The sequence below is a fragment of the Schistocerca nitens genome, chromosome 7 (assembly GCF_023898315.1).
Source record: "Schistocerca nitens isolate TAMUIC-IGC-003100 chromosome 7, iqSchNite1.1, whole genome shotgun sequence".
NCBI classification, from domain to species: Eukaryota; Metazoa; Arthropoda; class Insecta; order Orthoptera; family Acrididae; genus Schistocerca; species Schistocerca nitens.
This window is the reverse complement of record NC_064620.1, coordinates 140,210,298-140,354,476: the sequence shown is the minus strand read 5'-3', so window position 1 is coordinate 140,354,476 and position 144,179 is coordinate 140,210,298. Positions and strand designations below refer to the sequence as shown.

The 144,179-nt window shown below is 41.1% G+C and overlaps 1 protein-coding gene across 1 annotated transcript; it reads left to right on the top strand.

Moving 5' to 3' along the window:
* Positions 1 to 31,897: 31,897 nt before the first annotated feature.
* LOC126194835 (KIF-binding protein) lies at positions 31,898 to 139,273 on the top strand. The gene is made up of 6 exons (XM_049933171.1): positions 31,898 to 33,278; positions 46,935 to 47,083; positions 58,307 to 58,544; positions 95,402 to 95,662; positions 109,024 to 109,174; positions 138,914 to 139,273. The coding sequence occupies exons 1-6, from the start codon at positions 32,434 to 32,436 to the stop codon at positions 139,040 to 139,042; spliced, it is 1,773 nt and encodes a 590-aa protein (XP_049789128.1). The 5' UTR covers positions 31,898 to 32,433; the 3' UTR covers positions 139,043 to 139,273.
* Positions 139,274 to 144,179: the final 4,906 nt, after the last annotated feature.

Genomic DNA, 144,179 nt, shown 5'->3' with positions numbered 1-144,179 from the left:
AAAATGGTGCCAAGTAGCTCACAATTTAATCATTTCCACATTAACCATGAACTACAAAGAATTAATCAACCTTATCTTTTCAGCGTAATAGTAAATGCCTAAGAGGATTAACTGCCTACTTACCAAATTTTTATCGCTTGTGCTAATCATTCTACAACACAAAGTAGGTACACAACAAAAATCGTACTTCTCTGTTGCAGTCAGATAATGACGACACTGCACTCTGGTGGGCATTGTGGGAAGTTTTTGCGACATCACAAAAGGTAGCCGGTGCTAGCACCTATGATGTAGTATAAGTACTAGGAGCAATTGTTAACGTGTTTGCACACACTGAAAATCAAAAACCTTTGTTTTCGTTGTGGGCCAAAGTAGCCTTGCAAGGGCCAATGTAGCCCCGGTTGACGGTATATTGTTCGTAATGGCGGCTAATGAACCGACACCTGGACCTTCCAATGTGAAAAGGAGCAGGAAAAGTGCTAAATTGACAGAGGGACAGTTACTTAGTGTACTAGACGACAGTGATTTTCTGTGTAGTGAGGACGAGGCATACCACGGAGGTTGTCATTAAGAGGCTGCAGGAGAATTGCAGAGTGATGATAGTATGGAAGCACAGCTTTCGAATCTGTTTCGTGACAGTTCCGAATCTGACGATACGGATCACGACAATTGTGTGGAAATCGACGACGAAAAAGAGCCCGACCTGTCACACGGAGATAATCCAGGTGAGTCCTGAAATAAAGGACCATATAATATGCACTATCACTCATTTACGAGGGAAGAAGTTTTGCAAATTCATCCTGCTGGCAATTATCCTATGGATTTCTTCAGATTATTGGTAACAGACGTATTGTTGCTACTTGTAGTTGACGAAACGAACGATAACGCAGTCAACATATTGTTGAACGAAAATACAAAAGAGGGATCTATGATCAGTAAATGGAAACCTCTATGTATTGGCGAATTACTAGTTCTCCTGGGTGTTTCGTTACATATGGGTAACGTAAAATATCTGTGATTACAACACTATTGGAAGAAAGAACCATTTTTGAGAATAGAGGGATAGCGATGAGTATAAGTAGAGACCGGTATTTGCTTATATTACGCTCTCTGCATTTTGCAAAAAATCCACTTCCAAGAAACCCGAAACCAAACGATCGTTTATATAAAATACGACCTATATTGGATTATTTTAACACGAGAATGTGTCAAGTGTATTACTCGGGAAGTGATTTATCAATAGATGAATCAATGATTCTTTGGAGGGGAAGATTGTTATTTAGACAATACATAAAAAGCAAACGTAATAATTATGGCATTAAGATGTACATGCTCATAAATAAGAAATAAGCGCGCTGTGTACACGGGAAGTAGTGGTGATATGGGGGGGGGGGGGGGGAGGTCACGCTGAAAAGAGGTCGTTTTGCATTTGATGGCAGAAAAGTTGCACGTTGGTCATTACATTTACTTGGACAATTATTATAACAGTTTTCATTTAGCTACAACTCTGTTGAACCTAAAAACACTTTCTACAGGTACTCTGAAATTAAATACGAAGTATACCCCCGAAGACGTTGTATCGGCAAAACTTTGGAGAGGAGAGACAATTGCGCGGTATTCTAATGGAGTTATGGTTGGAAAATGGAAGGATTGACGACAGGTTTCCTACATTTACACAGCACACCTAATTGTTATGGAGCAAGTAACGAATGCGCGCCAGCAAATATTCACGAAACCTTTGCCTGTCATTAGGTACAATGCATGTATGTCTAGGACTGATAAACAAGATAAAATGTTATCGTATTAATTATGTGAACGAAAGACTATCCGCTGGCCGAAAAAACTATTCTTTCATGCCATTGACATGCTAGTTTTCAATTCTCTATATCTGTACAACAAATACTCAGGAAATAAAATGACGTTGCACGATTACAGAATGAACATTATAAATTTCTTCCTTCCACCAAAGGACGTTCCACGAAATGTGAGCAAGAAACATCACAAACAAACACACGTTGTGCAAAAGCGGGAAGCTACTGCAAGGAAGAAGCAAGCTATGGGGAAGTGGTGTAAGAAGTGCGCGGAACGAGGCAAGGGCACTGAAACACCATACGAGTGTACAACCTGCCCAGACAAACCTGGATACTGCTTGAACTGCTGTATAATTTCCCATAAGTAGCAAAAACGCGATAATATCGGGGAAATTCCGATTATCAAAGACAACTTCTTTTATTTCTTTTGACATTGCATGGTTTCCTCTTATGACGTGAAAGGTTAGAACTTTTTTTCACGAGTACTCAGAAAATGAGGTTTTCTTTTGTGTTAAGTCGACTTATTACTTATTGCGTTGTAAAGCGTTCACTTCAGTGTTTTGCGAAAGATTTTGTTGTGCTAAATTTGTTTTAATAGCACTGCAATTGAAGTGATAGGGGACATGAGAGAAGCCTCAACGTGGGTTGTGTTTCACTTACTAATTTCTACATCCGGACATCTCCTGGGCGCGTATGATAAATGTAGACGGCTAATTCTCTCATACCAGGAGCAAACATGCTACTAAATTGACGACCTCTGTCAGAGTCAACCTTAAAAATGCGCATTTGAAGTAAATATAATTTCAAACGAATCCAGTTTCCTTTTTCCTTTTTTTCCTTCTTAAGAAATTGCGTTTTGGAATCCAAATTTTTCCTGAATGCAGTGGATTTGTTGCTTGTTTGAACTGTATTTTTTGTTACATTATCAACAAATCACGAACATATGAATGACGCCTGTGACCCCTAAAGGTGTCAGACAACAAACAGACTTTAATACATGACCACAATACAATCGAAGCTTATTTGAAGTAATGCACCTAAGGTGTCATCATTAAGTCAGTATAGAATATGATCCTACAGATCTGGCAAGGTCTTGACGTCAACCTGTAGCTCAGGCATGCTTAGGAGCGTCGGCTCCGAGCGGTACCTGCTGTTTCCGAGTGTTACCGGCCCACACTCGAGCGTTACCGGCCCGCACTCGCACGTTGCCGGGCCGCACTGGAGAGCTGCGCGCCTGCACCGATGCCACAGCGAAAGTGTTAGAAAGCTGAAACTTCTTCATGTAATTTGGAAAGCTCCAGATAGGCCTACTCATTTTGTTGAATATTATAGAGCCTATAAAAAGATTTACAATAAAATTTTAATAGCTGCAAAGAAACTTTATAATGGAAATGTTATTACACAAGCTCCCAACAAAGTCAGAAGCACTTGGAAGATAATAAACAGAGAAACAGGAAAGTCATCAGGAAACAACAATAAAAGCTTAAGCCAAAAAATCAATAATGTAACAGAAGATCCAATAATCATTAGCAACACTTTCAACCAATATTTTACCAGGATCTGACAACAACTTACACAGGGTAACAATAGTGATTCTCTGTAAGCCCAAAAACTAGTTGAGAATAAACAAAAGTCACCCAGTAACTCATGTTACCTGTATCCAGCAACTGAACAAGAGATAAGAAAAATAATGGAGAAACTATAAAATAAAGCATCCACAGACAAAAATAGCCTGTCAAATAAAATTTTGAAGCTAACTACTATGTAAATTGCTAAACCTCTGTCACTTAGTCAACTCATGTCTCGAAAACGGCATCTTCCTAGATAGAATGAAGATTGCAAGAGTACTACCATTATTCAAAAAAGGTGATCACATGCGCCCAGATAATTACAGACCAGTTAGCCTCCTTTCCATTTTGTCAATCACTACATATTAATAATGCAGCTACACCACTATGGAATTAGAGGAACTGCTCTTGATATCATAACGTCATTTCTGCAGAACAGAAGACAAGCAGTAGAAGTGTCACATAATCAAGGGAAACAGCTATCAGAACCACAAGATATAAAACATGGGGTGCCACAGGGTAGTATTCTAGGACCCCTCCTTTTCCTTTTATACGTAAATGATTTACCTTGTAACGTAGACAGTGAATTGATACTCTTCGCAGATGACACAACAAGCATAACTGTAAGACCGAGCTTACAGGAGGTTATCTGGAAGATGGCCGTCAACTCGAAAGTTCGTCATGTTTCTCTGCGGAAAAAGCTAATTCTATCGGTAAAAAGAAAGCGTGTACAAATTGCAAGGACGAAATAACAAAGTGAAAGGAACGTGTATCGAGCTTACAGTTTATAATCAGTGCTACGAAAGAAGATATTTCGAACTTTCAGCTCGGAAAAAGTGAGCCGAATTCTCTAAAAGTTCCGAAAAACATGGCTGCTGCCAGTGAAAAGTGGACTAAAATCACATACAACAAAAATATTCAAGAACTGCAAAATCGTGTGAATAGCGAATGTAACGGCAACGCAACCATTGTGCATGAAAACGCTTTCGAAGTGTTCTCAATTATAGACAGTGATAATACATCGAAATGTGTCAAGTCGCATCGGATAAAAGAGGACAAAACAAAGCACAACAAAAAAGCTTTAAACCTCACGGAAAATACAATTCTACCGTGAGTGTGGTCGCCCACAGTGCTTCAAAATCAAGAACTTTTCAAGTTGGATTATCGACTACTGCGGACAAAAGACAAGAAACAAACTGTGTCAACACGCAGCACAAAAGTTCAAGTAGGCCAAATCACCATACAACAAATTCTGGGAAAATAAACCTGTTTGTTGAAAGTCAGGGGAGGAACATAGCAGCTGAATTTCAGTGTAGAATCATTCACAGTATTACTAGGACAGTGAAACCTGGCGCAACATTTCAAGCAGTGACTTCTACAATTCATGTTGAGAAAACAGCATCAACAAAGACTTTTTCGTGTTCTTATCGGGAACGAACGATGTAGCAAGAAATGAAACGAAAAGCCTAATGATCTCACTCAAAAGGAAGCTACATTAACTTAGAAACTCAAATGTTATCATCTTCTCGGTTCCACATCGACACGACTTACCAAATTGGTCATGTGTAAATGAAGAAGTGCGGCGAGCAAATAAGGAAATACAAAATATATACTCGAGATTCGAAAACGTAACATTTGAGGACATAAGCAGCATAGGAAGGAGATTCCCCTCAACCCATGGTCTACACCTCAACAAACTAGGAAAAGGCTTGGTTATCACATGGATCGAAGAAATAGTAAACAACAACCTGAATACAGAGTGTTATGCTACAGTGACCATCCCTCTCAAGGACAAAAGTCACGAATTCACAGATGAATCAACCACGAAATACCAGGTCAGTGACACAATACATCAACAGGACAAAAGTGACGTTTTTTAGGACAATAAAACTTCCACCAGTGCAACACCAGATGCAAGTGTATGTGATCCACATATGCCTCAAGCAGACCTCAGCTCAAACGAGTGCAATTTATCGTTTCCGCATTATAATGTACAGGGTTTCGGAAACAAAATAGCTTCATTTGAATCATTCATCACAGAGCTAGCTCCACATGTAGTAATAGTCACAGAACACCAAAAAACAGTACACAACATTCATCATGTCAAATTAGAAGACTATAACCTATCAACATTCCACTGTAGAACACAAAATAAAGGCGGTGGTGTCACCATTTACGTGAGAAAATGTAAGTTAATAACAGCCACAGAAAAAGTGTTATGGACAAAAAAATTCAATGCTGACAAAGATTTCGAAATTACAGCTCTTAAACTCACATTTTGTACTGTTTCGTTCATTGTTAAGGGTATATATAGATCCACAAGTGGAAACTTTGACGCATTCCTGGAATCACTTGATGGGGTTTTAGCATTACGCTCGTCCATAATTACTTGATGCACTTCAGTGGTAGGTCTGAGAGAGACTACCTGTGGTTTCAGCGTCCGATCGAGTGGAAATGGATTGCCACGTGAGCAAACTGATCAGCTGCAATACACTAAAGATATGAAATAAATGTGCTATCCTATGCTTTAAATATTAATAGAGTGAGTGTTAAATAAGTACATACACTAGCAAAGTAAATGAATAACATACTGACAGAAGTAAAACATTATGTTAGCTCAGCATAAATACACTTCAAAGTAAGTAAGTACCTAATTGCAGATGTGGAACTGACAACAGCAGAGGACCAATAAGTGGATTTAGTAGTTAACTAAACGTATTGTGTTTTGAACACTCACAACTGTACTATTACCAAAAGTTACTCATATGTACAAGGAAGCTGAGAAAACAACTACTAATCAAATATACTCATACTATCTCTAAGAGTAAGGTAATCAAAGATGAGTCAGCTAAGTGAATAAAATACAGATTTTTCAGGAATGTACTGAGCATTGGTTCAGTGTTCCGAACCAGAAATGATAAATTCAGATTAAATATGATTTATGATTATATGCCTTGAGCATAAATTTTCTCTAATACGTGACTAACGGCGTTTTGAGCCATTTGTTTAACGATTTTATGACAATTAAGTAACCGCGAAAGTAATACTGAAAAAGTTCTGTTAACTTTGTTCCAGCAAAATATTGAAGGATAAAATGTATATATCCCCATTTCATTGTGACCCACCCATAGATATTAAGTGAACAGAGTCTGAGGCACTCTTTTTGTTTGTTCTACAGGACAAACCAGATAATGGCAGCCTGGTAGCTGCGTGAAAGCGTGGAGTGACTTGGACACAACTCACAGTGACCCCTCCCCTTTCCCCATGTAATTTAGAGTGATCGAGAAGGACGCACACCATAGCAACTTCCTCTCCTCTACCCTTGTGAATGGAAGTGTAGGACGCCAGCCAAAGCGGCTACAACCACGTGTGTAAAAATTATGTGTGAACTTTTCTTTCAGGTTTAGAAAAGACTGCTAAGAGATAATCATCTGTTTATGTATCATGTTATTTTCTTTGAATTTGTGTATGTAAAAATGTATTTAATGGATCTAAGATTTTCATAATTTTTCAATTTGTATGTGTTTGTTTGTCTAAGGCAATATGTATGCCAAAATATTTCAGTGACTTTGCTTGAAATTTGAATGATATTGTTTAAAAGGCAGTGAACATGCCCACAGTTTAAATAATTAATGTAGGTAATCAGTTTTCTTTAATGTGTCTATATGTTTACATTTCAATTTTCATAGGGAGTTAAACTGTACTCTTGCTTCCCTTTTTGTAATTAAATTTTTTTTTCATTCATTAACATTCATAAACAAACAAAAGTAAATAGAGAGCCAGTGTTGAGAACGGCGAAAGACAGCATTAACAACATTCTAATAGCCAGAAACTGATTCAACAAACAAACAATTTGTACTGCAATCATATTTCTCCCACAAACTCGCCGCCCCACAGGGTTCTAAGTAAATCAGTGTCAGGTTGCAGAAATGTAAATGTTATCATACTAGGAGATCTGAACATAAACACCTTACTTGACAAACAAAAAAGCAAGCGTTTTGCAGATTGTATCCTCTCCTATGGGGCTAAAGACATTCTTGCACTAGTACCCACTACAACGTCTAACACACCCACATCAATTGATCATATCATTACAAATTATGACCATATCATCTCAGCAGACATCATAAATGGTCACCTTTCAGATCATATAGGCCAAACACTAGTACTAAACTGTAATACCAAGTTCAAACCAAGAAAAACGTATGAGCACAAGCGAATACTATCTGCAAACAACATTGCCAAGCTAAGACTTCGTTTAAGTCAGGAATCATGGGAATCAGTTATTACCCAATGGGGTAGACAATAAATGGAACCAATTTATAGAAATCGAGACTGGGCACCTAAATAGGACCATGCCAATAACAAAAGTAAATATTCACAAAAACCAACCTTTAACATCAAAACCTGTGCCATTATACTGTAAAACAAAAGATCTAAAAGAAAAAATGGAAAGCATGTATCGCTTACACAGACCAACTGGTTCAGAGGTACATCAAGAAACCTACAAGCAGTACAAATACAAGTACCGCAAAGAAGTCAGAAAATTAAAAGCAGAAAGAATCAGCCAAGAGATACAAAACTCAGATAATGTCTCAAAGTCTTGCTTGTCATTTGTAAATACAATAAGAAATTAGGAAACAGACACCAAAATTAATAATGTAGAATTAACTGTGAACAATAATGTCATTTCCGATCCCTTTCTGGACAGCAATATTTTCAATAATTATTTCATAGACATTGTCGAAAATGATGTCTGTATGAAACAGGATAAACAGCACATATTCATGACTAGATACAAACAGAACTGCAGTAGTACACTACCTGCAGTAAGTGCTTATGATATTTTTCAGCACATTGATAGCCTCAAAAACAAAAAATCAGCTGGAATAGATGAAATTTCTCCATATCTAATGAAGAAAGCAAACATAAACGTACACTCTAAGAAGGTGTGTTCCCTGAAAAGCTGCAACTGTCTGTAATTAAACAATTACACAAAAAGGGGAAAGAAAGCATGTACAGAACTGCAGGTCCATAGCCCTTATCTCAACATTCAGCAAACTGATAGAAAAAATAATATTAAAAAGAATCCTGGAACACTCCAATAACACTGACATACTAGGGGATTTAAAATAATATTAAAAAGAATCCTGGAACACTACAATAACAGTGACGTACTAGGGGATTCCCAACATGGTTACAGGACGGGTCGAAGTATCAAGTCAGCATTTGTACAATTTGTTCACCATGTACTTGAAAACATAAATGAAAAGTCTCAAATGGCAGGAGTATTCTTGGACCTCTCAAAAGCTTTTGACAGAGTACATCAAGATGTACTCTTGTAAAAATTTGCGAAGAGTGGTGTCACTGGAAAACTCATGCAATTGCTTGAAACATATTTAAAAGGCAGGCAACAGTGCACAGAAACCCTATATTACAACAGAGAAATACTAGAGCGGAAATGTTCAAGTATAAGAAAAAATACATTTTGGAGTTCCCCAGGGCTCCATTTGAAGTCCAGTCCTATTCATATGTTATGTAAATGATTTCACAAGTTCTCTAGACGGTAAGCAATTGGTCACTATGTATGCCGATGATACATCTGGTGTCTGTTGTGCACACAGTGATACCGTCCTAGTCAAAGAAATTAGTAGCTTTATTGAAAACACAAGAGCACACTTAGAAAAAGACAACTTGAAATTAAACATGGAAAAAATAAATATCATTCATTTTAAACACAGTGACTAAGGAAGCTCTGTCAATAGCTGTTCAGATTGTAAATTCTTGGGACTATACACAGACGACAGACTCTTATGGAAGCAGCAAGTTGACCATGTCTGCAAAAAAATAACATCCAGTCTATATGTATTAAGGATATTGTCACCGTATCTCAATTTGGAAACTCTAAGGACTGTGTATTATGGGTCACTATACCCTTTCTTGTCATATGGGATAGTACTGTGGGCAGCACATACCAAACAAATATGAAAAGAGTCTTCATGCTACAAAAGCGAGCCTTAAGCAAAAATTGTAGCAAAAGTAAAACAAAGAACCTCTCGTAAAATACTGTTCACTAGACACAATATTCTTACAGTTTATGCTATGTATATACTAGAAACCATAATGCTAGTGAAAGAAGACACTAAGATGACAAAAAGAAATATGGACATCCACCACTATGAAACAAGGCATAAAAAAGACTTTCATATGGTTACCAGAAGATTAACTCTAGCAGCAAAAAGTCCTTCTATCCACGGAGCTGTCTTCCACAATTCACTACCTGATGAAATCAAAACAGTGACGGGCTAAACTTTTAAAAAGTGCATCAAGCAATGGCTTATTAAAAAATGCACCTATAATCTGGACCTAAATGAATTATGATGTAATAAGATAGAAGATGTAATAAGAAATAATGTAAATAGAATATTCTAATTGAAAAACCTAATTTTTATTTTTTATATACTTTATATACATTTATGATGTAATAAGAAATAATGAAAACTCTAATTGTAAAAATTTCACTTTAATTATTTATATACTTTGTTAAAAAATGCACATGCATGTAAAAATTACGTGTTACAAAAAAATTAAATAAATAAATAAAAGTAAAAGTAATCAAACAGTTCAAATGATGACCCACTTGCTTGAAGTGAATATGTTAATTCTCAATTATGAGAAAACTGATGAAATCCTATTTAGGAACAATAAAAGAAAAATAAGTGAACTGACAAATTTGCAAGAGCTCGATGTAAAAGTAGGTGAAAGTGCTAAATTTTTAGGGATCACCATGGACAGTTGTTTAGGATGGAAAGATCATGTTTCCAATAAAGCAATAAACTTACTGAAGATGATGTGCACATGGTGTATTTTTCATACTTCAATGCTATAATGAGCTATGGTATAGAAATCTGAGGCCACTCATCTGAGGCAATTAAAATATTCAAATTACAAAAGAGAGCAACTAGAATAATAGGAAATAAAAGAACAAGAGATAGCTGCAAGCCTCTTTAAAAAAAAATATAAGATTCTAGTAGCAACAGAAATAGAAAGAAAGGACTTCCACTTACTTGTTCAAACTTTAGGCCTATCAGATCATCTTTGTCAGATATTAAAAGGAAATATTAGTGTAGAAAAGTCTGCTAAATTGAATGCATGCAAGAGGGTCTTCTCAGAATCAAACCTATGTCATTTCTCATCTCAGTTACAACATGAAGGGTGGGAGGAAGTGTATGCAGAAACAAATGCAAACAAAATGTTTAATAAGTTTATGACAATATTTAAACTAAAATTTGAGGAAGCATTCCCCAAAACACTGCATTCAATTGGAGCAACAAAAAATAAATAAATGGTTGACCATAGGTATCAAAAAATCCTCTGGAAACCTAAGGTATCTCACATGCATCAAAAATAGCCAGACTGACTCAGCTTTTTTAGAGTTCTACAAAAATTACAGGAGAACTTACAGAAAAGTATTGCTAACTGCAAAAAAACTTAGAAATGGCAGAACATTACTGAAGGAAGATACCAAAAGTAAAGCAATCTGGAACATAATTACACAGGAGACGGCAAATCACGCACAAAAAAATCTGGAAAAACAGATTAAAAGCAAAGATGTTGAAACCAGCAACCCAAAGGAACTAGCAAACTTTGTGAATGAATACTTTGGTGGGATTACTAAGAAATTGCAAGAGAAATTTCCAGACACATATGTTCTACACCAACAAAACCAGCCACCACACTCAATGGTGCTCTTTCCAACAACAGAGCAAGAGGTGGCACAGGTGGTACACCATCTAAAGAATAAAAAATCCACAGGGTTAGATGAGATACCAAACAGTTTGCTAAACAAATGTATACACAACATAAAAACCCCATTAAAAATAATAATTAATAAATCTTTCAGATCTGCTGCTTTCCCGAATACCTGAAACAAGCAAAAGTAACACCAGTACTAAAAAATGGCGATGCAAAAAATGTAGATAACCACAGAACCATTTCCTTGTTATCTTGTATTTCCAAAATAATAGAAACCATAATGAAATATAGACTAATGAACTACCTAGATATATTTAACCTTCTCTGTAATGAACAATTTGGTTTCAGGCCCACAAAAAGTACACAGACAAGTATAGCACAGTTTACCAAAGTCGTACTAGAAGCATTAGACATGGATGAGAATGCAACAGGCATTTTATTGGATTTATCAAAGGCTTTTGACACAGTTGACCACAGAATTTTATTATACAAATTAGAACTATTAGGAATAAGGAGCAGCAAAGGAATGTTTTAATCGAACCTGGAAAACAGGGTGCAAAGAGTTGAAATCTCACATATTTGCAAAAGATTGGTAGTACAACACTTATCTGACCCAATATGTATTAATATAGGTGTCCCCCAGGGAAGTGTACTGGGCCCATTCCTCTTCTTTATATATATATATGATTTCTCACAGAGTGTGAGGCATGGGCACAAAATACTATTTGCTCATGACAGCACTGTAGTGATTACAGACAAAAGCTCAACACTGTTGCACCAGTGTGCAATATGTCATCCCTCAAAGTAGCCTGCTTTGGGTACATGCATTCAGTCCTCAGTTCTGGGATAATGGTTTGGGGGGTAAGTGCTGGAATTATACAAACTATTTTCACGTTACAGAAAAGATCTGTTCGAACTTTAACAAATAGAAGTAACAGGGCACACTGTAAAGAGTTGTTCAAAAAGTTAGAAATCCTGATAGTTCCGTGTGAATATACACTCCTGGAAATGGAAAAAAGAACACATTGACACCGGTGTGTCACACCCACCATACTTGCTCCGGACACTGCGAGAGGGCTGTACAAGCAATGATCACACGCACGGCACAGCGGACACACCAGGAACCGCGGTGTTGGCCGTCGAATGGCGCTAGCTGCGCAGCATTTGTGCACCGCCGCCGTCAGTGTCAGCCAGTTTGCCGTGGCATACAGAGCTCCATCGCAGTCTTTAACACTGGTAGCATGCCGCGACAGCGTGGACGTGAACCGTATGTGCAGTTGACGGACTTTGAGCGAGGGCGTATAGTGGGCATGCGGGAGGCCGGGTGGATGTACCGCCGAATTGCTCAACACGTGGGGCGTGAGGTCTCCACAGTACATCGATGTTGTCGCCAGTGGTCGGCGGAAGGTGCACGTGCCCGTCGACCTGGGACCGGACCGCAGCGACGCACGGATGCACACCAAGACCGTAGGATCCTACGCAGTGCCGTAGGGGACCGCACCGCCACTTCCCAGCAAATTAGGGACACTGTTGCTCCTGGGGTATCGGCGAGGACCATTCGCAACCGTCTCCATGAAGCTGGGCTACGGTCCCGCACACCGTTAGGCCGTCTTCCGCTCACGCCCCAACATCGTGCAGCCCGCCTCCAGTGGTGTCGCGACAGGCGTGAATGGAGGGACGAATGGAGACGTGTCGTCTTCAGCGATGAGAGTCGCTTCTGCCTTGGTGCCAATGATGGTCGTATGCGTGTTTGGCGCCGTGCAGGTGAGCGCCACAATCAGGACTGCATACGACCGAGGCACACAGGGCCAACACCCGGCATCATGGTGTGGGGAGCGATCTCCTACACTGGCCGTACACCACTGGTGATCGTCGAGGGGACACTGAATAGTGCACGGTACATCCAAACCGTCATCGAACCCATCGTTCTACCATTCCTAGACCGGCAAGGGAACTTGCAGTTCCAACAGGACAATGCACGTCCGCATGTATCCCGTGCCACCCAACGTGCTCTAGAAGGTGTAAGTCAACTACCCTGGCCAGCAAGATCTCCGGATCTGTCCCCCATTGAGCATGTTTGGGACTGGATGAAGTGTCGTCTCACGCGGTCTGCACGTCCAGCACGAACGCTGGTCCAACTGAGGCGCCAGGTGGAAATGGCATGGCAAGCCGTTCCACAGGACTACATCCAGCATCTCTACGATCGTCTCCATGGGAGAATAGCAGCCTGCATTGCTGCGAAAGGTGGATATACACTGTTCTAGTGCCGACATTGTGCATGCTCTGTTGCCTGTGTCTATGTGCCTGTGGTTCTGTCAGTGTGATCATGTGATGTATCTGACCCCAGGAATGTGTCAATAAAGTTTCCCTTCCTGGGACAATGAATTCACGGTGTTCTTATTTCAATTTCCAGGAGTGTATTTATCAAAACATAATGCATATAAAGAAAAACATTCATCTGTATACCAAACAGCGCAATTCACGACCATGGAACCAAATCCAGACATTGTTTTGTGTCAAAACAGAATAAACAAGTCAAAAACTCAAAATAGAGTATTATATCATGGTATTAAATTGTACAACAGATTACCACTAGAAATAAAAGATGTAAATGATCCCCACACCTTTAGTCAAAGGCGAAAAAATATTTACTAGACAGTAGCTATGACACTGCACATGAATATTTAAAATAACTATAGGCTAATGTTCCTGAACATTGTACTGCGTAACAAATTTAACCTGTCATGATTAGAAAAGTAGAACAAAGCAGAGGAGCTGTATATACTGTAAAGAGATATGTTTATTTTAAAAGAAATATTGTACCAACATTTGATGACATCTGTGAAATGTATATTGTCCTACAGATGAATAAATCAATCGATCGATCAATCCATCTAGCTTTCTACAGCTAGTACATATATAAAATTCTGCTTCTTGCTTGGGATCATAAAGATAAATTCAACAAAAATGAAGATGTACATCACCACCATACCAGAAACACCAAGAAATTAAGAATTCCACAGCTAAACACACTCAATATGAGAGCAGCAGTTGTTACATGGCTGTTATTTACCACCACACATCACTAATGCCAAATCGAAGGATAAGTTTAAACAGTCAATCAAACAACTGCTACTAGAAACCTCTTTATATTCAATCAGAGAATTTCTTTCAAGCGAAAATAGCTGAAGTAAACAGGCATACTACACTACCACTGGTATAGAGAAAAAGAGAAATGTGTTAACTTCTTAACAACATTGTTTTATCTAAAAAAAAATTTCTACAGTATTATTGCTGTAAACTTATTTTTATAAACGTAAACAAAACGGGATCTAGAATACGTATGTGCTATATGACTGTAATATACCATATACATAAAATGATGGACCCATAGTATAGAATTATTGCAATTAAATGTTCTGTAATTTAGGTACATAGATTATGTATATCTAATAAAATCCGTTCAGTTTACAGTATCTAAAATTTTGTCATTATGCTGATAATTTCCAGAAATGTTGTGGCTAAAATTTATTAGTTATCTTAGCAAAACTATAATTAGAATCAGTAAAAATAATGTATTTTATTGGAAAACTGTACTTGGACTTACTCCATAGATGTACATCGTATGCTGCAAAATAAATAAATAAATAGGTAAATCCAAAGTGACAAAACAATCTTATCATAAAAAGGAAGGAAAAGTTTGAAGGCCCTCTATATGTTGCTAATATGTTCAATGACTACTACATTAACACTGCTCATAATCTTATCAGGAACCTGGCGCACTCAAAAGTTGGTAAGTCAGAAGTTCCTACAAATGAAAAGACAATGTTTTTGAACCCAGTTGTGCACTCAGAAGTAAGAACTGCAATTAAGAAGCTGAAAAATAAAATGTCGTGTGGATGTGATGGCATTCCTGATAAGATCGTAAAACATAATGCAAACAAAATAATAACAGAATTAGTTGATATTAATACATCATTTAAAACTGGTGAATTCCCTTCTGCATATAAAAAATCAATAACAAAGCCACTTTATAAAAAAGACTGACTGTATACCACCTAAAGTTATAGACCATTGTCAGATTTTGCTTAAGTTATTGAGAAGATTATGTAGGAGAGACTTGAGTTTCCTAAACAAATGCAAAATTCTAACCAAAGCACAGAATGGGTTCAGAAAAAAAAGGTCTACAGAAACAGCTGTATATCACTTCTTGGAACAGGTTTTAACTGCAATGGGTAATGAGGACTTAAACAGTGGAATAATTTTAGATCTATCCAAAGCATTTGACCTCATGAACCATGATATTTTGCTAGAGAAACTATATTGCTATGGAGTACGTGGAAAAGCATACAGCTGGTTTCAATCATATCTGTGCAACAGATGTCAAAGTGTTAAAATAAGAAAATGGCCCAGATCTGAAGCGTGTGTGTATGTGTGTCTGTGTGTGTGTGTGTGTGTGTGTGTGTGTTTTATGAAACAATGTGTGTATAGTGTGTGCAGTGACTTATAGTGAGATATGAATGAACAGTGTGTCATTACATTATTAAATAAGTTACGTGTAAAAAAAGTATTGTATACTATGAGTAAATCTAATGAATGTCTCTAACTAGAGGTCTGTAAATGTATGTGTATACAAATCAGCTTATTATAAATTGGTCTAAACTTGTAAATACTTTGACATGTCCAATATCCTTGTAAAAAGCGATCTACAGACAAATAAAAGTACCACTACTACTACTACTACTACTACTACTACTACATAATGGCACAAAATATTACTTAACATACGAGGAAGTCAACTGAGGTGTACCCCACAGTTCTACTCTATGCCCTCAGCTCTTCTTAGTTTTTATTAATGATTTTCCTAACCATCTAACAAGAGAAGAATCAGTACTTTCAGCAGACGATATAAGCCTTTTTATCAAGGGGGTTAGTGAAGCTGACCTAAAAGAAAAACTAACTGCAACAACAAATGAATCAGCTGAATGGTTTAAGGACAATTACTTAATTATAAATGACAACAAAACCACTTGGATGAATTTTAGGCACATAAGGAACAAAGTAAAAAATAACATAAGAGCAGAGATTGGGAAATGCCTAATAGAACAAAATTATTTTACAAAATTTGTAGGTGTTTGGCTGGACAGTAAATTAAGATAGGAAACTATTGAATAAAAAACTTAGTAAATACTGTTATATATTAAGAAAGCTTAAAGAAAACTGTAATTTAGAAGCAGTACTATGTGCCCATTACTCTTACATACATAGTCATCTAACATATGGTATTATATTTTGGGGAATACAGGTTTCACAAAAAGTTGTTTTAAACTCCGAAAGATAGCTATTCATATTCTGAAGGGTGTTGCCTACAGATATCCATGCATAGGACTCTTTAATAAGTTGAAAATTTTGAGCATCCCTAGTTTATTCATCTATGAATTAGTATGTTTCTTCAAGTCAAACCAAGAATTTTCTTTTCTAACCAGTGCAGTGCACAACTATCAAACCAGAAACAGGCATGATTTCCATAGAAACATACATTCAAAAGCCCAGCACCAAAACAGTGTGACGTATCTACCCAAAATAATCTTCAATGCCTTTCTAAAAACAAAAATAAAAAACATACAAAACTTATATGTAATTAAAAAAGAAAGAGGCTACTATTAGGTCGAAGTTTCTATAATTTCTTTGCTATCTTAACAGGTACAAAGTAGTTGCTCATCTTTTGATTTTTTTGTATAAACCTTTGTCTTTTTCATCTTGAATGTAAAAAGAAGACAAAATATGTAAAGTGTAACTATGAAAATGTTATGTCCCTTAATGGATTTTTTTTGTATAAAAGTTTTTTTCCCATCTTGCACATTAAAAGAAGACAAAATATGTAAATCGTAATTGAGAAAATGTTATAAATTGAATTGAATTGAGCTATGATCAGCAATACAATAGGCAGTTAATCCAAAGCTGACAAAATAAGATATCAGATGTTCAAGAATCAGAGTTTACTTCTGAATAGTTTCTTGAAAATCGTTTGAGAAAGAGCACAGATAGGCCAGTGTGCTGTTCATGCTGGAAAGCAGGCATGAGAAATTCTGCTCCCCGTAGGACTAGCATTATCGTCATTTCCTGACATGCTCAGCACACACTTGCAACTGCGTTTCACTCAACTCACCGCGTACTCAACTGTCAAAAGTCAAAACTAACTTTAAACACAACAGAGCCAGCAAGCTTATATGTGGAAGTATGACCTCGCATGGACACCTCAAATTCTACAAGAGTTTGATCTTCCTTAACACTCTAGGATCTGATAAAAATAGTCAGACTTGTTTACTCTTAAGTATCTCAATATAATGTGATTCTTCAATTTCTCCAAGCATATTTTATGACGAAATAAATCTCGGGTGAACAGCCTAGTATGAGTGTGCAAAGGACACAATATTCCGGCAATCGACCACGTTGCCATCATCAGGTGCACTGATGTACTGACCAGCGGTGGGCCGGCGCCATGTATATACAAGAAAATCTCCCTCCCGCTCCTCCCTCCGGCGCTTCCTATGAGTCGGTGCGGTCCGTGCATCGTGCACAGTCCAGGTGCAGCATCCGTTCTCCCGCGATCTGGGCGCTGCGTCCTAGGTCTTGTCGTTCAGTAGGGTCTGTCGGCACCGCTCTCTTTATTCTTCCCTCCTCTACCGAATATCCTGTTTCTTCTTAATCCGGGTGATCGCGAGTTCCCACGCCTTGCTAATGTATGTAACCGCTGTCATGATTTAGTTGTGGCTCCATTACTCTGATCTCTATGGCTTCTTTGATGACACAGTCCCAGTATTTGGAAGTCTGTTTCAGGACTTTGGTTTGGTCATAATCCATACTGTGGAGATCCGACAGGCAATGCTCAGCGATTGCCGACTTGCTGGGCTGTTGCAGTCTAGAGTGCCGTTGATGTTCTCGGCATCGGTCCTCAACGGTACGAATAGTGTGCCCTATGTATACACTACCGCATTGGCAAAGTATCTGATGAACCCCTGTTTTACATAGACCAAGGTTGTCCTTGAGACTACCAAGAAGGCTCTTGGTTTTGCTTGGAGGACGGAAGATGGTTTTCACTTGGTGTTTACGTAAAATGCGTCCAATTTTTCCGGATAAGGCCCCACAAAACGGAATAATGGCCAAGGCCGCCTCCTCCTGAGGTTCATCCTCAGTGTCCACAGGTGCTGCATGTGTGGGATGTAGAGCCTTCCGAATTTGCCCTTCCTTGTAACCGTTCCTCCGAAACACGATCTTCAGATGGTCCAATTCTTGTTGGAGGCTGTCCCTGTCGGAGATGGTATGAGATCTATGTACAAGACTTTTGAGCACGCCATTCTTTTGTGCCGGGTGGTGGCAGCTATCTGCATGTAGGTACAAATCGGTGTGCGTCTTCTTCCTATACATGCTGTGGCCCAAATTGCTATCAGCTTGTCTTCTAATCAAAACATCTAGGAAAGGGAGCATCCCATCCGTTTCGATCTCCATGGTGAACACAATACTCTCTGCTGCACCTGGACCACGCGTGGGGCCCGGACCGCACCTACTCACAGGAAGCGCCAGAGGGAGGAGTGGGAGGGGGATTGTCCCATATATACATGGCGCTGGCCCACCGCCGGTCAGTACATCAGCTCGCCTAATGATGGCAACGTGGTTGATTGCTGAAATATTGTGTCCTATGAACACTCATACTAGGCTGTTCACCCGAAATTTATTTTGTTATCTCAATATGAACCCAGCGAAGAAAGAGTAGGTGGATTTATTGTGCTTCACTTGCTGAAGCTGAATTCTTGATGATAATCTCTCAGGTTGTTTCTTCTTGTTCAAGCTTGTAAAAATAGGTACTGGTAGCAGATTTATATTTGATGTTCTCTTTAAATAAATAGTCTTGGCCATGATGTCATTTTAACAAGTGATTTAATCTCTGATTTTGATACACTTTCACATTAATAGTCTACAGAGATGTTCATATATAATTATGATGTAATATATATAATTATGCTGTAAAAGTCCATAGAGTGAGCTTAAAATACATCTGCTTTCTAACATAAATGTCTACATGATGACGAAGTGCCTTGTCAGTTTTGTTTAGGCAAAAACCTTGCAAAATCCCCAGGTTCAGGCTGTAGTTATTCATCTATCTTTTGTTTACATGCTTTTGTATTAAGTTAATAACATAATTAAAGGTATAAAGTACATTAAAGGTATACTGTATAGGTAGTGAATGAAGCTTACAGTCATTATTGGTACTCATTTATTAGAATGTGAATATCTATGTTGTGTTGACAATTGTAAGCTTAATTTTGGCTACAGCTTGTTTTTCAGTCTCTTGCAACCCATTGTTTAGAAGTTTTGTAATTTTATTGAATAAGTTACATAAGTTTTGTGTTCAGTTTCAGAAATATGGAACTGTAAAAGGAATTTTGGTGTGAATAGTTTCATGAATTAGATGTTTCTGAAACCAAAATTACAATGCAATTTCCACATTTTAAATTTGGATATTTTCTGTTTGGGATAGATTTGATGAAAACTAGAAAGTGTGTCAGCACATCTGTCTCTTACGTTTTCTGATATGATATAAAGTCCAAATGGTGGTAATTTCATTTATAATTTAATATAATTGGGTAGAAATTTTATATATCAGTAACACACTATCAGGCACTGTAGCACAACAAACCGAGAAAAAAGCCCATCACTAGGTTGGATCTATAATGCACTGTAGCATTGAAACTACGTATTTGTACAATAAGCAAGTATAAATACGAAATCCACCAAATACTGCACGGTAACTTTGGAAACTGTGAAATCGAGATTGCACTGTATGATGAGCTTTTGTTATACAATTTGGGCACAGAGCACGTGAGCACTTCAACCAATCACAACACAGGATGACAGCACATAACACATTATGTAATCAGCCAGTCATATCTTCAAAATTTCAATGAGTGAACCCACAAACGACGAAAAAAATGTTAAAAATGAAATGCAAATAAAGTAGGTATTCCAATGTAATGTACAAAATGTACAGTACCAAGCAAAATGAAGGTGTAACAGACGTATAACATTGAGGGAACTGAAGGCACCAGTTTTTTGGAAAGGCACGGAATTGTAGTCGGTAGTCCTGCTTGCAACATTCTTCAAAACTGCATCACAGTTCTGCCAGGAAGGTAAAGTTTACCCACTTCAACAAAAAAGAGATGTAACATTTTTTTCTGGCAATGTGCTCAACGGAACATTTACACAGCTAACCCACAAATTGTTTGGCCCTTCTGCCAAATTGTGAGATGGCACCACTGATGTCCTACCACATTCTTTCCACGTTCTGTGCGAAAGGAAAGCTTTTGTGTACCTACAAAGTTCACACTATGGTTCACACCAAGATGCTGAAAACGATCAACACCTAGAGTGTTGTATGAACTGAAGCAGTCACCAACAATCGTCATCTTCCTTATTATTCTGAACGACACTTCCTTGGTCTGCAATTCAACAAGCTCAAGGAAGCACTATTTTTTCAACCCTCACTGATATCCAATGAACACCTAATTTTTCATAGCCTTTGTTGTATTTCCTTTTCCCAAATTTCACTTCACCAAGTCACACGCAAACTGTTGCATTCCAACCTAACCTAGCTCTCTGGCTATAATACAGATCAGTTTGTCACCACAACCAGATATCTTGCTTTGTCATTCATTGGCTTCGCCAACTCACTACCAAATGTTGGAGTCCAGCCTAACCTAGAACTCTGGTTAGGCTACATATCAGTTTATCACCACAACCAAGACTTTTGCTTTCACATTCATTGACTTCACCAACTCACTATCGTACTGTTGCATTCAAACTAACCTACATCTATGGCTACACTATAGATCAGTCTGTCACCACAACCAGGTTTCTTGCCTTCACATTGGTTGGCTTCATCAACTCACAACCAAACTTGCATTCTAAATTAACACATTCCTCTGGCTATGCGCAGATCAGTGTGTCACCACAACCAAGTTTGATGCTTTCGCATTTTGGCCTTCACCAATTCACTATAAACCTAGATATCTTGCTACACTGTAGATCAGTTTGTCTCCACCACCAGGTTTTCCACCTTCACGTTTGTTGGCTTTGGTAACTCACAACCAAACTGTTCCATTTGTGTAATACTTAAACAACTAGCTCCCAATAGCATCGTTTTTATTTTATTTTTTTCTCGTTATTAATTTATATTAATGTTATCTTTTCCTCATTAGTAATAAAAAATTTGTACATTCCCATAGAAGATGGCGAAGATAGGTTTTTAAAATTATCTTTGTAACAGAAGAGCAATGTCTGGAGAATATTCAATTTTTCTAGCAACTTTTGTTTCAGTCTCACTTGAGAGTACTTACTTATTAGATCTCACACAAAAAGGGCGAGTAATTTTTACTCATGTGTCAACAATGTGTGTAGTAAATGCTTTGTTTGTATAAAAATACAATGACATATACATACTAAAAGCTATCATAGCCGCAAGAATATTTTTATTTATTACGCCAATATTTGTTGACAAGCATGACTTTTGCCTGCAGTCATAAGAAGAGGCAGTAATTTGTTCCATCCTCCAAGACATTAAGCACCAAGTTCACTGCAAAATCACACACTCTAAAGTCTATTCACCGAGAGCTGGGTGTGTCACGTGAGCGACTACGCTCGTTTCCAGAGAAAGCATTCGGCGCACGCTTTGCAGCTTGGCGGCGTTTGGCTGGTTGCTGAGCTGTCACAGCGGACCGTGAGAAACCCGGGCAGCAATGTACGTAAAAATTTAACAATCATGTTAAAATAATGTTAAACTGAGTTCATTCTGTCGAAGCATATTTATTTTCAGTCAGGTTGCTAACAAATCGCTCCATTCAGACATAATTAATTGTTAATTTTAAGAACAATACCAGTAATAATAATGATAAACGACGATACAAGGTTCACTCTGTTGAACTAGAACTGTTTTCATTGAGGTTTATAACAAACCGCTCCTCTCTCTCCTCTATAATGCAGTCTAATTTCCACATTTGAGTTTCCACTTTTTCTACGACATGGAGGACGCACTCGTTCCAATCCTCTGCAGTCACTGTTCTTCCTGCTTCGTCTAGCGGTGCTTTAACTTCTGGCATTTTGTATGTTTTGTTTTTCGCTGCAACATAGCCTTCCATTCTGGCCCATACTAACTCGATGGCGTTTAACTCACAGTGGTACTGAAGAATTCTAAGAACAGTTTTCTCTGCATTCTTCGCCATTTCATCTATTGCGTATTCGTTGTGCGCTTTTCTGTGGTTTTTAACTATATCTAAAAGTTCTTTCTTCAACATACCGTCTTCGAAATCGATGTTTTTAGATTTTAGCCACTCTGATATTTCGTGCTTATTGGAATTCGCATTGGGAACTGTGCCGGTCGTGGTGGCCGAGCGGTTCTAGACGTTTCAGTCCGGAACCGCGCGACTGCTACGGTCACAGGTTCGAATCCTGCCTTGGGCATGGATGTGTGTGATGTCCTTAAGTTAGTTAGGTTTAAGTAGTCTAAGTTCTAGGGGACTGGTGACCTCAGATGTTAAGTCCCATAGTGCTCAGAGCCATTTGAACCATTATGAACCATTGGGAACTTTTACTTTTCTCCAAGAATGGTACGGCGCGTTATCAAGAACAATAACTGCATTTTCATGAAGCCTAGGATGAACATCTTGAAACCACTTCTCGAAGGTTTCGGCGCACATCTCCTCATAATAATCTCCACTTTTCTTGGATTTGAAAGTCCATAAACATCCTTCAACGAACCCTGCTTTGCTGCCAATGTGTGCGACAGTCAGACGTTTCCCTTTACCTGATGGGCCCTTGCTTCCGGTGAATAATCCGGACAGAAACGCTTCTTTTGAGGAATTTATAGTGTCATCTACCCAGACGTAACTTCGAGTATGTCCTGCGTTCACCCACGTCTTGTCCAAATAGTAAATGGGTCTGCCTTCATCTCTCAACCGTTTAATGGTTCAAATGGCTCTGAGCACTATGGGACTCAACTGCTGAGGTCATTAGTCCCCTAGAACTTAGAACTAGTTAAACCTAACTAACCTAAGGACATCACAAACATCCATGCCCGAGGCAGGATTCGAACCTGCGACCGTAGCGGTCTTGCGGTTCCAGACTGCAGCGCCTTTAACCGCACGGCCACTTCGGCCGGCAACCGTTTAATGGTTCGAAGATAACGCCGCCTCCATAAAATGATGTCATCCCTGTCTATTAGCATGCTATCGCGTCCACGCCGGCCATATTTGAAATTCATTTCTCTCAATAACTTATAAAATGTAGTTCTCCGAAAATTGCCCAGATCTGCATCTTCGTTCACGACTGTAAGCACTTTGTCAATTGTTGGCAATTCGTTACGAAAAAAATTCTTGTACTTTCCTTCGTATCGCATTTCTATCGAAGTCATCAACACTCTCAGAAACTTTCTGACATAATTTTCCTTTCTTGGGAGACTTCAAAGAGTGTGTGGCCTTCTACTCATTTATCACACGATACACTGAAGAACGTCCAACACCTGTAGCTGCAGCTGTTTTCGAAACAATGGCACTCATCGACTGCTCTGGATGTAACAGTTCCGTTTTATACACATTAAGCACCATGTCTTAATGATTTCTTCTTTTCTCGCTTCTTTGGTGGACTCAGAACTAACACGTCGACCTCGCTCGCTGAATCCGTGGATGGCATAATGAGGTCAGCCGTATGTGATGTTAATGAAATAAGTGAATATATAAAATAAGAAACCATGCGATGCCATTGGATGCTCACATAAACAGTGAATGCTCAGCGTGACTACAAACACATATACTTACTCTAATAATCAACAAATAGTCTTTCAAGCGTCTTTACAGATAAACTTAAGATATCCTGAAATCGCCACTGTACAACACCCACTAACGATCTCACACCTGCAACTGACACGGCCACACTGACTGAGCGCCGCGCCTGCGAATCGCACAATGCATCGCTCATAAAGGACAAACGGTTGCACCTATCGCATTCGAACAAACTACAAAACTAAATTCAAACCTTTCTGAAACTTTTCTCGTTTACACACCTACAACAAATTTAAGGGGGAAAAGTTTGTCGCTTACTATATTTCGGATGATGATTTGGTGAAAGTTCTGCATCAGACGTGTGATTTTAATTTATTACTTCTCTATAACTGGCTCTATTGGGCAGCATATAGTACTAAAGGAAATTATAAAATTATTTTGCTGTGCGACACACAGTTTAGGAGATATGGCGTGATAAATATAGAGTAACGCGAAAAAAACAACTTTTCCCGACAACTTAAATATTTCTCTTTTTCAGTGAGAATAAATTGTAATGTAGTATAAAAAAAAGGGTCGAAAGGTAGTTCTCGCATCACTATATCATGTTCAGGTGCCAAATTATAAAAAACACGACTTTCATTTTTTTTTAATTTCCGACGCCCATGCCTTGTACAACCCTCGACGGCAGCGCTGTGGTTACGCGACTTGCCGTGTTTACAGTTTGTCTCTTGTTTCGATGAATGAAGTATAAAAATCTATATCAATAAAATAAGAGAAATTATCCTAGACACAATATTCGTTTTTTTCACCTTCAGTATTTGTACATTGCATTGTATTTTTCTTACGCTGCGAGGAAGACTGTTCATGGCACCAATTTAGTTTCAACAAGATTCCATACTTTAATTCCAGTACTACAAGTAGTAATTATCTCTCATTACGTAAATTTCATGCCGATTCATACTCCTTGTGTTAGCTGTTGGGCTGACTCCCAGCATGGTAATTCCAAAATCGACCAACAGATTAGCACACATTCCAACAAGCTAGACCTTTGGCTATGCTAAAGATCAATCTGTCACCACAGGCAGATATCTTGCTTTCAAATTTGTTGGCTATGCCACTTCACAACCAAACTGTTTGATTCCAAACTAACCTAGACCTTTGGTTACACTATAGATAAGTCTGTCACCACAACCAGACTTTTTTGATTTAACATTCATTGGCTTCACCAACTCAATATCAAACTGTTGCATTTCAACCTAACCTAGATCTCTGGCTACATTATAGATCAGTCTGTCTTCACAACCAGGTTTACTGCTTTCACATTCATTGGCTTCGCTAATTCACAACCAATCTTTTGCATTCCAACATAACCTAGACTCCTGGCTACACTAGAGATCAGTCTGTCACCACAACCAGGTTTTTGGCTTCACATTCATTGGCTTTGCCAACTCACAACCAAATTGTTGCGTTCTAATCTGGCCTAGACCTCTGGCTACGCTCCAAGTCAGTTTGTCATCACAAGCAGTTTTTTTCTGCTAATTCAAGCTGTGGTCTAATGTCGGAACCTAACAGCAGTATATTAATTGTGAGAAATACATCCAAAACAGCCTAACTACACTACTGAAATTCGTGACCTATTCATAGAACAGCAGCCAGGCATATGTAACAACAAAAAATGTAAAATCCATTGCTTCATTCCCAGCAGTTTAACCCTAAATCACTGGTCTCACCTAGAATTAACGATTGCAGCTGGAACCATTTTGTGGTTCCTGCCAACATTTTGAACAGTACAGTTGTCAGTATAGGGTGCAAACCCAGGACACTTTGTTTTCTATGTGAAATACTACTTTAGACTTTGTAAATGTAATTAACTAGTGTATAAACTATAAATTATGACTTCCTTGGAATTAAAGTTCTACGATTAAATTCTGTTATGTCTAAGCCATACCATACCTTCGGAAATCACTATATGGAAACCACGACACATTAGGAATAAAGGGACTATACATTAATCGCAAACAAGAGTAGCAATGTCATTTTTTCATTTGAATCAATTTAAAAAGTCCTCTTACATCTCAGCTTAACCAAATCTCTGATGAAAAAAGGAGAACCAAAATTATATATTAATTCACAATTCTGCTTATTTATATACTGCAAAATTCCTACATAGTCCATACTGTCTGTATATTAATTTGTGTGTGTGAGCGTTCAACGAAATAGTCGCTTTGCCATTGGCTGACCAGATCATGTCTGCTATGTTTGCTGTAATTGGCTAACTAGATCACGTGTCCTGTGCTCAGCTTTTGTAACAAAAGCTCATCATACAGCACAATTTCGATTTCTCAGTTTCTGAAGTTACCATGCCGTATTTGGTGGACTTCATATTTATACTTTCTTATCGCACAAGTAATCAGTTTCAGTGTAATATGCCCTTGCTTGTTTCATAATTCAGGTTTTCTGAATAGCTGCATATTTTCAAATATGGTTTTAAGCTTACATTGGTGACAATATCCGATGTGGCAAGATTTATATTCACTCGAGACCTAAGGTTCGACCATAAATCTTCCATGAATCGGTCGGTACCATGTCTATAATGTTACAACATGCCTTGACGTTAGCTCATCCAGTCAAGACAGCTCACTTGTCAGTTACATCTGAAATGAGCGAGACCATGATCAGAGCAGTTCTTCAACAGATGCTACCAGATGAATGATGACCATTACGTTTCTTCTTTCAGAAGCTAACAATCTACTACGTGATCAGCCTATGGTAGTCAACTGCTTGCGCCGCACAAATTGGTGAAGCATTCCACTGATGATACTGAGGGCAAACCAGCTACTATTTACTCTGATCACTAACCACTGGTGGATTCCGTAGATAATCCATCAAAAAGCTGCTCCCCACGCCGTTTCTGAATTGTTGAATACATCACACAGTTTACGACTATGTGCTCAGCACCTTAAGGGGGCATGGATACAGTCACAGCTGACTATCACAAGTACAAGCAGTTTTAGATTATGTTAATTATGACGAGGTAGCCAAGACACAACAATATGATACACAAATATGCAACTTCCTGCAAAATACCATGACTTGTTTGAAGCTCGACAGTGGTCCTCCGCATAAGTGTGGTGCGATGAGTTGCAAAATTGTCAGTATGCATACCTATTTTTTACGTCTTGCACAGACTGTCAAGCCCAGGAATTCCCCCCCCCCTTCCCCCCCCCCCAACAAAACTGGTCACTGTCTGGTTCGTCTGGCCGAATGTGAAACAAAACTGTAAATAGTGGACTCAAGCTTGCATTGCTTGTCAACACTGCAATGTCAGATGGCTGATGGGAAACACCTAAAGGATGGTCACAACGTGCATATCTTGATCTGCTCAGCCCTTTCCCAGAGTCTGAAGGCTTCTGATACACTCTTTCTATAACTGATCGTGTCACCTGCTGTGATGAAGCCAAACCTTTGGCAGATATAATGGCGCAAATGACAGTGACAGCATTTGTTCACTTTGTCACTTTGTATATCACCTTTTGGGTGCTCCACCTCCATTGTCTCTCTTCAGAAAAAATTCCGTATGGCGAACTACTCACTCTGCCAGTAGATTTCACTTCTTCACTACAATCTCCAGCAACTTAGAGCTACCTGCTCTTGTCAACACAGTGAAACAACACATTGTATGGCTCAGACTATCCCCATCACAGCCACACAGTTTGACAAAAAGGTTTATACACCAAGGCCATAGCAGACTGTGAATATGATATGTTACGAATTTATACCTGTTCTGCGTCAATCATACTCCAGTCCTCACACAGTACTAATGCAACAAACTGAAGTTTTATTTCCTGACAGTTCAGCTACAATCTTCCCACTGACTTCATACTGGACGTGATTGGCTCAACATTATTTGCTGTCAAGTTCCTAACTATCAGTTTTCCAAAGCCACAATACTTACCTTCAAACGTTCAAGTGGAGACAAGTGTCACCACACCTACTCTCCCATCACCTTCTGAACCCAGCACTCACACACTGCAACTCTATGAGCTCCATGCAGAGCAACATTGCTGCTACGGTTGCCCATGCTGCTCTACACCCTATCTCAGCCAATCTCACTTGTATTGAGACAGGTTGAGGATCGCAACTTCACGTTCTTGTTCTTCTTCTTCACCAAGAAATGGCCCAGCCAGGCTCTGTGTAGCAGCCTGCCACAGCAAGAAGATTGTGTTGACAGCTACAACCTACCGATGACACCTCCCCCAGTGCTCCACACTCCCGGAAGGGGTGAGACAGAGGGAAGGGGCGGGGGGTCTGTGGAGAATATAGTATTGATAAAGCAAGTGCAACTGAATAAGACACATTGCACAGTGGGTTCTATACCCGCACATTATAACTGATGCTTTCAGTTTGCTGTGAGCAATTGTATAGCACACACACACATTCAAGTTATATCTCTTTGTGGTTAAGAAAGTGTATTGTAGCAGCATCAGTCTGTTCTTTCATTTTACTACATGCACAAGCAAACTCCACAACTGAGATCATACGGTAGCCAAAAGATGTGAAGCTATTTATGGTGGCCAGGAGGAAGATTTCATGACGATGAGAAGTACATTGATTCTGTATTATGTCAGTTGTGGCATGCTACAATTAATACTTTTACATTTATTGTAAATGTTTGGAATTCCGTAGATTCTAATAAATCATGGGTGTGGCCAATCAGCGATTGTTCAGTTTGTTTCAGAGTGTTCAGGATTTTTAATTCCCTGTCAGAAGTAAGAATGCCATCCACTTGTTATAGAGTTTTTACTCTGGCACTGCTAATCTAACTTAATCTCATGTGTAATGAGGGGAAAAGCATAGTTACTAATAAATGAGAGTATTATGGCTGTGTACTTCTTTAAATCACATGTTTAATCATACTATACTTTCCCATCCATGTAAAATGTGTACATCCCATACTCATAATGTGAAAGTGAAAGAAAATGTGTGTACTTCCATAATTAATATGCAGATACTTATTCATATATGATTGTGTCGATACATAATAGGATATACCAGAATCTTAACCTATAATGAGACTCTGTTGGGAACATTCATATTTTATTCTTTGATGTGTTATATGTATCGTAGTTTATGTTTTCTCCTTGATCTTCGTTATGTACATCGTTGAAAAAATGGTCTCTAAAAATGCATTAGAAACTGTATGTGTGCAACTGAAAAGTACATGTACATGTATAGCTTCAACTGACAATGTGAGGCATGGGGTAGGCATGCTAAGAGGCTGATTAATAAACATCTAAATATTAGTCATATTCCTTTTGGATCTTAGTATTTCTTTATCATTCAGGGAGCAGAGGAGATAAAACTACCACAAATTTGGTTTGCATATTTCGCTGTCACAGACGCCAGATCAAATAGATTTTGTGGCAACATCACACAATTAACAAACAGTCCTGCCATTAAACTCTTTGCAGCAGTCACCAGAATCACTGTGTTTTATATATATATATATATCTGGTTTTTTATTCTTTCATTATGATTTTTATATTTTTGTATCTTCCATGCACAGAGTTAGTTTGTGCATAGTTATGAGATAACTCTGATGTTTGTTCCCTGCATGCTAACTTATTTTCAATTGCAAGCTCGGAATGGTGGAACAAACTGTCGACTGTGGTTGTGATAAATAAAGCTAACAATTGTTCGAGGGAGTTTTTGTGTAGTCTGGTTCCATCGTATTAAGTAAATGCAGGACCTAATGATCGAATGATACTCTGCACAGCTTGTACCAATAGATTAGACCTTTTGAGTAAACAGCCTGCAATGATTTTTTCATTACTGTTCACCTTTTTGCCATAGGGGCAAATGCTCATACTTTCTTTATTGTTGTTGTTGTTGTAGTCTTCAGTCCTGGGACTGGTTTGAAGCAGCTCTCCATGATCTATCCTGTGCGAGCTTCTTCATTTCCCAGTACCTACTGCAACCTACATCCTTCTGATTCTGTTTAGTGTATTCATCTCTTGGTCTCCCTCTATGATTTTTACCCTCCACACTGCCCTCCCATACTAATTTGGTGATCCCTTGATGCCTCAGAATATGCCCTACCAACCGATCCCTTCTTCTAGTCAAGTTGTGCCACCAATTCTATTCAATACCTCCTCATTAGTTATGTGATCTACCCATCTAATCTGCAGCATTCTTCTGTAGCACCACATTTCGAAAGCTTCTATTCTCTTCTTGTCCAAACTATTTATCGTCCATGTTTCTCTTCTATACATGGCTACACTCCATACAAATACTTTCAGAAACAACTTCCTGACACTTAAATCTAAACTCGATGTTAACAAATGTCTCTTCTTCAGAAACGCTTTCCTTGCCATTGCCAGTCTACATTTTATATCCTCTCTACTTCGACCATCATCAGTTATTTTCTCTCCAAATAGCAAAACTCATTTACTACTATACGCGTCTCCTTTCCTAATCTAATTCTCGCAGCATCACCCAATTTAATTTGATTACATTCCATTATCCTTGTTTTGCTTTTGTTGATGTTCATCTTATATCCTCCTGCCCTCCAATACTTTTTCTTTATTAAGGAATTGTAAACAGCTGCCATCTTACCTTGAGTGCGTATTCCTTGCCTTTAATTTTCTACAAACTCGTGCGACACCTACACACTGATCAGCCAGAACTTTATGACTACCTACATAATAGCCGGTGTGTCCACCTGGGGCCTGAAGAACAATTGTGACAGTTCGTGGCAATGGAAGCAATGAGGCCTTGGTAGGTCGATGCAGGGAGTTGGCACCACATCTGGACGCCCAAGTCACCCAGTTGCTGTACATTCCGGGTAGGAGCACGATAAACTCTGATGCCACATTCAATCAAATCTCTGTTGGTTTGATTGTGTTCAGATCTGGCAAGTTGGGGGTCCAGCATATCATCTGGAACTTGCCACTGTGTTCTTGAACCACTCTATCACGCTCTTGCCCTTGTGACATGGTGCATTATCTGGTTGAAAATGCCATTGCCATTGGGAAACATGACCATGATGAAGGGATGTGCAGGGTCTGCAACCAATGTAAGATACTCGTTGGCCATCATGGTGCCTTGCATGAGCTCCACTGGACCCATGGATGCCCACGTGAATGTTCCCCACAGCATAACGGAGCTGTGCAAACTTGTCTCCATCCTGCAGTGCAAGTGTCAGGGAGCTGTTTCCTGGAAGACGTCAGATTCGTGCCCTCCCATCGGCATGAGGAATAAGCCATGAGGATTCATCAGAGCATGCAATGCTCTGCCATTGCGCCAACATCCAGTCCCAATGGTTACGTGCCGATTTCAGTCGGCATCTCAGCTGTGTGGTTTTAACATTGACAAGTGGACGAGTCGTTGGCTGTAGAGGCCCATCGTTGGGACTGTCCGGTGCGCTGTGTGTTCAGACGCACACTTGAACTTTGCCAACCATTAAACTCTGAGATAGTTCCGCCTGTCCCATTTTACATCTGCCCAGCCTGTAACATCTGTAATGAGGGGTGGCCACCCAACCCTACCATGTCTGGGCATGGTTTTACCTTGGTGTTGCAATTTGTGGAAGACACTCACCTCAGAACTCCTCGAACACCCGAGAAATCGTGGATTTTCGGAAATGCTCGTGCCGAGCCTCTAGCCCATCACAATCTGTCATCGGTCAAACTCGGGCAGATTGCGTCCCTTCCCCATTCTACAGCACGCTCACTGGTACCACATGCACCGTGCGTGTACCTGACTAGCAGTCATTCCTTACCAGGTGTCACTGTTATTGCCTGGACGAGTTTGTATCGATAGTAGGTCGATGGTCACAATGATCAGTGTAATTTCAATAAATTCAACGACTGACTCTGTAGCGCTCTGACACGTACCAGCCATTTTAGAATTTACTGAGCACACGCAGACGGGAAACACTTGATTGAACAAAAAGCTTAGTCAAACCTGTTTTGTACTCCAGATTTGTAACGAACTGCTGTCCTCATGCTACGATTTGTCTGCGCAGATATTGGTTGCGCACATGTAATATCTGCGCTGCACTCCATAGACGTGCGAAGTGCGTTTAATAACTTTGACATTGGAGAGTGGCGACAGAACACAATAGTAAACAGACCAAGATGAGTTTTGTGACGTAGTCTGTCAAAGTGTGTGACAGTAGATTCAGACAGCATTGGCGTAAATGTTTGAATGACACTGTCTCGTAATGAAAATTTGCGTATTGTCCCAGAAATAGGATAAATGTTGTCTATGTTTACGGCGCATTTATGTGTTCTCAATGTTGCCACGACATATTACGTGCAGTAGGATAAATGCAATGTTCTACAGCGTACTAAACATTGGAATTTCAGAACGAAAGAGTAGAGTGAAATATTTGTAAACAGTGTTGGAAGTTTATGGGACGCTGCTCCTCGGTTTCAATCTGTTTAGAGCCGTAAAACGATTGTAAGCGAAATGGAGCCAAGTGGTGATTTTAGAGAAGTATTTATTGAATTGAGAGAGAAGTATGAAAAAGCTTGTTTGTTGATAGAAGAAGAATCAAAATCTGATCCAGAGAATGCTCCATACCGCTCAAAATATGCTGCCAGTAAAATTTTAACTGAAATGAAATCGAAACTAGTGAACATTCTCGACGATATTAACGCAGAAAACTCGGATTATGTGACAGTGAAAGCAATGCTTGGAATTGTGTGGTTGTTGTTGGGAACGGTATCGTTAGATACAGAGGAGCTATCAACTGGGGAAGAGCAACTAATGAAATGTGTTGAATGTCTTTCTGATGATGCTTTAAGGCCAGAATACATTATTTCTCAGATAACAGCATTAAATCAACTTGGATTATTGTGGTCACAACGAGACCAACCAAAGAAATCTCAGGAATTTTTAGAACAAGCAGAAACCCTGTATAAGACTTACTCTAAAGAAATTAATCTACCTGCCACTGATGCACCCAGTATATTTAAAGCCACTGTTCCCGAAACCTATAGTTCAGGGCCAGGTACATCATTGGAAAAAACACACACATTGACATTATATTACTTGGCACAAATATACGGCGCATTGAGTGACAATAGGAAGTCTGCTATATATTGCCACACAACGCTTAAAAGACAACTGGAGACAAAAGATTTTGATCCTATTGATTGGGCTTTGAATGCAGCCACATTATCACAGTACTTAATGGAAAAAGTTGGTTTTAAAGAAGCCAGGCATCATCTCGCTGCTGCTTCATTCATTCTTGATCAATATGAAGGTGAAATTGGTCATATGAATTGCAATGAGGAGGAGTTAGCTGCACGGTAAGTATGCTACTAAAGTTCGAAATTTGTTATGACTTGATTACTAGTTTCTGCAAATGGCTAGAGTGATTGGAGAAATCATCATGTAACCAAAGTCATTGCTGCTTTGTGATCACAACTGTTGACGTAGGAAAATATTCTCAGTTGCCAGTATCAATATTTTGGTTGGACATAAAAATACAGAGCCGTTTTTTTGGGGCAGAGCAATTAAGATTTAGTAAGGTCAACATTAGAATGTTTAGAACTGTTAAAAAATGATGGAAGCATAAAGTGGAAGACTGACAGTTTAGATTAGTCTTTAGTAGTGAGACAGCATTTTAAATGTACAGTGGACTGCAGCATTTGCTATTATTACTAGCAGCAGCTCCTAAACAGCTGTTATTAACAACTCGTATAAACTTGTGACCTTTGTGTGTGTTTATGTAATAATATGATGATGATACTAGTTTCACCTTATGATATTTAATTTTTAGTTGATGTTTGGTACATCTTATGAAAGTGCACCATCATAGCTTGTATCCATTGTTGGCACGTTGTTAAATTAAGTACAAAAGACTATTTGTGATTTGCTATGACACACACTAAACAAAATTTTAAAATCTGAATCAGTGGATATGTTTAGTGGAACAAGCAATGAGTCATAGCTAAAAGAAACACAAACTGAGAAAATAATTGCACCAGTTCACTCATGAATGAAGAAGACAAGAGAGTTTTGTGGTGACACCAAAAAGTGTGCTATAGAACGTAAGACAAATATAAGTGTACCAGGAGTGCAAGGTAAGAAGTGTAAGAAGAGAGGAAGTGACATGGAAGTATACAATGAAAATGTGATCAGATGGCTCCTAATTTTCAGGTTCTGTGGAGTTCTGTTCTGGTCTTGTTAAACATTTTAGTATGGCATATATCACTGAGTGAGCTAGTGCAGTAGTTATGTTACTGGGCGTGTATTTGAAATACAGATCTTTAGTTTATGTGCCCTCATCACTATAAAGTGTTTGTTGCAGGTTGTGTGCAAATCAAATTAACATTGTATTATAGGTACCAACTGAATTAAGCAGTGCAGTTGTTAATACTCTGACCTCATATTTAGGAGGATGGAGTTTTCCCTGTTTGGCCATCCTTATTTAGATTTTCTGTGATTTTCTAAATCATTTCAGGCAAATGCTAGGGTGGTTCCTTCAGAAAGTTCACGCCCAGCATACCACATATGTGTATATTCTGTGAATGTGTATATTTTGATCAATATATTGTTATTGATTATGACGACAAATTCTATATCATAGTGAGGTGCTGCCAGGGTTAGTAAATACGTCAAATTAAAATCCAGAGTTAGGCTTCTGTTTGTTTTCCTGAATCACTAAAGGCAAATGATGGCATAATTTCTTTGAGAATGCTGTGGTCATTTCATACTCCATCCTGTGCAGTCCTAGCATGTATTTAATTTCTAATTGCCTCCTCATCAACAAGTCACTTGACCTTAATTTTCATTCTTTTCCAGTGTGTTATTTGACAAAAATTATACTTGTTTTCAAAAAAATCTCAGTATTAGGCCACACCCTAGCTATTTATAGATAATCAGACATTTATTTCTTGTAGAGACCTTATTTATGATACGGAACAGATTGTAAAGATTGAACAACTTCATTCGCCAGTTAGCTACGGTTTTCTCTGGGTTATAAATTTGCTTATTGTAACATGATATGAAGAGCAAAAACAGAAACAATTGACATTTAAGAGCAACATTTATTTACTCACTAAATAGTTTCTTGGCTGCCATCAGATGACGACTCAGCTGTCAGGTTGAAAGATTTATTGTGGAAGCTTTCTGTAGGCTATAGCTAAGCCATTCCTCCACATATATTTTTATACAGGACTGTGAGTCCACTATTATAAGCAGGAGTACTTTTGGAAAGTAAGAGATAAGTGTAGCAGATTTGGAGCTGTGAAGGCTGTAATGTCATTTGGTAAGATGCCTGTAAAAATCCAGGTTGCAAATTTGGGAATTGGAGTGGCAGCCTGTCCTATCTGCCAGAACTCCAACGCAGAGTGAAAAATTCATTCTGGAAATGGCAACTCATTACCATTGCCATCACTTTTGTTTGCCATTCTCATCAATCGTTTGCATTTCATAGCTTCTCTTTAACTTTTCCTTGTGAATTGATCCTTTTTGTTAACTTATGTTTTACTTTTTCCTCTGCAGCCAATTTTTGTCTTACATTTTGGTCTCTCTTTTTTTTTTCTGTGTGACAATCTTTTCTCTGAGTTATGAAGCCACTAGTGTAGCATTCAGCATAAGTAGAGTTCAAGTACCAGTTGTGATTTAGGATTTTCATCAGTTACTTTGAACAAGCACCAGAATAATTTCTTCAAAACCGTCACTTGTAAATTCCCTTGATGAAATAACCTGCTGACATTGGAGTGTCAAGTTTTGTGGTTGGTGCCATGGAATATCTTGGACCAGTCACTACAAATAATTTCAGTAATATCGATATCGCCATCAGTGCATCAGTAGAAGTAATGTTCACCATAAAGTCCTTAAAAAGTCTAGTCCTGTGATAAAACATCAACAAAGTTAATTAAAGAGTTTAGTAACATATTAAGTTATCCATGTAACCAATCATTTATCAGTGGAACATATCTTGAATGGTTGGAATTTGCTGAAATTAAACCTTTGTTCAACAAAGAAGAAAAAAGAAATGCCAACAAATTTCTATCCATCCTCACTTTCGCTTGCATGCTTGAAAATTTAAATAAAGGTGATATACGATTGGCTTCTTGACCATCTTACAACTACTAATACCTTCCTGCGGGTCTGGGGATTAGAATAGACCCGAGATATTCCTGCCTGTCGTAAGAGGTGACTAACAGGAGTCTCACACATTTCAGCCTTTATGTGATGGTCCCCTGTAGGGTTTGACCTCCATTTTCAAAATTTTCCCGAAGAGTGAGCCAATTTGGGAAGGGTGCCTTACATAGTGCGTCATGTCCATTGTGCCTTTAGATCTTTAGCCCACTTTCTTGTCGTCACATTGCAGTCCAGCTCATTCTCCATCTCTTGGGCGAGGACATCTTCGTGGGTGCATTTTCCACCATGCACTGTGCAGTGTCGCTTTCTGCGCCAACGATGGCCATGGACTTCTTTGCGTCTGATATCCAGCATGGTAGCCAGTCAGTTGTGGTGGGGCCGCCGTGTACCCTGTTGGTTGTAGCTCCCTGACAACACAGGGATCACTCTGCTGATGCCTGCACAGTTAACTCCCCATGTATGCCAAGGAGTAGATGCCCGTCACCCTGGGGCAGCAGAACTCTCGTCAAAGGACATCCTGCCAGGTGGCTTTTGCTGCGGCTGGGTGGCGCCCGTGGGGAGAGCCCCTGGTTGGAGTGGATGGCATCAGGGCAGATGACACGCACCACATCATCACTTGCTGGTGATCAGACACCAGCAGTCTTTAAGTGTTCAAAGTCTCAGTACAGTGCAAGAAATTATGACCCTAAAGCATTCCCCTCCCTGGCCACACCATGGGAGGAATGCCAAGCTAAGGATGGCAGCGAACCTTTTTCACCCCGTATGTACAAGAACTGATGGAGACTCCTTTGTTTCAATGAAGCCACAGTTTTTTGTAGAGCATTTAGAGGACAAGTTTGGGGAGGTTGAGGGCTTGTCCATGCGCCCTGGGTCAGTCTTGATGAAAACAGCACCCTCTGCCCAGTCACAGGCTTTACTCGCTTCTAACAAGTTGGGAGATGTTTCTGTTACCATCACGCCACATAAGAGTTTAAATATGGTCCAGGATATTATATTCTACAGGGACCTTCTTTTGCAGTCTGTCGACAAGCTGTGCACCAATTTAGAGCGGTGAGGTGTTCATTTTGTGCGGCGCATCCATCGGGGTCCGAGGGATAATCAGGTTGCCACCAGTGCCTTCATCTTTGCCTTCGAGGGTGACACATTACCCGAGAAGGTCAAGGTAATGGTCTACCACTGTGATGTCAAACCATATATCCCTCCCCCGATGTGGTGCTTTAAGTGCTGGAAGTTCGGCCATATGTCTTCGCGCTGTAATTCCAGTGTTACATGTCGAGATTATGGACTTCCATCACATCCCAATACTCCATGTGCCCCGCCTCCTCCCATCTGTGTCAACTGCGGAGAGCTTCATTCACATTGATCGCCAGAATGGAGGATTTTACAGAAAGAGAGGAAAATCATGGAATACAAGACCCTGGACCGACTGACCTACACTGAGGCTAAGAGAAAATATGAGGCCCTACATCCTGTGGCTATGACCACCTCATACTCTGCCGCTACGAGAACAATTGTTGCCCCCAGCAGTTCTGCGAATTCCAGTCGGCTCTCAGAGCCAGAAGGCTACACCTGCAGTGGGGCAGTTCCCCCCTATTGCTCCCACGCCACCTACGTCGGGAGCACTGTCCCTCCAACCATCGGGGACACCAGACCCCACTTCCCAGCCGGAGAAGCGTAAGTCTTCTTCGGCTCCTCTCACCAGGAAGGGATCCCTTGGGTCACTCCCTTCCCAGGTTTCTGCTAATGGGAAACATGACACCCACCAGTGGCTTAAGTGCCCAAAAGCAGCTGGTCGTAGGGCTTCACGATTCTCCTCAGTTTCGGAGATTGAAACAGTGAAGCCTTCCCAGCCAGAGAAACCCAAGTAGCAGTGAGAAAAGTTCAAAAAGAAAACTCCTAAGACTAAGGAAATTGTGGTGGCACCCACACGGCCACTACCTGCGAGCTCAGCGTATGGGGTGAGGTGGAGATTCTGGCATCCACTGAGGACCTAGATCTCGCTGGACCCTCTGGCACAATGGATACAGTCTGCTCAGGCAATAAGCTGGTGGCAGCAGGTGACCCTGAGGCGTAAACTTCCTCATTGAATTTCCCGTGCCTTCCCAGTCTTATGATGTCATCCTCCAGTGGAATTGCAGTGGTTTTTTCCACTGCCTGGCTGAGCTGTGGCAACTGTTAAGTTTTACGCCTGCTTTCTGCATTGCCCCACAGGAACCGTAAAGACTATAATCGAGTCTCAGATGGAGTTTGTATTAACTCAGTCTGTAGTGCAACTGTGCCCCATCAAACCCCTCTTGAAGCTGTGGCTGTCGGAATAAGGAATACACAGGAAATAACTGTCTGCAATGTATATCTTCCTCCAGATGGTGCAGTACCCATGAATGTATTAGCTGCACTGATTGATCAACTCCCTAAACCTTTCCTATTTTTGGGAGATTTGAACGCCCATAACCCCATGTGGGGGTGGCACTGTGCTTACTGGCCAAGGCAGAGATGTTGAAACTTCACTGCCTCAGCTCGACCTCTGCCTCTTAAATACTGGGGCCGTCACAGATTTCAGTGTGGCTCGTGATAGTTACTCGGTCATTTATTTATCCATTTGCAGCCCAGGACAACTCCTATTTATCCACAGAAGAGCACATGACGACCTGTGTGGTAGTGACCACTTTCCCATCTTCCTGTCACTGCCCCGGCATCAGGCCCACAGATGCTTGCCCAGATCGGCTTTAAACTAGGCAGACTGGGAAACTTTCACCTCTGTGGTCACTGTTGACTGTCCTCCACATGGTAACATCGATGTGATGGTTGAGCAGGTGACTACAACAATCGTTAATGCGGTGAAAATCATGACCCCTCATTCTTTAGGGTGCCCCCGGTGAAAGGCAGTCCCTTGGTGGTTGCCGGAAGTTGCAGAGGAAATTAAGGAGTGTCGGCGGGCTCTACAGCGGCATAAGTGGCACCCTTCCCTGTAGCACCTCATAGCCTTTAAGCGGCTTGATGTCCACATTCACCTGCTTTTCAAATGACGGAAGCAGGAATGTTGGGAGATTTATGTCTCGACCATTGGGTGCCATACATCATCTACCCAAGTCTGGACGAAGATCAGACATCTTTCTGGGTACCAGACCCCAACATTTGTCCCTGGCATTAACAGCAATGGCATGTTGTCTACCGACACAAATGCGATTGCCGAGCTCTATGCTTGAGCCTCTGTGTCGGAGAACTACCCCCCAGCCTCCCTCGCCCTCAAACGGCAGATGGAAAGGAAAGTCCACTCGTTCGCTACATGCCACAGTGAACCCTATAACGCTCCATTTACAGAGTGGGAACTCCTCAGTGCCCATGCACATTGCCATGACACAGCTCCTGGGCCAGATCGGGTCCACGGTCAGCTGATTGAACATCTCTCATCTTAATTCAAGCAACATCTCCTCATGATCTTCAGCTGGATCTGGTGCGATGGCATCTTTTCATCGCAATGGTGGGAGAGCACCAGCATTCCGGTGCTTAAACCCGGTAAAAACCCACTTGATGTGGATAGCTATCGGCCCATCAGCCTCACCAGTGTTCTTTGTAAGCTGCTGGAACATGTGGTGTGTTGGCGTTTGGGTTGATTCCTGGAGTCACATGGCCTACTGGCTCCAATGCCGGGGTGGCTTCTGCCATGGACACTCTACCACTGATAATCTTGTGTCCCTCGAGTCTGCCATCCAAACAGCCTTTTCCAGACACCAACATCTGGTTGCCATCTTTTTTTTTGATTTACGAAAGCGTATGACACGACCTGGCAATGGGCACTGATGACCACGCTGTTTAGCGCCCGTAAACCTCACACACACACACACACACGACCTGGCAACTTCATATCCTTGGCACATTATACGAGTGGGGTCTCTGAGGCCCACTCTCGATTTTTATCTAAAATTTCCTGTCGCTTTGTAATTTCCATGTCCAAGCTGGTGCCTCCCATAGTTTGCCCCATATCCAGGAGAATGGGGTCCCACAGGGCGCTGTATTGAGTGTAACTCTATTTTTAGTGGCCATTAATGGTCTAGCAGCAGCTGTAGGGCCGTCTGTCTCACCGTGTCTGTATGCAGACGACTTCTGCATTTTGTACTTATCCACCAGTACTGGTGTTGCTGACGGCGCCTACAGGGAGCCATCTACGAGGTGCAGTTCCCAGTTTTTGGCCGCAAATTCATGTGTTATGCACTTCTTTTGGCATCATACCATTCATCCGGAACCAGAACTTTATCTTGATGATGATCCACTCACTGTAGTGGAGATATACCGATCCTTAGGTCTGGTTTTCGACACCCGATTGACTTGGCTTCCTCACCTTCATCAGCTTAAGCGAAAGTGCTGGCAGCATCTCAAAGCCCTCCACTGCCTGTGCAACATCAACTGGGGTGCAGATCACTCTATGCTGCTGTAGCTGTACAGAGCCCTTGTTCAGTCCCGCCTTGACTATGGGAGCCTGGTATGTGGTTCGGTGGCACTCTCAGCATTGCATTTACTTGACCCAGTGCACCACTGCGGGGTTCACGTAGTGACAGGAGCTCTTAGGACGAGGCCGGTGACCAGTGTCCTGGTGGAGGCCGGATTCCCTCCATTGCAGGTTAGGTGTGCACAGTTGTTCTCTAGTTATGTTGCACACGTTCGTAGTTTTCCTGCGCATCCGAAATACCTTCTCCTTTTCCCACCACTTAGCGGTTCATTTCCCTCATCGGGGGCCCAGGTCAGGGTTTATGATTGCAGTTCGTGTGCGATCCCTTCTCTCCGAACTGGAGTCCTTGCCTTTACCACTTATACTTGTGGTTCATTCATGTACACCTCCATGGTGTACACCCAGGCTGCGGCTTCGCCTAGACCTTTCACATGGCTCTAAGGACTCAGTTAACCTCGTGACTCCCCGCTGTCATTTCCTCTCGATTCTCGACATGTACTGGGTCCGTGAAGTGGTTCACACTGATGGCTCGATGGCTGATGGTCACGTTTGCTTTGCCTATGTTCATGGAGGACATATAGAACAGCACTCCTTGCCAGATGGCTGCAGTGTTTTCACTGCAGAGCTGGCGGCCATATCTCATGCTCTTGAGCACATCTGCTCATTCCCAGGCAAGTCATTTCTCCTGTGTACTGTCTCCTTGAGGAGCTTACAGGCTCCCGACCAGTGCCACCCTAGTTATCCTTTGGTAGCGACCATCCAGGAGTCCATCTATAGCCTGGAACGGTCCAGTCGTTTAGTGGTGTTTGTCTGAGCCCCAGGTCTCGTCAGAATCCCAGGCAACAAACTTGCCGACAGGCTACGCAGAAACCCCTTATGGAGATCGGCTTCTCTGAAACTGACCTTCTTTCAGTATTACGCTGCAAGGCTTTGGGAGACGGAATGGCATAACCTCAGTACCCACAACAAACTGCGTGTCATTAAGGAAACTAAGAATGTGTGGAAGACCTCAGTGCGTGCGTCTCGCAGGGACTCTTTGCTTCTCTGTCACCTCCGCAACAGCGATATGTGGGTGATGCATGGTTTCCTCCTCCATCGCGAGGACCCACCTCGGTGTCACTGTGGCTCATGAATGACTGTTGTTCTGTAGCTGGACTGCCCACTTTTAGCCACTCTGTGGCGAACTTTTATCTTTCCCAGCACCCTACCTTCGGTGTTGGGCGACAATGCCTCAACAGCAGCTTTAGTTTTATGTTGTATTCATGAGGGTGAGTTTTATCTTTTGCTCTAAGTTTTAGCACATGTCCTTTGCCCCTGTGTGTCCTCCACCCTAGTGCTTTCAGGGTGGGGTTAAAAAAAATGGCTCTGAGCACTATGGGACTTAACATCTATGGTCATCAGTCCCGTAGAACTTAGAACTACTTAAACCTAATTAACCTGAGGACATCAGACAACACCCAGTCATCACGAGGCAGAGAAAATCCCTGAATTTCAGGGTGGGGGTTTTAGTGTGTTGCTGAGTGGCTGGCTTTTCCTTTTTATCCTCATGGTCAAACAGCCATGGTAACATGCTTTCTTGTTTTAACCTCTTCTGCCTGTTTCTTGTGTCTTTGTGGTTTTCTTGTCCCGTTTTGTCCATTTAAGTGTTTGTTGCCCTTCAGTCGTTGTTGTGGTTTTTCCTTTCATTCTGTTTTTTGTTGTCTTATTGTCACCCTTGTGGCATTGTTTCCTTCAGAATAAGGGACTGATGACATCATAGTTTGGTCCCTTCCCCCTCTTTTAAACCAACCAACCAATAACTAATATGTTTTCAAAGTCACAGTTCAGATTTCTAAATGGTTCCGATGTTGAGAATGCTATCTGCACAAACAGTGAAAATGTACTTACTTCATCAGACAAATTACAGGCTTCTAGTACATTTTGTGATTTGTCAAACACGTTTGACTGAGTGAATCACAGTAGCCTTTTTTTGTAAATTAGAATATTACTGTGTAGCAGGAAATCCTGCAGAATGATTCAAATCCTATATCTCTGCAGAAATGTGATTAGGAAAGAGATGTGTATTAAGCTATCAGGTATCATCCAACTGGGAACTAATTACATGTGGTGTCCTTCAAAGTTCCATCTTGTGGCCCTTATACAGTCATTGCAATAAATAGCAAATCAAATATAGTCTTAGAAAAATCAGTTAATATAGTCTCCATGGACATTACTAAATGGTTCCTAGCCAAACCAGTACGTGTCTAAAATATGATGACAAGCAGATAGAAGAAGTTGACAGTATTAATTTCTTGGAATTACGGCTTGATAATAAATTCAACTGGGAGGAACTTATCACAGAACTGATAAAGTGCCTAAATGGGTCTCTGTTTGCACAGTGATATAAAATAAAGAAGCTGGCATCATTCACTTGCTTTCATTTCAAGATGTCATATAGGATTATTTCTTGGGGTAACTCATCAAGCTAAGCTAAAATTTTCTGAGCCAGGGATGGGTGGTAAGAATTATTTGTGATGTGCACTGAAGAACATCCTGCAGAGGTCTGTTTGGGGAACTAGGGATACTGACTACTGCTTCCCAATATATTTATTCTTCATCAAAAACATATCTCTTTTTTTTAAAACGAGTGGCTCAGTTCATGGAGTCAGTACTAGGAATAAGAATAATCTTCACAAAGATTGAAAGTCACATACTTTGTTACAGAAAGATGTTAATTATTCAGAAACACACATTTTCAGTATATATATTGTCCAATTGCAGACCCATTGATAGATTTCTTAGCAGGTCTGATTGATATGTATATGTTACTAATAATATCAAATAATGGGAGTATTATATACAATCAGACTTCTGTACAGATTCGTTACATTAATGTAATCATTGTATCACCAGATTAGTGATGCTAAACAGGTACAACATGAACTGAAAGAGCTGAAGATAACATTCCATGTGAATGGATACAACAACAAAGACATATAACGAGCTACGGGGTATGACGAAGACAAAATGGACAAATTTATAGAAGAAACTCTTCCTGTTGATTGCCTACCTTGTGCTAGAAGCATCAGTGACCATGTAGGCAAGGCTCTGCATTATGGAGGGATCAGACCCATATTACAGAGTGGCTGTAAGATCGGAGATCTGTTGAGGTCCACTAAGGATGCTGTGGATGTTCTCCACACTACAGGCATTTACGAATTTCAGTGTGAATGCAGTGAAGTGTGTTTTGGTGAAACTGGGAGACCCACTAGCACTCACTTGTTGGAGCATGAACATTACTAATGACTGGTAAAGAGCAAGAAGTCAGCTGCAGCTGAACACCACCAGGAATGTGGCATTTCCATCAGTTTTCTAGAACCTCACATCATTTCTCGGCAGCTACAGATACAGCAGTGAAATATAAGAGAGACTATTGAAATAAACAAATGCCCTAATAGCACAGACACGGAGGATGGTTAAGAGTTACCTACAGCATGGCTGCCAGCGATTCCAGTCTGGCGGATCGCGTGTCATCGCCAGCCAGCAACACCACTTGACCCAGGTTTAACAGCATAAACAGTAGGCACAAGAGACCTGCTATATGAACTTAACACTCCACTGCTTGTAAACACAACCCCTTCACCAATGAGAGTTGCCAACAGTCACTTACTAGAGTGGCATAAGCTTTAACCTGCCGATACTATCTTTCCTACCAATCATTTACTAGAGTTGCCTTCTAATCAGCCACCAGAATAGCATAGCCTGCCATACAGACATTCCCCTGTATAGCAGCCTCTCTTCTAATTGTCCAATGACACCCCATGTATGTGAAGTCAGTTGCCACCGGTATGCTTCACTCTGAAGAGGACTGCAGCAGGTCGGTCTTATCGTCAGCAGTTTACTTGTTTTAGTGATTTGTAATGACGTGACCTAATACCCAAAATTATTTTATTCGTAATTGTGAAATAGCATTGTAAAATATTTGTATTTCATGATACATGGCTACAGTAGCCTACAAATTATCAAGTGCACGTCAGTGTATTGAATATTTACATATTTTATGATGCATTTGTTACTAACTCTTAAATGAAAATATGTTTAGGGTTTTTTGACTTATTCAATATCCATGAGGACCATCTCAGGATCTGTGGAAGAAACATAAGTGCAGTATATCTATTTTTCTTTGTAAATATTTTTGTATATTTCCATATTATGAGAAGGAAATGGCTACTCACCATGTAGCGGAGATGCTGAGTCGCAGATAGGCACAACAAAAAGATTTTCATACCTAAAGCTTTCGGCCAGAGACCTTTGTCAACAATACACCCCCCCCCCCCCACACACACACACATACACACACATATCCACGCACAAACCCAACTCACACACACGACTGCAGTTTCAGGCAACTGAAAACCACACTGTACATTTCTGTTTTTTAACATGTTCTACATCCTGGAGAATCTCCTTCTCGTGGATATGTTGTAACAAATAGTATGAGTACATCTAATTTAATCTAATATGGGTGCACATCATTACAAGGAATTAACGAGATGTTGTACAGAAACGGTTTCTAGTAACTGCAATCCTCTAACCATATATCCAGGCATGGTGCTGCTGGGACAGTGCGACAGCGTAATTATATTGAGGAAGCGGTGAATTAAAGTCCCCATCATTTTACTCTACGAATTAAAGTTTCTCTTTTTATTTACAAATCATATCTGACATATTATGTAATGATGTCTCCATTTCTGTGAATGTGCAGTAGTGCTATGTCTCAAATGAGCTTAATTTGATTATGTATAAAGCTCTCCTTCTGTTGCTGTCTTAAAATACGCATTGCCACTCTGTGTATTCCTAATTGAGTGCATTACTTAGGGTATATGGGTATGTAATTGAAAATAACAAACTGTTTGAGGGTGTACACTGTCATGTGTCCCTTAAATATTTTGATGTACTTGTAAAAATACTGCAAGGTAGGGAAGGCTGGAAATATATAACATTAGTGTCACCATCTTCAGCCAGTAATGGAACAAAAAGAACCAATCCAGTTATGCATGCTCTCTGTACAATGCTTGTGTATTCCCAGTCAAGGGAATTAATGATAGAGTTGAGGAAGAAAGAGAAAAAAGGGCAAAAAGATTTGGTTGCTTTCACACTTTGGTCTAAGAACCAAGACTGTTCATTGCATCGAACGTACCCCTCATTTCTGCAACTCTACTGGTCTCACCGAGTGGGGTGGTGCAGTGGTTAGCACACTGGACATGCATTTGGGAGAACAGTGAGTCAGATCTGTGTCTGGCCAAATTTAGGTCTTCCATGATTTCCCTAAATCGCTCCAGGCAAATGCTAGGGTGGTTCCTTTGGAATGGCACAGTTGGTTTCCTTCTTTCTCACCCCATTCTACCTTTCTGCCACTGGTGCTTTTCTAACTTCTTAATTTCTTAATCAAATTGTACAACTTTGAATCTTCTCCCTCTTCAGATTTCTTAACATTTTTTGTAGCAGTCCCCTATCCTCACTCCCCCCCTCCCCCCCCCCCCCCCCAACAATCTCCATCACCTCCTTGAGCCAGTTCTCCTATGCAATCATATTAATAACAAAATGATTAAATCATGCAGTAGTCATTTGCAGCTTTTGTAATTTGAAATTTTATGGACAGTGATCTATTTCATATAGATTTTTAAATGTATTAATTATTTCATGCACATGTTGAGTGAATCACATCCTGTACAGAATATCACATTTCTGTGAATTTTGTTAACCTGCATGATTTCATGTTGCAATATACTTTTATTTTACTGCTGCATCCTGGAACTCACTTCATTTGCTTTTACTCTTTCCTCAATTTAAGTGTCTGTAACTCCACCATTTTTTTAGCAGTTGGATTACAGAGTAGGAGTTTTGGATTAACTGAAGAATTTGACACTACTTTCTCCTCTCAGGCAGAATGCCACCTTTGAATGTAAACCTAGATCTCAGGCTAGGCTACAGATCAGTATGTCACTATTGCTAAGATTTCATACTCACATTCGTTGCCTTCACCACCTCACAACCAAACTGTCACTTTCCAACTTAACGTAGATCTTGGGCTATGCTACAGGTCATTCTGTCACCACGTACTATAATATAGGCACAAAAGAAGTATTGTCAGTCTTCCGTTCTCGTTCTGTTTGCGCTCATAATAATGTCACATGCCACATCACAACTACATTTTGGTATGAAGCCAACATCCACTATTGGTGGGTTCAGTTAACCTGAATTTTTCAAAAAAATTAACTGCTTTAGTGTAGACTTAATTAATGAATGAAGTCATGTCAAGCCTAAGTTTGAGCACTTGCATAGGTTTATTTAGTTGCTAATTATTAAGCTAGATGGTATGGTTTTACTGAATTCTAATAACTGTTTTCATTTATTAACTTAGGGGAGAACGTCTTGCCCATAGGAGAGCGGATGTTACAAGATGTTGGGCTAAATATGGTCTTTTGCTTCTGTCAAATTCCAAAGAGAGATTAATGGAACAAGGAGAAACCACAAAACAATCTGAAGAAGTTGAACAAATAAATGAAAATGGTATACTGGAAATATCTCTCTCTCTCTCTCTCTCTCTCTCTCTCTCTCTCTCTCTCTCTCTCTCTCTCTCTCTCTTTGAACTTACGGAACATATTATTCAAACATACAACAGTAAAATAGGTTATGTGGATGTGAGACAAAACATTTTATTTCCACATTATAATTCATTTTCTATATCTCTTCATGGTACATTAACCGTGGGGAACAGCCAGAAATGAAATGTACCAGAATACAAAAGGAAACTCTTTCCTATATGTAATGTTCAAGTTGTCTTTCAATAGTATTTATAAATCTGTGAAAATGCCATGAGAGTTAATCTCAAGTGACCTAATGTATCTTTCTAATGTTGCGCATGGATTTACAGCCTTCAGTAATATGAGAATGAAGACACTCTGCATCATGTAACAGGGTTCGATACATGAGAGTTTTATATTACCCCACAAATAAACACACAGGTTGTTTCAGGCCCAGAGAATATGGACGTCAGAGAATTGGTACCTCTTCCTCTCCTTCGGTTATGGAATCATTTGTTTAGATTACAATGGCCAACACTGAAATGACAAGCTACTCCATTATGCACGAAGTACATATGTTGGCACACTGATAAAGGCACATCTTCTAGTGTGTAAGATAGAATATTCTCTAAGAAATTATTGTGTGTTCATCTGTTAACTTCTGGTGGAAGAACATGAGCCCCTAACAGTCACCAACTATGCCAACCCAAACATTGATAGCAAATTTTAGTTGATGACATGCTTCAAAAGTTACGTGAATGCTTTTGCCATCCCAGCTACGCTAACTGTGAAACTACTATGTCACAAAATTGAAATGGTGCTTCATCTGCGAGCAGCACAGTTGCACTAAAATGGGGATTTGACACAGTGTTGAATAAACTATTCACAGAAGTGTACCTGTGCAGAAAAATCAGGTGCTCAAACTGTCTGCATGTACAGTACATCAGGCTGTTCCAGATCAAGTACTCACCTGTGGGCAGCCAGCTGTCCACGGGCTCAGGGGTGTGTAGGTGGGCAAGCAGATTATGCATGGACAGCCTATGCGACTATACTGCACTGGCCAAGCATCTGCAGACAGGAGTGTTTGAGTAACTCACGCTTATGCAGAATACTTGCAGTACGGCTACCTGATGGGTTTTCTGTACTGCATCTGTCCGCTGGTGAGCTGGCAAGTGCTTATAGGTGTCTGTGCCTCTTAAGACAACATTAAAAGAGCTTGTTGTACATGGTGTGGATACAGCAGGTTATCATATAACACTCAGTATTCAGTCTTGTCATTGACATTACTTCTTGTAACTTCTTGTCTTGTGCTGACACTAGTATCATCATGGCATGAAGAATTGCCTCCTTCATTTCCAGTGCTCTTGTCCTCACAGGCTGCCTCCAGTCACAAGTAGCAGGCTTAAGTATCCCACACTGCCTTAAAACAGTGAGTGATCACTTGCTTCTAATGTTGTCCTACTATGGCACTCTTCCTTTTTGGAAATCTCTCTTGATACAAACACTTACTTTATTGTGATGTCTAATGGACACCTCTCATCTCAGCATTTGTGTACTCTTACATTGCACTCTACTGGAAGCCAAATGTGTGACAAATGCTAGTAAAAAATTCTCTTCTCACCAAGACTATAATAATCATGTTAGTGGTTGGTGATGCACATAAGTAAGGTAGTAAAGTAAGTTAGTGAGTGGGAGAGTGAGTGACAACACAAGCAGTGACATGAATTATATGTCAACATTACCTTTGAAATGGAGGACAAAACTCTAGTAGTGAAACTAAAAATTACGGCTTAACCAGGTACAACCAAGATGGCTTCAGAACATTTTCTGTGAGAAAGGGTTTCAGGTAATATGATGGTACCCTCTACTCCTAAGTATTTCCAATAGTTAATTTTGTGGAAATAAGGAGTTCATGAACTCATTCCAAGTCACATATTTCCTTCTCCTGTGTGTGTGAGAGGTGTCCTCAAAGTTTGGCCATAGCTTTGTATTGTGGGCTGTATAAATGGCCTGGTAGATAACAGTGGAAGCTTATAAGACTGTTCATGGACAAGTGATGTTGTATAAGGTGCAGTTAAAAGGAAATGAGCAAGAGGCTGTAAAATGAAAACAGCTGAATGGATCGTAATGCCGTTGACTACAGAAGAAAGTATGGTTTCTATAAGGTTATGTTCACATGATGGAAAACAACCAATCACATGAGAGTATGTTGACACACATTAACACAGCTTTTACAGAAAAAGTTTCTAGATGCAGTCAAATGCACAGTCATACGCAATTAGAAAAATAGATAGCACCTATGTGCTATTCAGTTGACCATGCGTTTGTCATGTCCAGATGTATCTTCTGCATGTTTCTGTTGCTTTTGTTTGTTGGACGTTTTGAAAAATGAGTGAAAGCAAAGTCTAGAATATTGACATTGAGAGACTAATTGATGAAGCAGACAAGAGGGCTGGCAATTTGGAATAGTGCGTCAGAATCATTTTAAAATGAAATTGCTAGACAGTAACCTTCCGAAGAATTGGTTTTGATATTCTGTAAGCGAAATGACTGTGAGGGAAAAAAGAAGAGAATAACTAAGAAAAACTTTGTTGTTATGAAGTACACCTTTGTTCATATCGTATGGTGCGTGCATGTTTAAGTGTACCTTCATTAACAAAATAGTTGATAAATTTGGCCTGAACATTATCAGCTGGTGAAATGGATCACCCACTGTGGGTGCAGGAATCACTTTTACGATGTGTTTTGCACAATCCACACTGATATCTAATGGGTGATGTAGTATTCTCCACTTATTACACACTATACCAAAAGTACAATCAAAGTACCAACAGGGGTTGGACAGAAGCATGGAAAACACCACAAGAAAGTGTGCTTGAACATAAATGCAGATGTTAACCAAGCCTGCAGATGGTGCTGTTGTATTTGAGCACAAACAGCATCTGCAAGTGTTGGCCATGTTGGAGCTAAAAGAATTTGAATGTGTACAAACTTTAAGTGCTCATATGGGGGGGGGGGGGGGGGGGGCAGTACTTCTGTAACCAACGTAGTTGAAGTGTATGGTGTTTCAATAGGCACCATATTGAAGATTTATCCACATACAGGGAAAGTGAAAAACTTCATATGCTAATTCAAATATGGATGAAAATGTGTTTTGAGAAATTGTGGCAGATGGTCATCAAAGAGAATTGTGATGAAAAATAAGGGGCTGACAGCTGCAGAACTGAATGTCACATTTGCAAACACTATGAGCACAAAAACAACATGAAAAGAACTCTGTAAGCCGGGAATCAGAGGGCGAGCTAGAATTCCAAAACAGTGATGCAGATGCCCATAACTGGAAAATGTGGTGCTGAAGCCATAAAACCTGGACTGTGGAGCAAGAAGAAAATCATTTGGCTGAATGAGTCTTATCTCACACTGTTCCCAATTTCTGGCCGAGTTTATGTCTGGCGTATGCTGTCCCAAGCCTACAGTACAGACTATGTGCTGCCAAGAGTGAAACATGGTCACGATTTGATGATGATATGGGCAGCTATATTGTGATATTCAATGGGCCCATAGTTACTCCACAAGGTTGTAGTACTGCTAAGGATTATGTGACAATTTTGGTTGATCAAGTCTATTCCATAGTATATATACATTCCCCAGCAGTGATGTGTTCCAGACTACAGGGTCTCTGTTCTCACAGCTCGCATCACCCAGGACTGGTTTTGTGAGCACAAGGGTAAATTGTCACATCCCCTCTGGTCTCCACAATCAACAGATCTTAATATTATTGAGCCTTTGTGTTCTATTTTGGAGCGAAGGGTGCGTGATCGCTATCCACCTCCATCAACATTACCTGAACTTGCCACTATTTTGCAGGAATAATGGTATAACATTACCTTGAAAACCTTACAGAACTTGTACTTATCTGTTCTGAGTCAACTGGAAGTAGTTTTGAATGATAACAGATTTTCTACACCACGTTGCAAATGGTAGTGTGTTGTTATTTTTGTTTTTCCGTGATTTTGTCCCCCACCTGTACTTACTAAAGTTAGGCAATAGTTGATTTTTTTTTAATCAACTGTGTTCTGCATTAGGATCTCAATGGCTTGTGTGTATCTATTTAGTTTTTAGTGAGTTTTTGATATAGATTGGAATATCTGAGAATTCCTAAATCACTGTCTCTTCATAAGTATCAGTGTTAACCCTGATAAAGTGATAGTGTCACATAGCACCAGCAGCACTAGAGAAAAAAGTTTAAAAATTTTAAGATTGAAGTATAAGGAACCTGAATGTTCCGGATATTGTATTCTTATATGTTTACCATTGACAACTCTGATGCAGTGAGGAAACTTTGTATACTGTTTAAATTCTTTAGATATTTCAATCCATTTTTCTTCATCCGGTTTTGGCATTGCAGTCTCTCTTAATTTCATGCAGGTAATTTTGTGTACTTGACAAATAATACCAGATGTAGTCAATTTTCCAATTTTAAATTACTAGTGTGGCTCCACTTGAAATATTCCTGTAATGATTAATATACATAACTATTACTTTTTACTGGCGCTTTGATACAGGCGAAATGGAAAACTTAATGGATAATTTCATTTGAGTGATGAAGAAATGAAGATCAGGGTCTGATGCTTGCAAGAACAATTACTTTCACTTTAAAAGACCCCTGCTCCTAAAGTCTTGCATACCAGCTAGAGAAAGGCACAGTAATTTGAGCATCAACATAGATGAAGCTGAGGCAGGAGGAAGTAATAGTGTGAAGGCTAATAACGATCCACTTAGCACCACCACCTTCCAAACCAGCAAAGAAATTCAAACCCATTGATAGTGATAACAAGCTCACTAAATTTCTAGAAAGGGGTATAGAACACAGGCATCCTGAGTTCACCAAATTAACAAAGAACAAAGATGATTTGACAGATGAAGACAATTCGTATTGCTTATCTTTGGTGAATGAAATAAAGAAAATCCCTGAACATAGTCGGCTCAGAGCTAACAAGGGAAACTCGCCATCGCATCCCCATCAGATTTAGTGGTAAGAAGACTCAGTGGACAGCTCATCAAAAACTGAACACAGATCAACCACGAAAACAGGAAAAAGGTGTACTGAACTGTAAAAAAAAGGTGTGGGGCACAGTAGAAACATAAAGAGCGAGGTAGAGCAAGCTAAAGGAGCAAAGCCAAATGGGAAGAAGGTCTACTGAACTGAAAAAACAAAGGTGGGGGGGGGGGGCAAAGGAGAAACATAAAGTGCAAGGTAGAGCAAGCTAAAAGAGCAACGGTGTCGTGGATAAGTGGTCACAGTGCTGGACTGCCACATGGCCAAACCGTGTTCAAATCTCTCTTGAGCCAACTTTTTTTTTTTTTCCGCCGACTTTTTTTCCGCTGTTCACTGTATTCAAATTTGTGCTTGTGTCATAGTGTAATGTCCATTTGCAATGGCGAGGTGTGAGGGAGGGACCTATAATGACAGTTGATTCTGCACAACTACTCTATTGGAAAGGAAGTGCCTTTCCAATGGGAATCACAAACGCTTGATGACAAGGTGACAAGTCAGCTGAATCCTCCACTGGGAAACACATCAGGTGTTTCATAAGTGGCATCAGTGACAGTATGTGTGTCATATGACAGGAATCTATTATTGACGCACCTGATTTGTATGCCTGGTAATTGAATGAGATATGCCTCTTTGCCCTATTTAGGTGTTCGTGTGAATGTGATATTCCCAAGGAAATGATGAAAACATAATAGTTTGCCACATAAGATGCAATAAGTGAATGCAGTAGTTTCACAACCACACAGTTTCTCTGTGAAAACATATGTTTTTAACGTTATTGAAGTTGCATTCTGTTTTGTAAGTTTTGACTCTTGAATTCCTTTGTTGTAATGAAGTTCACATCCATTTATTTGTTGTTTTCATTTCTGTGAGACATCTATGTGGTACCTCACCTGCTCTCACCATTCACCACATTTACTTGTGACAGTAACATGTTCTTCCCACATGACTCATATTCCATAACCAGTATACAGTAAGACAACTGCCAAGACTACAGGACTGGATAGACAGTTCATAATGTTGTGAAAATAAATAAATGGCAGGAGGCAGTTTTCAACAAGGATTGTCCTTATCACAGTCAAATGTGGTGGCCACTTAACCATGATGTTGTGACTGTTCATCTCCTTTCCATATTGCACTTGTTAGCTTGGACTAATCACACTTTTTATTTTGCTTCTTTTCATAGTTCAGTACACTTTCTTCCTCTTTTTATGCTTGATCTGTGTTCAGTTTTTGACGGGCTGTCCATTGGGACATCTTACCATTAAATCTGAGGGGTGTGGAATGGGGAGTTTCCCTTGTAAGATAGATACATACAATATAATGACACAGCACCAAAGCATGCACAATGACATCACCTGTCCATCAACATCAGAGTATTCGCATGAAAACAATTTACCTGCACAACAGTTTTTTTTATTTATTTATTTTATTTTATTTTTTTTTTTAATTGTGGTTATATAACACATGGGAGCATTTAGCACCAAGGACAACTTCATCAGTTGTCTCCATTGATGGTTCACCATGTCATTTGTTTTCTGATTGTTAAATTGTTGAATGTTAACACCGATAAAACTAAATGAATACTTACTGTAAAATAATTACGAGTCTTCCTTTTCATGAAATGCAATATCTGATGGAATTCTGATCTGCTTTAATATCATCTTAGATGAGAGGGAGCAAGTCGTCAAATGATTTTATAAACATTCTGAAGTAATTAAAAATCTAGATTCATTGTCCCTCAGTTGTGGGTACAAGGTAATACATAAAGTCACACAGAGCCTGTCATTTAAAATTTGATATGCACAGTGTGTGCATTTCCACATTTTCTTACAATACAACCATACAATTATAGCTTCCTCCAAGTCCATATTCTGGGCTACACCAAAACAGTTTGCAAGAGAATAACTTCAGCAACTAATGTGCTCCATCGCTCTCCATCTGAACTGCCTTGAAATTCAATTGCACGTTAGTGAGAGTCAACATGCACTACATCTGAACGTAGCCTAAGAGTGATGAGGCTCCAAGCTCACCGTTAGTTGGACAGAAGCACAAACCCCCTTGTGACAGAACAAGCATGTATATGTGTCGACCATTCACTACATTCATTAGTGCTGAAAACAAAGGAATGGAGGCTTGCAAAGAAGATCAAAAGGGTGTAGTACTGTTTCCTTACAGCAGGAAGAGTTCGGGGAATGGAAAGTGATTGGAGGAATGACACAAGTGTACAGAGAGAGCACTGCATGTTTGTTGCGTTGCTGGTGCTCATACCAACCTCTGAGGCAATGGCTCCCACCATAATTCACCTACCTTCAGTAGTGATGACATCCACCCGCTGGACAGTGGTATCGGCAAACATCCATCCATCCGTCCATCCTTCCTTGAATTGCTTGTGACACGCCTTGATCCTTGCAATGGACATGCAGTGCTGTTTGTACAGTTGTCCTGTTTTTTGATGAATTTCCATTCCCAACAGTCCTTCCACTGTCAGGTAACATATTACACCCTTTTGCTCTTCTTTTCAAGCTTCTGTTTTCAGCACGACTGAGCGCAGTGGATGGTCAACACGTGCACATGCTCACTCTAACATCAAGTGTGTATGTGCCCTTGTCCCTCTAGTGGCAAGTCTGGGGCGTCACTGCTCTTATAGGGACCTCATCTTCCTCCGTGGGCAATCACGTTATGATCTGTCATCAGTTTTAATTTTACGTCCCCAGACTTGTTTCATTTTGAATGCATCACATACATAGGAAAATTACAATGCCAGAAAAATTCTAGTAAGTTTAGGAAGTGTTGCAGAATATTGACCCTAAGTGTAGGAAATGGGTGTTGACTTCAATAAATAAATAACTCTGATTTGCGGTAAATAGTTGAAAAAGCCTAGTTATTATTTGATTATACAGTTGACCGTGAATCTCTGGAAACAGTAATTACTGTAAAATATCTGGGAGGAATTCTCCAGAATGACTTAAAATTGAATGGCTATGTAAAACTAACTGTAGGTAAACCTGGTGCCAGGCTGGAATTCATTGGAAGAATCCTAAGGAAAAACAATAAAATCCTGAAAGAATGAAACTATACGGTTCGTAGGCCTTTCCAAGTTTCAATCATTTGTAATGTATTAATGATGTTAGAGAAAGTGTAGATTGCTACTCGCTGTAAAGATAACCCTTTGAGATGCAGACAGGCCAATGAAAAAACTATTACGCATTATAGTTTTCGCCCAAAGTCTGTGCTAGCAGTCACGTGCACAGGAGGTGTTTGTGGGTTTTCTTTGCTGAATAAGACTATGGCCAAAAGCTATAATGTGTGACAGACTTTTGATTGTGCCTGTCTGCGACTCAACAGATCACCTTTACAGTTAGTAGCAATCTATCCTTTTCCTAACGTTGCTGATATTCCAATGTGAAGTTTACGTCTATGGTGTATATATGCAGACTGAAATGACGAATGAAAATGGTACAAATTTTCATTTGTCATTCAATCTGCATATATACATAAACCTTGAAAGAGATAACTTACAAAATACTAGTTTGACATTTTTTTTAGTATTGCTTATCATTGTAGAACACTTAATTAATTGAGGAGGTAAAGAAGGTCCAAAGAGGAGTGGCATTTTTCATCATGAATTTCTTCAATAAACATGAAGAGAATCGCAGATTCTCAACGACGTCCAGTGGCAGATGCCACGGAAGTGTTACGTATCACAGGGAAGTTTACTGCTCAAATTCTGAGAGCACTTGTTCTTACAAGTCAGGCAACATATTACTTTCTTCCAAGTACATGGTGCCAAGTGATGGGAAAGTCAAAGGAATTGCATTTGATATGGTGGCTTACCCACATTAATCCTTACCATGCATCTCTTTCCAATTGGAACATTAAAGAAACTAACTCTTAATGCTACCAGATGTACCCTGTGCCACATGTTGAATGTTGGGATGTGTAGGTTGGAGATGGAGTTTATCAAGCAAAGAATTTACATTATCTGGTAGAATGTCTTTGAAATGTACAAAACCCATGTATCCATTACATAACACCTGTGTGGAATGTGATTGTCACTCAAGTTTAGTGAAGACTGCTGCTGTTAATGGTGATGTCTATGAACATAGAAAGCAAATGTCACTCTTGCGAAGCTGCTCCAAGAGCTGAGGAGGAGTGCTGAAAGAAGACACAGGCCTCCTAACAGCACTCAATTCTGCATTATGGGTTTTCGGTCTAAAGATCTCGTTTGCCACTTGATGCACTGAATTTGCACTGTTTAAGATCAAAAGGGTGTAGTACTGTTTCCTTACAGCAGGAAGAGTTCGGGGAATGGAAAGTGATTGGAGATAAGATAAGCCCTGTGTGATCACATCCAACACCACAGTGCAATACTAAAGAAGAGGGCAGACAAGTGTGGTGTAGATCTGTTCCACATTCTAAGTGTTCTGCCAATAAATCACAATCTTTGGTAATAAACATAATGGATGTTGTCTCTGAAGATGTGTGCAGTTGCATTTCTTTGGTGTACTGTCCAACACTCAGATTATGCTTAGTTCAAAAGTACTTCTTTATTGGATACTGCTGGATGATTTGGTTTCTCATCAAACTGAAATGTGGAAGGTAAGTGACATGTAGCAATGAAAATAATTGTCTGCCAGTGATCTTCACTCCAGTGTAAAAGTTGTTGGCACTATCATTCAGAATGTTCTGTCCTTAAAGAGTGGTGGAGAGATGAGTTTTGTGTGTGTGGTTGCATTGCATTCATGTCAAGCTTGGTTAAATTGTACAGTCTGTTGCCAAAATAAGGGGACCACTTGCTGCACACACACACACACACACACACACACACACACACACACACACACACACACACACACACACACACACACAAAACCACTCCATGGACAAAATAAGTGGTTTTGAATGTCATTAAACAAGTAACAAACAAAAGTAATTGTGGGAATGAAACTGAAGCCCCAGATAGTTGTCATGACAGAATGGTATAATGACACACTGAATCATTGGCCACCAAGTTTGGTAATTACTTCCTCACACTGAAAGCAGATGTTGCATCTGTTTATTAACAACCAAATGTTCGTATATTAGATTTACTCCAGCATGCAGAGTTTACATCACCAGCATCCATTAATCTGAAAAGAACTATGCCAGAGGAATTTACATAAATCATCGTAGCACTGAAAAGTAGCAGTTCTGGCTAAGATGGTGTTTTTTGAAGAACTCTACCATGGAAGCTATACAGTACCTCATGAAGAAGCTATACAGTACCTCATGAAGAACATCCTAATAGAGGTAAACAGTAAACCTATCCCATTTGCATATTCTGTGACCTTCACAAGGGCTTTGATTGTATAGTAACTGGAATTTAATTTGTCTGATGAATTCTGCCATTTGACTCGTGTTTGCTTGTGAAAGCTAACCTGGCTTATGTGCTGTTTGTCTTAAAAAACTGGTCATCACCTCAACAATAGGACAACAAAGATAATAAATGTGTCAGAAAATGAAATTGTGGTGTTGTACACATTATTAAGAAAATGCTATCCAGTATTCATAAAGATTTTCAGTTTCACAGCTTCAGGCTGGAGTGCCACCAAAAAAGGCAGAGAAGAGGTGACGAAAATCAGGTTGGTCATTTTACAAATGCCATTAAATCAAGTTGGCTATTAAAATATCTCCCTTCAGTCACTCTAAAAGCAACAAATGCTGTTCCAGCCTCAAACATTGACTTGTTTATTATGTGCAATGACACAAATAGCATCAGTGCCTCACTGATGTGTCTGTCATAGTTAGATGAAGTACGACTTTCTCCACACATTTTTTGCCAATTGTTTCAGATTTTATTTACACTATTGCAATTTTTCCCATTCCATGGAAACCAGTGCGCACAGTAATGTTGAAATTAATGGTATATTTTGTTGGTTGTTCCCTATGTTTTGACTATCCTGACACTGTTCTGATATTTCAGATAAGATTTTCATTTCTGCTGGAATGAAATAGATCCAAAAAACAATTTATTTTAATGTATTTCATTATTTTCACTCCTACATTGTTTTATGGGCTCTTTGTCTTAATTATTTGCATAAAACAGTGTGTGTCATATAGTCTATATTGCTATTTGGTAATTTAATATGGTGATGTGGTTGGTTTTTGTAGGTGATGTACTGTTTGCTTTTTCATCACTAGAAGTGAATAGTTACGAAGATCAGATTACTGACAAATACATTCTCACATTTGATGATGCGAGGAAAGTTTTTCTGAAAACACAGGAATGGTTAAATGAAGCTAAACAGTATTACACTCTTGATAGCCACGCCTCTGATTATGTTCAAATTGTACAAGATCACAGCCAGTTATTCAGCCACCTTGCGTTCTTTGAAGATGATGAGGAAAGGTAAGCATGTATTTAAGGGAGAGTCACTTTGATATTGGAAAAATCCTTGTACATATTCTGAAGAAGTCCATATCAAGACTAAAAGTGAGATAAAGATACTTAATCAACAATGACATTTATTCTTCATGTTATGTACAATTTTTCTGTTTGTGCAACTTTCTCTTTCACCTAATAGTCAGATTAAATCATCATTTCAAATATTACAATATGTAGATTGAAATGCTCACACATTTTTGATGGCCTGAATTTTATGAACGAAATGAGGTTTGAACCCTCTTGCAGTTTACACTACATCCCAAACTGAAACAAGTGTGCTTATCCCTAACTTCTGTAGAGCAGAACCCAGATGTGCCTGATTTTAATTCATAGTTTTTCTGTAATTTTCTTCATTTTCTGTAAATTGCCATTTCTCACCTTACATTACTATTTTAGTGCTCTTTAGAGATTGTATGTTTCCTTCTGCTGTGTATTGTAAGATGAAAAATCTCACACATCATTACATCTACATCGGTATGTATGTACGTACGTACATATATATAAAAAACAAAGATGCTTTAACTTACCAAATGAGAAAGCGCTGGTATGTTGATAGACACAATAAAATAAAAAACACACACAGCCTGAATATTTGTGTGTGTGTTTATGTGTTTTTTATTTTATTGTGTCTATCAACATACCAGCACTTTCTTGTTTGGTAATTAAAGCATCTCCCCCCCCCCCCCCAGGGAATGTTTCCCTCTGTTATATGTACATACATACAAATACATACATGCATACTCTGCAAGCCACTGTATGTTGTATGGCAGAGGGTGCCATTTCCTTTCCTGTCCCACTCACAAATGGAGCAAGGGAAGGAGGACTGTCTGTACACCTCCATATGAGCCCTAATTCCTCTTGGGTTTGTGGTACTTATGCAAAGTGCACATTGGCAGCAGTAGAATCATCCTACAGTCAGCTATAAATCATTTTTCTCTTAATTTTCTCAATAATATTTCATGAAAAGAACATTTTATTTTCTCATTTCACGTAACGAAGCATCTCCACAACACTTGCTTGTTGATTGAACCTACTGGTAACAAATCTACCAATGTGTCTCTGAATTGCTTTGATGTCTTCCTTTAATCAACCAAGTGGGGATCCCAAACATTCACTAATGAGTTGCACGGGAATTGTGCATATGGTCTCCTTTGCAGAAGAGCTACACTTTTGTAAAATTCTCCCAATTAACTGAAGCTGACGATTGACCTTCCTATTACTACCCTTATGGGTTCATTTGTGCTCATACTATTTTATATGGGTTTGCTATGTTATGCATAGCTACTGATCTGAATTAACTTAGATTTTTGTGCATTTAGAGCAAGCTGCCATTCATCACTTCAAATAGAAATTTTGTCTAAGTCATCCAGTATCCTTCTACAGCCACTTAACACTGATACTTTCCTGTATGCTGTCTCACTATATCCACACTAACAAAGTAGAACCCTGTTTTAATCACAACTTTATTTTTAACTATTATCCCAAGCAACTACACTTCACAAAAATCAAACAATCATATTTGTGTGAGGTTCTGATTTGCAGCCTTTAAATACCTTTAAAAAATCATGTTTTGGCACAGTAGTTGTTGGTCACTTTGTTATTGAAACACTACCAAATTGTCGAACTAAGAAAAACTTTAATTACACATCATGGCTACTAACATGGTCATTTGAATTAAAATCACTCTTGTTGGTGCTGTATCAAAACTGCAAAATGTACAAAAGTAACAAAGTTACCATGAGACAATATGTTGTTAGGGCAAAGGATAAGACAAGTCATTTTTATTGTCGAGGATGGCTTGTTTGACCAAAACTGGTAATGTTTCAGAAAAGAAGTAACACACAGCTATGTTTCCAAATCATGATTTTTGAAATCTCAAAAGCAGTATATTAGCATTGTCTAATTATACAGTGTGACGTGCTTGGGGCAGTGTTCATTGATCCTGCATCGAAATAGATAGGGGTCTCAAACACTCAGTAGAATGTTTCCAGATGTTTGCAAGATAATAAGAAGCAAGCGAAACTAAAAAGGCTTGATAAGGGTGAAAAACTGGACAAAGTAGCTAAAACGTCCAAAAATAAGCATCATCCAAAAAACTTGGAAGGACAGAATACAGTCCTAAAAATTGGTTTTTTAAATACTCAAGGACTGAACGGCAAGGAACTGGTACTAAATGATTTTTCATCAGTGAATAAATTTGACTTGTTGTGTTTAAGTGAACATTGGGCCACTGAAGCCGAACTTTCATTCTGTAAGTTAGAAAATTATAGCCTATTAAACAGTTACTGCAGAAGAGTGCACAACAGAGGTGGTGTAGCAATCTATGCTGACACATCAATGGACGGCTTAATTGGTACCTTAGATTTAGATTATCTACGTGAAGAACAGAATTTTGAGGCCACTAGTATAGTTATTAGTAGTATGAAACTAATAGTAGTATCATTGTACAGGTCTCCCAGTGGTTGTTGTTGTTGTGGTCTTCAGTCCTGAGACTGGTTTGATGCAGCTCTCCATGCTACTCTATCCTGTGCAAGCTTCTTCATCTCCCAGTACCTACTGCAACCTACATCCTTCTGAATCTGCTTAGTGTATTGATCTCTTGGTCTCCCTCTACGATTTTTACCCTCCACGCTGCCCTCCAATGCTAAATTTGTGATCCCTTGATGCCTCAAAACATGTCCTACCAACCGATCCCTTCTTCTAGTCAAGTTGTGCCACAAACTTCTCTTCTCCCCAATCCTATTCAGTACCTCCTCATTAGTTATGTGATCTACCCATCTAATCTTCAGCATTCTTCTGTAGCACCACATTTCGAAAGCTTCTATTCTCTTCTTGTCCAAACTATTTATCGTCCATGTTTCACTTCCATACATGGCTACACTCCATACAAATACTTTCAGAAAAGACTTCCTGACACTTAAATCTATACTCGATGTTAACAAATTTCTCTTCTTCAGAAACGCTTTCCTTGCCATTGCCAGTCTACATTTTATATCCTCTCTACTTCTACCATCATCAGTTATTTTGCTCCCCAAATAGCAAAACTCCTTTACTACTTTAAGTGTCTCATTTCCTAATCTAATACCTTCAACATCACCCGACTTAATTCGACTACATTCCATTATCCTCGTTTTGCTTTTGTTGATGTTCATCTTATACCCTCCTTTCAAGACACTGTCCATTCCGTTCAACTGCTCTTCCAAGTCCTTTGCTGTCTCTGACAGAATTACAATGTCATCGGCGAACCTCAAAGTTTTTATTTCTTCTCCATGGATTTTAATACCTACTCCGAATTTTTCTTTTGTTTCCTTTACTGCTTGCTCAATATACAGGTTGAATAACATCGGGGAGAGGCTACAACCCTGTCTTACTCCTTTCCCAACCACTGCTTCCCTTTCATGCCCCTCGACTCTTATAATTGCCATCTGGTTTCTGTACAAATTGTAAATAGACTTTCGCTCCCTGTATTTTACCCCTGCCACCTTTAGAATTTGAAAGAGAGTATTCCAGTCAACATTGTCAAAAGCTTTCTCTAAGTCTACAAATGCTAGAAACGTAGGTTTGCCTTTCCTTAATCTTTCTTCTAAGATAAGTCGTAAGGTCAGTATTGCCTCACGTGTTCCAATATTTCTACGGAATCCAAACTGATCTTCCCCGAGGTCGGCTTCTACTAGTTTTTCCATTCGTCTGTAAAGAATTCGTGTTAGTATTTTGCAGCTGTGGCTTATTAAACTGATTGTCCGGTAATTCTCACATCTGTCAACACCTGCTTTCTTTGGAATTGGAATTATTATATTCTTCTTGAAGTCTGAGGGTATTTCGCCTGTTTCATACATCTTGCTTACCAGATGGTAGAGTTTCGTCAGGGCTGGCTCTCCCAAAGCCGTCAGTAGTTCCAATGGAATGTTGTCTACTCCGGGGGCCTTGTTTCGACTCAGGTCTTTCAGTGCTCTGTCAAATTCTTCACGCAGTATGGTATCTCCCATTTCATCTTCATCTACATCCTCTTCCATTTCCATAATATTGTCCTCAAGTACATCGCCCTTGTATAGACCCTCTATATACTCCTTCCACCTTTCTGCTTTCCCTTCTTTGCTTAGAACTGGGTTGCCATCTGAGCTCTTGATATTCATACAAGTGGTTCTCTTATCTCCAAAGGTCTCTTTAATTTTCCTGTAGGCAGTATCTATCTTACCCCTAGTGAGATGAGCCTCTACATCCTTACATTTGTCCTCTAGCCATCCCTGCTTAGCCATTTTGCACTTTCTGTCGATCTCATTTTTGAGACGTTTGTATTCCTTTTTGCCTGCTTCATTTACTGCATTTTTATATTTTCTCCTTTCATCAATTAAATTCAATATTTCTTCTGTTACCCAAGGATTTCTACTAGCCCTCGTCTTTTTACCTACTTGATCCTCTGCTGCCTTCACTACTTCATCCCTCAAAGCTACCCATTCTTCTTCTACTGTATTTCTTTCCCCCATTCCCGTCAATTGTTCCCTTATGCTCTCCCTGAAACTCTGTACAACCTCTGGTTCTTTCAGTTTATCCAGGTCCCATCTCCTTAAATTCCCACCTTTTTGCAGTTTCTTCAGTTTTAATCTACAGGTCATAACCAATAGATTGTGGTCAGAGTCCACATCTGCCCCTGGAAATGTCTTACAATTTAAAACCTGGTTCCTAAATCTCTGTCTTACCATTATATAATCTATCTGATACCTTTTAGTATCTCCAGGGTTCTTCCATGTATACAACCTTCTATCATGATTCTTAAACCAAGTATTAGCTATGATTAAGTTGTGCTCTGTGCAAAATTCTACCAGGCGGCTTCCTCTTTCATTTCTTAGCCCCAATCCATATTCACCTACTACGTTTCCTTCTCTCCCTTTCCCTACACTCGAATTCCAGTCACCCATGACTATTAAATTTTCGTCTCCCTTCACTATCTGAATAATTTCTTTTATTTCATCATACATTTCTTCAATTTCTTCGTCATCTGCAGAGCTAGTTGGCATATAAACTTGTACTACTGTAGTAGGTGTGGGCTTCGTATCTATCTTTGCCACAATAATGCGTTCACTAAGCTGTTTGTAGTAGCTTACCCGCGTTCCTATTTTCCTATTCATTATTAAACCTACTCCTGCATTACCCCTATTTGACTTTGTGTTTATAACCCTGTAGTCACCTGACCAGAAGTCTTGTTCCTCCTGCCACCGAACTTCACTAATTCCCACTATATCTAACTGTAACCTATCCATTTCCCTTTTCAAATTTTCTAACCTACCTGCCCGATTAAGGGACCTGACATTCCACGCTCCGATCCGTAGAACGCCAGTTTTCTTTCTCCTGATAATGACATCCTCTTGAGTAGTCCCCGCCCGGAGATCCGAATGGGGGACTATTTTACCTCCGGAATATTTTACCCAAGAGGACGCCATCATCATTTAATCATACAGTAAAGCTGCATGCCCTCGGGAAAAATTACGGCCGTAGTTTCCCCTTGCTTTCAGCCGTTCGCAGTACCAGCACAGCAAGGCCGTTTTGGTTATTGTTACAAGGCCAGATCAGTCAATCATCCAGACTGTTGCCCTTGCAACTACTGAAAAGGCTGCTGCCCCTCTTCAGGAACCACACGTTTGTCTGGCCTCTCAACAGATACCCCTCCGTTGTGGTTGTACCTACGGTGCGGCTATCTGTATCGCTGAGGCACGCAAGCCTCCCCACCAACGGCAAGGTCCATGGTTCATGGGGGGGGCTCCCAGTGGTATTATTAGTGTTTTCTTAGAAAAATTGGACATCCTCTTATGTACACTTACTGAGAACAAATTTACCAACTATGACATTGTAATAGGTGGTGATCTTAATTCGGATTTTAACATGTTGACTGATAAACGTAGTGTTAGTGACCTGAAAAACCTATTGTGGCAGTTCAACCTACAGTACACTAACTATAAAGCTACCAGGGAACTAGCATGTTTAGACAATATATTTGTTAACTTTAAATATACCCAAGATCAATGTGATGTAACAGTGTTCCCTTTTTCAGACCACAAATCAGTGTACTTAATATATGCAAATAGGATCAGCTCTGTCACTCCTAGTGATGCATCATCCAAATCAAATATGGTGACCACTAGGCCAATGAGTGAAAGAAAAATTGATAAGTTTAAGAAATCTCTTGCAGATACGGCTTGGTTTTTCCAGAAAAATGATGGTAATATTTGTGCACCAAAAAATGCAACAGCTAAGATAATACTTAAACACTTTTTTAACTCATTTCTGCAAATATTCAATGACAGTATTCCCATCAGAAGATGCAAGATAACAGATAGTGGCTGTAAAAAAAAAAAAAAAGGGGGTCAAAAAAGAAAAAATTCTTGGTACACAAAAACGCTGTCTGATATGAAAGGTCATGTAATGACTGTGCTAGATATATACAAAAATACTATGACTGATAATGCAAAATCCTCATATATAAAATGTAGAAATGATTATAAAAAAGCAGTTGTTGAAGCAAAAAAGGCACACAATGTCCAATGCATTGAGAGTGCTAACAATAAATATCATAAACAGCATTGTGAAAGAACAACGAAAGGTCAAACTCAGCATCTCTTCACAAGATTTCAATGAGTATTTTATTAAATCTGTGGAGGAATCAAGCAATTGTATTAGTAAGCCTAATGTAAGTGCAGCTGAACTATTAGAAAGAAACTATCATGGAAGAGCCTATGACAATATTCTCACTTTTCTGAGGTTACACCAACTACTATTTTAAAAATAGTTAGGAACTTCAAGTCATCAGATAGTGTTGATATTTATGACATGTCATGCAACTTGCTGAAAAAAAAAAAAATTGATTCTATTGTGTATCCATTGACCCACTGCATAAATAAATGTATATCAGGGGGCTACTTTCCAGAGGAGCTGAAACTATATAGGGTGGTCCCTGTCTACAAAAAGGGTGACAAAGACAACCCTGCAAGCTTCAGACCAATATCAATTGTTCCAGTCTTGGCCAAAATAATGGAATATATCATATACTAACAGTTGTCAACCCACTTCAAAAAACTTGGAATATTTAATGAATCACAATATGGATTTAGAAAAAAAAATTATCAACAGTTGATGCAATAGACTCCGTAATTAAATATATACTTAGAGTGTTTGAGGAGAAAGGCTATGCTCAGGCCACTTTTTGTGACCTGAGTAAAGCATTTGACTGTGTAGGACACGATACACTGCTAGTGAAACTCCATTTATATGGCATCAGGGAAAACAGCTTAAAACTACTAACATCCATATCTCCAAGACCGTAGGCAAGTTGTGTGTATTGGCTCAGAAAAGTCTACTGAGAAACATACTAGGATGGGAGTTCCGCAGGGCTCTGTCTTGGGACCATTTTTGTTTTTGGTTATGATAAATGACTTAACCTCCTTTATAAGTTTCAGTATGGTCCTATTTGCAGTCCCTAAACTACAATTATGACCTGAATAAGCTAAAAGATTCTGTGGACAATACACTTGCCCAAGCAAAGTATTGGTTAAGTCAAATGGTTTTCTCCTGAATGAGAACAAGACACAAATAATGTTATTTAGCCTAAGGGACAAAAGCCCTGTTAATGATCCCAGCTATGTAAAGTTCTTGGGGATTACTTAGACAATAAATTATCCTGGGAACAACACATAAAATATATTAGTATTAAACTGTCTAGAGTAATTTATTTATTAAGATGCCTTATAAAATATGTACCAGCAGCCTATGTTAAGACTTCGTATTTTGCATTCTTCCAAAGTATTGTGTCATATGGACTTATTCTCTGGGGAACCTCAAGCCATGTTCAAAATATATTACTTCTGCAGAAGAAAGCAATCGGAGACATTACATGTTCCCAGCATAAAGCCCATTGTAAGCCCTTGTTCACCGAACTCAAAATAATGACTGTTATAAATCTGTAAATATACCAAGTGTTATTCTGTACAAAAAATAACCTACATGAAGTAAAACGTAGAAATAATATCCATGGTCACAACACAAGGAAAAACAAGTCCATATATACATCATACTGTAGACTAGCAAAGACAGTCAATAGCTATGAGCTAGTGGGCCATAAACTATTTAATAAGCTTCCGCAGACAGTACAAGATCTTCCAGAGTGTGAATGTAGGAAAACATTAAATAAGTGGCTTGTTGCCAACCCCTTTTATGAATTAAAAAAATTCTTTGACTGGGACATTGAACTGTAAGTCAATAATGCTTTATTATTCTGTTTATTAATGTAACGATTGTGCTGTACAAAAATTTGTCTAGTGTGCAAAAATTTGTCTATTGCTGTAATGGCCTAACGACAATAAAATTATCTTATCTTATATAACTATTGACTCTGATAATAATAAATATTTTTCTCTAGAAGTTAATAATATTTGAGCTTTTGTGCCTCTTCATAAAACAAAATTCTCAAATATTTTATAAATTCAGTTGCAGATATTAATTTTATAGTTGTTTCTGAGCAGTCACTGACATTGTGTCAACCAACAAATAAATGCAACTGTGTTACTATTACTTATATAAAACAGTGAAACATCTGGGATAGAATAAAGGATAGATTGCTGTCCTTCATCACATGCACCTGCACCCCCCCCCCCTTCCACACACACACACACACACACACACACACACACACACACACACACACATTGCCAATGTCATCTCTGGGTGCTAAAGCTAGATTCTGCCTCTGCATTCTTACACACTGTGGCTGCATCTGAGGTAAGTAGTGGTCTTTGCTGGAGTGGGTAGGGACCTTAATGGAAGAGGTGTGGGGGTGGGTAGGAGGAGGGATAGCAGGGTTGAGGTGAAGTAAATTATAGTGCTGCCTGTGATGGTGTGAAAGGAAGTAGTGGGTACAGGATAGGGCTGGTAGCGCAGCACTGGGAAGCAGTGCTGTAGATGGTGGGGAAGAGGATATGGGGAAAGGAGAGAGGAAAGAAGTACAGAAGGGAAATGGATTATGTAGATGCATTGAAGGCCTGAGTAATAATGGGGTGGGAGCAGGGAAGAGAATAGGCAGGTGGAGGACAGAGACTTGCAATGGTTGAGGCCAAGTGGATTACAAGAAGGAAAGATAAGTTTCAGGGATAGTTCTCAACTGCAGATCATGAAAGCTGGTGTTGGTGGGAATAATGCAGGTGGCACAGGCTGTGAAGCAGATGTTAATGTGAAGCACATTGTGATGGGCACATGCTCAGCAACTGGGTGGTCCAGCTGTCTCTCTGCCACAGTTTGGTGGTGACTATTCGTGCAGAGACAGGGTGATAGTTGTCATGGCCACGTAGAATGCAGCAGAGTGGTTACAGCTATGTTAGTATATCATATGTTTGCTTTTACGGGTGGCCTTGCCTTTGATGGGGTAGGTGATGCCTGTGTCAAGACGGGGGTAGGTGATAGTGGGAGGCTTTATGGGACAGATCTTCATCTAGGTCTACTGCAGGGACACAACCCATGAGGCAAAGTGTTGAGAGCAGGGGTGGAGTAGGGGTGAACAAGGATATTGCGTAAATTGGGTGAGCGGCAGAATACCACTTTGGGAGGTGTGGGGAGGCTATTTCTTATTTCAGGGCAGAGGAGAGATAACCAAACCCTTGGCAGAGAACATGGATCAGTTCCACCAGTCCTGGGCGGTACTGAGTCAAGAGGGGCTGTTCCTATGTGCCTAGACACTGGGTATGTGGGAAATAATAGGTAACTGGGGAGACAAGGCATAGTAAATCTTTTTGTAGACAAGGTGGGGAGAGTAATTTTGGTCTGTGAAGTGCTTAGACCCTTGGCATATTTGGTTAGGAACTGCTCATCACTACAGATGTGATGACCCAGGGCAGCTAGGCCGTATGGAAGGGCTTCTTAGTGTGGAATGGGTGGTAGCTGTCGAAGTGGAGGTATTGTTGGTGGTTGGCAGGTCTGATGTGGCTGGAGGACTGATTTAGCCATCCTTGAAATGGAAGTTGATATTAAGGAAAGTGTCATGCTGGGCTGAAGAGGACCAGTTCAAAGAAATGGGGAGGGTGTTGAGGTTCTGGAGGAACATGAAAACAATATCCTCACCGTCAGTCCATATCATGAAGATGTCATTGAACTGAACCCAGGTGAGGAGTCTGGGATTCTGGGTGCCAAGGAAGGATTCTTCGTAGATGACCCATGAAGAGATTAGCTTAGGGTAGTGCCATGTGGATGACCAATGCTGTACCAGAGATTTCTTTGTAGGCAATGCCTTCAAAGGAAAAAGAATTTTGAGTGAAGACATAGAGTTAGTCATGAAGATGAGCAAGGAGGTTGTAGGTTTAGAGTCAGTCGAGTTTTGGGGATGTTAGTGATCAGTATCAGCAATGCCATGGGTATTTCGGATGTTAGGGTAGAGGAAGGTGGCATCAGCAGTGACAAGCAGGGTGCAGGGTGTTAAAAGAAACAGGAACCAGGGAGAGTCGCTAAAGAAATTGGTTGTTATTTTTTGTGGTCTTATGTACTTTTGGAAGCATGTAGGATGTAGGAGTGCACCTTTAACACACTCCCAACACTACATTTTCACCACCACCCTACCAGTCAAACTCAATTCAAAACCTGACTCAGTTACTTCTCCATCTAATTGTGATCCATCTCTACTACCACCAAATCATCCCTTGTTAACTTTTCAGAATTTCCTAACCTCGAGCCTTGCCTCACCATCATTCCCAAAATCCATCAATGTGGAAATCAACCTCACAATCTCAGAAAGGACCACAATCCTCCACCCGCAAACTGATACCGACCTTATAATCTCAACTGATGTCAAAGGCTCCACCACTGTCATTATGAACTGCGGGGATTATCTCACAGAGAGACTCTACCAGCTGTAGGATACACCTGCGTAAAATCTCTGCCACAGTCACCCCACTGCAGAAATCTAGCAGGGTCTCCAGTTCCTCCTCTAATCCTTAGATCCGTCTCAGAATGTCTCCACTGAGTCCATCTCTCTCCTCGCCCCCACAACTCCCTGCATCCCCACTTTCTACATGCTTCATGAAATATGTAAGCCCAACCACCCATTATGCCCATTGTGGCTGGTTACTGTGCCCCTACATAGAGGATATCTATCGTTAAGGCACCAACACATTCAGCCTGTAAAGACACGAACCATTTCCCCTTCTGACTATTCACAGTTTCTGTTCTTTTACCACCCACTGCCCTGCTTGTCACTGTCGATACCACTTCCCTCCTACATTAATGTCCCCAATGCCTAAGACCTTGTTATTATTGAGTGCTACCCCTCCCAATTCCTGATAGATTCTAAACAAACCACCATGACCAACTTTACCTTCACCCACAATCATTTGCACTATTGAGGCACCACATACAAACTTGCCTGTGGTATACAATTAGGCACCCCGATGGCACCATCCTGAGCTAATCGAGTCATGTGCCATCTAGAGAAGTCCTTCCTGTCCACCCAGATTCCCAACACCCTCATGAGGTGCAGATTCATTAATGAAATCTTCATGATTTATTTATTTACACATCAAGCTCTTTAGGACAAAATTGAGGAGCAAATCTCCGAGATCATGGAACATGTCAGTACATGAAATTACAACATAAAAGTAATAACAGATAAAAATAAAGTTTATGAACCCGAAAAAAGTCAATCCATAAGTTTAAGTAAATGCAATCAACAATACAACAAGAATCAGCGTAATTTTTCAAGGAACTCCTTGACAGAATAGGAGGATTGACCCATGAGGAAACTCTTCACTTTCGATTTGAAAGCGTGTAGATTACTGCTGAGATTCTTTAATTCGAGTGGTAGATTATTGAAAATGGATGCTGCTGCATACTGCACACCTTTCTGCACAAGACTTAAGGAAGTCCGATCTAAATGCAGGTTTGATTTCTCCCGAGTATTAACTGAGTGAAAGCTGCTTATTCTTGGGAATAAGCAAATATTGTTAACAAGAAATGACAGTAAGGAATATATATATATTGAGTGGCCAATGTCAAAATACCCAGACTTGTGAACTTACACCACTTATTGCCGGAACTGCTCATTTCTGAATCAAAAATATCCTTTTAGAATAGAAAGAGTTACCCCAAAATATAATACCATACAACATAAGCGAATGAAAATAAGCAGAGAAGACTAATTTTCGTGTCGAACGATCACTCACTTCAGATACCATTTGAATAGTAAAAATGGCAGCATAAAGTCTTTGAACAAGATCCTGAATGTGGGGATCTTTGAACAAGATCCTGAACACCTAGAAATTTGAACTGTTCAGTTTCACTAATCATATGCCCATTCTGTGAAATTAAAATGTCAGGTTTTGTTGAATTGTATGTTAGAAACTGTAAAAACTGAGTCTTGCTGTGATTTAGTGTTAGTTCATTTTCTACAAGCCATGAACTTATGTCATGAACTGCACTATTTGAAACCGAGCCAGTGTTGCACACAACATCCTTTACTACCAAGCTAGTGTCACCAGCAAACAGAAATATTTTAGAGTTACCTGTAATACTAGAGGGCTTATCATGTATATAAATAAGGAACAGGAGTGGCCCCCGCACTGATCCCCGGGACACCCCCCACTTGACTGTACCCCAATCAGACCCCACATCACAGCTGTTATCAGCATTGTGAATAATGACCTTTTGCTGCCTATTGCTAAAGTAAGAGGTGAACCAATAAACAATTGAGAGCTACTCCCCGTATTCCATAATGGTCCAACTTCTGGAGCTATATTTTGTGATCAACACAATCGAATGCCTTAGTTAAATCAAAAATATGCCTAGCGTTCGAAACCTTGTGTTTAACCCATCCAGTACCTCACAAAATAAAAGACAATATTGCATTTTCAGTTGTTAAGTGACTTCTAAAGCCGAACTGTACATTTGTTATCAAATTGTGTGATATAAAATGATCAATTATCCTTACATACACAGCCTTTTCAGTAACTTTAGCAAACGCTGATGGGATAGAAATAGGTGTAAAATTATCTACATTATCCCTTTCTCCCCTTTTATAAAGCAGCTTTACTACTGAGTACTTTAACCGTTCAGGAAACTGACCATTCCTAAAGGAAGAATTAAAAATATGGCTAAATACAGGGCTAACATGTGCAGCACAATACTTTAATATTCTGCTAGGCACTCCATCATAACCATGAAAGTCCTTAGTCTTCAGTGATTTAATTATTGACTCAAGAGGGAGACTATCTGTATCACAGAGTATTTCAGACATCAGTCTCTGAAAGGCATTTGCCAAGGAAGTTATGATTCCCTGTAGAAACTAAATTTTCACCAGCAATGCTCAGAAAATAGTTGTTAAATACTGTACATATATCTGATTTATCAGTAACAGAAATATTTTTACTGCGAACTGACTTTATGGTGTCTACCCTGTGCTGCTGACCAGACACTTCTTCACAACTGACAATATGGTTTTAATTTTATCCTGTGAATTAGCTATTCTATTGGCACATCACATAACTCTTTGCCTTCCTAATAACATTTTTAAGCACCTTACAATACTGTTTGTAATGGGCTACTGTAGCTTGATTGTGACTACTTCTAACATTTTGATATAATTCCCACTTTGTTGTACATGATACCCTTATCTCACTAGTCAGCCACCCGGGCTGCCCTAATGGAAAGCAACTCTCAAAGAGCATGAGATATGTGTTAAGGAAAGCATTATATTTATCATCTATGTTATCGGCACTATAAATATCGTACCACTCTTGTTCCTTGACAAGGTTTAAAAACCTCTATATTTTTTTTGGATTAATTTTTCTACATAGTTTGTAATTAAATGTGACATATGTTTTGAGTACTAAAGCGTTTTAGTGTTAAAATTTGTGCATCATGGTCTGAAAGGTCATTCACCCTTTTACTTACAGAATGCCCATCTTGTAATGAAGAATGAATAAAAATATTGTCTATGGCTGTGCAACTGTTCCCCTGCACCCTAGTTGGAAAAAGCACAGTCTGCATCAGATCATATGAATTTATGAGATCTACCAACATTCTTTCTCTTGCACCATCGTATACAAAATTTATATTGAAGTCACCACATATAACTAACTTCTGGTACTTCCTACAAATTGATTCAAGAACCATCTCTAGCTTGAGCAGAAATGCTCTGAAGTCAGTGTTAGGGGACCTACAAACAACAACAATTAGAAGTTTAGTTTCACTAAATTCAACTGACCCTGCACAACATTAGAATATCTGTTCAGTGCAGTGTTGTCATACATCTGTCGACTCAAATGGAATACTGTTTTTTACATACATAGCCACTCCCCCACCCTGCAAGGAACTCTTTGAAAAACAGCCAACTAATATGTATCCTAGTAAAGGAAGCCTCTGAATTGTCAAATTATTTAAGTGGTGCTCTGATATACCAATAATTTCAGAGTCAACATCTTCTCTACTTGGAAACATTACATCCTCTGAAGGCGAGCCCTTAGTTAGAGGGACTTTCTTTTAACAGGTATACCTATCAGCTGATTTCAGTCTAAAATAGGTGCAGCTCTAACACCAACTACTACAGGAATTTTTCCGTGAGTGATCCCACCACCACCAACACCCACTACACTTATAAGATTTGCCAGCCTCCCCTTCCCATACCTATTGAGGTGAAGGTCATGCCTAGTGAATCCCAATCTACTGATAGACCCAACTGACGCCACTGAGATGTGACCCATGCCCTCTGCCATCAGCTCCCTCGCCAGCCCCATGTTAATGCACCTAACAGTCGCATTAAGATGAGGCCAATCATGACGCAGAAACAGTTGCACGAAATGCTATTAGTGCCACCAGTTTGAGTGGCTCTCTTTACCAGGTTACCACCTACATCATATTCCCTGCTCCTATCAAGACTGTTCCCTGCTCCACGCACTATCACTACCTGATCCTCCTCCTTAAAATTCCTACATAACTCCGCTATGCTGTCAGTCACTTGAGCTAACCCTGCACTAGGCTTCACAATGCTGGTGACATGGTACTCACTCCCCGACACTTCTTGCAGCTGCTGGCCCACACCTCTACTGTGCGAACTACCTAGCAGCAGAACCTTCTTTTTGTTAGACTTTGCAGCTGACCTAGGCCTCCTAACTGCTGAGGACTGCTGCATGTTCCCTGCATCTACAGCTACACGAGGCTCCTCTCCACTCAACTCTGACATTTGGTCAGATCCATTGCATATACGCAAAGTGTAACTGTCTGAATACCTCCTTTTCCTAGCTTCCTTCTTGCCAACTGCCAGTTCCCATTCCTCACCACCCTTCACCCTCCTCGACCGATCTAGTTCCTCCTTTGCGTGATGTATCTGCACCTGAAGGGCACATCTTATGCTCCTGCTCCTCTATCAACTTATTTCTACTACAGATTCTGCATTCCCAGGGGAGGATCTTGCTAGAATGCACAGTGGCTTCCCCAATGCATTCCTCCCAATGAAAATACTTTGAACAGATCCCACACCATAACCCACTACTCACAAACTTACGACAAAGCCCACACTTCTCACTCATGGTAAAACTTTACAGTTACTGAAAAAAAAACTGTACATCTACAAAACCAAAGTTCAGTTACACCAGTAGATCTATTTATAGAACTAACAATAGCGGTCTCAAAATTCTGCGTCAACCAAGAAAGCAACTACTTGTACGATCTGGATCAATGACAAGGACACTCTATCCACATTCCTCCAGAATCTCAACACCTTCTCCCCCATTCACTTTGCCAGGTCCCCCTTAGTCTAACAAACCACCTTCCTAGATGTCAACCTCCGCAAGCGTGGCTACATCAGTACCTCTGCTACCAACCACCAACAATACCTCCACTTTGGCAGCTGCCACCCTTTCCACTGCAAGAAATCCCTTCCATAGCCAGCCATAGTCGTCACATCTGTAGTGGCAAGCAATGCCTCTCCAAATAGCCAAGAGTGTCACTGAGACCTTCAGAGATCAAAATATCCTCCCCACCTTATCTGGAAGCCTCGTCGCCCCAGACATCTACCATACCCACATATCTACTGTCGGGCCACAAAGGAGCGTCACTCTCGTGGTCCAGTACCACCCTAGACTGGAGCAAATGAATAAAATTTAATAAAATAAGTTAAGTTGGTATTAATGGACTATGTGAACCGTACAGGTTAGTTGTGTGTCAGAAAAGGGAATTGTGGAGACTGGGTAGGGCTGCTAGATGCAGCAGCAGGAGGCTGTGCTGAATTGGACTACTGCTATACATCAACACCGCAAGAGCCTCCATGAAACCTATCCCACAACCCCTCATCGCCGTCAAAACCTGCCTTGCAGACATGAAACCTACCCCGCAACTGCTCATAGCTGTCAGACCCTGCCTTGCAGACATGCTACATTTACCAAATCCTCAGAAACTCCATCCCAACACCCTGCAGATTCCAGTGTCTAAACAGACCTTCAGCATAGTCATGAACCTGTCCTCCAAAAAATTCTGTTCCACAGAAGTTACAGTACTTTCCAAAGGCCTTATGTTTTGTCCCACTCCCAGATTCAGTCATGCTGGGCTTGTTAAAGACCTCTCCTCCTGGTCCCTACAGTGGAAACACTTTTTCACCGCTAATCCTAACAATCAGTCCCATTCTAATACCAATATTGAACCCTGCCTAATTCAGTTCACTCCTCCATCCCTGCCACCAAATCATTACCTGGTAACTTGATAGAATTTCCTAATCTCAAACTCTGCCTCACTATCATTCTCCAAGCCCTAGCATGGAAACCAACCTCACATCTTCAGGAAGAATTCCTTACAAACCCTGCCACAGTGACACCATTCCAGAAATCCAGCAGGATCTCCATTCCCTCCTCAAATCTCTAGGTCCATCCCAGGACCCCTCCCTCCCCCTCTCACTCTCCCTCTCCCTTTTCACCTGCACCACTCTCTGCACTCCTACAGTTTACATGCTTTCTAAAGTATCTAAATCCAACCACTCAGGATTACCCATTGTGGCTGGTTACTGTCCCACCTCAGAGAGAATCTCTACCCCTGTGGACCAATACTTGCAAACTATCATCCATAGCCTAACCTTGTTTATTCAAGGTGTTACAATGTGGGAGATCCGGGAAAAACCCGGGAATTTTTTCATCCGGGAGAAAACTGGGAAAAACCCGGGATATTTTTAGAATTCCGGGAATTTTTCATTGTTTTAGTTTTCAGTTAATTTTTTGTAATTTTGACTGGTAAGAACCGATAATCTAACAAAGGATGTTACTGTATCCTGCTACTTCAGAATAATACTTCAACAATAAAACATGAACGAGAGGGGGGGAAAAAAAACCAAAATAACTTAAATTGAAAAGGAAATACGCCATATACAACAACGACACACAGTGCTCATGCAAGCGTCTGTCAATTGAAAATGTATCTAAGGCTTTAGGAAGACGCAGTGCTTCATAACAACTAATTGCCTCCAATGAGCATGAAGTCACAACTGTTTACATTCGATTTGTTTTAGCAGTTACGCGCAGACTCATGCGCATGCGCAGTTGAGTCTCATTTGAGTAGTAGATTCTCCTGCTTCTGGCAACAGGAATGTGACTGTTGGCTGTGCAAGCAAGCAGCTAGATGCTACCGGGAAAAGGGGGCGCCAAATTCATATTCCTGAGGAAAAAAAACTTTTTTCACAAAGCACCGAGCATCCAGCGCACGTTTGTCTATCGATTATTCATATGATTTTGAAACGCTTCCCTGTTGGTTGTTGAACATTTTTGAACACATTTTGATTTCTGAATGAATCATAAGTTGACTTTTGAATGCATGCACAGTGTACGTGATGTCTCTGTCAGGAGAATCCTCATCGTATCTAGAAATAAACTTTCCGCAGACAGAAGGGGATGGGGCTATACGAGCTGAGGGAGTAAAGACGGACGGATGAATGACAATCGCTGTCTGATTATGTGGTTGATTTGGATTTGCGAATGATCAGCATTGTTATAATAACTAGTGAAATCCACAGATTCAGACTATCAGAATGGAAATAAACGACTCACAGGAATAACAGGTGAGAAAGATTACGTATTATCTTCTCGGTGTATCCAAGAAAATGAAATTTTGAGAGAGAATTTTTGGCCAGATCGCTACACTAGCAAGAACCAGTAGTATAGTCCCCAGCTAACAGCCACGTAAGTTCTATTCTGGAAGTAACGTGGAAAACATGTTGTTCGAACATGTAATAACGCCTAACTGGAAAATAATCGCGGGATAACTAAACCTGTGATTCTGTCAGGGTTAGTGAAGTTAATCGGCGAACAAATTTTGACAGTGGAAGCAATAGCTACAGAATTGGTGATGATAAGATTGTTTGTTAGGACGAGGAAGGAGAAGAAACAGGGACATCACACAAATTATGGAAAAATAAGACGATTCCAAATTTATTAAAAATTTTGTAATACTACTTTTCGATCTCAGCTTGAGAATCTGGTGAAAGGTGAAACTATTTCCTAACATAAAGCTTTTTTCTTGTAGTAGGCCTAATAGGCATTTGATATTGGTAATTGTTGGATTATATTCTGTCGTGTTATAAAAATGGCCATTTGTGCAAAAACAGTCTCGTTTATTTGGTGTGTTACAAAATTGCTGCCATATTAGAAAGGCCTATTTTGTTTTATCTAGCAGATAGTGACAAAATAGACGTAATCAGATCGAGAAACCACACCAGTCGTGGGTATTATTTGTATTAACAGCTTTTTGAGTATTAGATAACGACATTTTGATTTTTCATGCAGCAAAACGTTTGACGAACTTTGATGAGGTAATAGATTCTTTCGCAGAAAGGAAAGCATGCCATGTAAAGCTGTAGCAAAATTAGAGAGAAAAATGCTAGGCGCTAAGGTTTGAAGAAATGTGTAATTTCTTGCTTATCTCTTGTCAGTATTGGTTTTATATATCCTATATTTAATTTTATGTTACACAAAACAGCAAGTTATTAACTAATAGGCAATTAAGAGTTCAGATTTTCTGAAGAGTTCTTGTTCTCTCGATTACAAATAATCCCATCCGTTATTAATTGCTAGATTTTTTAAAAAGGGGGCAGGCTGTCAAACCGACCGACTGGGAGCAGGAGACGCACCACAGGACATTTCAATTTCCACTCTTCTGAATATAGTTTGGACGTGCGGTAGAAAAATGCTTTATGAAGAGGTGTGGCACTGCACTTTGGCATACTTAAGACCAAATAATATCTCTTACATTTCCTCGAATACATATGTTTTATGTTTCAGACTTTTCAGAAAGATGTGCGCTAAAAGATGAACATATTTTGAAAATTCAATTTTTTAAAGTATTGACCCAGGTCGCAAATGTCATAGATCCGGGGCTGTTGCGCAGAGTTATAGTGAGTAGTCTCCACGTGACCCGTGTTTACATTTACTGATTTTGCTGTTTCCCCTTCGTTTACTCTCACGTCAAATGAAAACAAAACGGATATCTGTGGCCGGGAGCTATCAAGTGAATTAAAACACATTCACATAATTACGGAAGGCTGAAATATGTCATTAGTTTCAGATTTTATTTTATTTCCACCTTTCTGACAGTCAAGCATTAATCGCCTTGCGGAACAATGAAGTTATTTTTGTCTGTTTGCTAAAGAAATTTGTCTTCTATTAACCTTTTCCTCAGAGGCAGTATGTATTTGAAACGAAATGTTTAATTCCACAGTACTGGCTAGTTTCAACTGTTCGCTGCATTTCAAGTGCACACTTTCATTTTCTAGCACATATGGCATTATGCCATAATAAAGAATCAAACCTGATATAATACAGTACTGGTGCTCCAAGAAAATTTACATCCCGAAAACCACACTGAAAAGCTTAATATCAAGTTGAGGTCTACTTCATTGGGAATCTGGACATACGAATATGCCCTTAAGTATGTGCTTTAAATGTGCACATTTTAATATGGTTCACAAAATTCCGATGCTCTTGCAGTATCCTCTGATGTCTTGTTTCTTTTATGACGTAATGTATGATCTTTCAATGTTTTACATGTGCGTACATAAGGGCTTCCTATGTCATGATAGATACCCAAGCACGGTGCCGCCTGTTATCCGCGTGTTCTGGCAACTGCTGAAACGAACCTATTTCGCGGGAAAATATTGCTAATAGTGGTTTGAAAAGCGTTACTTTCAAAGTAAATATCCTTTTACATAAGTTGAACTATGTGCAAGGATGTACCATGAATTTATTAAATCACAGAGCGTTTGACTCTCATTTAAAAATTAACTCTTTGATGACGAGCCATTTAGAAGAATTTCGAACACTGAAGATCACACATTTATGTCATTATTAAAAATTTTACTGGCACATTTGTGTGATATATCTTAAAGTGTAACACGCGCAAAGAGGGTCAACAGTACATGCGAAAGCTTAGCTTCTCTTGCAGCTTGAGACCAATATTATATGTGAAACATATGCAACACTATGTATATTAATTTAAACTAATAACTTTCCCTGTTTGTGTGTTCTTGCTACTTAACAGCGATGTTGCTGTTGGCTGACTACATCACGTGTCCTATGCTCTGAATATCCGCTGTCATCGGCTGGCGAAATCTCGTGACATGAGCTACGAACAGCATACAAAAGCGCATCGAAATCTCGATTTCAATGATTCGGAAAGTAACATGCGGTGTTTGGTGGAATTCCAATGTATGCTTTCGTAATACGAAAATACGCACCATACATGTTGCTGCACGTCAAAGATATTTCCAAAACGTGTCTTTTTCCCTGAGTTTCGTTTTCTAAAGTGCCGGGAAATTCTACACCCGTGTATAAAACCATAACCATTCAAAGGATTGATAAGGGAAAACATACTGTCACCTGGGAGAAAGTGTATTTTTAACCGAAAAATCCGGGAATTTTTTTTCCTTGTCCACGTATACACCTTGTTATTAAAAACACAAATCATTTCCTTCTGTGACTCTCCACAGTTCCTGTTTCTTTACAACTAGGCACCCCACTCGTCATTGTCAATGCCACCTCCCTCTACACAAATATTCACGATCCCCATGGCCTACAACCTCCTTCCTGGCCATTGTGAGCAACTATAACACCACCAACAGTTATTTCTCCTCAATAGGTATCACCTATAAACAAATCTGTGCTACAGCAGTGGGCAGCTGCGGTACCATCCTGTTTTAACCTTTTCGTGGGCTGCTTAGAGAATTCCTTTCTGATCATCCAGAATCCCAACCCCTCACCCGGTTCAGATTCATTGATGACATCTTCACGATCTGGACGAAGAGTGAGCATACCATATCTGCATTCCTTGAGAACCTGAAAACCTCCCCCATTCGCTTCACCTGGCCCTTTTCAGCTCAACAAGCCACTTTCCTCGATGTCAACCGCCCACTCAAAAATGGCCACATCAGTATCTCTGGCCGCATCAAACCTACCAGTTACATCCCTGCATGATCCTGCAGGCAGAATCAGCAATTTCCGCCAACCCTACCCTGCCATCGCTCCCCAACATCACCCTACCTCTTCCATACCCCTACTATCCAAGCCAGCAGAGGTTTCTGCTTTTTGCAGACACAGTTGTAGTCAGGATTTGTCACCTAGAGATGACAGTGGCCATGTGTTTGTGGGTTGTGCTTGTGTGATTTTTTTTTTTTTTTTTTTAACATCCGGTGAAGAACTTTGTCTGTAATCTGAAATATTTCTAGCACGAACCAGATACATGAATGATATCCTTTGTTTATTTTATGCACCTCCAGCAGAAATTGATCTGTTGCATGCAGATATAAACACAATACACAAAAACATAAGATTCACAATTGAAGAAGAACATGACACCCAAATAAACTTCTTAGATATAACTATCAAAAAAGAAAACAGTCAGTATAACTTTGAATATTACCTCAAAAAACCTACTGCAATAGACACTATCATATATCAGACTTCAAATTGCCCATGTTCACAGAAGCAATCAGCACTCAGATACATGCTTCATTACCACTCAGCACAGAAAACCACCAGAAAGAACTAGACATCATCACACAACTAGCAACAAACAATGGGTACAATATTGGTCTATTCACAAAGCTAAACAAAAAAATTAAACAACAAATGCAGCCAATAAATGTGATACATACTCAGCCAAAACAGCAGCACAACAAAACACCACACAAACAAACACACACAGCAACAGAACAACAGTGACTCAAAGAATATGTGAGGACAAGAAAAATGATTCAGGATAATACACTATGACCTACAAGCACAAACTCACACATAAAATAACAAACATTTTCAAAAGACAAGGCATAAATGTGGCATTCAAAACAGACAGTTCAATACAAAAGTACATTCCAAAAAAAAAGAAAGAAAAAGAAAAGAAAAAGTACACAGACACCTACCAAAAAGCAGGAATATAACAGTTACAATGCAATTCATGTGATAAAAGATAAGGAGGACAAACCAGCAGAACATTCGACACCTGGTGGAAAGAATATATCAGAGCATGGAAATATGGGACAAGTCACTCAACTTTTGCAGTACATTTAAGAGTAATTAATCACAAACCTACAACAGCAGAGAAAGACACAAAAATAGTTAGCAGAAATTACGAAAGACACCACGTAACCTTACAAGAAAATTCCCACATGTACTGAACAAAGGCGGAATGCAAAATGACCAAGTGAATACGACTAACTACTCATTGTTCACATTGATAGATCATATAATAAACAGTAATCCCAATATTTGCTGAAACATTTTTGTATGTTAAACAATGGAAAGTTCAGAATGGAATAACATGAAAAGGATAAATTTCTACTCAGCACACAGAGGATGTTTTGAGCTGCAGACAGTCACAGAGGTGGCAAGAGACCTGTACTAAGAGACTCTTTGCCCTGATCACTGGTTCAGTATTTTCTTATTGGTACAGTGGTGTCCAGTACCGGAAGTGTGGCTGTTTAAAATTTCCCACTTACAGCACGTACACATGATGATTGTGTACCACAAATGTAAGACAGGTAGTGGACCCTACCATGGTCAAAATGTTCAAATGTGTGTGAAATCTTATGGGACTTAACTGCTAAGGTCATCAGTCCCTAAGCTTACACACTACTTAACCTAAGGACAAACACACACACCCATGCCCGAGGGACGACTCGAACCTCCGCTGGGACCAGTCGCACAGTCCATGACTCCAGCACCTACCATGGTCAGATAGGCATGGTTTTATTATAGGGTTATAACTGAGTTTTAAGTATTAGTGCTGTTCTAATTTCCTACAAGCTGCAACATGACCGTGAATCGAACAGTGACCCGAATATAGAGTAAATTTCCTTTACTTCATGTCTATGGTCACAAATTTTTTGTCAGCATACTAGACCGAAACCAGTAGTCTGATGACAAAAAATTTGTGACCACAGATGTGAAGTAAAGGAAATTTATCTTATTTTATAGTTCCACATAATTTTTAACAGTCATAAAGAGTTTGTATGTGACAAAAATGTCGTTCAATCAGAATGAATTTTTCTCTCTGCAGCAAAGTAGGCACTGATACGAAACTTCCTGGCAGATTAAAATTGTGCACTGGACAGGGGTTCAAACCCAGGACCTTTTACTTCTGCAGGCAAGTGGTGTAGCAATTGAGCTACCCAAACACCACTAACAACCCATCCTCGCAGCTTTACTGCGACTACTACCTATCTGGTACGGGTCCCACACACTTGAGCAGTATTATAGAACCGGTTGCACAAATTATGTGTTAGTAATCTCCCTTGTGGTATTCTACTAATAAACTGAATTCTACCACCTGCTTTATCCACAGCTGAGCCTATAAGATCATTCCATTTCATGTCTCTACAAAGTGATACACCTAGGTACCTTTTTTTTTTTTTTTTTTTTTTTGTGAAGTGCTCGATTTTTCATTTCTGAACATTTAGAGCAAGTTGGCAATCTCTGCCCCACTTCGAAATCTTATCAAGATCTGCCTGAATATTTATGCAGTTTCCTTCCTACTGTACCTCATTATAGATAACTGCAATATCTGCAAAAAGCCTGATTTTACTATTAATATTGTGTGCAAGGTCGTTAATAATCAATACAAACACAAAGGGCTCAACAAACTTCCTTGGGGCACACCCAAAGCTTCTTCTACACCTGATGATGATTCTCCATTGAAGATAACATGTTGTGTGCCCTACCAAAAAGTCCTCAATCCAGTCACAAATTTCACTTGATACCCCATATGGTTATGTTTTTTATAATAAGCATAGTTGTGGTACTGAGTCAAATGCTCTTTGGAACTCAAAAATACTGCATCTACCTGCCTGCCTTAATCCAAAACTTTCAGTATGTCATTTGAGAAAAGTGTGAATTGGGTTTCACGTGATCAATGTTTTCAGAATCCATGCTGGTTGGCACGGAGGAGGTAATTCTGTTCAAAATTCGTCATTATGTTTGAGGACAGAATATGCTCTGAGATTCTACGACAAATAGATGTCAAGGATATTGGATGGCAGTTTTTGTGGATAACTTCATTGGACGGCAGTTTTTGTGGATATATATATATATATATATATATATATATATATATATATATATATATATATAGAGAGAGAGAGAGAGAGAGAGAGAGAGAGAGAGGTGGAGCCCCTCCACGCCCACACCGGCATGATGGCCAACACAAAAGGTCTACTGCCATCTCTGCATAAGGGTTAGTATTCACTAAAGTGAGGTGTCGCAGGATGTGGGTGCTGCGATGTTTGCGTACGTCTGGTTAGGATTAACCATTAATACGCGCTCATCTGGAGATAGATTGGTCGAAATCTGACGAAGGGTAGCGGTTTGAAGGGCAGAGGAAAAAAAGTGCCAGGGCAAGAGCCAAGGGAAAAAAAACCTCTGCGAAAGTTAGGTCGGGCGGCAAGAGCAGTAGCGGTTGTCTTGCTGCCTGCAATAGGTTGTACAAGGATAGGCTTTGTTAGTAGTGGGTATCATGCATGTCGATACCTTGATGTTGTGCATTTGTGCTGCTTGGCGGCTGGCGCTTTGTGCTGGTGCAGAGTCCTCGTTCAGCGTCCTGCAGCCTGCAACAGTTAGTTTTGTTATCGGTCTTGTGTCCGATGGTCATATACCGGAGGCACAGTGTGAGGGAGTGTTGGCAGATTGTTCGTGCGTCTGTGGGTGAGCTCGTCGGTGTCCCTGCTGTGGCCTGTTGGTCGGCTCTAATAGCAGCTGGTAGTTGCCAGTCAGTGTTGCTGATATGCAGGGGCTTACCGACGTTTGTCGCTGTTTGCGTATGTTAGTTTACCATAGGTAGTTATGCCCTAGCTAGCAGTGTCTTTGGCCGCTTGTGTTTCCACCTGTGGTTGTGATCGTAGTTTCCCAGAGTGAGGATGAAAGGGTTGTTCGAGTGTCTCGAGTTCCTGTATAGTCGTGTGGCGTGTTTTTTGAATACTTCCTTGAGGGTATCAAGGCGGTATTCATGGTGAAGATCCACGGTGCGTGTGTAGCGTGGAGCATTGCTAATGATTCGTAGCACCTTGTTCTGTATGATCTGCAGGTGGCGCAGTCGTGTGGGAGCTGCATATCCCCAGACGGGAGCTGCGTACGTCATCAGAGGTCTAATCAGTGTTGTGTATAAGGACCTCGACACCCTCCTATTCAGTGTGTTTTCCCTGTTGAGCATTGGGTAGAGGTGTTTGAGCCTCGCGTGCGCTCGGTTGGCAATGTATTCGATGTGGTCCCCCCATGTAAGTTTCCGGTCCAGCCAGACACCAAGGTATCTGACTTTCTCTCGGAAACGTATTGGGCGTGTATGTAGTGTTATCGGTCTACAGTGTTGGTGTTTGCGCAGTAGTTTCGGTCTGCGTGTGAACAGAACTGCTTCGCACTTGTCGACGTTTACTTTAATACGCCATCGCTCCAACCAAGGCTCAGCTGTTCTGAGTGCTGTCTGTATTCGTGAGTTGATGTTCGACGGTTTCCAGTCTTGCGCGAGGATGGCTGTGTCATCCGCGTAGACGGCTAACGTCGTGTTTCGTGTCGCTGGGAAGTCATTAATGTACAGGTTAAACAAGATGGGCCCTAGGATGCTTCCTTGGGGTACTCCAGCTTGGATACCGTGTTGTGTTGATTGTTTATCCTGCACGTTAGTGTTGAAACATCTGTTCGTGAGATATGAGTGTATGAGACGTACGAGTCCGTCCGGGAAACCAGCTTCGCTTAGTTTGCGTATGAGTCCGTTGTGCCAGAGACGATCGAAAGCCTTTTCGATGTCTAGGAACACGGCCCCTGTGGCTTTGTTCATGTTGTAGCCGTGTGTTATATGTTCGACTACGCGGAGGAGTTGTTGTGTTGACGAGTGGTGATTCCTAAAGCCGAATTGCTCCGGTCTTAGGGTGTCGTTGGCGATGCAATGCCTAGTGATACGTTTTAGTATTACCTTCTCAACAATCTTGCTGAGCGAGCACAGCAGACTGATGGGTCGGTAATTTTGTGGGAGGGAGTGGTCTTTCCCTGGCTTCCTGAACATCAGGACCTTGGCCGCCTTCCAAAAGTCAGGGAAGTGTTGGTGTGTCAGGATGGCATTCGTTAAGTGTGCGAGGTATTCTACGGCTTTATCCGTGAACTCCTGGAGGACACGGTTTTGAATGCCATCAGGCCCAGGGGCTTTTCTAGCGTTGGTGTGCTTGATAGCCCATGTGACTTCATTTGTGCTAGTACGTCTTATTTCGTTGCGCGAGTGCTGGGCTACAAGTCGTGTAACCTCCTGGTCCGTTTCAAGTGTGAATGCTGGGTCTGAAGGAGCCAGATTCGACATGAAAGACGCTGCAAGTGTTGTGGCCATAAGCTCTGCCTTCTCCGTCGCGGAGTAGGCTGGGCCGTCTGGTCCTTGTAACGTGAGAATGTAATGTTTCTCCCTGGTGAAGTGTCTGGCCAGCTGCCACACGCCAGGACGTGTGGTATCCAGCCCAGCGAGTTTCTGTCCCCATTGTTCGTTTCTGAATGTTTGAATTTTATTCCGTATTATGCCCTGGAGTCTGTTGACGTGCAGTTTATAGAACGGGCGCCTGGTACGCTGCCAGTATCTCCTGAGGCGGTTCCTCATTGAGATAAGGCCCAGGATTTCCTGGGGCAGGGCCGTCGAGTGTTGTCTTGGTGTTGTAAATGGAATGGCGCCAGTCATTGCGTCTTGGACGGCAGTTGTGAGAGCCTCCACAGCCTCATTGATTTGCTGTGTGTTGTTAATTTCGTGGGTGTCAGGAATGCGACTATCAAGCGTTTCCTTGAACAGTGTCCAATTCGCACGCTTGTAGTTAAGCATCCTGCGTGGTACGATGTCCTGCAGTGTCTCTTCCATGTGCAGTATTACAGGCATGTGGTCTGAGTCCAGATCGTTTTCAACCGTTAGGTTGAGTGTGCATGTGATGCCCTTTATGAGGGCTATGTCTAACACGTCTGGCCTATGTCGGGCCTGTGTAGGCACGAACGTGGGAACGTCCGGTCCAAGTATAATGTAGTTTCGGCCTAGTGCGTGTTCGTACAGTTTCTTGCCGTTGGAGGTTCGTATTCGTGAGTTCCAATCAGGGTGTTTTGCGTTGAGGTCTCCAGCGGCTATTACCCGCGGTGCAATGTTGAGTACTGTGCTGATATCGCGTGTTACTATGTTTTTAGGAGGATTGTATAGCGATACCAGTGTGGTGTTGGCTCCGTTGAACTTGACCCTGACGGCCGTAGCCTCTAGTCTTTCAAGTGCTGGGAGCTCGATGTTCGTGTGGTCGATGTATCTGTGTATGATGATTGCCGTGCCGCCTCCCCTCCTGCCATCCGCTCGGTCAGTACGATAGACGCAATAACCTGGGAAGTTTAGTTGTTTGCGAGGCGTAAGCAGTGTTTCGTTCACAAGAGCGATTCGGATACCCTTTCGCTCCATGAACGCGGCCATCTCGGCTTTTTTGCTTGCGATCCCGTTGGCATTCCAAAACAGGATCTGTGTGATAGTGTTCAAGTCTGCGTTTCGGGGCTGGTGTGGTGTGTTATCCATGTAGTAGTGTAAAAAGCGGTGTGATAGTGGCTTGGAAGCTAGTCCAGTTGAGCGTACCCGACATGAACTGCATGAAGAGCTGTGAGACACACCCCATAATCTTCGTGACTATTTCGGTGGTCGTGCGTCCGGGGAATAATGTTTCCATTATTCTCTGGAATGTTGTAGTGATGTTGGTCATGTCGGCCTGCGAGTTATTGGTCGTATTAACGGCCGCTTGTTCCAGTGTTGGCGTTTGGTGAGGGCTGGCCTGCGAGTCGGTTGCTCGTGTGGCAGTTGTGGGCGCCTGTGTGCTTTCTGTGGTGAGTGGGTGTGTTATGTGGGTTGTTGAGTTGGTGTCCGGGATGTATTCGTGGGTGTTGGTGTTCTGTTGCCTGTGTACTTGTTGTGGTGTGGTCGTGTTCCTCGTGCTGCGGCTGTTTCTCCTTCTCCTCCTCCTCTGGCGCTGGGGTTGTCCCTGTGTAGGTGCGTTTTCTGTAGCCTGTGGTGGGCTGCAGTTCGCGATCTCAGGGGGTAGGGTGGTGTTGTTGCTTGTTTCGTGTGGTGTGCCCGGTGCGGGTGTGGTGTCAGGTGTTGTGCTTGTCTGTTGTGTGTCTGTTGCTGGGGGTATTTGCTGAGCGTGTTCTGAGCTCTGGGGCTCCTCTGACCGTCCCGCGCTGCTGGGGCTGCCAGCGACCACTCCAGCGAAGGATATTCCACTTCTTACTGGGCGCGGGGGCGGTTTTGGGACTGTGATGGCGATAGGTTTCGCATGTTTCGCGATTTTGCGCCTCAGAGCTGCTTTGTAAGCAATGCACCCTCTGTAGTTTGCCGGATGGGCAGCACCACAGTTGGCGCACTTGCGAGGTGCTGTATGGGGGAGTTTGCAGCGTTGGGTTGTGTGACCGCCAGCGCAAATGCGGCAGCGGGGTGCGAGACCGCATCTGATACCCGCGTGCGCATAGCGCTGGCAGTTGTGGCATTGTTGGGGGGTGCGCAGCGTGTTGTACACCTCCACATTGACGACCATGTGAAGAAATAGCTTTATCTTCAGCAGGTCGCGGGATTTGGCCATGTCGGCCAACTCCGCCATGTAGTTGTGAGACGGTCTCGCTGTGCCGAACTCTGACATTCGGTTTACCCGAATGCACTCCCACCCGAGAGCAGAGAGTTCATTGTGTACTGTTTCGGTTGGGGTTTGTGAGTCTATCCCCTTTATCACGTACTGCTGTGTCTTTTCCAGGACTGTCCTGTACGTGAAGTGTTCTACCTTCCTTTCTTTGAGAAAGTCCAGTAGATTCGTGTAGTCTGCCTTGTTCGCCACGTACAGTGCGGCGTGTTCCCCGGTGAGCTTAGAGTAGTATGTTGTGGGGCTGTGCTGATTATTAAATTCCTTGTTTAGGAGACTTAGGTCTCCGTAGTTGTGAATGATGACCGGTGGGAAGCCGGTCGCAGTGTTGTTAGTGTTCTGCGTAGCTGCTTGTATATTTGTGGTTGCTGCAGTCGCAGGGTTGTTTGTGTTGGTCCCTGTGTTATTGTTGTTTGTTCTCGATGTAGATGGTGTTGGCAGCAGCGCTCGGCCGTTGCCTCGTGAGTTTGTGGGCTCACTTGTTTGCGTATTTGGCTGCTGTTTGCGCCTTGGGCCGACCTGCTGCCACGGCCCGTCTTCATCTGTGTTGGTTGTGTCCTCTGTCGGCTCTGGCTCCGGTTCCGTCGGTGCCTGGGCCGCCAGAGGTGAAATAGGGGGCATGTCCTTCTGTTGTTCAGCAGGTGCCTGTGTGTGTGGTGTGGGTGTTTCTGTTTGTGTGTTTTCACTGCCCATCAGCTCTGCGATCAGCTTCTGCTGTTCTGCGATCTGTTTGTCCTTCAAGGCTACCTGCTCTTGGAAGGTGGACAGTGGGACGGAAATGATGGCGGGAGTAGCCGGCATTTCCGCCTCTTGTGCTGCAGCTTTGCTGTGGGTAAGTGGTGGGGAAGCACAGGAAAGATCGGACATCTTTGCTGTTACAGGAGTTTTTATTTGGGTAGGGAGGGATGGATGCACGACAATTTGCTCTTTTCACGAGAAGACAAAATTTGCTTTTTAGCGAAAGCGCTGTGTATCGTGTTCCTACAGAAGAGGGGTATCCCTACGTCCTATCTGCGCGGAGTGCAATGCGCGGCGCAAGAGAGCGCGGGATGAAGAGAGCGGCCTACAGTGCGCGGGGTTATCCGACGTGAACGGGCCCCTGACACTGAGATTACCCTACCAAAGAACGGGAGAGTCCCGCTGGGGAGGTTTGCAACCGAAGTTGCAGGGAGTTGAGCCGAAACTCTTACCACTTAGCGCCCGAAAGCGTTAAGCGGCTTGCGCGGGTTCGTGCTGCTCAGTAGAGCGTCACTGGCAGCTACGCCAGTTGCAGCTTATTTGAGACCACTCCGAGGAGCTATCAGCGGGCAGCTACGCCAGGTGCAGAGAGCAGCGTTCCGCTCGGGTCGGCTGCTCGACTGCGCACACTGCTCGACTGCGCACACTGCTCGACTGTGGATCACTTCTACTATCCTTTTTGTAGGTGGGTGTGACCTGTACTTTTTTCCAAGAACTGGGTACGATTTTTTGTTCGAGGGATCTACAATAGATTATAGATGTAAGAGGGGCTAACTCAGCCACAAATTCGGTATAGAATCTGATGGGGATTCAATCAGGTCCTGGAGCTTTGTTCAGTTTTAAGGATTTCAGCTGTTTCTCAACACCACTGACATTAGTTCTTATTTAATTCATCTTTTTAGTGGTACAAGGATTAAATTGGAGCAATTCTTCTGGTTTTTTTTTTTTTTTTTTTTTTTTTTTTTTTTTTTTTTTTTTTGTAAAGGAACATTTGAAAATGGAGTTACGTGTTTCAACTTTTGCTTTGCAACCGTTAATTTCGGTTCTTATCTCATTTGCCAGGGACTGGACACTAACTTTGATGCCATTAACAACCTCTACATACAATCAGAATTTCTTTTGATTTTGTGAAAGATCAGTTGACAAGATTCTGCTATGGTGGTCATTAAAGGCTTCATGCATTGCTCTCTTGACAGACAAATGCATTTCATCCAGCATCTACCAAGTGAGGTAGCGCACTGGTTAGCACACTGGACTTGCATTCAGGAGGATGACGGTTCAGACCGCATCCAGTCATCCTTATTTAGATTTTCTGTGATTTCCCTAAATCGATGAAGGCAAATGCTGGGATGATTCCTTCAAAAAAGGGCACGCCCACTTTCCTTCTCTAATCTGAGCTTGTGTTCTGTCTGTAATTACCTCGCTGTCAATGGGATGTTAAAAAACTAATCCCCTTGTCCTCCCTCTCTCATTTAGAATCTCTCTATATGTAGCCCTATGCTTTTTTTACAGCTGTCATGCAGTAATCTCTGTTTCTTTAAAAGTTTCTTTACAGTGACTGTACGCAACGGAGGCCCCACCCATTATGAACTGTTCTGCTGGGTACATATCTATCCAGTGCATGATCAACTATTCTTTTAAACACGAGCATTAGTTGCTCTTCATGCTCCTGCCCTGTGCTAAAAGTTTCAAGTTCCCCATTGTGATATGACACTACTGTTTTTCTTTTTTTATCTTTTTGCTTGTCTTAACTGTTCTTTCTACTTTTATAATCACTGTTTCCATAACCGTGTCGTGGTCACTGATACCAGTTTCAATGTGGATGTCCTTAAAGAGGTCAGGTCTATTTGTTTCCATTAGATCAATATATTTTCATCGTGAGTGGGGTTCTGAAGTACCTATTCTGTCATTTTCAGAGAAGGCATTTAGTAGTTTTTCACAGGATGTATTATCATGCTCGCCACTAACAAAATTGTAGTTTTCCCAATTGATTGATGGATGGTTAAAGTCACCACCAATGATAACAGTATGATTGGAGAACTTACGTGGTGTGTGTGTGTGTGTGTGTGTGTGTGTGTGTGTGTGTGTGTGTGTGTGTGTGTGTGTGTGTGTGTGTGTGTGTGTGCTGGGAAATAGGATCCAATTATCATTTTACGCCCACGCCTGATACTGAGTCTACTGAGTCTTGCCCAAACATTCTCACATGCAGCTTCAATTTCTCTCTCAGTGGATTTGAGTTTCTTGTCTACTGCAACAAATATATCACCTCCATTTCCCATTTGCCTATCCTTTCAATATAAGCTTAAATTTTCCCCAAAAATATCACTGCTATTAATTTCAGGTCTCAACCAGCTTTGTGTACCTAATATTATGAGAGTTTCACTGCTTTTTAGGAGTGCTACAAACTCTGACACTTTATTGTGAATGTTTCGGCAGTTTACCTATAGGAGTTTAATACTCGCACCTGTGGGAGGCATTTCCTTAGGTCCTACACTGATACTTTAGAGTTTCCTATGGCTATCATTATCTGGATTGGATGGAGAGTCACCTAATGCAAAAAATTCTTGTGTGCACCCCACACACAGTCAGCTACCTGAGTAGCAGCCTCTGATGTGCAGTGTACACCTGACCCATTTAGGGAGACCCTACAGTTCTATGGTGCAAGTCCAGGAAGTCGCAGCCTATCTTTTCACAGAACCTTCGAAGTCTCTGGTTCAGTCGTTCCACTCAACTCGGAACCAAAGGGCCTATCAGTTCTGGGGACAGTGCTGCAAATTCTGAGTTTCTTTGAAATTCCATCGACAAGGCTGGTCTTGTCAACCTTCTCTGCCAGTCGCTAGAATTATTTTGATTTCATTTGATTTGATTTATTACTCATTTAGAGACCTGTTGCCTTACATTTTATAACAGGTTGTTCATTTTACAGATTTTCAAGTAATTACAAAACATATTCCTTATTACAAACAGCGATTATTGTTTTCAGCAGTTACAATGAAACTAATAATAATTTAAAAATACATTAGAAATTGAAAGAAAAAACACAAAAAAATTGAAATTTTAAGAAGATATGATGATAGATGAGAGGAAAGACGGATAGAAAGAAGGAGAGCAATGATACCCTATCTTAGCCAGCCTGGTGTGAAAGCCTTGGAACTACTTTGAGCCTTGCAGTCCCGATTTGCTACTAAAGTTTAATTTACGGATTAATATTTCTGAACTCTATTTACAAAAACACTAACTATTATGTACATTGTGGAAAGCGCAGTGGTGTGTCAGTGTAAAGTATGTTATTTCTTGGGATTATTAATTAACCTGCGGTTTCCTATATTGTGTGTCTTGAATTTTACCTTTTATGTTACTTTTATACTAAGTGTTCAGTTGCAAATATTACAGCCCAATTGAGGTGTAATGACCTCGGGATGGATATGCCTGCTGTTTATACATTTCCAGCAGCCTATAAAGGCTAGCATTTTAGCTGGTGTGATGTATTACAGGCAAATGAACAAATAACTTTAAATTAAGCCTGCTGATTATCTTTTAATCTGTTGACCTAAAAATTTGACCTAAGAAGTGCTAATTTCGTATATGAATTGAAGCAAATACACAAAATAAGATGTCTATTAATGCAACAGAAAAACCTGCGGTGAAAATTTGTAGTTACCTAAAACTTTTTGAGGTTAATATAGCTGTTAGCAAACTTGAAAGCGGAGTGAATTTATGATAAATGGAGACAATGTATAAGGAAAACTAGATGTAACACAATGTGTTAGTTAGAATACTGCTACAGTAACTAAATCACAAACACCGATTTAATACAAATTATATTGCGTACAGGACAATGAGAGCTTCTGAAAATTCTCGAAAATGCTCATTTATTTGTGTTGGTATACAGCTAAATTCAGGGGTGGTCTATTCCTTGACAGTAATGATCAACCACAAACACTGATTTGCCAAGTTACATATCCAAGATGCTCATACTGTCAACTTACGAAAATATAGTTTTGTAAGTGTCCTAAAATTCTCAAAAATAGAATATTTCTCAAGTAATTATAAAATGAAATTAGAGAATGATTGTTTTGAAAAAATCTAGGCGTACTGTTCTCAAAAATTTTAAAAGAGCACAAGTAAGTTTAAGCCTACAATTGATAACAGTACGATTTTATGACAGCACTCGTGAATGTTTTAAATTTCACAAGTTACCACAGTACAAATGGATATTGATACAATCAGTGAAAGATTATACATAAGCAAATGTGAACAGTCAAATATGCAAATCTAAAACTTCAAATTGGTGCACGAATATTGTACATGCGGTCTCACACAAAGGAAAATTCTGAACTTTACTTTTATATATAAATAAATATATGAATTGTACGGATTTTTCACTTAGCTGTTTCTGTGCTGACTTCCACACAGGCATGCCGAAGAAGAAACTGTAGCCTTAGTTTATCTCAATCAGTATCACTATAATGTGCAGCTAACAATATTTCATTGATTAATCACCAGGATAATTTAAAAATGTGGGAAGATGCTATTAAATCAGTGCAGGTTTTTAATACCTTCCAGGAAAGACAGAATTACTGACTTTCAGTGATACAAAATTAAAGTATTGAACTGGAATTAGAAAATTAGGGTATATGTTAACCTTCAGCTTGTGGGTGAGCAAGTGATTGCATCTGAACACGAAGAAAACACAAATTACATATGAAGAAAATTAGTGGAGGAATCCAAAGAGAGAGATATGGAGATAAGTGTTGGGAGGGGGGGGGGGGGAAGAGAAGAGAGAGAGAGAGAGAGAGAGAGAGAGAGAGAGGTAAAGCTATTCACTCACACAAGAAAGCACACCACACACTGATATGACTACCAACTCTGCTCTGGCCAGAGCTGTCCAAGTTGGCAGTCATGTGTGCGTGAGGAGTGTGTGTGTGTGTGTGTGTGTGTGTGTGTGTGTGTGTGTGTGTGTGTGTGTGTGCGCGCGAGTGAGAGGGAGAGAGTGGATGGTATGTGTTTCTGTTTTTCTGGCAAAGACTGTAACAAAAAGCTTGTGTGTAAGTGTCTTTTGATTTAAGGTGTCATCTGTACAGTAAGTAGCAATCTACCTTTTCATATATTGTTGATATTCCTACATGGAGTTTCCATTGTTAAAAAAAAGAGGATATATATTGTCATGAGTAAGGAAGGACATGATTCAAAGACATACAAGGGAATTACTAAGAACAGATACGCCTTTGGTGTGGCGCTTAGGAATGAAACAACTATAATGGTATGGTCATACAAGATGTAGGGGGAATACCTCTGAAAGTATGAGTATGGTGATCTCTAAGAAGGCAGAAAGAAGGTAGACCTAGTAAAGGCTAGAATGCAGTAATTGTAGAGGCCATGCAAGAAAGACAACTGACAGAAGTTACTTATATAGATCATGATTTGTGGAGACTAGATTATGGTAGATTGCAGAGGACCTTATGATACAACCACTGCAATATTATATAATTTATTTAGTGCTTGTGTTTTCAAACTGATGTATATTTGTGCATATGCAGCACTTTATTTTTCAGTATAATTTGTATTTTTTTCTTTTTTAATAACAACAAGGAGCATTTAATTTATAGTGCTGTCTGTAATGTGCACTTAGCTATTTATTAGAACATGTTTTCTGCCACTCTCTCTTCTTTGTCTTGTCTTGCTGTCAGTCTTAACTCAAGGGCCAAGAAAACCTTCTTATTTAATAACAATGACTGAACTCTCCATCTGTGTTTGGCAGAACATGTTAATATTAAATAGGAAACTCTTATCAATGTTCTGCAAAATAATATTTAGTTGGTCACAAACCAGGTTTCAGCTTCTTGGGCCATAGTGTGGAGATAGCTGAATGTCACGGACAAAGATAAAATGACATGTGACTTACACAGATATTATTTATACAGAAGACATGAAGTCTTGACATGTAGGGTGTTTACTTAGAAAAGTATTAGATATAATTTATTTTTTGTGTCATTCAGAAATAGCTAAGGCCTCCATTAACAATAAAGGAAACATAAAGTTTTTTGTGTGGAGATACATTCTACAACTGATAAATAAATAAAGCTGAATTTACAGGTTTAATCCAATATTTGTATAACTTAAACTTAATTTAAATTCATAATTATTTTTCATCAGTTATTAAAGGTAGCCCCACATAAAAAACTTTGTTTCCTTTTTTAGTTAATGCAGCTATTTCTGCATATCAAAAAAATAAATAAAATAAAATAAAGATGTAATTCTTTCTTACGTGAATACTCTACATATCCTCGTTTTTGTATATTTTGTATCTTTTTTTTTATATAAATAATATCTACGTAAGTATAGTAAGGAAAGTTCTACCAGGATGTAAATAATTTAGGGGTAAAGGAGATAAAGGAGACCACTCACAGACTAGCCAAAACATTGAGTCATCAACATGTGCACACACAAAAGAATGCACATCATTTTATCTGTGTTCACAACATCAGTTGTCACATAACAATGGCATAAGAAGAGGAAAGCTGGTTTGTGACCAAATAAATATCATTTTGAAGTACAGTAAGAAGTGTTCCTATTTAATATTATTTTTCTTATTTTATATATATGAATAAACCAATTTCTTCCAACTCTGTGCTCTATTTTGATAGATAAAGGGACCACTCTCCTATAATCTCTCGCCCCCCCTCCCTCCCTCCCACCTGCCCTCCCTCCCTCCCTCCCACCTGCCCTCCCTCCCAACTGCCCCTGCCCTCCTCCCCTCCCTCCCTCCCACCCACCTGCCGTCCCTTCCTATATAGATTAAGATAAGTGTGAAGTAAAGACAACTATAATTGTATGAATAAATTTCATAGTTACAGTTAATATTTTGTTATATTCTCTTAGGAATAAAACATTCATTATTTAACTGGTACCTTATCTTTTTGTTCAGACAGAGTCGTATGCATAAACGGCGTGTGGATCTTTTGGAATCAGTCTTACAACAGCTAAATCCACAGTACTATATGCTTGTATGTAGACAGCTGTGGTATGAATTAGCACTTACTTACTCTGATATACTTGACATAAAACTGGAACGATTACAAGCAAGTGATAGTCGGCCAACACCACATGCTCTGCGCAAGATCAATCACTTGGCTTCTAGCAGTATTGCCAACTTTACTCATTTCCTGGACTCACTTAAGGATCCTAGGCAAGTATCTTAGAAATTTACATTCTGTCTCCCTATTTATATATTATTTTGTTCAGCAGGAAAAAATGTCAGCCTGTCAGGTTTACATTAGTTAAATATTGTATGTGTACTTTGTTTTAGACTACAACAGGCTAGATGCCAATAAAAATTAGATGTTTTAGACTGCAACAGGCTAGATGCCAATAAAATTGCATGTAGACTAATGGTAGCAAAGAGAAAAGTTGTGAAAAGGTGGTTTGCAGCAGTGAAAAAGGAAAGTAATCATGGATATAAATAAAAATACATTAAACGAAAAGGAATAATTTCTCATCAATTTTTTGCATTATTAATTATGAAAGACATACAAACTTCCAACAAGAATGGGGAAACCACACAAATTAAAATTAAAATTGCTGTTTAAAGCATAGATAATAAAAGAAAAATGTATGTCACCTGGTTGAGGAAGATCAGCTATGGAAAATTCGAAGGTGTTGGGGAGGAAAACAGAGAGAAGTAAAAGGATCTATAGTGTCTAAACAGTTTTGAGGAGTGGTAATAATGATTTTAATAGTTGGCATGAGAGAAGGATGAAGCAGAAAATTTGGTTCGCATACTTACATTTGCAGTATTTACACTGGTTTTAAATAATCTAAATTTACAGAATGTATTAAGCAGGCACTTAACACTACATCCTACGCCCTTTATGGTGTTTTAAATGCCAGGATTTCTCTCTCTCTCTCTCTCTCTCTCTCTCTCTCTCTCTCTCTCTCTCTCTCTCTCTCTCTCACACACACACACACACACACACACACACACACACACACCACAGTGCCATATAAATGTCGGACAACATCCCATTGCATCCTTGGTGATTTTGGTTTATTGGGCATCAGGCCATGGTCCAAGACATCTTTCTGTGCTTAATGTTCCATCTCTTAATGCTATCATTGTCTGGGAAATATGGAAATGGCAGTAGGAGGTCATGCACTAGGACCACAGTGCTTCCAAATCTGTTTCTCCAATACTGTTGTTCTATCAGGGTCATATCATTACAGTGCTAGGATGTATGGAGAAAACATAGAAATTCAAAACGAAAACCAAATTTAACAAAAGAGGACAAGGATTGATATTAGACAGTTTGTGGTCCTTAGTGTTAAATAAAGCAAATAGTACCAATCCTTCCTCTCACACGTCAGCATGACTGTGATCTTAAGCAGCCATCTAATAACTTCATGATACAACTGTTGTGTGGATACATATAAACAGTTTAACTTTGTTGGCTTATTTAAGTTTGAACCTGCAGTCTTAGTCTTCATAGCCTTTGATGATGTCGACAACATTAGCAGATGAAGTGTTAGGGACAGAAACATACCCTGGACCTCAGTACAATGCCCATAAAACAGAAATCACCCAGGATTCAAATAATGCCTGTAAGCCTACATTGTATGATTATGTAGATGATGCCATTGTGTGTTAATTGTGGTGAGAGCCTTGCTGTCTGTAAGCAAGACCATTTGGTTACTTGGAGGAGGAAAGAGGATTCAGGAAACTAATCAGATGTATACCATCTGGTGAAGGGAGTTTGTTGTTTAAGGCAAGAGTGCCTGCCTTTTGAACATCACTTACTGTTACAGTGAAGAAATGGTACACACAATGTGTGTGTAAAAATCTGTACCTAGAAATGTGTATATGAAAGTACACCAACCACAATAGAGGCCAGCTCCAGTGAGCAGCTGGAAAATCCTATACTTGGCATAAGTGCATAGCAATCTACATATGTCTACACAGCAGTCAGAGAAGCATGAATCTCGTAGTATATCTGCAACAGACTGCATCAAATCTTCAGCAGTTGCCACTACAGTTCTCACTTTCTACTGTGTAACAGTTTGCTTCTTCTACCTAATGCCACATAAGGCTTTGATGCTGGTGCTCGCCTTGAGTCACAATTCCCTTGTCCAATACTAATTATTTCTGCCATATATTTCACTGTAGATATTGTATTTGAGGGCGTTTCATGAATGTTGTTTTCTGATTTTGCTTTAACACTAAATTCTCTAATGATTTTACTCCTTGTCAGAAAAATTCCAGGACAGATATTATTATTATTATTATTATTATTATTATTATTATTATTATTATTATTATTTTTCATTTCTGAGTTTACACTACTAAGGGGGATCAAATGGTGTTTTTATGTTACCTGATATGTATGCATCCTTGAAATGACCTTCTCCATGTTTCTGTGCAAACTCACTAGGTGGCAGGGCTGTGCTTAGGATCACATTTGTTTGGGTTTTTGACACATTAGTTATCATGACACAGTGGATGCTGATTGTATGCAAAGAACAAACATTAAGTAAGTTCTGCATTAAGCTTGGAAAGACTTCTAGTGAAACATTAAGCAAGTATATGCAAGTTAGGCACTTTCAAGAAGCCGCATTTTCAAGTGGCTCAGAAGGTTTCATGGAGGCAGAGATTCAGTGTAAGACAATCCCGGAGCTGGTCACTCGTCTACAGAACTTACAGATGCAGACGTGGAGTGTGCAAGGCAGTTATTGCAAGAAGAACATCATGCAACTGTCTGTGCGATACCAGAAGAATGTAATTGATGTGTGTCTTAAGATTTTACGTGAAGATTTAGGTAAACAGAAACTTAATGCAAAACTCATCCCTCAGACACCAACAAACAAACAGAAAGAGGAAAGATGAAGGATTTCTGATGAACTACTGGATAGAGCCAGGCATGATCCCAAATTTATATCAAAGATAATTGCTGGTATGGAGGTGGTGCTACCAGTAAGTCCCTCACACCAAGCATCAGAGTGTTGAATGGCGGAGTCCTGGATCACCAATTTCAAAAAAAGTAAGATGACAGCCTTGTAGAACAAAGACAATGTTGGTCGCAATCTTTGATAGTAAAGGATTAGTTCGCCATCTTTCTCCAGTTTAAACAGTGAACGAAACTCTTTACATCAAAGTCTTGAAATGTTTGTGACAAGCAATTTGTTGTTGCTGCCCTGATTTGTGGCATTCTCAGGACAGGTTCTTAATGCAGTACAATGCAAGACCCCGTAATGCTTCATCTGTTACTCGGTATCTGGCCAGACATTCTGTCATTGCCATTCCTCATCCACCATATTCACCTGACCTCTCGCCTTGCAATTTTTTCTTGTTTCCGTGAGTGGAAAGGCAACTGAAAGGAAAACTTCATCAAGATATCACATACATCTCACAGGCTGTGACAAATGAGCTTAGAAGCATCGCCTTTAAAAATTTCTGTTCTTGCTTCAAAGACCTCCAGAAACACTGGCAGCTGTGTATAGGTAGCCAAGGGGACTACTTCAACAGGAGCTGGGATCATTACTTGGTAAGTGCAATTTTCTGTTTTTTTTTCCCCCACCCTTTTTAAGTAATGGATGGATTAATATTATTTTCTACTATTCAGGAATCTTTTCTGTTTTCCAAATGTTCTCAAAAGCAAGTGTGTGTGTATCCTATAATCATTGGTTCTGGACATTTCAATAATTGTTCTGTATAGATAGTATTCATCACTAACTTTTTCGTTGTTGTTGAATGTATTGGTGGCTTCATGAATTTCTTGCACTATTGGCAGGAAATGTTCCTCAGAATATTCAGGTGCTGCTAAAAATTGTAATTTAACTGTTGGAACTAGACAGTTCAAGAGCCTGTCAAAAGAATTTGCTGATATTTCACAATTTTCCTGGTTATATAACCATATTTTGCTATTTTCAACTTTGAAACAAATACTTGGTACTTGACATCTTTTAAGCATGTGTTTGAAAGTATGGTAAAAACTTCTGGTATTATTTTTGGTGGAATTTTTCTTGGATTGTTATAAATTGAGATTTTTTAAATTTTGTTTCATTTTCTATTTTTTGGATTACTTTCAATGTTTTTTTTATTTGCTGTCTGAAATGTTCAAGGTGTTTTTATCTTTATTTTTTTAAAAAAAGCTTTCCCTCTTTCCATTTTTGAGCCCGTTTTTATAGAGCTTCTTCACACTCTTCATTCCATTATGTCATTTTATTCTTAGTCAGTCTTAAGGTATCTCTGCCACTTTGGTAATTTGTACATGGAGTTCATGCCAGTCACCTTTCTTAGCTGACTAAATTTCTTCTTTAAATTTTTCTCAGTTTTCTTTTGCATACTGCTCTACTGGAGTTGTATTTGATAACTTTCTGGGTCTTCTTTTTTATGTCATATGGGAGAAAATGTATTTTAACCATAGCCAGATAAAGACATGAAATAAATTCTGTTTCTGATTGCTTTAACACTGATTATTTCCTTGAAATTCCTTACGAATATTGATGTGGGGTCCAGCTGAAATTCTCGTGGATTTGTAGTTTCTTGGTAGTTTGCAAAAATTCATGGACATTACTTCTAATTGGAGCATATTACTCATGTTGATCAGTCTTTTACCATTTCTGTTTGTTCTTAAGTGTGCTGTATATTTGCCTACAATATCCTTAAATTTATTTTACTTCCCAACTTGTGCACTGAAGTTGCCAAGAAGTATATTATTGTTGTTTTTATATATGGTGGAGACTTCAGATTTTAGAAAATACCAAAACTGGTTTACTTTCTGCAAATTTCATCTGTTATCTTCATTTATATGTTCATTCAGTTTATAAGGGTATAGCTTTTATTCTTGCCATATGTTGTGATTTTGACTTAATATTTGTTGTTCTGTCTACAGATTTTTTGTTTTGTTTGCAGAAAATGTTGACTCAACCATTTGCATGTTTTCCATTATTTGCACTGCTGGCTTCCCTTTATAAATTCTGTAAAGTTGTGTATCAACTACATTCTTATCTAAGAGTCTAAAATTTGTAAATGATTCTTCTGCAGAAATGATTCCATTTCCTTTTGTTTTACAGTTTTCAGAAGAGAACTTATATTTAATGTTCCAAACCTCTCTTCGAACTTAAAGGCATTTCAATACACTCCACTTCTTATGTGCTGCGAATGTTGAGGCTGCCCAGAAACCTAGATCCCAATGCATTACAAATGTAGTGGTGGATTCATCATTTGTGGCAGTGCATCCCTGATGTAAACTTTACATTTTGTAAATTGTGAATTCCCATAATAAGACCAGGTTGCGAGCCTGGAATTTTATTGATTTAGCCACCATTGACTCATGGAATAGTTGCTGCTGAGGTACCACCACTAACATGTGGCACTGTCATACCCTCTGTCTAAATAGCCTTGGACAACAGGATACATTTTTCAACAGATTTGCCATTTCAGAGTTCATATTCTCCACCTTTGCTACCATTGAAGTCTTCACTGTAACCATTGGAAGGTGCCGTTACCTGGTACTATAAGCCAGGCCAAATGAATCAGCATTTTTTAAAAGACATGTTACTGCTTTTCTTTTGGCTTCTAACAATCAACTTTGAAGCCCTTAGGACCCAGGTCTATGGAGACAGTGTTAAATAGAAATATAATTTGGTGCAGAGAATCCAGGTCCTTGGAGAGAGTGTTAAATAGAAATGTTTTTTGGTGCAGAAAAGGTGTGTGACTTTAACTTGGAGGCACAATATACTGGACAGCCCCATCAACGTAGGTTGCTTGGGCCTTCCTATCACAACCCTTTTTTCAACATTGAGTTCATTAAGCTCTGTCATTCATTCCATAGCCATTGAAGGTGCAGCACTCTCCATAGCAAGAACTACGATTCAGTGCCGTTCATTTTAGGACATTTTCAGACTTTTTGTTCCTCCTCTAACCACTATCCACTGCAGTGGTATGCACATTAGAAGACGGGTGTGTGATGCTTTTGCAGCATCGCCAGTGTGCTCTTTGTCCAACATCTCACTCTTGCCCCGTTGTCTACCGTGGTAACTGGCAATGCTGGGGTGAGCGCTACGCCCGACCACTGTTTCTGCTTCTGACCATCCCTAGTAGAATTTATATGCTCAGAAAACTGCCCCTGTTGCTTCTTAACATAATACTGGTTGTGTTTGCATTATACCATCCATGATGAATACTATAGTGTCAAAATAAGCTCACCATACCCAGCCTTACATGAAAATCAACCTCAATGTTAAACACACATCCCAGAGTACATGCTGGTGGTGGATGCAGCTGAATGATGCTAGTGTCTGGACTATCACGTGATACGCTGCTCCCTGGAAACTTGTATTGCTCCACCAATTGACATCTTATGTGTGTACCACAGTGATGTGATAAGAGATTAGTCTGGACACAGGTGTCTTTATATCAAACACCACACTAGCCTCTGTGTTGGTGTTGGAAAAGTGACACTTTCAATTCTTAGCAGGTTACAACGTTTCTTATTTGCTTGTAGAAGTATTCTTCCATGGAAGCATCTTTAAATTCATAGTCTCTTGATGAAAATTTTCGGGGCTGTTTAACTACATTGAAAAACAACAGACACAACACTATAAGTTTTTTATTCACTTACTGGAATATTTATTTTGATTAGAACCCATTTAATCAGTGACCAGTTATTTACACAGTCCTTCGTACAGTTATAAGTTTGTTGTTCGTCACCAATGCAGTCAAGCAAGCATGCTCATTTGTCAATAGGCAATCAAGGTAAGGATCAGATTTGGCATTAGAATCGATCTACGAGTATTGATTGCAACAATAATCTGATTTAACAGACTGATAAATGATTAGGAAAATATTAAAGTTCAGTGTACTATGTAGAACATACACTCTATACCTAGACAGCAGATTCCCTACTTTCATGTGAAATTTCCATGATCATAACTTTTCTAATTTAGTGAATTTCTTAATTAGTAAACTATTTGGAAAATCAAAGGCACAATCAGATCAGAAAAATTGGATCAACAAAAGTATAATGTCATGTCCTGGAGTTGGATAAACTTAAGGGCTCAAATAGTGAAAGTAATTTTGGATGTGTTAGACTTTAATTATGAATCTTTCCTAAGATATTGAGTTTTTGGAAAAATGAAATTTGTTTCTGATAAATTTGAAATTGGGACTACTCATTGATTTAGGCATGTTTGAGCAGAAACTGTTATTAGCTCACAAAAAATGGTTCAAATGGCTCTGAGCACTATGGGACTCAACTGCTGTGGTCATAAGTCCCCTAGAACTTAGAACTACTTAAACCTAACTAACCTAAGGACATCACACACATCCATGCCCGAGGCAGGATTCGAACCTGCGACCGTAGCGGTCGTGCGGTTCCAGACTGTAGCGCCTTTAACCGCTCGGCCACTCCGGCCGGCTATTAGCTCACACTGGTGATTACATGCTAAGGAAACAACTTCAGATACTAATTTATCCCAGAGAAAAATGTTCTATGGAAAGTTAATAAGGTCATTGGCATCAACAAAGTATTACTTATGATGTGGACAACAAAATTTACATAAATTACTTGAAGAAATAATAATCTGGCCATCTTCTGTACACTGGGTATATACAGGGTGATTTTTTCCACTGTGTGCAAACTCTAGGGACTGATCAATGAGAGGATATGGAACACAAAAGGTCTAGTGAACTTATGTCCAGAGATGCATGGTTTCCATGCTAGAGACCATTCTTTCACTCATACTTCATTACAGAGACTGCGGTCCAATATGCGCTGTACTATGCAATGACAGTTACAGTATGTATGGTTTCCTCCTAAAAGGTGGCACTGTTCCTCATACGTCATGCCCGAGCGCTCTCTCCTGTCATAGTAATTGGTAATGTTGTGTCTGATTCAATTCTCTTGCTGACTACCTTGTAGTGGATAGTGGATGTGATACAGTGTTGTACACAATGGTTCCATATTTAAATCGAGAGCTTGCCGACATAGTTTTTACTTACAGAAAGCCAAATGGCAATGGGCAGCGACCACCAAGGTTATATTAGGAGACCTATCCCCACTAACAACAATCACAGCATTCAATGTTTGCAACAGTCTTTTGCCATTTGTCTGAGATAGGTTCGTTTCAGGAAGCAGGAAATGTTCGGACCCCAGACTCGGAGGAAAATGTTATTAGCTCTGTGGAAGGCGACCTCTGTGTCAGTACTAGGCAGTTGGCCTGCCATTACAGGGTAAGCCAGACAACCGAGTGAAACATTCTCCATGTCAATTGCTACTACCTTTATCACTTAGAACATGTGCAGGACTTACTAGCGATAGACTTTTCACATCGGGAGCAGTTTTCTCACTGGTTTCTTCAGGCAACCATGAGTTGCATGAGATTTGTTGCATTAGATTTGTCGATCCTATGCACAGATGAGGCCTCTTTATGCAGAATTGTATGTTCAACTTTCATAAGTAATCTGTGGGATAGTATACAGAACCCCCATGGTATGGTGACAGCGAATCATCAGCGTCGGTGCAGCCGTAATGTGTAGGCCGGGATAATTGGTGACCATATTTTGGGACTAGTTTACCTTCACGTCACCTAACGGGCTGCAACTATTGGCGTTTCTTGTGGGTGACTTTTCCTCCCTTGCTGGAAGAAGTGCCACTGATAATTCAAAGTGTTATGTGGCTTTTACATGATGGTGCTCCAGCCCACTTCACTGTTAATGTGCAGATGCATCTCTATCATGTCTTCCCTGGTCCACAGACTGGATGAGGGGGTCTAGTTACATGTCTTGTTTGTTCACCAGATTTCATCCCATGCTACTTCTGGTTTTGGCACCATCTCAAAAGTATCGTGTGCAAAGCACATTCCAGAAATGGAGACACTGGAGCAGCATATTCATGAAGTCTTTGACACTGTTCGGATGCAGCCTGCCCATTCTGAACGTGAAATAGAACATCCTACGGCATGAACGCGCATGCGTTGAGGTACATGGAAACCATTTTCAACACATACTGTAACTGTGGCTGCATGGTACAGCACTTATTAAACCGCAATCTCTGTAACAAAGTATGACTGACTAAATGGCCTCTAGCATGAAAACCATTCATTTCTGGGCATAAGTTCACTAGTCCTATTTTGTTTCTTATCCTCTCATCAATCAATTTCTAGAAGTTTGTACACAGCGGAAAAAAATCACCCCATAGAATATTCAACTGACAAACTAAAGGAAAAAAAGAAAATAAATAAATTAGTTAAAGGAGCGGAATAAAAAGTGGGATGCTATGTTTAAAGGTCCTTGTGGAATCTAAAGCTATTTGACTGCTCCAGAATTTTCAGCATTGCAGACTGTGGCTTATCCTACCAATAAACTGATTTTTACAATTCACATGTGAACTTGCTATCATTTGTGATTTGTGCAAAGTGTGACATAGTGACACTTGATGTGGGGCGCATACCAACCGTAACCCATTGTTCAACCAGACTGTTGCATTGGTTACTGAGTAGGCCCAGGATTATTTTTTGTTTACTGGGTTATGTCACTATTGTGTACATTTTTGAATAGCTTATTCATAAAATTTTAAATCGCAAAACAGTATGCACAGATTTCCCAAACAGGGGTTCCACTTGGCTGATCTTTGATGTTCCCTGAATGTGTCCTCAAGATCCATTTACTAGTGAATACACTGCATTTGATGTGGACTTATATGCAAACTTCTGGACAGTGGAGACAAAGACTCTTAATTGTGCTGAGAAATTCTTTGTTGGTACCAATTCCCAGAGCAACCTTCTGCCCAGCACTACCCAGGACAGCTTTGTATGCCTAAAATGTCTGGGGAAGGTTGTGGTAGTCTGCTGGGTATCAGAAAACATGAACAGTCAGGGAAACAAATTATCAGGTGCAGTAGCCATGAAAAAGTGTACTGAAAATCCCAATGTACTTTGTGCTACAACATCATCCCCTACCACCTAACTGTTGATGTACAGAGTCGTGTGTTGGTAGGAAGAAGAGCAATTGCCACTGACTGAAAATAAACTGTACCTTGTAAAACCACCTATTTTGTTGAGCTGTATATCCTTGAAGCCACTTGGACAAAATGAAATCCATCTCTCCTGTCTATAAGTGGGACATTGACCCATTGGGGCTCCAGTGAGAGGACCCTCTAGTGTGTGATACTCCATTGTGAACAGACTTCCACGTGCTTTATTTCGACAAGTAGTATTTTAGGTTCATAGAGAAGGGCAGAGCTAATTTACGAGATGAGCTGCCATCTATTTTAGCAGGTGATGAAACAAATGTTATAGAGAATTTTAAGATTGTTTGAAATTTCTGACTTGTTCCCTAAATTATTAGGAATGAAATTTTATTAGGACAGTTCACACACAGAATTCCCCCCACCCCAAAAAAAAAGAAAAAAAAATCTTGAGATCTTATTTTGCTCTTTTATTGCGTCGAAGCTTTAAGAAGGTTTTTGGGCAGTGACCGTGTTTCTAATTGGAAAGGTAGTACAATTGTGTGGGTGACTATAAGTGGAAATGGGAAAGAGTGAGCAGGATTGTTCAGTTTCTGTTCTATGCTGATTTAACTTTTATGCATTTCAACTGTGTTTGCCTCAGACTACTTTAAATAACATCACCATTCATTACCCTAAAATCTCTCTCTCTCTCTCTCCCCCCCCCCTCCCTCCCTCCCTCTCCCTCTCTCCCCCCCTCCCTCCCTCCCCCTCCCTCTTCCCCCTCTTTCTCTCCATCACTGTAGATTATTGCATTAGTTGCATAACTGTAGCAATTATTTGTAGGTGTTCTTTGGGAAACCTTATGCCCTGTAGGAATTATTTGTACACTCCTGGAAATGGAAAAAAGAACACATTGACACCGGTGTGTCAGACCCACCATACTTGCTCCGGACACTGCGAGAGGGCTGTACAAGCAATGATCACACGCACGGCACAGCGGACACACCAGGAACCGCGGTGTTGGCCGTCGAATGGCGCTAGCTGCGCAGCATTTGTGCACCGCCGCCGTCAGTGTCAGCCAGTTTGCCGTGGCATACGGAGCTCCATCGCAGTCTTTAACACTGGTAGCATGCCGCGACAGCGTGGACGTGAACCGTATGTGCAGTTGACGGACTTTGAGCGAGGGCGTATAGTGGGCATGCGGGAGGCCGGGTGGACGTACCGCCGAATTGCTCAACACGTGGGGCGTGAGGTCTCCACAGTACATCGATGTTGTCGCCAGTGGTTGGCGGAAGGTGCACGTGTCCGTCGACCTGGGACTGGACCGCAGCGACGCACGGATGCACGCCAAGACCGTAGGATCCTACGCAGTGCCGTAGGGGACCGCACCGCCACTTCCCAGCAAATTAGGGACACTGTTGCTCCTGGGGTATCGGCGAGGACCATTCGCAACCGTCTCCATGAAGCTGGGCTACGGTCCCGCACACCGTTAGGCCGTCTTCCGCTCACGCCCCAACATCGTGCAGCCCGCCTCCAGTGGTGTCGCGACAGGCGTGAATGGAGGGACGAATGGAGACGTGTCATCTTCAGCGATGAGAGTCGCTTCTGCCTTGGTGCCAATGATGGTCGTATGCGTGTTTGGCGCCGTGCAGGTGAGCGCCACAATCAGGACTGCATACGACCGAGGCACACAGGGCCAACACCCGGCATCATGGTGTGGGGAGCGATCTCCTACACTGGCCATACACCACTGGTGATCGTCGAGGGGACACTGAATAGTGCACGGTACATCCAAACCGTCATCGAACCCATTGTTCTACCATTCCTAGACCGGCAAGGGAACTTGCTGTTCCAACAGGACAATGCACGTCCGCATGTATCCCGTGCCACCCAACGTGCTCTAGAAGGTGTAAGTCAACTACCCTGGCCAGCAAGATCTCCGGATCTGTCCCCCATTGAGCATGTTTGGGACTGGATGAAGCGTCATCTCACGCGGTCTGCACGTCCAGCACGAACGCTGGTCCAACTGAGGTGCCAGGTGGAAATGGCATGGCAAGCCGTTCCACAGGACTACATCCAGCATCTCTATGATCGTCTCCATGGGAGAATAGCAGCCTGCATTGCTGCGAAAGGTGGATATACACTGTACTAGTGCCAACATTGTGCATGCTCTGTTGCCTGTGTCTATGTGCCTGTGGTTCTGTCAGTGTGATCATGTGATGTATCTGACCCCAGGAATGTGTCAATAAAGTTTCCCCTTCCTGGGACAATGAATTCACGGTGTTCTTATTTCAATTTCCAGGAGTGTAGATGTTGTTGTTGTGGTCTTCAGTCCTGAGACTGGTTTGATGCAGCTCTCCATGCTACTCTATCCTGTGTAAGCTTCTTCATCTCCCAGCACCTACTCCATTGTGAACAGACTTCCACGTGCCTTATTTCGACAAGTAGTATTTTAGGTTCATAGAGAAGGGCAGAGCTACTTTACGAGATGAGCTGCCATCTATTTTAGCAGGTGATGAAACAAATGTTATAGAGAATTTTAAGATTATTTGAAATCTCTGACTTGTTCCATAAATTATTAGGGATGAAATTTTATTAGGACGGTTCACACACAGAATTCCCCCCACCCCAAAAAAAAAAGAAAAATAAATCTTGAGCTCTTATTTTGCTCTTTTATTGCGTCGAAGCTTTAAGAAGGTTTTTGGGCAGTGGCCGTGTTTCTAATTGGAATCTTCTGAATCTGCTTAGTGTATTCATCTCTTGGTCTCCCTCTACGATTTTTACCCTGCACACTGCCCTCCAGTACTAAATTGGTGATCCCTTGATGCCTCAGAACATGTCCTACCAACCAATATGTTCTGTGCTAAATCAGATGCCCTTTTACAGCTCTTTTATTATTACTCGTTTCTGCCTGCATGTATTAATTTGTTATTTTCTTATGTCTTTGCTTCCACAGCATTTTATGAAAGCATTATGCAGTCAGTCATTTGCAAAACCAGGCAGCATACCTAAATTTACATTATGTGTGGAATTAATTGATTAGTATTGATAATTTTTGAGCACGCATTAAACTATATTATTCACACACTTGTTGGAGCAATTTGGCTTGGTGGCTGATGGGGGCTAGCTGAATTGATACAAATCGAAGGTTCATGACAGCACTGACACTGACAATTTTCCCTTGCTTCCAACCTCATTTAACTTTATTAGCAGACAGTGCATAGTCTAGCATGGCTGCTTTTGTTTATGAGAGCAGATGTGACACACATAGTGAATGAACGACAGAGGAAACAAAACTGAGCTTGCGGTCACAAAATATGATGGCGACAACAATGCCAGTGTCACTGTATTGTATGCTGGCCTAAGATCAGTAGCAACTTGAAACAACTGAATATTGGTTGAAAGCTGTACACCCTCTTTTTATTGATTCTGCTATACTCATCAGGTACCACACAAAGTGTGCTCACAAAATGTGTGATGAATAGAGGTTTCACCTGTTAAAATTTAATTAATTATGTTTCCTACATATTTTTGACACCATATTTTCCATTTGTTTTGTGTATTAGTTTTCTGTCTGCTAAGTAACATGTTTCATTTTTTTTTACAGCACCAAAGAATTTCCTGACACAATAAGTGAGGATCTTGAACGTCCTGCGTTGAATGCACATTGTCATATTGGTCGTTTGTACAGCAAGTTAGTTACTCCAGACAAGAAAGTAAATCGTGAGAATATTAAAAAGAGCATTGATGCTTACCAGGTAAGTTTCTGTAGCTGCTTGCAATTGTAAATACCAGGTGGTTATACTTGAAGTGCAGCTAGTCACCGAGATCCAATGCGGGCTGTAGTTATCAGACGGCAGCGAAATTTGGTACATCTGTTAATGCATTAATGCAGAACTGATGTATGCTGGAAAAAAGTTAGTTACAATTTTGGCCACCAAGTGCAAATATGGCACTATACAGCATCTCATCGACATCCCAGTGCTCCTATTGGACAAATTGCATAACCGGTGGTTAATAATAAAATCAGTATTGTGCATTTCTTGCTTGTTTGACCTTTTATGCCCACATCCCATTCCTGATCCACTACATATGGAAACATATCTGTATGTCCTTGTTTCCGAGTTGCACCTGGTGGCCGGAATTGCAACTGATTTTTTTCCAGTGTAAATTAGTTCTGCATTAAAATGTTTACCAACTTTTGCTGCCATACAATAATTACAGGCCGCATTTTACCTCTGTGTGTAGCTGCACTTTAATTATAAATACCCGGTAGTTGCATTTGGTAGTCAACATATGCATCTTACCTTCTACTGAATTACACAGACCCTCATCTCAGGTAATGAGGCATTTTGAGGACATATAATTTATTAACTGGTGTTAAAAACCATCGCAAGACTAGCAGAAAAAACTAAAGTAAGAAATGCTAATTCAGAAGCAATTTTCACTGTATTATGAGTTGTCAGCAGCATAAAAGAATGTGTTAAAATTCAATCATGGAAATTCAAGAGTGGAAATAATAAATGAAATATAACTACTGGCAGTGACTCTCCCACAGATGAGTGATAGGTGATGCAAAAGCATGATTGAAGCAACAGAACACCCCTTGTTATGATGTGGTGCTCATAACAATTATTCCCCCCAGGGGGTTTGCCGCTCTTTGGCAGGTTTGTGCTTGGCTACCACAGGGCCCCAGCCTTTCAAGCATTTTTCTCCTTCAATGTTGCATCTCTCTCCTCATGGTATTCCTTTTACTCTAAGAACAGTCTCACCATTGTTTTTTGTTCCTTTTTTCCTTTCTTCATTCACCCTCTCCCGTCCTTTCAGAAGGTGTTTGACTCAGTTCCATACTGTTGCTTGCTCCAAAAAGTGTATGCTTACGGTCTATCTGATGACATATGCGGTTGGATAGAAAGTTTTCTAACAGACAGGGAGCAGTATGTCATTCTGAACAGGGTGACTTAAACAGAAACAAGTGTAACTTCAGGTGTGCCCCAGGGCAGCATAGTAGGTCCACTTCTTTTTACGATTTAGATAAACTATATGGTTGATGGTATTGACAGCAGTATTAGACTGTTTGCCGATGATGCTGTAGTCTACAGGAAAGTAACATCACACTAAAGTTGTGAACAAATCAATGAGGATTTGCAGAAAATAAATGTGTGGTGTAATGACTGGCAGTTATCTCTCAATATTAGTAAGTGTAACCTACTGCGTATAACAAGGTGAAAATTCCCATTAATGTAAGAGTACAAAATAAACGCCCAGTCTTTGGAAGCGGTAACATCCGTCAAGTATCTGGGTGTGACTGTTCGAAATGATCTCAAATGGAATGATCAGACTACACACGTAACAGGCAAGGCAAACTCTAGATTGCAGTTTATTGGTAGAATCCTGAAGCGATGCAGTCCTTCAACAAAGGAAATTACTTTCAATACGTTAGTTCATCCAGTCTTAGAGTATTGTTCGTCTGTATGGGACCCTTACCGGTTGGATCTGATTCAGGAGACTGAGAAGGTCCAAAGAAAAGCAGCAAGATTCGTGACTGGTACATTTAGCCATCGCGAGAGCATTACAAATCTGATAGAAAGTTTGAAGTGGGATGCATTTGCAGATAGACGGTGTGCTAAATGGAAGGGGCTGCTTGCTAAATTCCGAAATCTGATCTTCACTGAGGATGTAGATCATATATTATTACCACCAACTTTCAAATCATGCAATGATCACCATCCAAAGATAAGGAAAATTAGAGCTCGTACTGAGTTATTCAGACAGTCGCTTTTCCCTCGCGCGATCCACGAGTGGAATAGAGGGGGGGAATATGACTTTGGTGCAGATTGTGCCCTCTGCCACACACTGCTTGGGGGCTGGTGGTGTATATATGTAGATGTAGATATAGATCCTTCCTCCACTTCAACGTTTCAGGCTCCTCTTTTTCTTCTTCCTCCCTGTGCGCTCCTGAAGGCCAGCCCACACCTCTGACATGTAACAGGTGACTGGGTAATGTGTAATCCCAGCCCTGGATGGACAGGTATGGTTCACATGTACCCCCTCGTACAGGCCAGACCCAGTGAGGGCTGAGTGCCTGAGCTGCTACCTTCCCAAATTGTTGATTTATCCCTCTGTCAGGTATTCGTGTGGTGCGAACAATCACCTAAGGTGAGTGAGCCAACCTCTGAGCCCCCTCCCCCCCCCACCCCCCCCTCCACCCCAGTTTGAACAAGTGTGCCATTGGAGATGCTCACAGTCTCACAATGAGCTAATCATCATCTACACAGTCCACATCTACCAAACATAAATGGAATGAAGCTCCTGATTCAAAAACCCTCCCAGCTGCACTGGTTTCTCGTGGTTTCACATACTGAAGACAGTCAGTCCTTTGCAACAATAAATCCATTTATTATTCAGAAAGGTGTTGATGCAGTTGCTGGCCCTGTGAAATCCTGCTCTCATTTATGCAATGGCACTTTGCTTTTAAAGACTACCTTTGATTCTCAAGCACAACTGCTTGCTGCTTCGCTTCTCCATAGCTATACTGTTCGTGTCAAGGCCCATAAAACTCTGAATTCTTCCCATGATGTTATTTACACTAGGCTGCTCAATGGTCTGACTGAGGCAGAAATCTGAGTGTGCCTCTCTGATCAGGGTGTTGTTGCCATCCATCATGTGATGAAAAAGGTAGATGCATCCTTAGTGTCCACATGCACTCTTTCTCATCTTTGACAGAGTGGTGCTTCTGTCCAAGATCAAAGGAGGCTATGAAGTTATTACAGTCCGACTGTACATTCCGAACCGGATGCGCTGCAACCCTTGTCATTGTTTCAACCACACTTGAATATTTTGTCAACACCTGGCCAAATGTGCAACCTGTGGTAGGGATGCACACAAGGATGATTGTGCGCCTCTTTCTTTGAGATTGTACCATGTATCTCGATGAGTGAACTGTCCAGGTGATCTGGGTGAAGGAAAAAGTGCCTCACCCAGTCGCTCACAAGTATTGACTAGTTGCAAACTGTGCATTCTACCATCTGGCACTTACCATACTGTTCTTGCTACATCTTGCTCCATGAAGGACATGGACAAGCAGACATGTGACCTCAAATTCAGCTCTGCAGTTTTGAAATCGCCCAGTGTCATGGTAGCATCACCATCTACTCATCCTGCTGTGCAACACGCCACCAAACATTTGCCTCCCGGGGCAAATTCACCGGCTACACAACCGACAGGCCAGAAAGGGCAGAAGGAATACTCCTGCGATGACTTCCAATGTCCCTCCAGCCAACAAACATCTGAGTCTTCCTTTGCCAACTGGAAAGGCTCCAAGAAGTCAAACAAAGGCAAATGGTCTTCTCCTTCACAGACTTGGAGATCCCCTTAGACGGTGTCACCACGTGATACCCTCACCCGGCTGACATCTATGTCGTCAGTGCGCACCGTCAACTATTTTTCTGCCCTGGACTCCACACATCGACAGAGGGAGTGTGTGGATGCCTCTGTAGATCTCATGGAGCATGATCCTCCAACTTCAGTGCCCTGTAGCAGTGTGTCTTCGAAGGCTGGCACTCGGCAGCCGCTGAGGTGATGCCCCTTCATTTTTTCCTTCCTCCTCTGTCCTCATTATAGCTCTCCTTCAATGGAATGTTTGTGGCCTTTGATCAAACCAAGACTATTTGCAGCTGCTCTTAGAATTGCAGCATCTGCTTGTTTGCTACCTCTAGGGGAGGGGGGGGGGGGGGGAATGGTGTCCTCACGACCACTTTGAGCTCTTGTATTTCCTCCCAGTCCGTTTTTATCTCCCCCTACCCCTCCCCTCCCCGAGGACAGCATTTCATCTCTTGGGGGAGTCATGCTGCTCGTATGGGATGATGTTTATAGCAAACCCATCTCAATGACTACCTGCCTTCAAGCTGTTGCAGTTCACCTTTTCCTTTCTCACGTGACCTTTTCCCTTTGTACCATTTATATCCCTCTGTCATTCGATGTCACCAGGGCAGACTTCTTCCAGGTTATTGGGCAGCTACCTTACCCCTTTCTGCTGCAGTGCACATCATCCCCTTTGGGTTCCTCCCAGAACCTGTCTGAGAAGTGCCCTTTTGGCTGACCTCAATCAACTTAACCACCTCTGTCTTAACACAGGAGCACCCATGTTTGTTTCAGACTCCACGCACACCTATTCCCATTTGGACCTGTCCTTCTGCACTGCGCAGCTTGCCCTTTATCTTGAATGGTCCATTCTCTCTGGTACATACTTGAGCAACAATTTCCTGTGTGCTATCCATTTGCTGACTCCTACCCCAACTACGTGACTTCCCAGGGGGCTCGCCACTCTGTGGCAGGTTTGTGCCTGGCTGCCATGGGGCCCCAGCCTTTGCAGCATTTTTTCCCTTCCATGCTGTATGTCCATCCACTTGCTATTCTTTTTCTCCTCCCTTAGGGAATATGTCTGGGGTGTTATAGGAAGTGTTCTGCATTCTGTCGCTGACATACGAACAGTCTCACCTTTGTTTTTCACTTGCTTTTCCTTTGTTTCCCTTTTCCTCTCATTCCTCCACTTCAGTGTTTGAGGATCCTCTGTTTTCTTCTTCCTCCCTGTGTGCTCCTGAAGGCCGGCCCACATGCCTGACGCGTAACAGGTGACTGAGTAACATGTAATTCCCAGCCCCGGGTCGACATGTAGGATTTGCACGTATCTCCAAGTACAGGCCAGGCCCAGGGAGGGGTGATTGCCTGACCTATAACCTTCCCAAATTGCTGATTGGTCCCTCTGTCAGGTGTTCGGGAGGTGTGAACAGTCGCCTAAGGAGAGTGCGCCCCCTTGTGAAGGGGGCACACAGTTGGAAGGAGCGCGCCATCGGAGACTCTGGCAATCGTGGGGGATTTGTCTAAAAAATGTAAACGTATGGAGGCTAATGATTCAAAGACCCTTCCTGCTGCAACACGGTTCCTCGTGGTCTCATGTACTGAAGACAGTCTGTCTTTCACTCCTTCACCACAGTAAATCTGTTTATTATTCAGAAAGGAGTTGATGCAATTGCCGGCCCTGTGAAATCCTACTCTCTTTTATGGAATGGAACTTTGCTTTTGGAGACCAATTCTGATTCTCAACCACAACTACTTCTTGCTACCTCGCTTCTCCACTCTTATCCTGTTCGTGTCGAGGCTCATAGAACTTTGAATTCTTCCCGAGATGTTATTTACACTAGGATGCTTAGTGGTACAACCGAGACCAAAATCCAATCTTTCCTCTCTGATCAGGGAGTCATTGCTGTCCATCGGGTGATGAAAAGTGTAGATTCCTCCTTAGTACCCACTTGCTCTCATTTTCCCACCTTTGATAGAGCGGTGTTTCCATCCAAGATCAAAGCAGACTATGAATTTATCACAGTCCGACCGTACATTCTGAACACGATGTGCTGCTACCAGTGTCATCATTTCAACTACACTAGAATGTCTTGTCGACACCCAGACAAATGTGTCACCTGGGTAGGGATGTGCACAAGGGTTATTGTCCACCTCCTTCTCCCCGCTGTATCAACTGCAATGGCGGCTATGCTGCTGCCTATTGGGATTGTCCCTTGTACCTTGATGAGGCGGACAGTTCAAGAGATCCTGGTAAAGGAAAAAGTGCCTTACCCAGTCGCTAGAAAGTTACTGGCTAGTTGCAAACCCTGCATTCTCCCATCTGGTATCTATAGTTTCATTCTTGTTACCCCTCACTCCATGAACGACATGGCCACGCAGACATGCAACCTCCAATTCAGCTCTGAGGTTGTGAAATTGCCCAGTGTCAAGTTAGCATCACCATCCCCCCAATCCAGCTGTGCAAAAAGCCATCAAACTCTCACCTCAAGGGGCGAAGCCACCAGCTACACAACTGGTTCGCCGGAAAGGACAGAAGGAGTACTCCCGTGAAGACTTCCTCTGTCCCTCCAGCCAAACACCCGAGTCTTCCTCTAACCAGAAAGGCTGAAAGATGTCCACCAAAGGCAAACGGTCTTCTCCTACACTAACTCGAAGATCCTCTTCGATGGTGTTACCACGTGATGCCTTAGCCCGGCCAGCCTCCATGTCGCCGGTGCGCACCAACAACCATTTTTCAGTGTTGGACTCCAAAGACCGACTGCACAAGCAAGCTGAGACTTCTGTGGACCCCATGGAGCAGGATCCTGCTGCTTCTGTGCTCTCTAGTAGTGACTCTTCCCAAGCTGTCACTTAGCAGCATCCAAGGTGACACCCCTACATCTCTTCCTCATCATGACTCTCCTCCAATGGCACGTTCGCAGCCTTCGGCCCCACAAAGAGGATTTACGGCTGCTTTTAGCATTGCAGTGTCCCCTTGTACTCTGCCTTCAGGAAACAAAATTGCACCCTTACAATCACTTTGAGCTTTCACATTTCTTACCGATTCATTTTGACCTTGCCCCTGAGGTCGGCATTCCATCTCATGGGAGCGTCATAGTGCTCATACGGAATGACATTCATAGTCAACCCATCTTTCTGACTACCAATCTTCAAGCTGTTGCATTTCGCCTTTTCCTTCCTCACCTGACTTTTTCCCTCTGTACCATTTATGTAACTCCGTCATTCGATTTCACCAGGGCAGACTTCCTTCAGCTTACTGGACAGCTACCTCCCCCATTTTTGCTACTTGGTGACTTTAATGCGCATCATCCCCTCTGGGGTTCTCCCAGGACCTGTCAGAGAGGTGCCCTCTTGGCTGGCCATCTTAACCAACTTAACCTCTTCTGTCTTAACACTGGAGCAACCACTTTCCTTTCTGACTCCTTACGCACCTATTCCCATTTGGACCTACACTTGTGCACTGGCCAGCTTGCCCCGCATCTTGAGTGGTCCGTTCTTTCTGACACCTACTCGAGTGATCATTTCCTGTGTGCTGTCCATTTGCTGACTCCTACCCCACCTGCGTGCATGCCCAAATGGCAGCTTCCTAAGGCTGACTGGCAGCTTTACTCCTCTGTGGCGACCTTCGAGGGACAAGATTTCCCCAGTTGTGATGACCTGGTGGAATATCTCACAAACATTATCCTTACTGCTGCAGAATGTTCCATTCCCCACACTTCCTCTTTACCACATCGTGTCCCAGTCACTAGGTGGACTGAGGCATGCCGCGATGCAATTCACGCATTGAGATGTGCTCTCTGCGTTTCTAACTGCCATCCTACGATGGCAAACTGCATTCATTAAAGCAGATGCATGCAAAGTGTCATCGCGTTCTTCGGTATAGCAAAAAAGCTAGCTGGATTTCATTCACTAGTTCTTTTAACAGTTCCACTCCTTCCTCTGTTGTGTGGGCCAATCTCCGACGGTTCTCTGGCACCAATATCCATTCCCCAATTTCTGGCCTGACAGTCGCTGATGATGTCATTGTGGACCCTATTGCTGTCTCCAACACCTTGGGCCGCCATTTTGCGGAATTTTCGAGCTCTTCCCACTATCACCCTGCCTTCCTCCAGCGAAAATGAGAGGAGGCGGCTCGGGCGATACCCTTCTCTTCTCTGAATCATGAGTGCTACAATGCCACATTTACTATGAGGGAGCTCATGCTCTCAGTTCATCCCGATCCTCCACCCTAGGGCCAGATGCCATCCACATTCAGATGTTGCAACACCTTTCTCTTGTGGGCAGGTACTTTCTTTTTAACACGTATAACCACATCTGGGCAGAGGGCATACATAAGCCCGGTCAGGACAACAACCTTCCTTATAGTTACCACCCCATCCCTCTTACCAGCTGTGTTTGCAAGGTGATGGAACGTATGCCCAGCTCATATGGTGACTCGAGTCTCACAATTTACTGACGCATGCACAGTGTGGATTTTGAGTGCGGTGTTTTGCAGCTGACCATCTCGTTACTTTGTCCACCCATGTCGTGAATGGTTTTCTGCAGAAGTCCCAGGCTGTGGCCATGTTTTTCGATTTGGAGAAGGCATACGACACCTGCTGGAGAACTAGTATCCTCCGTACTCTTTACACATGGGGCTTCCGTGGGTGCCTGTTTTCTTCAGGCATTTTTAAAAGACCACATGCTCAAGGTGTGTGTGGGTTCTGCCTTGTCGGACACCCTTATCCAGGGAAACGGTGCACCTCAGGGTTCCATCCTGGGTGTTGTCCTCTTTGCTATTGCCATTAACACTATAATGACCGGTCTCCCGCCTGGCATCTCCGGCTCTCTTTTTGTTGACAATTTTGCCATCTGTTGCAGTTCTTCACAGACCTGTCTCACTGAGCGGCATCTTCAGCGATGTCTTGATCATCTTTACTCCTACCGAGCGAGGTGGCGCAGTGGTTAGCACACTGGACTCGCATTCAGGAGGTCGACAGTTCAATCCCGTCTCCGGCCATCCTGATTTAGGTTTTCCGTGATTTCCCTAAATCACTTCAGGCAAATGCTGGGATGGTTCCTTTGAAAGGGCACGGCCGATTTCCTTCCCCATCCTTACCTTCGCATGGTACACCCCAGGTGTTACATGCTTCACCCACTGTCCCTGCTGTCGAGACATCTTTGCGGGTACTGGGCGCGGTTGGGCCACCCTCTCCCCAAGGGGAGTGACGGGTTCAGTGGCGTTCACGGCCCACTAGGCGGAGGGTCAATGTGGAGGCTGGCCATGTGACATCGCCCGCTCTGCCTGTGAGTGGACATGTGGCTGCTCCTTCAGCAAGGTCCGAGCAGGAACACGGGACGAGGGGTTTATTAGTTATTGGGAGCTCCAATGTTAGGCGGGTGATGGAGCCCCGTAGGGAAACAGTGGAAAGGTCAGGGAAGAAGGCCAGTGTTCACTCTGTCTGCTTGCCAGGGGGTCTCATCCGAGATGTGGAGGAGGCCCTGCCGGCGGCGATAGAGAGCACTGGGTGCACCCGACTGAAAATTGTTGCTCATGTCGGCACCAATGACTCCTGCTGTCTGGGTTCAGAGGTCATCCTCAGTTCATACAGGCGGTTGGCGGAATTGGTGAAGGCGGAAAGCCTCGCTCACGGGGTGGAATCAGAGCTAACTATTTGTAGTATCGTTCCCAGAACCGATCACGGTCCTTTGGTTTGGAGCCGAGTGGAAGGCTTAAACCAGAGGCTCAGACGATTCTGCGGAGATCTGGCGTCCAAATTTCTCGACCTCCGCTATCGGGTGGAGAAATGTAGGGTCCCCCTGAATAGGTCAGACATGCACTACAACGCCAGAAGCGGCTACAAGGGTAGCGTAGTACATGTGGAGTGCACATGTGGGTTTTTTAGGTTAGAAAATTCCCTCCCTAGGCCCCACAAGACGCCTCCTGAGACGCGGCAAGGTAGGAGTAGGCAAAATGCAACAGGGAATAACAATATTAATGTGCTAATAGTAAACTGCAGGAGCGTCTATAGAAAGGTCCCAGAACTGCTCTCATTAATAAACGGTCACAACAACATAAAGTTGGCTGAAACCAGACGTAAACAGTAATGAAATCCCAAACGCAGATTGGAATGTATACTGCAGAGACAGGCTGGACAGTGAAGGGGGAGGTGTGTTTATAGCGATAAGAAGTGCAATAGTATCGAAGGAAATTGACGGAGATCCGAAATGTGCAATAATTTGGGTGAAGGTCACGGTTAAAGCAGGTTCAGACATGGTAATTGGATGTCTCTATAGGTCCCCTGGTTCAGCAGCTGTTGTGGCTGTGCACCTGAAGGATAATTTGGGTAATATTTCGAGTAGATTTCCCCACCATGTTATAGTTCTGGGTGGAGATTTTAATTTGCCGGATATAGACTGGGAGACTCAAACGTTCATAACGGGTGGCAGGGACAAAGAATCCAGTGAAATTTTTTTAAGTGCTTTATCTGAAAACTACCTTGAGCAGTTAAACAGAGAACCGACTCGTGTCGATAACATATTAGACCTTCTGGTGACAAACAGACCCGAACTATTTGGAACAGTTAATGCAGAACAGGGAATCAGCGATCATAAAGCGGTTACTGCATCGATGATTTCAGCCATAAATAGAAATATTAAAAAAGGTAGAAAGATTTTTCTGTTCAGCAAAAGTGACAAAAAGCAGATTACAGAGTACCTGACGGCTCAACACAAAAGTTTTGTCTCAAGTACAGATAGTGTTGAGGATCAGTGGAAAAGTTCAAAACCATCGTACAATATGCGTTAGATGAGTATGTGCCAAGCAAGATCGTAAGAGATGGAAAAGAGCCACCGTGGTACAACAACCAAGTTAGGAAACTGCTGCGGAAGCAAAGGGAACTTCACAGCAAACATAAACATAGCCAAAGCCTTGCAGACAAACAAAAATTACACGAAGCGAAATGTAGTGTGAGGAGGGCTATGCGAGAGGCGTTCAATGAATTCAAAAGTAAAGTTCTATGTACTGACTTGGCAGAAAATCCTAAGAAATTTTGGTCTTAAGTCAAAGCGGTAGGTGGCTCAAAAAAAAATGTCCAGATACTCTGTGACCAAAATGGTACTGAAATAGAGGATGACAGACTAAAGGCCGAAATACTAAATGTCTTTTTCCAAAGTTGTTTCACAGAGGAAGACTGCACTGTAGTTCCTTCTCTAGATTGTCGCACAGATGACAAAATGGTAGATATCGAAATAGACGGCAGAGGGATAGAGAAACAATTAAAATCGCTCAAAAGAGGAAAGGCCGCTGGACCTGATGGGATACCAGTTGGATTTTACACAGAGTACACGAAGGAACTTGCCCCCCTTCTTGCAGTGGTGTACCGTAGGTCTCTAGAAGAGCGTAGCATTCCAAAGGATTGGAAAAGGGCACAGGTCATCCCCGTTTTCAAGAAGGGACGTCGAACAGATGTGCAGAACTATAGACCTATATCTCTAACGTCGATCAGTTGTAGAATTTTGGAACACGTATTAGGTTAGAGTATAATGACTTTTCTGGAGACTAGAAATCTACTCTGTAGGAATCAGCATGGGTTTCGAAAAAGGCGGTCGTGTGAAACCCAGCTCGCGCTATTCGTCCACGAGACTCAGAGGGCCATTGACACGGGTTCACAGATAGATGCTGTGTTTCTTGACTTCCGCAAGGCGTTCGACACAGTTCCCCACAATCGTTTAATGAACAAAGCAAGAGCATATGGACTATCAGACCAATTGTGTGATTGGTTTGAAGAGTTCCTAGATAACAGAACGCAGCATGTCATTCTCAATGGAGAGAAGTCTTCCGAAGTAAGAGTGATTTCAGGTGTGCCGCAGGGTAGTGTCATAGGACCGTTGCTATTCACAATATACATAAATGACCTTGTGGATGACATCGGAAGTTCACTGAGGCTTTTTGCAGATGATGCTGTGGTGTATCGAGAGGTTGTAACAATGGAAAATTGTACTGAAATGCAGGAGGATCGGCAGCGAATAGACGCATGGTGCAGGGAATGGCAATTTAATCTCAATGTAGACAAGTGTAATGTGCTGCGAATACATAGAAAGATAGTTCCCTTATCATTTAGCTACAAAATAGCAGGTCAGCAACTGGAAGCAGTTAATTCCATAAATTATCTGGGAGTACGCATTAGGAGTAATTTAAAATGGAATGATCATATAAAGTTGATCGTCGGTAAAGCAGATGCCAGACTGAGATTCATTGGAAGAATCCTAAGGAAATGCAATCCAAAAACAAAGGAAGTAGGTCACAGTACACTTGTTCGCCCACTGCTTGAATACTGCTCAACAGTGTGGGATCCTTACCAGATAGGGTTGATAGAAGAGATAGAGAAGATCCAACGGAGAGCAGCGCGCTTCGTTACAGGATCATTTAGTAATCGCGAAAGCATTACGGAGATGATAGATAAACTCTAGTGGAAGACTCTGCAGGAGAGATGCTCAGTAGCTCAGTACGGGCTTTTGTTAAAGTTTCGAGAACTTACCTTCACTGAAGAGTCAAGCAGTATATTGCTCCCTCCTACGTATATCTCGCGAAGAGACCATGAGGATAAAATCAGAGAGGTTAGAGCCCACACAAGCATACCGACAATCCTTCTTTCCACGAACAATACGAGACTGGAATAGAAGGGAGAACCGATAGAGGTACTCAAGGTACCCTCCGCCACATGCCGTCAGGTGGCTTGTGGAGTATGGATGTAGATGTAGATGTACCTCACCTGAGCTTGCACTCAGTCTCTAATGACCTCGTTGTCGACGGGAAGTTAAACACTAAGATCCTCCTCTTCCTCCTCCTCCTCCTCCTCCTCCTCCTCCTCATCATCATCATCATCATCATCATCATCTTTACTCCTGGAGTATTGACAATGGCTTTTGCTTTTCCACTGACAAAAACGTCTGTATGAATTTCTGACAGCACAAATGGTTTCTCCACCAGCTTTACATCTTGGGCCTGTTGCCCTTCCATTTGTTGAAACTACAAAATTCCTGGGGCTCATGCTAGATAGGAAACTCTCTTGGTCCTCCCATGTGTCTTACCTGCAGCCTGTCCTACGTGTCCTCAATGGTACTTCCTGGAGTGCCAATTGAACCACTCTCCTTCGTTTGTACTGGTCCCTCACCCGTTTGAAACTCGACTGTGGGTGCTTTGTTTATGCGTCTGCACGCCCATCCTGTTTATGCTGTCTCGGCACTATCCACCATCATGGCATCCATTTGGCCATGGGCGCCTTTTACACCAGCCCGGTTGAGATTTTGTATGCTGAAGCTGCTGAACTACCACTGTCATGCCGGCATGACTTTCTCCGCAGCAGGTATGCGTGCTGTTTGTCTGCCATGCATGGCCAACCCTCCTGTGCCACCTCCTTTGATGATTCCTTTGATCGTCAGTATGGGGCTCGTCCCTCTCCTCTGTTACCTCCTTGAGTCCACTTTCGGCACTTTCTACAGCGGCTTATCTTCATGCTACCTGCATCTTTCCCAGTGGCTGTGAACCCTTCACCACCTTGGCTCTGTGAAGCAGCCCATGTTAACCTTGGCCTTCATTCGCTTCCTAAGGACATTACTCCAGCCTCGGTCTATCGCCTTCAGTTTCACAACCTTTGCATGGAACTTCGCGATAGTACCTATGTATACACTGATGGCTCTCGGACTGACCATGGGGTCGGGTGTGCCTTCATCATTGGCACCCGTGTCTTTTGATATCGGCTTCCAGCACACTGCTTAGTATTTGCAGCCGAGCTCTTCGCCTTTATTGGGCCATGGAGTGCATCCGGCAATGCAGCCTTTTCAATTGTGTCCTCTCCTCAGACTCACTCAGCACCCTTCAAAGTCTATGTGCACTGTTCACCGCCCATCCCTTAGTGCAGCGGGTCCAGGAAAACTGTCACTTGCTCACTCTTGGTGAAGCCAGTGTGATGTTTCTGTGGGTTCCTGGTCATGTCGGTCTGCCAGGAAACGAGGCTGCTGACACTGGTGCCAGGGCTGCAGTCCTCATACCTCAGCCCACTCGTTCTTACACTCACTCTGACGATCCTTGTGTTGCTGTCTGTCAGCAGGTGGTGTCACTTTGGCATCACCACTGGTCCCCCCCCTTCATGGGAACAAGCTCTGGCTTATTAACCCTCTCCCAGCAGCTTGGACGACCTTCTCTTGGCCCTCTCACTGTGAGATCATTTTAGATAGGTTGTGTGTCGGGCACTGTGTTTTTAGCTATTGCCATTTGTTAAGTGGTGCTCCCCCACCTTTGACAGTCCGCCATTTCCTGACGGAATGCCCTTTTTTTTAACCACTTATGTTTTTGTTTGTCATTTGAGTTATTGACCATTTTAGTGAACAACGTACAGGCTGTTGACCATGTTTTACTTTTTATCCGGCGTAGAAATATGGTGAAGGCCATTTAATTTTTAGTTCAGGACCTCCATTTCTCTATGGCATATTTTTTAGACTTTCTCCATGTCCCTGTTTTTAGCTGTCTTCCCTTCTGTCGGTTGTGGTTAACATGTAGTTGTTTTTAATTCCTCTCTTTTTCATGTTCAACAGTTTTGACATGAGCATGTATGACCCTAATTGTTTTGATGCCCCAAAACAAAATGAAACAAATAAATCATGTTTATTGAACATGAAACACAAGAACAGTTGGCATGAAGTAAAAGTCCAGGAATAGTCATAAGTTAGCAGCAAGCAAGAATCCAGTCAACACAATAATCTGTAGCAAATCCATGGAATAGATAAGTGCCATCATCAGCGATGTGACTTCAGTAATAACATCTACTGAGCAAACATGTGAATCTGCTTGTGCTTCACTGTGGGGGCAGGGTTGTGTTCCATTTCCTGGAGTGCCACTCTTCCTGAAAGCCAATGGAGTAAAGCACCACCTGTGGTGCTATGTGACAAATCTTGATTTCTTGTCTTCATTTCTATTGCTGATCCCTCCCTCCTCTGAGATGGTATGTTGACTTGGAAAAAATGGCTCAAATGGCTCTGAGCACTATGGGACTCAACTGCTGAGGTCATTAGTCCCCACTTGGAAAAGCCCCAACTTATGCTGGTTTTGACATGTAAGAAGGGATAGTACCTTTAATGTTGCAGGTTAGAGTTCCTCCATTTCAACATTCCTTGCAAGCAAAGTAGGATGCTAAGGAAAAATTGGCGAATCTGTCTCCCAGTTGTAACGAAGCAGGGTTGCCCACTGCTATCCTGTTTTGGTTTTACACTCCTTCAGTAACTTAGTTAAGCAATGAACTTTTATTTTTTTTTCATTTTCGCTACTCAGATTCAGACTACAGATTCTGTGGCCTTCAGCCTCATAGTGCAGAATTCAGAAATAGTTTAAATAAAATTCCCCTAGTAAAATCTATTATTTCAGTAAATTCTAATATCTATTCTGAAAGTAATGAGCTAATCAGTTTTATTGGCAATGCATACTATTAACAGTTATGGACAATGACGTATATTGTGCAATACATATTAAGAAAAATTCGAGTGAGCTAATAGATCAAATTCAATTATAAGACTGCATCCAAAAGAAAGCCTAAATTTTACTGATTCCAGCAAAGTCTTTAAATTAACCTAAAGTCTGTTAGTTAAATAGATATTAAGACTTAAAATCTGTAGCCTGTATGACTTTCAGTGCAAATTGTGACCAAACTACTAAATAATTCTGAGATCTGTTTTGATACTTTTGCTACCTTTATTTTTCTACGTAAAATGACTCCAGTCTCAACTTTGTAAGTGCATTAATTAAAAATTAAGTAAATTTGAACATGTAAAAATTATTGTTCAAAAGGGCTGCCTTGGTTATAAGTTGAGAATTCCCACGGCGGATGCATAAGTTAGTTCCGCGTATTTAAATTGATACAGCTCACTCATGTTATTTAAATAATAAAACCCAATAGTTAACTTCAAAACCAGTTAGAAAGGATCATTGTAACCCTGGGAAATTATAAACTATAATATATTAACAGAAGTAGTCAAATATTCAAGCACTCGTATATATAAGGTCCGAGCTGGTGCAGTTCTCAGTTAGTTCTCGGTCAGATTCTTATGGAGCAAAAGTGCGGCAAGTTGGTTAATTTTTCCGGTCGGTATCAAAAAAGTGTAATTGTGAACATTGTTAAAGACTGGAAGTTTTTGACCTACCTAATGTGACGATTAAGTGTAAGAGGCCTGGTCACATGAATATTGTATGTGTGAGTGATAACAAATAAATCACACTGTGGTTGTCATAAATGTTCAACAATGAATACGGTCTTGACTTTTGATTTTGGAAAACTTAATCTAGGATCCTGGCTTCTTAATTTCAGTGTGCCTTATGTGAGACGGACTCAGTTACCGGGAAGACAATATTGAATAAGCAAAGCAAGGTAGGTCGAGAACACTGCACACTAACTAGTGGGTGAGGAAACAGCCCAGCACGTTACACAGTGCAGCAGTGTTGTTGCTGGTAGTGGTGGAGTGTCACCACTGTGGTCCCCATGATTGACTGATGGAGCTGTGGAATCAATAAAGGCTGCTACTGGCCTGCTGTGGGGAGCTAGTCCATGGCCAGAGTACTGGCAGTTGTGAAATTTTTGCTGTTGCTGTTGAGGTATAGTCAGCAGTGATAGAAGAATAGATGTTTGCAGTCTGGGTCAGAGATTATGACAACCAGGAGATGCCCACAGGTTCAGTCCATGATGTAGCTAGTTTTGGTAGTGTTGCCATTGAAGACCATGTGTGTCCACATAGTATGAGTAAAGGCAGCATCCCAGGGCACCAATGACTGTTGCGGGTAGCTGCCCAAGATGCTGGCTGAATGTTGGTGCTCACACTGTGGTGCCCATATAGAAGTGACATAGAGATAGTCCTCACTCATGCTGCTGCAACTACAATAGGTGGAGAAGTATGACAGTCAGTCATGCAGGAGCTCAGCTGGGCTCTTCCCAATGATCTGTGGTGACCTATAGTTGCTTAAAAATACTAGGATGTCCTCTGATGATGTTAGCTGAATCAATGTCTTCATTTTCTCTTTAAAGGTAGAGACCATGTGCTCTGCCTCCCCACTTGATCTTAGTTGGAAGGAATCGGTAAGTTGATGCTTGAGGCCGTATTGTTCACAAAACTTTGCGAAGGATATGTACTTGAATTGGGAACCATGTTCTGTTACTACTACTCTTGGCAGACGACCAATAGTGAAACTGTGAGTCAGTGCCGTAATTGTGGTTTGTGACATTGTAGAATGCATTTCTTCGCAAATGGGCATTTTGAAACACCACTACAATTCACATCATATTCGCAATGACACCAACAAAATCAATGTGAACCGAGTCCCAAAGATACGATAGTTAAGGCCATTGACAAAAAAAAAGGACCATTGGGGAGAAGCTTATCAGGGTGCACAATCCAAACTTGAGTGTACTTGTTGCTCAATCTCCTTGTCTGTTGTTGGCCAATAGGTAGAGCAGTCAGTAAAAATCTTCATGCGGGTGGTGCCCTAATGTACCACATGCAGTAAAGGAAGCACCTTAGAGTAGAGGATGTATAGAACTACCACTGTAAGGACTTAACTTTTGCAATTAAGTGACAACTCAGTGAAAAATAGACTTTCAGTGCCATGTTTTCTCCTGCTGGTGGGTGATCTGGCCAGCTTAACTTCAGCCATTTGAAGACTTGTCAAGGTGTGGATTCCTCCTGTAACTCTACTGCAATTGTGGAACTGGTGGTCAAAAATTCTTCCAAGTACTGTTCCTCTGTTTTGATCTTAAAACAAAAGGACTTACGTTGGTCAGAATTGAGATTTGGATCAGTCAGAAGCCTAAATTGTACAATCGCATTGGCATGACAGCTGGTAGTCTTGTACCCAATGTGACAGTTAAATATGTTGATAAGAACAGAGCCTGCTGCTGGGGGCCACAGATAAGTAATTTTTTGCTCTTCTTCTTTTGTCTCAGACTCATACCCAGTTAGTCAGTCCGAGTACTGATTCTTTTGAACGCTATTCGTAGGTACTGTAATTCTTCAGTGCTACTTTCCTTGTCTGTAAGTGTTTGAGCTCTATGGACCAGAGTCTTTAGCACTCAATTTCTTTGTGAGGGCTGGTGATAGCTTGAGGTGTGGGGGTAGCAGTGTGTTTGGGTTTGCTATATACGAGGTCTTTTCAAAGAATTGTTTAACTTTGTCCACAAAATTTTTCTATGCATATCTTTTACTTATTGTGCATGGCCTCATTCGAAATACTGTCCTACATAATTGATACACCGCTCCCAGTGCCGTTTCCACTTCTGGAAGTAGTCTTGGTCTGCCTCTTGCTGGATCGCACAAAGCACCATCTGTGAATTTTTTTTTTATCTCGTGTATTGTTGCAAATCTTTGTCCTGTCAATAGGGTTGTCAGTTTTGGAAATAGAAAAAGTCTGCGTAGAGGCCAGGTCTGGAGAGTACAGAGGATGAGACAGCACAGTGATTTCATTTTAGTTCAATAGTTTTACACAGACAGGATGAATGCATGGGTAAATTGTTGTGATGCAAGAGCCGTGAACTGTATCGCCGCATTTCAGGACATTTCCTTGTCACATTTTCTCACTGCCATTGCAACACGCCCCAATAGCACCACCAATTAACAGTTTGTCCCTGTGGCATGAATAATGAACTAATCCTTCAAAGTCAAAGGAAACTGTCTGCATGACTTTGACATTTGACCTTACTTGACTAGGTTGTTTTTTTTTTTCTTTTTTCTCTCCTTTTTTTTTTTTTTTTTTTTTTTTTTTTTTTTTTTTTTTTTTTTTTTTTTTTTTGCTCTTGGAGAACCTTTCCCAACCCATTGTGAAGATAGAACCTTGGACTCAACATCATAAACATAGACCCACATCTCATCACCAGTTATGATTCTCTTAAGGAACATCTCATTCTCATTTGCAAGATCCAAAAGGTCTGTACAGATTGCGAGGTGAAGGTCTTTCTGGTCTTGATACAGGAGCAATGGGATGAACTTGGCAGCAACTCAGTGCATTCCAAGATGCTGTGTCAGGATTTCATGACATGATCCAACTGAAATGTTACATTTTTCTGCAGTCTCTCGGAGTCAGTCTTTGATTGGGTTGCACAGTTGCATTGATGTTCCTGATATGAGTATCATCGGTAGATGTCGAAGGGCATCCTGAACGAGTGTCATCTTTAACTTCTGTCTAACCATTCATAACTTTGAGTACAGCATAAGCACTCATCACTTTAACCTTCCTGCATCATTTGGTGTGTCTCTAAACGTTTTCTGGAGTTTCATGCAAAATTTAGCGCAGACGCATTGCTCCTCTAACTCTGCCATCTCGAAATTCGCAAACTGTGCAACACAACATTCTACTCAATACAGTACTGAACGATAACTAACATTCATACAGCAATGAAACTTTCAGCAGTTACACATTAAACACAAGTGTATGCAGGGCTGCCAAATTGTTGCTAAATTATGAATGTTCCGAAATTTTTTGAACAGATCTTGTACACCGTGGTCCAAGAATCTATTCATTCTTCTATTGACTAACATGTCAAGGAAAGATAAGAGACCATACTTTTCAGATTCCATTGTGAATTTTATATCATGGTGGAGAGAGGCTAAATGTTTCAGGAGATCTTAAGAGTATTTTTTTTTTGTTCATGTGGCCACACTACGTACATGTTGCCCACATATCAGTGGAAACATGTTGGCATGAACTTGGCAGATTCTAGTGCCTTTGCTTCAAAGTGTACCGTGTATAGGTTTGTCATAACAGACAATAATCAACTACCATTACCGTGCTGTCGGTTTGTTCATAATGTTTTCCATTGAACAGGAAATAAGTTGATATCAGAACATTCCCAAAAAGGTCAGAGAAATAGTTGAACTTTTTTGCAATTACTTAACCATTCAGAAAGTAGAACTGCTGTATTGGGGAGACCTCATCATCCCAGAGCTGCAGTTGACTGATGTGATGTATAAAGTGAGCAGAGTTGCAAAATTAGTGTTGTTACTTCAAATATTTTCTGAGAGTGTGTTACAGGTATTTTGTGAGCTGGTATGTAGGTGTGCCAATATTACTAACTATGGGTCTTAGACCAGTGCCGTCCTTGTGTACCTTAAGAAGCTCATATTGTCATGGTGGCACAGCTGCATGTGTTCTGAGACCATTAATGATATTATGTGACGAGCATGAGTCACTGAAAAGAGTCATAAAGAAAGAAGTGGAACAGACATTGAACCCAATCTCTTGTCCTTCATTTCCCTTTAAAACAGTAAAAAAGTTGAGATCCAGGCGAAGTTACGTTTCTACAATGCTGCATGAGGAACCTGTTTGGGCACCAAGAAAGACTGATGTCTGGAGGACCCAGGATAACCAACCAGTATGTTTCCACTGTGGACGACCGAGACATGTGGTGCACTATTGTCGAGAAAGGTGGCAGATATTTGATGACGCCCACGCCAGAAGACAGCAGACCAATCTTAGCCAACGCCAACTCTGAGACGACGAAGATGAACACGAAGATGTGGGTGCAGGACGACGTAGGTCACCATCGCCACAAGCTAGCCATTGGAGAGGACGCTCCCCAACACGCTGATCAAGGTCTCCATCGCTGTTTAGAAACTCCAGCCGATCACCTAGCTGCCACAACCTGGAAAACTAAAGGGTGCGACCTTCCTTGGAGGTGAGGTCGCCGAAGAGAAAAATCCTCCACCGTCGATCACTACCAAAATGATAGGAAACTATGTCGATATCCTCATGGATGGCCGACCAGCCCAAGCTCTTGTGGACTCTGGAGCATCATACTCAGTCATTTCGGAGAAGTACCGTCGCCAGTTGCAGAAAACCATATTTGCCGACAAAAAAAACATCTATGCTGAAGGTGGCTAATGGGAAATATGTAAAACCTACAGGAAGATGTGTCATTCGTGTGGGTATAAGTGGCCATACACAGCCATTAGAATTCAAAAGTGTAGCCGTGACGTCATTCTCAGATGGGACTTTTTGAAAGCTTATCAAGCAATTATAGATTGTGGTCGCTCGAAGATTATGCTAAACGAGATGAGATACTGTGGGCAAGAAGATGCACATCCGAGTGTGTGGGGACTATGTGTGTTGGATGAAGTGATCCTTCCTGCAGTCAGCGCTAGAAAGGTAACTGTCATGTGTCATGCCATGCATCAACCCTTCCCACGCACAATTCGTGAATGGAACAGGGAAGGGGGGATCAGATAGTGGTACAATAAGTACCCTCCGCCACACACCGTAAGGTGGCTCGCGGAGTATAGATGTAGATGTAGATGTAGATGTAGTGGAATGTAAGAAAAGCATACCATTGAAGAATAACTTGGTCATCCCAGTCTCTGTCGTCTCGTTCAAGAAAGGATTCGGCGAATTGCGGATAGTTAACTGTCGCCGATAACCGCAGATCCTTCCAAGGTGCATGAGCGTAGCAAATGCTGAGCCGTTACTTGCAGAATAGCTGAGCGTCATAGAAACCTCCCATTCTGAGTCTGTGGGAGAAATTAGTGCTACCACTACGAGACGAGATCTTCTAGCTCGACTATCACCAGATCTCACTAAGGAACAACAGAAGAAGCTACTTGCCATTCTTCAAGAGTCTTCTGAATGTTTCAATCCTCAGGTGAAGAGCAAATTAGACAAATCGTCGGTGAAGTACCGGATTAGCACTGGAGACCATCAACCAATAAGCCAGAGAGCATACCGTGTGTCAGTAATGGAACATTGAATAATTAACGACGAGGTAGAGAAAATGATGAAGAATGACATCATTCAGCCTTTGCAGAGCCCATGGTCGTCACCAGTGGTCTCGACAGGAAGAAGGATGGCAGTTGGTGCTTTTCTGTTGGTTACAGGAAGCTTAATAAGATAACTAAAAAGGACATTTACCCTCTTTCAAGAATTGACGATACACTAGATTGTCTGAAGGGGGCTACATATTTCTCAACCATGGACATGTACTATCCCGGATACTGGTGAATCGAAGCAGATGAGGCTGATCGTGAGAAAACTGCATTCATCGCCCCTTAGGGCCTGTATGAGTTTAAGGTAATGCCGTTTGGTTTGTTTAATGCGCCAGCAACTTTCGAAAGATGGATAATCTTCTAAGGCACCTGAAGTGGACGATGTGTCTTTGTTATTTAGATGACATTATAGTGTTCTCAAAGACATTTTATGAACACATAAAAAGACTGAGGGCCATTCTTAAGTGTCTCCAACAAGCCGGACTGAAACTTAATCCAAGAAAGAGTCTCTTTGGAGCAAAAGAAATCAAAATATTTGATCACCTTGTGTCAAACGAAGGTGTGCGGCCAGACCCAAAAAAGGTGAGAGCTATAATGGAATTTCCTATTCCTAAAAGTATTAGAGATGTGAGAAGCTTCCTTGGATTGTGTTCTTATTACCGTTGTTTAATCAAAGACTTTTGTATCAAAGCCTGGCCACTCCAAGAGTTGTTAAAAGCCGATGCTAAATTTATCTGGGGTGGTGCTCAACAAGATTCTTTCGATGTGTTGCGAAAAGCTCTGATGACTGACCCTGTACTTGGTCTGTATGACGAGAGAACACCTACAGAACTACACACAGATGCCAGTGGGTATTGGATCAGTGCTGTTCAGGTGCAGATTTCAGATGGAAAAGAGAAGGTTATAGCCTATGCTTCTCAGACACTTAAAAAAGCCGAGAGAAACTACTCAACTACAGAAAGATAATGTCTTGCTGTGATCTGGACCGTGTGCAAATTTCGACAGTATCTCTATCGAAGACCATTCACAGTTGTTACAGACCATCATTCACTTTGTTGGTTGACAGGTCTTAAGGATCCAACAGGACGACTTGCCAGGTGGGCACTACGTCTTCAAGAGTATGATATTAGCATAGTGTACAAAAGTGGAAGAAAACACCAAGATGTCAACTATCTCTCAAGAAACCCTGTGCAAGACCATCAAGACTGATGAAGATAGTGACTGTCTCGCTGCACTCAAGGATCTCTCTGCTGAGCATGACGACACCAAGATATCTCAAATTATGCTTGCCTTAAATCGATCAGAGGATGTGAAAGGACAATTTAAGGTAGTTAATGGATTACTTTGTAAGAAAAACTTTGAACCGTTTGGAAAGAGGTGGCGACCAGTGATTCCTAAACACATGCACTTAGATGTTCTACAGAAATCCCATGACACACCTGAGGCCAGACATTTAGGATTTATTAAGACATATGATAGGATCCGCAAGAGATTTTTCTGGCCAGGTTTATTTAGGAGTGTACGTCACTATGTGTCACACTGTCGAGAGTGCCAGAGGAGAAAGGCAGTTCCTCAGAAACCACCTGACCGACTCATACCGATTCCACCAGTCAAAATGCAATTCCAGCGTGTTGGGATTGACCTTCTCAGACGATTGCCAACGTCTGCTAGTGGCAATAGGTGGATTATTGGTTGCACTGATTATCTGCCATTACCAAAAGCCATGAAGACAGTCGAAGCATTCGAGGTAGCCAAATTCATCGTAGAAGACATTGTATTAAAACATGGTGCCCCAAGGTCGTTAATTACAGATCAAGGGAAAGTTTTTCAATCAAATCTTGTGACAGAGATAAACCGCTGGTGCAACATTACTCATCACATGACGACTGCCTACCATCCGCAAACTAACGGGCTTACTGAACGTCTTAATAAGACCTTAGCCTACATGTTATCAATGTTCATCAATGTTGAGCAGAGCAACAAGGATGAGGTGTTACCTTTCATGACGTTTGTCTACAACACCACCAAACAAGGCACCACAGGATTTATGCCATTTTTCCTGGTGCATGGGCGTGAGGCGATGACAATGGACACTGTGTTTCCGTTACATCCTGATGACGTGGACGATGACTACATCAGCCAGGTGTTAACCAGAGCTGAGGAAGCTCAGCAGTTAGCTCGACTCTGCACACTGCAGGCTCAAGAAAACAATCACCGAAGGTATGGTGCGAGCCACCGCCCTGTTGTCTACCAGCCTGGTGACCTCGTCTGGATCTTTGCTCTTGTTCGGAAGGTTGGTCTCTCTGAGAAGCTCCTCAGGTGCTACTTTGGACCTTATAAGGTTGTAAGACAGTTGCCTGATGTTATTTATGAAGTTGAAGATTTTGACCCTGACACAAGATGACAAGAGGTCAGAGATACAGTCCACATCCTTCAAATGAAGGCCTATAAGGATCCTGCAACCCAGCGTAAATTCGAAGCTCCAGCAACAGGCAACAAGCGGAAAGGTAACAAAGAACTTATCAGCAAGGGAAGATCCAAGCAGCTCACCGCCAGAGCGAACATCAGGCATCAGGCGTCGGAGTATGTAGTACCGATGACTCGTTCCCGGACTAGGAGAACATAACATCGAGACACTGTTCTCTTAAGGAGGGAGCAATGTCACAGAAGAAGCCGAGTAGCGCATTCGCTGTAGTATAGTGGTTATGATACTAGATTGTTGCATGGAGGGTCGCGAGTTCAAAACTCACCTGAACCGAAACATTTTAATTTCCATCTTTGGTTCGAGTACATTCTAGAACTATCCACAAATGGCAAGAATCATTGTATTGGAATGTTCTATAGCTGTGTATATACCATATGTGTTCTGGCCGGAGGCAGTTCGCTCCGCACTCTTGTATATGCAAGTGCTGAAAAACCTTCGTTAAGTGAAGTTAGTGTTCGTCATTCATCTGCTTACACCTTCCTCTACATGACAATATTGTGCAGGAAAACGGAAACAATAGTGCAGCTGAACACCCAAAAGTACACCATTAGTCAAGTGTGCCAAGAAGGCTTGAGAAATCACATTGCCAATATTTATTGAAAGCTTGGGATACTTTTTATTTGCGGGAGATATCCTCGGTTTTGTGGGAGATAGCTTTAATGAACTAATTCCTTCAAATAAGATGTGAAAACACTGCTCAACTTTGTGTGTGTGTGGCGGGTGGGGTGGGGGGGGGGGGGTGGGGGGGACAAGTGCTCACAGCTTTTGAAACAAATTAACTGTCTCACTCATATTAGAATGTCAAAATACCTTGAGTCAGCAACTAGTTTCTCACAAAAGAGAATATTTGAATTTAAAACACTAATAAGAATATGTCAGTTACTCCAGATGCACTGATTTGAGAAATTCTGCTTTCAGAGTCACACTTTCCAAATGGAAAGCAATCCTTCTGGTAGACATAATTACTTAATTTGGCAAATTTAGGGTAAATTTCATTTTAAAATGTTTGTAGTGCTTTTATCCTTGTGTTAACATGGTCCAGTCGACCCGTTGTAAACATGATTTACATTCATGCAAATCAGCACCTAAGAAAGACACTCTTGTATTAAAAGTGACCAAACTGGGCAGTAAATGAGATTTCAGCTCAATTTAACAATACATAAAATACACTGGTGTGCAAAGCTTAAGGACAAAAGTAATTTTCACAAGATGTGTTACTGCCAAATAACAGCTCGATGAAACTTGGACCGTAAATAGAAAGAACTTCTACAGTATAATAAAGAAAGTAATTGAAAAAAATGTGCAATGAGATGAACAAAAATGACACTTTTATTAAAAAAAATAATGACACTGGAGTCACTTGATTTATGTTAGTCCCCTGCACAATACAAAAGATGGGATATGGTTCTTAATAGTGTGTTTGATCAGCACAGAGGGAAATGCATGCTCTGCAACATGCTTCCATATTGGCAAAAGTTTGGTAAGGAATTCTTGTGTGCATTCAATTCCTCCACCAGAGCAGTTGGCAACTGCTGGATAGTCCTTGGTGCATGTGGATATGCTGCAAGCCATCTCCTAAAACATCCCACATGTACTTGATACGCTGTAAGTTGGGAGAATAGACAGACCAGTCAATTTGCTGACTATCCTCTCATTCCAAGAGCTCCTCTACCCGTACAGTTCGATGTGTTCATGCATTGTTATAATACAGCTTCACAACAACATTGACTGGTGAGTGTACAGTGTTCAAAGATCTGGATGTCAGTATGCTCATGCAACATTATGCGTTCCTACATGCCGCCATATGAGGGTGTGTAATGCACCCAATAACATTGTCTAACATGATCATTATGGTGGTCCAGGTGTTGTGGTGTGAGGATGCGTAATGTTGCATGAGCATACTGACATCCAGATCTTTGAACACGGCACACTCACCAGTCAACATTGTTGTGAAGCTTTAGTCCTTCCCAAAGTGTGTCTTTTCAGGGATGCATTTGCCCCTGACTTCATATTGATGGATGGTAATGCACAACTCCATCAAAATTTGTAGGTGAAGGAGATCTTGGAATGAAAGGTTATTCATCAAATGGACTGGCCTGCCTGTTCCCCCCAACTTAAATCCCATGAAGCACATATGTGATGTGGTGGGGAAGTGTATTTCAGGATGTCCATATGCACCAATAACAATCCAACATGTCCATATGCACCAATAACAATCCAGCAATTCTAGGCCTTTCATTTCATGACCTGTCTATTTCACTGTCCCCCATCCCACCTCTGTTACATAAAATTCACTTAGCTTTTCCTTCTTATTAGCTTGTGCATGCTGTTTTAGTAGTAATCTCTGTCTTGTATACTACCCTGTCTTCCACCTTTAAGCTCTCAGGTTTTCAAATCTCATCTGATGCAGTCCCCAACAATCAGTCTTTCCTTGTCATCCCATCTGGTAAGTCTCCCCTGAACTGGGTCCTGGGTAACTTTCCTTGTACCCCTTTCTGTAACTTTCCTTAACTGTATCCCTTTCCGTAAACATCTCCAAACCTTTTCCTTCAACCCTTTTTCTTTCTCTTCAACTCTTCTGCCAGGAGAAGGAGCCACTAGTTCCAAAAGATTGTAAAAGTTAAACCCTTTTGTGTGTGTGTGTGTGTGTGTGTGTGTGTGTGTGTGTGCTGCTTGGCGAGTAGATTTTTTTATCTATCCATTTACATCATATTGTCAATAATCAATACAGTCTGAGATTTTTGTGGAACTCAAGAAACAGTACATCATTGAGTACTTAATTGTTGAAGTATCTGATACTTCGGAGCATGTAAATTAGCCAAGACTTGTGAAATGTTTCATATTTTAGATGGGCACAGGATGTGTTAATGGTAAACTTTGCACTTCCTACACTCAGCCAAAATCGTGTAACTGTTCATTTTGCACTAGTCTCTATAGTACCAATTTCAAGTAGATACTCTCTCTCTTTTAACCCTCCGTTGCTCGCGCAGATGACACTCGTTATCCACATGACTTTCCCGCTCAGTTTTGCCTGACAGGTTTGGATTGAGTTCGCACCATTTTCAGTACCTTTCTGTTAACTCTCCGGCTGTTAGCTCCAATCATTGTTGTCTTTCAGCTACGAAAGATACATTGTTTATAGTCTGGAGGACACTTGTCATCCACACGAGCTCTGCTGCCACAATCTGAAACAAAGTAAGTCTGTATAACTTTATTGCTTTCCTAGATTCAATCGATCTTTCATGTGCGTAAATTTAGACATATTGAAACTGATTGCAGTTACCTTCCATGTTACCTAGTATTCCCTTTATTTTTAAATTGTGGAAGAAACGTCAAAGGCAAAAAACCTTGGACAGAGTTTAGTAGAGATCCTAATGTATGGTGGAAATGTTCAATGAACTGAGTGATGAAGATGCTCACAGTTATAGCGCTGACTCAGAGACTGAGGATTCTGTTCATGAAAGCGGTCATGATTCAGGAACAGAACAAGAAGTGTCAGAAAATGATGAATATGAATAACAGGAAGAAGTAACTCAGGAGGATGCATTTTTTTAGGGAAAGATGGAATAACTAAACGGAGAATAAAATAAATATCCTACCAGTGTGAGAAGCAGATCTTGTAATTTTATTACGCATTTGCCTGGACCAAAAAATCAAGCTCGTATAAAAAAGACAGAAATAGATATTCTGAATTGGTTCTTGGATGAAAACTAATAAGCATTATCACAACATGCACTAATATATACATCAATTAAGTTCATGGTAACTTCTCTAGGGAAAGGGACGCTATAGAAACGGATGCAATAGAGATCAGAGCTTTCATTGGTTTGTTATATCTATGTGGATCTTTGAGATGTTCTTGGAAGAGTATATCGAAATTGTGGGATAACTCGAAGGGAAACTGACTTGAATCATGTTATTTGTGCATAAGTGAAAACCGATTCAGGTTTCTGTTTAGATGTCTGTGGTTTGATAATTTCCATGACAGACATGTTCGCAGAGAGATTGACAAGTTGGCTGCTATCAGAGCTATCAGAGATGTACTGGAACTATTCAAGAACAATTGTCAAAAGTATTTTTCACCTAGTGAATATCTTACTGTTGATGAACAGCTTATGGCATTTAGAGGAAACTGCCCATTTAGGCAATATATTCCTAGCAAACCAGCAAAGTATGGGTTAAAAGTGTTTGCTTTGGTTGATGTAAAAACAGCTTACACTTTGAATTTAGAACAGTACGTTGGTAAGCAACAAGAGGGACTATGTAATGCCAGTAATTCAGCTGAAGCTATTGTTCTTCAAATGGTCAAACTGTTTCAAACATTAGAATATATTATACTGTGTACAAATATTAAATGTATTATATTTAGATTCAATAAAAAGTCATAAAGACCATTCAAAGTGTACAAATAGACCGCTTGCTTTGTGGATGACACCAGTCATCCGCGCGAGTGACGATGTCGCGAATTTTTTTGCGAGTAATGGAGGGTTAAGAGGATTTTTATGGAAAGCACTAATTCAGGAATGAAAAATTAAATAGATTTTTTATCCATATAAACAATAATTTTGTTTGATCAGTTATTGTATCGTATAAAATTTGGGCAGCTTTCCTAATGTGACACAGAAAACTTCAATTTGAATCACACTATTTTTTTTTAAATTATCTCATTATTTGGTTAATGACCATAAAAGTATTGTAAGAACTGACTCTTTCTCATAGTTATCTGATCCTTGAATTTTTAGTAGTATTAATGTTGCCATCCTACACAAAATTTTGACTGCTTTCCTCAGCTGTCTTTTTCAGGCGTGCTGAGGACTGATGTCAGTTTCTTACTATTTGGACTCCAGCCAAATTGTGAAACAGACAAACCATAAGTTGCCTTTTTATCAGTGACTGTTTTCTGACACTGGTAATTGTATTCCATCACACTTCCTGTTTAAAATTATGATCTCTTATGAGATCTAGCCAAATTGAGTAGACATATTGAGTGCCAGGTTCAACACTTCAGTTTATAGCAGAAGCTCTAATCCTTTTTTATCACACTCTCCCAGAAGTTTGGTGCCTGCACCACATTGCTTTTATTTCCCTATTTCATTTTGCACTTACAGATAAGGTACTGCCTGACACTAGCTGATTTTAGTCGGTTGGTTCAATCAGATATAACATTAATGTTTCTTACATCTTTGCCCTGCAGTTCTTGTACTGTATCACACACATTGTGCTACACAACACATTATGTGATGTAGATGTGGTCATATTTTAACACAAAATGAAAGGTTTTTTTTTGTGTTATAAATGATCATCTGTGGATTTGTTATGTGCTGAGAGGTTAGTAGTCTGTGGACCAATTACTAGATGAGTGTTGTTAGCATGCTTACTGTGTTTACAGTCCATACATTTTACACAGGAAGAATGGATTCAGTTTTTCAGTTCAGTAAAAAAATTAAAGTAGTGGGCTGCATGAGACTACAATTTTTCTTTCAAACTTCAGCTCAAGTCTGTAGTACAAGACTGATGCATTATTACAACATAAGAGTGAGCCACCCATAAAAAAGTCATGGCAGTGTCAATGTATTAGATATTATCAGACATTTAAAACTTTGATCATAAAAGAAGGAATATTTTGAGAGTGAGTATATATGTTACAGTGAAGTTTTGGGCACTTGGATAATAATCTCTTTAAGTAAAGTTACAGTGAATAAATAATCTTTACATATTTTGCTTAGATTTTCTCACTGATAACCCATGCTATTTAAAAACTTACTTTCAAATCTTAATCACCACCACAGACTTGTTGAATATTATGAGAAATCTTTCTTGCTTGAATATTGCTACAATCATGTTAACATAAGTTTCCTTATGCAACTAACTTTTCTTTTAGTTCATTGTGGATTACTGCGAGAAGCATGAGTCTGGACGCCAAAAGATGTCCGTAGAACTTGGAGTTTGCCAAGAGATGGTGCAGCTGCTCCCTCTGAAACTTGAAAAACTCACTCAGGACGTTAAATGAGTGCTTTCCATTTGCAACAAAATGACAATGAGATCTGCTGAAGCTAATGCAAATAAAATAATATTTAGAGCTAATGTGACAATTTGTAAGCTTCTTACTATGCACTGTGATTGTAATTTTATCATATATCGGCAGTTTCTCATGTTGTTATTGTTGTTGTTGTTGTTTCTCATAATCCTTTATTTATATAGTTGTCTGCTGAGAATAAATTGATTTTGTATGCTTTGGAAATTCACTTTTAAATATTTTGATGTGTATTCCTGGCATTCCGGTCAGAGTTGTTGGAAATGGCAGTCGTGTGTATGAGGTGTGATTTTGTGTGTGTGTGTGTGTGTGTGTGTGTGTGTGTAGATTTTCAGTGAAGGCCTTGCTAGCTGAAAGCTCTTTTTCCAACAGTCTTTTTGTTGTGCATACCTGTGACATGGCATCTCTGCTGTATGGCGAGTAGCAACCGTCCTTTTTGTAATATTGTTACAACTGATGCCAAGATATTCACATTCAGCAAATTCAGTTTGAATCTAAAAAGTAAGATTGACCGAAAGTGTAAAATGGTGAAACAGAAATGGCTAGAGCAAAAAGGCAAAGCTATAGATGCTTGAATGACTGTGTGAAAGACAGATGCTGTGTATAAGAAAATTAAGGAAACCTTTCAGAGAAATAAGAAGCAGCTATCTGAATATCAAAAGCTCAGTAAGGCCGGTATTGAACTATCATATTTCTTTGACAAAGATTTGAAAGATACGATCAAATATTCATCAAATTTGTTTGACAAAGATATTTGACATCGCGCTAAAAAGGGGCATTACACTGTCGTCATATTTTTCATCAAATTTCAAGATGACAGACAACAACCTCTTATTATGCGCTGCAGTTGCGAGTACCACAATTGCACTGTGTGTGTATTTGGAAGAAAAGCGGCAGAAAAAAAGGAAACATACTTGAATGAAGCCATTGGTATTACGTCGAGATAGTAAAAGCGTTCAGCAAAATGTCTCAAGAGAGCTGCTAATGGAGGACATAAATTACTTAAGAATGGGTGAGAGTGTATTTCAGTATTTGCTCAGCAAAGTGGCTTCTCATATTACAATAGAGAATACTTTTTTGAGAAACACTTTACGTGCAGAAGACAGGCAAACTGTGACCGAAATCTTTTCTGTCATCTTACTTTCTCTTTTTGTTTGTGCAAGTAGTTTCACTTTGTATTCACCTTTCCTTTTTACGGTAATCTACCATGCAATTTTATCCTGCCTATATATACTCAATAGTACGTAACTTACTTCCAAACCATAACAAAAAAAAATTTTACCGCCTTCAACACTACCGCTGCTATAAAATCCAGCGTTCCCAGTTTACAAACATTTCTCGTGTAACCTCATGAATACTGTTTCACAGCTTCAGTTCCTTTCACCTATTAAACAACCATTTCGGCAAGTTATAACAACTTTCGCTTTATTTCCATTCCCGTTTTTCCCACAACACCAATCATTTTTTAACAGCTTCCCATAGGTTTTAACATTATTATTTCTTCGTCAGACAATTGTTAGCCTCATTTTCATAATCTGCCACCACATAACCAGTCCTTTTAATACATTTACATGCAGTTTTTTTCAAAATTCTCCACCCTTTAACGTGTTTTGGAGGTTAATACAACTACCTAACCTTTGTGCACATCGTTGTTTACCAACCTAAGTTCACCACAGGATCAACATAGCTCTGCTTTAAGCAACACTTTTTCGACTTTTTTCACACCAGAACTCCAGTTGCTTTCTAGTTCACCTTTATTTCTCCCCATATATTTTTATTTTTATTTCAGCCTCATGTTACACTTTCCACCTTCTAAATACCATGCCACCCTCACAACATCCCCACAACGACCCCATCAAGTTTTATTTACATTCCCTCTGCAAACTTGCCTTCGCCCTAGCCAGATTACGCTCCCGTATTTTATTTACTCAGGCTTGTCTGGCATTTGGCATTAACCCCAAAGGCCTCACACTTAAAGTTCCCATCTCTGGTGTAACCCTTCTTTCCATGAGTCCCTATACCAGTTCCAAACCGAACAATCCATAGCCCTCACCTTCCTAATCCTTCACCTACACATCAACTCAACCAATGAACACACCCGTCAACTCCTATCCCTAATCAAAGTCCTCAATCTTTCCTCTCCCACATCCACACCGGCTGTTCAGAGCATCCTCCTACAGGCCAACCGCAAATTAGAACAGCATGCCACCCTCCACCTCAAAAAACTATCCAATCTCGTGGTTTCCCACCTCAGGAAAGGCAACTCACTCACTCTCCACAACCTTTCCAACAAACCTCAACCTCCTCTCATTGCACACAGACCCAGTCTCTCCCATCCACTCAATCTACCACTTCCAGCTCCACTCCCCCCAAAACCTCAAAATTCTAATCAACACAATCTGGAACCACAACATCCTAATTCAGTATTTAACCTTTCCTCCAAACCTCTCTCCCAATCTGAAACCTCTGTCCTATCCAAAGGCCTCACCTTCAGCCCTACTCCCAGATTCAACCAAACAGCCCTCGTCAAAGATTTACTGTCCTGCACTCATAGTCTCTGCTGGACATATCACTTTGCCATGAAGAAAAATAATCCTAATCCTACTCCTAATGATCCAGCTCCCCAAGACACTATACAAATTGAACCCTGCCTGGAACAGTTATGTCCTCCGTCGCAGCGGGACCCACCTCCTCTTCCTCAAAATCACCCTCTCCAAACCTTCCAGGAATTTCTCACTTCCAGCCTTGCCTCTCAGTCTTTCTTGAAAAACCTTAATCCTACTCCCAATATCACCACAGCTGAAGCCCTGGCTATCCGTGATCTGAAGGCTGACCGATCCATCATCATTCTTCCAGCTGATAAGGGTTCCACAACCGTGGTACTTGATCATCGGGAGCATGTGACTGAGGGACTGTGTCAGCTTTCATACAACACTACATACAAAGTTTGCCAAGGTAATCACATTCCTGATGTCCAGGCGAGGCTTCAAGGAATCCTCAGAACCTTAGGCCCCCTACAAAACCTTTCACCTGACTCCATCAACTTCCTGACCCCACCGACACCCCGCACCCCTACCTTCTACCTACTTTCTAAAATTGACAAACCCAGACATCCCGGCTGCCTCATTGTAGCTGGTTACCAAGCCCCCACAGAACGTATCTCTGCCTATGTAGATCAACACCTTCAACCCATTATATGCAGTCTCCCATCCTTCATCAAAGACACCAACCACTTTCTCGAACGCCTGGAATCCTTACCCAATCTGTTACCCCCCGGAAACCATCCTTGTAACCATTGGTGCCACTTCCTTATACACAAATATCTCGCACGTCCAGGGCCTCACTACGATGGAGCACTTCCTTTCACGCTGATCACCTGCTACCCTACCTAAAACCTCTTTCCTCATTACCTTAGCCAGCTTCATCCTAAACCACAACTTCTTCACTTTTGAAGGCCAGACATACCAACAATTAAAGGGAACAGCCATGGGTACCAGGATGGCCCCCTCGTACACCAGCCTATTTATGGGTCACTTAGAGGAAGCCTTCTTGGTTACCCAAGCCTGCCAACCCAAAGTTTGGTACAGATTTATTGATGACATCTTCATGATCTGGATTCACAGTGAAGAAGAACTCCAGAATTTCCTCTCCAACCTCAACTCCTTTGGTTCCATCAGATTCACCTGGTCCTACTCCAAAACCCATGCCACATTCCTTGATGTTGACCTCCATCTGTCGAATGGCCAGCTTCACACATCCGTCCACATCAAACCCACTAACAAGCAACAGTACCTCCATTATGACAGCTGCCACCCATTCCATATCAAACGGTCTCTTCCCTACAGCTTAGGTCTTCGTGGCAAACAAATCTGCTCCAGTCCTGAATCCCTGAACCATTACACCAATAACCTGAAAACAGCTTTCGCATCCCACAACTACCCTCCCGACCTGGTACAGAAGCAAATTGCTAGAGCCACTTCCTCATCCCCTCAAACCCAGAACCTATCACAGAAGAACCCCAAAAGTGCCCCACTTGTGACAGGATACTTTCCGGGACTGGATCAGACTCTGAATGTGGCTCTCCAGCAGGGATACGACTTCCTCAAATCCTGCCCTGAAATGAGATCCATCCTTCATGAAATCCTCCCCACTCCACTAAGAGTGTATTTCCGCCATCCACTTAACCTTCGTAACCTCTTGGTTCATCCCTATGAAATCCCCAAACCACGTTCCCTACCCTCTGGCTCCTACCCTTGTAACTGCCCCCGGTGTAAAACCTGTCCCATGCACCCTCCCACCACCACCTACTCCAGTCCTGTAACCCGGAAGGTGTGCACGATCAAAGGCAGAGCCACATGTGAAAGCACCCACGTGATTTACCAACTGACATGCCTACACTGTGAAGCCTTCTATGTGGGAATGACCAGCAACAAACTGTCCATTCGCATGAATGGACACAGGCAGACAGTGTTTGTTGGTAATGAGGATCACGCTGTGGCTAAACTTGCCTTGGTGCACGGCCAGCACATCTTGGCACAGTGTTACACCGTCCAGGTTATCTGGATACTTCCCACTGACACCAGCCTATCAGAACTCCAGAGATGGGAACTTGCGCTTCAATATATTCTCTCTTCCTGTTACCCACCTGGCTTCAACCTCCGCTAATTTCAAGTTGCCGCCCCTCGTACCTCACCTGTCATTCAACAACATCTTTGCCTCTGTGCTTCCGCCTCGATTGACATCTGTGCCCAACCTCTTTCCATTTACATATGTCTGCCTATGTCTGTATATGTGCGGATGGATGTGTGTGTGTGCGAGTGTATACCTGTCCTTTTTTCCCCCTAAGATAAGTCTTTCCACTCCCAGGATTGGGATGACTCTTTACCCTCTCCCTTAAAACCCACATCCTTTCGTCTTTCCCTCTCCTTCCCTCTTTCCTGATGAAGCAACCATGGGTTGCAAGAGCTTGAATATTTGTGTGTGTTTGTGGTGTCTCTAGAGGGAAGGAGAGGGAAAGACGAAAGGATGTGGGTTTTAAGGGAGAGGGTAAGGAGTCATTCCAATCCCGGGAGCGGAAAGTCTTACCTTAGGGGGAAAAAAGGACGGGTATACA

Bases quoted from the DNA above. Each gene is read 5' to 3' on its own strand.
- LOC126194835 (XM_049933171.1), top strand. From the start codon at position 32,434: ATGGAGCCAAGTGGTGATTTTAGAGAAGTATTTATTGAATTGAGAGAG. The intron at 58,545-95,401 runs GTAAGCATGTAT...CTTTTTGTTCAG, and splicing joins TTTGAAGATGATGAGGAAAG to ACAGAGTCGTATGCATAAAC. The intron at 95,663-109,023 runs GCAAGTATCTTA...TTTTTTTTACAG, and splicing joins GACTCACTTAAGGATCCTAG to CACCAAAGAATTTCCTGACA.